Consider the following 108,553-nt stretch of genomic DNA (forward strand, 5'->3'; position numbering starts at 1 on the left):
AGAAGCAAGAGAGTCAATTTCAAATCCACAGGAAATCTGAATAAGGATGTGGTACTGCTCTTGGAATTATCTCTGGCAGAAGTCAACAGCGGCAACACTTGAACTGACTTGAGCAGGCTCATGACTTCTACAAAAGTCAGAAGTGTGAAACCTGATCTTGAAGCTAAATGACGATATTCCTGGAAAGGTCTTCAGTTCCTTCTCATCCCTTGGTGACGAGGATACGTCGTTTTTCAATTCCCTGTTGCCCACTTTGCGTAAGTTTGATCCGGAACTTGGATCTGCGAATGCCTGTCCCTGCTTTTAAAATGAGAATAACTGACTGGGATGTTAACTGGAAGTCTGACTATAACTGACTACATAAACCACAATACAAAACGGAAATACGAGGCTCAACACCAAACAGCCCGTGGACATAGTCTAGAGTGCAGATTGTCGTAGTCCATTGCGGCCGAACGCCAGTACATATCGCTCATTTATTCGGGATTGTGAAGAGGTATGGATTTCCTTGCAGAGTTAAGAGCAGCTCTGATGCGTTAGCTACATTTGGTACGCAGCATTTTACTGTATGTTCGAAAATTCACAAACCGTAAACTGGGCAGTGATGGCATTTTTTACAGCCGACTTTTCAAAATAAGCGCTTTTATTTTAGTTTCCTTCGGCGCACTACAATAAGTGTGAGCTCTAACGAAAAGAAAAGCATTTCGTTGTCTATCTGTGATGTCAGACTATACAATGCGTAAAAATAAATTTATTTTATGCAGTAGTTTCCTGACAATCGAATGAGAGTGATTACATTGCAGTCTGAAAACTGTGATTTTCAGTTTTTTACGCCAAAAATTGAAGTTTTAGTTATACGCGGAGGGATCTAGCTTTGCTTCTTTTACATAAAACAAATTTTTTGTAGAGGCATAGCAGATGTTTCGATATTTGACCCTCCGTATGTGAGATTGTTACTCGACGTTGTTATCGCAACCATGGCGAAATCGTATAAGTAATCTACTGGTAAACTAAAGCGCTTATCTATTGCCTTTAGATACCGCGAACCCACTTTTCCCTGATATTATCAATTTCAGACGCGTGTGTTTGTCTTCATATCAGGTATGCCTCTTGTATTTGTGTTTGATTTGATTCAGGGCTACTTTGCACATGTCTTTCCTACTAGAGTTTCTGATTTTCTTAAAGATTTTCAGCAAACAAGTTAAGTTGACTCTGATGCAGTTACTCCGAAATTTCCTGCTGCTGAAACTACGTATTCGTAAAGCGAGGCATTCATACATGTTCATACGTTATCAGGCAAAGAAGGTAACAGCCGATCGGGACATTTGTCCCTGCACAAATCGGACCTGTAAGATGCGATTTATCGCACTTGGAGGTTATGTCGCATCTGATTGACAGTTTCACTGACGTTTTCAGTATTCAGTTGTGTTACTTCCGAGCAAGTTCCCCCTTTCTCGTTCAAAAATGGTTCAAATAGCTCTGAGCACTATGGGACTTAACTTCTAAGGTCATCAGTCCCCTAGAACTTAGAACTACTTAAACCTAACTAACCTAAGGACATCACACAACACCCAGTCATCACGAGGCAGAGAAAATCCTTGACCCCGCCGGGAATCGAACCCGGGAACCCGCGCGTGGGAAGCGAGAGCACTACCGCACGACCACGAGCTGCGGACGTGCGAGAGTGGAAGCTGTCATCAAGGCTAAGGGTGGGCCAACACCATATTGAATTCCAGCATTACCGATGGAGGGCGCCACGAACTTGTAAGTCATTTCCTGCCAGGTGTCCGGATACTTTTGATCACATATTGTACCTTCAAGCAACGGATACCCGATACTGCTCTAAAGTGGTGAAAATTAAAATGCAGTGCAGCAGTAAACCAGCTAAAGAAAAATCTTGCCAAGTGCAGTGCAAGGATGAACAGCTATACCAAGCACATCACGCTTTACTTTGAAGACTATGTTCCGCTCGGTGCAGTGCTGTGACACACAACTACAAAACAGAATTTTCGTGGGTAGACACTGGAAGAAACTAAACTTCGTGAATGATTGAAAAGGGACTAGCATTCAAAACTGAATTACGAAACAACGATTCATTAACAATTACAACAATCTTTCCAAAATTAATTTCTTACGAAAAAAATACAATTCTGTCACGCAATTAGTTACTGAAATGGTAAACCATGTGAACAGACAATTTTGTTTAATCTCGTCTCGACAATCAGACTAACTGACCAAAACCAATAAAGATAAATCATACTTTTTCAAACTCATCATAAATTACATGCGAGCAAGGAATGCAGCGATAACGTTACCTGAATATCTTCACAGTTCTCAAATCATATTTTCAAAAAGAGAAGATCGTCTGCATTTTCATCTCTGTGTTCTGATAGTTACTTCCAGACCACTCAGCAGCGTGACGAACACCCGACTCTCACTCACGTCTCACTGAAAAACTCCATTGACAACGACAATGCTAGTGACAACCAAAGATCACATAGCTTGTTCTCAGAACCTCTGTGGCGTAAGATATCGACTAGTGAAGACTTCTGTTTTAAAAATACCCAGTGCACAAATATGAAGTGTGACACGTGGAACAAAAAGAGAGCTCACATTACTTTAAAACTGAATACCAAAAATAAGTTAGAAACGTTACATCATTCAGGTACTTCAATGAAAGTGTCCCCAACAGTTTCAAATGGTCATAAGGGCGAAGGATGGACACACGCTATATTGATGTCCATTAGCATTTGCCCATATAATTTCAGTTAGATAGCATAAATTACCTGATTACACAGGATTTTATCCTTGTTACACACTTATTTCACTTACAGGATTTTATCCGTGTGACACACTTATTTCACTTAGTTATCATTAGGATAGATTGCTTATACTGATGCAGGGGGCTGATGAGATTTGGATTGCATTCCAAGACCACAGACCGTCACAAAGTCACATCTTAGGAGGTGGTGAACCTGTTGTTTTTTCAGCTTCCTCGCTGAACCTTCCTGACTTGTTAAAACTCTGGGGGGAACACCGGACCCTTAACTCGAAACAGCGTCTTTCGCGGGCAGTGCTCTACCGACAGAGTCATGCAGGTAAGATTCACGACAAGTCTTCAGGCTTTATTACTGCCACTAACTCTCTTCTTCTTTCAACACTAGACATTAGCTCTCCATCATACATTGCTCACCTAGTGCTTCTGGACGAAAGGAAATTGCGAACAAATTGCTTAACGACACCATAGGACCTAAGCGATTGTTTCCAAAATGCAGCAGTGGAGTTTGCATTGTTCTGAAATTTCCTGGTCGACTTACCAGCGACTTCTACACTTGCAGCCGGCGGAATGAATTAATACCTTCCTCCGCTTTCTTTCTCCTCAGTATACAGGTTGTTCTGTGACGTCGTGTGGGGAGAAAATAACGAACGTACAGAATTATATACCAGTGCAGCTGACATCTTGGAACCCAAATGATGTTCTTCTAGACAATGTAGCTTCTGCATGTTACAACAATAACAAGACAACAGCTCGCTCTCTTGATACACGGTATCCAGCGAATCATAGATGCAGGTAGATTCTATCCCCCTAGATTTCAAAAAGACGCTAGACAGGACAGACGGTATACACAGAAATGTATGCGGTGCCTGCGAGTGACCTGTATTGTCTGAAATAATTCATATGGCCTAAAAAGTATTAGTTAATCCTCAACGGAATTAAGAAGAAAAGTTATATCGACAGTGCCCCAAGATAAAGTAAGTACCCCAAACATCGTCCAGTAAAGTCAGGAACCTCGAGCTGCCCGAGGACACTTCCTTTCCATCCTTTCCCATCGGAACTCCTCCAGGACTGATCACCTCGACGAAACTTCAGACTGTTAACATCGATTCCTCTTTAGCGCTCTTCCTTCGAAGGATCGTATGACTGAGGTTCGGTCACTTGGGTAAAGGCATTGAGAAGAAACTAGCTCGCCGGCCTGACTCCCACTGAGATAGCAACTGATGGAGGCTTCTTTTAGATAAAAAACATTTCATAACGTTTATCAACGTGATGTGTTATCATCTTGTGCCATTATTCTCTCAGATACAGCAGTCACAGAACACTGAAGGACTCGCGTTAACTTCATATTACACTTACGTGTCTGGTGCCGTCACTTCACTCGTCTCTCTCTCTCTCTCTCTCTCTCTCTCTCTCTCTCTCTCTCTCTCTCGCTGACAGCTTCGAAACGCCTGCGTTCAGACAGTCTTACTACACCTCCAGCGGAGCGAAGTCTCTCATCCGCGGCTGGAACACGGCGTGGCATAAAATAATTCTCGTCTTTGTTGAAGTTGTACTGAGTTGCTACTGATACAAACATCGCGATCAATAACAAAATCAAGTACAGCACCGATATTAGCAAGAACACACGACAAGCAACTCGGAGTTCGTAGTAGGTTTCTCTACATAATATGTCTAAAATACGTTGACAAGAGAAAAAAAGAAGCTGACAGTGTTAAATTCATGACATTACAATTTGATAATAGATTGTTTGAAGAAGTACACTACAGAATACCTGAAATGGCTAAACAAATCTTTATTGTAATTCTAATGTTGTCAGAAAAGCGTGAATAAAATGAGAAAAATCTATCATACTTTGGTTACTTCCACTCCATTTTCGGACAGTTCAGCAGGTCAAGCAACAGCTTTTGTAGTGCAAAACCGTGAGACACAAATTCTTCGTGAATTCGAGAACATCTTGCCGAAACCTGGTCAAGGAAGTGGGAATACTAGGTACTGCTTTGCAGTATATGTATTCCATAATTAGTCATTTCTACAAAACAAAAGCTCAGTTTGTGGAATCAGTTCTGGGAATCTGAAAAGTCCACATAAACACTTAAAGTCTTTTACTTAGGTCCAGAAAACTGCCCATTTTTCAACAACAGAAATTTTCAATAACTGCCCAGTGGCCATGTCCAACTCGTTCCTATACCACCGACATTTTTCTTAGTAGAACCATTTGACTTGTACACAGTAGGTCCCACGACAATATCCCCACCTACAAATCTTACTTAATGTATGTCAAAAGAGAAAAAACAACAAAGAGATTATATTTTACTGGTTTACTGGAATTTTTAGACAAAGCTGTACAGAACATATTAAATTAAAATTTACGTTTTATATGGGCACGTCGTCTCTCTTTAAGGGCTTGAACTCGACAAGTTTTTCAATGTACCCGATTCAGTATCATGGTACCAGACCTCAACAGTTTTCTCAGTTGGCAGTTTTCTACCGGTACAACAAGATTTACTTCAGTTTCTGTATGTTCATCCTTCTGGCCGAAGGTTTGTGGGACTTTGGCCTTTCACTTGCGTAATAAAATGAAACACCTGCGGCCGTTCTTTCGATGTTATTTTATTATGTAGCAACCAGTTTCGAAGATTTTCCACAAACATTGTCGCGAATAAAACAGTGACCCGTATATACAATAAGTTTCCTTCAATTTACGTCTATGGCCACAAACCTTTTGTTAACAGATTACCGGTTTCGGTCTATAATGACCATCATCAGATCTGTTTTATGAAAACAAAGTCCTAATGTACTGCAGCCATCAGATCTGATCTGTTCAGATTTGATGATGTTCATTATAGACCGAAACCGGTAACCTGTTACCAAAAAGCTTGTGACCATAGACGTAAATTAAAGGAAACTTACAGTTTCGAAGACTCAATATACCGTCTTCAGGCCTTAACTGACGCTGCGGGGGTGAACTCCAATCGTATACACGATCCAATTAGTGGTCAACATCTATGACGTGGCTTTCGTAAACGACTGTAACAGTGATGCTGTGTCTGCAAACCATCAACTGATTGTTTCAATTCTGGGATCAACTGTGGCCCCCATTCTGCTTAAGCTGTATATCCGTAACATGCAAGACACAAACTCCAAGAAAACTCAGTATGCAGGCATCATAGCATTAGTTCTCCAGAGTAAAGATTTTATTCTCTGTGAAACTGTTCTGACAAGTTATCTGACAAAACTGAGTGATAACTCCCCTTAACTGGAGACTTCATGGCAACCCTAATAAAACTGAGGTTTGCGCTTTCCATCTGAGTAATAAACACAAAAGAAGCCACTTAACAACTTTCGATGGAATCGAAGAACCCCGTAACTAGAATCAAATATGTCTAGCAGTCACTCTGTATCGGTCCCTGGTATTCAAAGAACAGTGCATCAAGTTATTACCTAAGAACTTTGCTCGATGCGAAATTACTTCATAAGATTGCGAAGTTGGGATGCGGCCGCCAGTACTCTATGGTCACCTGCACAGGGTGATCGAGCCTTCAGATTTCCCTGGGGCACCCCAGAGGTTACTTTTGTCCCTTACCAACACACCAGGACACTGGAAAATTTGTGGTAGCCCAACCTACATCCTCAGCCATTCGTCAACGAATTACTCACTTTCATGACGCGAAAGCGCGCGGGTTGTGTGGTTTCCCCTACAGTTGCCGATACTTATAACTGTGTATAAATGTTTAACAATTCGTAAAGTAACAAAATAATTCAAGGATCGTAAAGTTAGAAATTTGATCATATAGGACAGCTATGTTAAAGCCAGCTGAGTGCTGCTCACTTGAGATAATCAGACGGGGCATTGTAAACTGGCTACAAACGAAATAGTAAACTATGTTTAATGTTGGGGTACTCTTATAATATCAAGAAACTGAAGCGCCAAACAAACTGGTATAGGTACGCGTATTCAATTGTAAACAAGCAGAATACGGCGCTGCTGTCGGTAACGCCTATGTGAAACAAGTATCTGGCGCTGTTGTTAGGTGGGGTACTGGCAGGTGATCAAGATTTAAGTGAGTCTGAACGTGGCGTTGTAGTCGACGAACGAGCAAAGGGACACAGCTTCTCCCAGGCAGCGATGAAGTCGCAATTTTCTCGTACGACCATTTCACAAGTGTACCATGAAAATCAGGAGTCCGGTAAAACATCAAATCTCCGACATCGCTGCGGCCGGAAGAAGATACTGCAAGAACGAGACCAACGACAACTGAAGAGAAGCGTTCAACGTGACAGAAGTGCCACTCTTCCGCAAATTGCTGCAGATTTCAATGCTGGGCCACCAACAAGTGTCAGCGTGCGAACCATTCAATGAAACATCATCGATATGGGCTTCCGGAGCTGAAGACCCACTTGTACATCCTTTGATGGCTACACGACACAAAGCTTTACGCCTCACCTGGGCCCGTCAACACCGACATTGGACTGTTGATGATTGGAAACATGTTGCCTGGTCGGACGAGTCTCGTTTCAAATTATGTCGAGCGGATGGATGTGTAAGGGTATGGAGACAACCTCATCAATCCATGGACCCAGCATTTGGGCAGGGGACTGTTTAAGTTGGTGGAGACTCTGTAATGGTGTGGGGTATGTGCAGTTGGAGTGACATGGAACACCTGATACGTCTAGATCCTGTCTGATCACCTGCACCCATTCACGTCCATTGTGGATTCCGACGTACTCGGGTAATTCCAGCAGGACAGTGCGACACCCCACACTTCCAGAATTGCTACAGAGTGGCTCCAGGAACACTCTTCTGAGTTTAAACACTTCCAACGGCCACCAAACTCCCCAGAGATGAACATTATTGAGCATATCTGGGATGTCCTGAAACGTGTTGTTCAGAAGAGATCTCCACCCCCTCGTAGTCTTACGGATTTATGGAGAGCTATGCAGTATTCATGGTGTCAGTTCCCTCCAACACTGCTGCAAACATTAATCGAGTCCATGCCACGCTGTGTTGCTGCAATTCTGCGTGCTCGCAGGGGCCCTACACGATATTAGGCAGGTATAGCAGTTTCTTTAGCTCTTCAGTGTAGCTCTCTAATCATAAAAGTAACTGCACAGGTTGGTCTAGGCACATGGGTCAATTAATTGCTGCCAGTGTAACTTATGAACGGAACCAGGTTCACTCGTCCGATAGCCACGAACTTGGGTAAACCCTTTTGTTTAATTCAGACAAGAAGGTAGAGAGGGCAGGGGAAAAGATTCGTGGAAATCGAGGTAAAATCTGCCTATTTGCTTGCATCCATATTTCGCAGGATAACGTGTGTAAAACGCAATGTTGCTTTTCGCACTAGGGTTGCTATATGAAACACGCTAGTTTATGGACAGAAGTTTTTCTCTCCAGGGAACTCATTATATTCGAGTTTCAGCATTATACGAATTATTATTATGATATTATGGTACGAAGGTGCAGCGAATGACATTTATGTTGGATTGTCGGCTTAGCACATTTATGCCTATTAGTCTGCACACTTATAAATTTAAGTACATTGTTACTCTCCCTCTTGTTCACAGCACGGTGTAGACCTTTCTGCTGGATGTAATTTCGGTCCCTTGCGCAACTGCTCGTCAGCTGTCAACAAACGCAATGCAGTCTAATTCAAAAAAAAAAAAGAAAAAGACGGACCATGAAGAAATTATCTGAATGGGTCGGAAATCGGTAGATGTGACGTATATGTACAGGCAAACAAATGATTATAATGTCCGGAAAATGATGATTTATTCAAAAGTACGAGTTTTACAAATTTAGCAAGTCAGTAACGCGTTTGTTCCACCTGTGACCCTGGTACGGGCAACTATTCGGCTTGGTATTGACTGGAAGAGTTGTTAGACGACCTGAGGGATATCGCGCAAGATTCTGTCCAGATTGTGCGTTAGATATTCGAAATCCCGAAGACCCTGACCACAATGCTCCAAAAGTTTTCAACTGAGGCCAAGGTAGGGTTTCAGAAATAGGAAGACAAGCAGTAGAAACTTTCTCAGCGTGTGGTCGCTGAAATATAGGGCAGGATTCCTCGCCATGAAGGACAAAGAAACGGGGCGTAGAATATAGTCAAAGTGATGTAAGGGTGCGGCGGATGACAACCAAAAGGATCCTGCTAAGCAAAGAAAGGGCACCCCATCACTTCTGGATGTCGGATCGTATGGCTGGATACAGTCAGGTTGGTATACCGCCGCTGTACGTGGTGTCTCCAGACACGTCTTTCGCCTGGAGTTTCATTGACTGGAGTGTAACTGTCTTCCGAGATGATTCCTGCTTCGAAATGAGCACCGACGAACAGCGGAAACCCCCCAGATAGCACTGGGAAACCAGCCTGATTATCGTCCGTCATAAGACCCGACAGGCAGGAGGTGTCATATCGTTGAACAGCAGGACTCCTTTGCTTGTCGTCAGCTTCACCCTTGCGGCACCGCCACATGTCGACTATATTCTACGTCCGGTTTCTTTGTCCTTTGGCAAGACATCCTGGGCTTATATTTCAGCATGACGATGCCCGCTTGAACACGGCGAGAGTTTCTATTGCTTATCAAACCCTACCTCGGCCAGCAGGGTCGCCGGATTTCTTCCCAATTGGGGACGTTTGGAGCATTAAGGGCAGTGTCCTCCAACCAACTCTGGATTTTGACGATCTAAAGAATCAGTTGGACAGAATCTGGCACGATATCCCTCAGGAGGACATCCAACAACTCTCAATGCCAAGGCTGATAACTTCTAGCATGAGGTCAGAGGTGGGCCAACTGACTGGCTACCTCCTTTTGTGAAGCCTCTCTCCAGAATAAATCATCAATTTTTAATGAAACTGTACTCATATGTTTGTCTGTACGTGTACATCATATGTACCAATTTAGGTCCCATTCGGATGATTCCTTTGTTGTGCGTCTTTTTCTTTTTGTCCCACAGCGAATGTAGAGGTGAAAGGTTAGGTACTTGTGCAGCGTAGCGTTGTGTTTGTGTTGTGTGTGCATCAGGTATTTTACGCTACTACCTCTACTCGCCTTACTCTCACAAGACGATCAAACTTGTCACTTCTGCCAGTGACATGCATTTGTGTAAAACGGCTACTGCAGTCGCTAGTCTATATGAAACTCTACATTTCCCCGTACTCTGAGCTGACGAAGTCATGGGATAGCGATATGCACGTATACAGATGGTAGCATTGTCTCGTGCACAGGGTATACAAGGGCAGTGAGTTGGCGGAGTTGTCGGGTGATTCATACATCTACATCTCTACATCTACATCCATACTCCGCAAGCCATCTGACGGTGTGTGGCGGAGGGTACCCTGAGTACCTCTAGCGGTTCTCCCTTCTATTCCAGTCTCGTATTGTTTGTGGAAAGAAGGATTGCCGGTATGCTTCTGTGTGGGCTCTAATCTCTCTGATTTTATCCTCATGGTCTCTTCGCGACATATACGTAGGAGGAAGCAATATACTGCTTGACTCTTCGGTGAAGGTATGTTCTCGAAACTTTAACAAAAGCCCGTACCGAGCTACTGAGCGTCTCTCCTGCAGAGTCTTCCACTGGAGTTTATTTATCATCTCCGTAACACTTTCTCGATTGCTAAATGATCCAGTAACGAAGCGCGCTGCTCTCCGTTGGATCTTCTCTATCTCTTCTATCAACCCTATCTGGGACGGATCCCACACTGCCGAGCAGTATTCAAACAGTGGGCGAACAAGCGTACTGTAACCTACTTCCTTTGTTTTCGGATTGCTTTTCCTTAGAATTCTTCCAACGAATCTCAGTCTGGCATCTGCTTTACCGACGATCAACTTTATATGAACATTCCATTTTAAATCACTCCTAATGCGTACTCCCAGATAATTTATGGAATTAACTGCTTCCAGTTGCTGACCTGCTATTTTGTAGCTAAATGATAAGGGATCTATCTTTCTATGTATTCGCAGCACATTACACTTGTCTACATTGAGATTCAATTGCCATTCCCTGCACCATGCGTCAATCCGCTGCAGATCCTCCTGTATTTCAGTACAATTTTCCATTATTACAACCTCTCGATACACCACAGCATCATCTGCAAAAAGCCTCAGTGAACTTCCGATGTCATCCACAAGGTCATTTATGTATATTGTGAATAGCAACGGTCCTATGACACTCCCCTGCGGCACACCTGAAATCACTCTCACTTAGGAAGACTCCTCTCCATTGGGAATGACATGCTGCGTTCTGTTATCTAGGAACTCTTCAATCCAATCACACAATTGGTCTGATAGTCCATATGCTCTTACTTTGTTCATTAAACGACTGTGGGGAACTGTATCGAACGCCTTGCGGAAGTCAAGACACACGGCATCTACATGTGAACCAGTGTCTAAGGCCCTCTGAGTCTCGTGGACGAATAGCGCGAGCTGGGTTTCACACGACCGTCTTATTCGAAACTCATGCTGATTCCTACAGAGTAGATTTCTAGTCTCCAGAAAAGTCATTATACTCGAACATAATACGTGTTCCAAAATTCTACAACTGATCGACGTTAGAGATATAGGTCTATAGTTCTGCACATCTGTTCGACGTCCCTTCTTGAAAACGGGGATGACCTGTGCCCTTTTCCAATCCTTTGGAACGCTGCGCTCTTCTAGAGACCTACGGTACACCGCCGCAAGAAGGGGGGCAAGTTCTTTCGCGTAGTCTGTGTAAAATCGTAAATAGAGGTTTCCGACGTGATTATGGCTGCAGGATGGAAATTAACACTCTTTGAACAAAATGATAATTAAATGGACACCCTAGCTGCAAACAGGCGTGACATACTTCATTGCGGACATGTTAAAATGGGCTCCCCGACCAGGACTCGAACCCAGGATCTCCTGCTTACATGGCAGACGCTCTATCCATCTGAGCCACCGAGGGCACAGACAATTGTTCACCTGCAGGGACTTATCTCTTGGACACTCCCCGTGAGACCCACATTCCCAACATGTCCACACCACTACATTCGTAGTGCGCCTGATAGATGTTTGCCCATCATACTTATTACTCGTGGCAGATTAATCTACCAAGTTCCGTACGAGTTCGGGCATAGTGTGTGCGTTCGCACAAGAAGGTCAATGGCTGGGAAGCCATATTTTAACTATATATCACGGTAGTATCTTTTTGCGAAAGATTAATCTGCCGCGAGTAATGAGTAAGATGGGCAAACATCTATTAGGCGCCCTACGAATGCAGTGGTGTGGACATGTTGGGAATGTGGGTCTCTTGGGGAGCGTGGAAGAATAAGTCCCTGCAGGTGCACTATCCTCTGTGCCCTCAGATAGATAGAGCGTCTGCCATGTAAGAAGGACATCCCGGGATCGAGTCCCGGTCGGGGCACACATTTTCAACATGTCCCTATTGAATTATATCAATGCCTGTTTGCAGCTAGGGTGTCCATTTAATTATCATTTCATTCTAGGAAAGCTGCATGGTCATCAACGGTAGCTGTTCTTTCGGGAACAGATACTACCGTCATATATACTCTTTGAACATGGGATGATAGTTGGGGCTATACGCATGCGGCATTCCATTTCGGAAATACCAAATTTCAAGTATTACGTCTCACCAAGGACGACGCTGTGACTGATGCCCCTCGCTTAACGACAGAGACCAGATGAGTTCGCGGAGAGTTGTCAGTACTAACAAACAAGCAACACTGTGTGAAATCAATGTTTGACGCACGACGAATGTGCGGTGAATTTTGGTGCTATTGGGCTATGGCAGCAGACGACAGATGCGAAGGCCTTTGCTAACAGCACGACATCGCCTGCAGTTCCTCTCCTAGGCTCGTGACCGTATCGTTTGTACTCTAGACGACTCGAAAACCGTACTCTGGTCAGATAAGTGCTGATTTCAGCTGGTAAGACCTCATATTAGGGTTCGAGTGTGGCACACGAAGCGATGGACCCACGTTGCCAGCAGGGCACTGTGTAGGCTGGTGATGGCTGCACAAAGGTATGGGCTTTGTTTACACGGAATGGTCCTCTGGACCAACTAATCCGATCATTGACTGGGAATTGTTATGTTTGCCTACTTGGAGACCATTTGCAGCCATTCATGGACTTTATGTTCCCAGGAAACGATGGAATTTTTATGGACTACAATGCGCCGATCACCTGGCCACAGTTGTTCGCGATTGCTTTAAAGAACGTCCCGGACACCCAGATAACCTGACATTAGTCCCATCGAACATTTATAGGATATCGAGTAGCCAGTTAGTGCACAAAATCGTGCACCGGCAACACTTTCGCAATTGTGGACAGCTGCAGAGGGAGCATGGGTCAATATCTCTGTAGGGGACTTCCGGCGACTTGTTGAATCCATGCTGCGTCGAGTTGCTGCACTACGCCGGGTAGGAGGAGGCCTGGCACGATATCAGGAGGTATCCTAGATAAAAAGGATGTTGTCGTCTGCAAAAGATAAGCTAATTGTTGAAAGGTCTCTGTTGGATTCCTTTCATGTTAATTTCTTAAATATGTTGTCATTTACAGCATACATTACACTTCTAAACTTACTGTAGTGTTTCTATCTGGGAGGAGACTGAGCAGTGGAACGTGTTACTTTTACACATAAATAAGAACGATCTGCCGCACTACTACACTTTAAATCACAGTTTATATGTAATTCATGTCACATAGTCTCATATGGAACCTACATCCGCTTTCTTTTATATACTGTATATAATAAGATACTGTCATCCCCCTTCCCTTCTGTGTGAAAAGATGAACGAGCAAATGTATTTCTAGTTGCATGCTTGATGGTAGCAGACAAGCCTGTCTGCTAGAGAACAGTAGGACCAACGTCCGAATAGGTAGCTACGCTCTCTAAAAGTAAAGAGGTTTCTATTCTTGATCTGGTCCTTCTGTCCCTTGTCATGTTGGTATAGGAAGCTGTCTCTCTGGTCACTTCCGATTATATCTGTGAGGCACCCTCGGTAGGGCCCCACACCAGTCTGTCCGCGAAGAGCGTCTGAAGTGGTAAGATCTCCGGCTAAGCGCGTCTCTGCTAAGTCCGTAGGACAATGGATTTCTTAAGTTCAGTCTAACTGAAAATTTAATCACCTTTGTTTATATCTAAAATATCTTATGTTATTTTAAATTGCAATGCAGTGTAATTCGAGTGTGAAGTTCAGAATATCTTCCAGTAGTTGCTTTGTCACAACTTTGTCAGCAAAGTGGAACCACATGTTGATGATCCGTAACACTAACTAAGATCATCAATCTTCAATGTGAATGTGCGTGGGATTATAACCTCTCGTCTTGACAATATGTTTCAATACAGCAACTTTTCTTTATGTTCAACCCACGTGGGGTGTACTTTGTGAGACCAGTACCACGTGCTTATATAATTGTTTGACCCATCAGGATAATAGTATGACGATGGTAACCAGTTCGAGGTTTTTATTTTGTAAATTGCATTTCAGTGTAATTTATTTTAATTATCAAAATTATTGTGGAGTTACACTCTTTGTGTAAATCAAGTTGACCACGTGAAGCATGTGGTGTAATCATCAAAGTAACCCTCAGCTATTCTTTTCGTGAAGATTTCACAGACAATTAGTATGAATTTAGTATACCAGTGTGTGGTAATTTCATGACGGACAGGATTGCGCTACGACCGTAACTTCTTTGGGTGAAAATTGAATCGGTTGGTTGTGGTTAATTTCTTCTTGTATATGTTTCAACGTTCTTCGTGTGTTATTTTATGAATGCAGTGTTGTATGCAGTCTACCAATCTTGGCTCCATATTTGATGTGTTCCGTAAGATTACAAACTCACATTTACACAACCCTAAATAAGGCACCAGTTTAGTTATGAATCAAGTTTAATATGCTGAAATTTTAACGGAACAGTGATCAATATTAAAACAAATGTCCAAATATAAACTGATTTATTTCTTTTTATTTAAATTCTCTTTATATATATATATATATATATATATATATATATATATATATATATATATATATATATATATATATATATATATATATATATATATATATATATATATATATATATATATATATATATATATATATATATATATATATATATATATATATATCTTATGACAACCGGTGATATGTATATATATATATATATATATATATCTTATGACAACCGGTGATATATATATATATATATATATATATTGAAACGTCCCCTTTTGAACAATTATACATGACTGTGCTTAAACTGACACACAATATTTTGTTAGCGCAACGCAATCTGACTTTCAAAATTCCCTACAAAAGAATGGCCCTGACTAACATTAAACTATACCTTTCACAAATCACTTACCTCACAAAAATCTTCGCTGCTCAAGCTACTGCAATACAGCGAGCGCCACTACTGCCAGCTAAATAAAAGATTCAAACTATGGAAGGCACTAACTACTGATAGGGATAGTTAGCAAATCAAAGATATTAATAGAGAACAAACAATGTATTACCTTGATATCATCATATATAAATATAGCAGTTCATGACAAATTTCAAAACTCCGCCATCTCTCTCCCCACATTCACCACTGCTGGCGGCTCACCTCCAACTGCGCAACGCTATGCGCTGTTCACAGCCAGCTGCCTAACACTACAATGGCGAGTATTACAACAATGCAAAGCAGCCACAGACTGCACACAGCACAGCCAGTTATTTTCATACAGAGGTGGCGTTCCCAATAAAAAAACCTAAACAGTCTACTTACATAGCCCCCATGCTCCCCACAAAAAATTTTACAAATTGGATTGGGCAGTGGCCAATACAGATTTGAAAAAAATTTTCATAATTACAATAACAAAGAAATCCAATGCACACACTTATTGATACTATGTTGGTCAAAAGCTCAAATTTTCTCACAGTCTATAAAGACAGTCCAGATTGTTCATCACAGTAAAAATGCAGAGTTTTTCTCAAAGTCTGAGCAGTAAAAGAAAATGCACACAGAAGTAGTGGATTTCCATGCAGTCTTGAAGAAGTAGTGTTGTCCTTCCAACGGAAAGACAGTGCTGACTCTTGACATGCATACAGGTAATGGGCCACAACAGAGCAAACCCACAGCAGAGTCAGTCGAAATTTTGAAGAGTATTGGTAGGTAGGTCATCACAGAGCAGACCCACTGTAGTCCTGGTAGAGATTACGGTATTGGTGGGCCACCAGAGGTGCAGACCCACTGCAGTCCTTGTAGAAATAATGGTATTGATGGATCATCAAAGATGTAGACCCACTGTAGTCCTTGTAGAGATAGCCAGCAGCCATCTGTTGTGACTGTGCAGGTGCACAATCACCATTGAAGAGTCTTGCGGATAATATAGCAAGTCCATAAACCACCACTTGTGCACTCACAAAGTTTTCGGAACTGTCCTTAGAACCAACAATGCTGTTATCCAGTCCCTTGCTGAATTATTAACACACGTGCAAACACTAACAGTCCCTACTTCTCACATATTGTCCATATACTATGACCAACGGAAATGTGTGCAGTGAAATGAATGCTTACAAGTTAATAATATGATGAACTGGTGACAATTACAATTTTATAACATAAGAATACAATTACAAAGGTACAAAATACATCATTAAAGAACATAACAATACAGATAACATTTGTAGTACAGGCCTTACAACAGAATCAAACTAACATATACATCAGTGGAATTATGACATGAGTACATACATAAAAGATCACAATAACTTTTGAAACATCAACTTCACACATGAGCATTAAACAGAACAGAATTAATAATGTCTAACATCTTTACAAAGTAAATAACACATTATTAATGCCAATTGTATTTGAGGATAACAGTATTCCTCATCATAGTGAATGTAACTTAGTATTAGAAGAGAAAAAAGTTCTATGAAACAGTACACAGAGACAGGAAGAAAACAAATACACAAGGGTACACAAACATATAGTGGGATAACACCAATAGGAAAGGACAGGGTTCGTTTTCACTGTAACATGTGGTACTGCAGTCCAACCCAAAACTTTATATATCTTTCCTCTTATTTCATCCTTTGTTTCCACCAAAAAAATTCTATCTAAGCATGCTTTCTGTATTTATATGTTCACAGATTTCTTACCTCAACATTTATTTCCAAGAAAATCCTACCTAAACCTGTTTTCTGTACTTCTTTTCGTATAAATTCTCAATGCATTTCTTCCAATTCATCACAACTCATTCTCTTAGAGGCTACCCCCTCTTAAGCTAACTTAAATCTACTGAGCTCAGATGCTAAACTAAGGGACGAGGCAATGCAGCAGCACAAAATAAGTAACACAAACAGCAATGACCAAAAAAATGGAAAATCGCAAAGCAAGCTACAGTAAATCTAAATTACCAAGCAATTCAACATTACAACTAATATGAGGCAATGTGCAGCAAAAAAAAAAAAAAAATCTGGCTTAGCAGAGTAACACAAATTAAAGTTCAGTAGCACTATGCCTGGCAAACAGCAGCTTATATCGAAACATGACATAGCTCAAGCAGAAAAAATAGTACACTAAAGATAACAATGCAGATAAGGGAAATGTATAAACACATCTTAATGTCTAAGTAATTAAAGTGGTGCACCACAACAACTTATTGTAAAAGAAATATTACCATGTACTTGAAAAGAATATTATGTATGCAGTTACTGTTACTAGTCCCTTCTTATCGTTCTTTCCTTTCCAAGTGCCCCGTTTTTGAAGAATGTGGATCACAAAATTATTATTTAATAGATCTGTTGACAGAAAGTGTTCACATTAGCAAATGCATTTAATTTTATTTTATGAAACCAATGCTGCAACACAGCTGGAAACCAGATATTAAACAAAATGAGCAATCTCTTAGCTACAAAGACAATAGATGTAAAATGTTTCTAATCATTTCATTAGGCATTTTAGTAAATATCATAAATTACGAGCTCCACAGTATGCTTTCAACAAGGAAATGTCAATAGCGAGGACAATGGCCTCCCCTTTCTTTTATTCTACCTGTGCCACTGAAAGGCTAATGGCTTTTTTTCGGGCGGCTGTCGCCCAGGTGGGTGCCCGCGACGCATTACGTGCAGGTGGTCACTTAACTTTCTTACGGAAATATTTACGACAGCAGTTTCCGCTACAGTGACAGTCTCACATAAAGATATTTCGCAGGTCAAGAATTAGCGTTGCAAATCTGTAGAAAGAAAATCCTATAAATATAAGTGTCCAAATAAAATATTCGTCAGCACTGTGATACAGTCACGCATTTACGCACATTTCATAACTCTTAAAGTACGATTCTTGGTTTCCAACATACTTCTTATTCCTCATATACGGTAGCATCATCTTATTGATCATAAACATATCTCAACAGCATAGTACACATCGTCGTCGTAATAATATCATAATACCTCAGTCAAATCTCAAAAACGTCGTAGCTTTCTGTAATAATTTCAAAACCAAAAATAAATTCTCTGCTCATTTCAATAGTGTCATCTACCTCAAACGTACTTTAAAATCATGCTCCCTTACCAAATACATCATTCAAAGCTCTCATAGTATCACAATGATTCCAAAAAATATGAACAGTTTACAAAGTACAGACAAAATACAGTTTCATAAGTGTGAAGTTACCCAACTGTGTATTGCGTAAACATGTGTCACTGATGTAGTAAAAAAATGTTTATCTCTCAGTTAAATGATCAGATAGCTGTGTAATTTGTGTGTTAGAGAACTATGGTACCGATGTGTAAAGTTGTATAAGCAAATACCATATTAGCTAGGGTTCCTTGTGGTTGCCATACACATGGTACACAAAGTAAGCGTGTACCCCCCTGAGGATTAATGTAATTATACCCTCAGGCGTTACAGATTACAGCAATGAAATGAAATGTATCACGGAAAACTTTCTTTGTAATTCAAAAATCTTTAAAAATAAATGTTTTAAGTACAAAATTAATCACTCAAATACGTGTACTGTAGCGCTAAATGTGCGTCTTGTTGCAACATAATCTGTGTGGAAGTGTCGTAGTTATCGTCCTCCGAAAGCTAAGTTCTGCAGAAGTCAATGTACTTACCTCATAATACACAAAAGTGAAATGCTTTGCGTATAAATGTCTTAGTTATTACGCTTATTGCCGTGATGAGGAAAGTACTGTGCTGTAACGTATTGTTGTGCTACGGAAAAGGCAGTCTCATTGTAGCTATACCACAAAAGTTACTACTAAAACCTGTTTTACTTTCCAGAATAAAACAGAAAACTGTGCAGATATAAAACAGAAACACTGCAAAAGCAACATTGTAAATTGTCACTCATTAGTAGCGTCGTGATAAAATCGTGTAGCTGTCACATAAACTAACCACTGTGCCATCTGGTATCTCACTGAAAGTACTTTAAATCCAGAATATATTTTCAAGTAAACCAAAATGTTGCATTAAAATCTCATTAGCAGTACTGGTAAATGTTCTAAGTATGTAAGCCTTATAGTCGTTCCATAATCGTGCAACTAACAAGCAAGAATGTACACACACAATAACACTGTGACGTCTGTTCACTATAACAATGCATTCGTCATTTCTGTTTCAAGAAGTTCTCTTGGTTCTTGACTGGATATTTAACTTCAAACATTGTTGCATGTTAACAGATTCTAAGTCTGACAAGCATACTAGTAATGTAAAGTGAAAAGTTTTATGGCAATGACAAAGTTAAAAAGCAGATTATCTTTCAATAAACGGTTTTACATGTGAAATGTGGTGTAAACCTTTACTCTTCCTAGTACGCAGAGTTTCAACTTCAACGCAATTATCATGTGGTATACGTTGGATTCTGTAAGGTCCATTGTAAACTAGAAAGAATTTGTGACTCAAGTGTTTCTTCTTATGTGACAATGAATGAGCTTTAATGAGAACTTTCTGACCAATATATAATTTCTTTGCATTTGCTTTACCGTGTAGTTCTCTCCTTTTGTCTGCTGCAGATTTTATATTTTTAAGAGCCAAATCAATTATGTCTTTGTGTCGAAGTTTACGTGTATTCGGGAAAGGTACAAGCTCTCTGATTCTGTTCGGTGGTTCTTCATTCTTCAGTACAAGAGTAGGTGGTAAAGCAGTGGAATCATGAGGCATTTCATTCAGCACATTTTGAAATAATTGTAGATATCTGTCCCAATGCTGATGCTTTCTGTGACAATAAAGTCTGCAAAGCTTATTGATTTCTTTCATAATCCGTTCAGACGGGTTGCAATGTGGTGAGTACAATGAAATAAAAACAGGTTTGATTTTATGATTCCGAAGCATGCGTGACCAAACAGCAGATCTAAATTGCGGTCCGTTATCTGAAATGACTTTAGCAACGTGGCCAACTTCACGTAAGAAATTTTTAACAAAGGCGTTGGATACAGATCGTCCAGTGGCTTTACGTAACGGAGTGAAAGAAACAAATTTTGAAGTAAGTTCAACAGCGACTAGAACGTACGAAAATCCATTGGATGTTCTGACAAGCGGTCCCAAGAGATCAACAGCAGCAAATTCTTTTAATTTAGAAGGAATGATAGGAAACAACGGAGCACGATGTGAGACAGTAGATGGTTTCGCCTTTTGACAAAGTTTACAAATAGACAAGACTCTTTGAATTCGCTTTTCCATATTGTTAAAATAACAAGTCGTTCGAAGAATATGATAACATTTTCGTGGGCCAAAATGTGCGTAGCTGAAATGAATGTACCAAATGAGCTTATTAACAAAATCGTCTGGAATGCAAAGTACCCATAGCTTGCAATCAACAGTGCAGCGTTTGAACAGTATGTTGTTTCTAACCAGATAATAATGCCGAATCTGAGTGTGTGTCTTTTCATGCCATTTGCTCTTGATGTCTTTCCAAATCGGATCTTTATCTTGTTCATGAGCAATGTCCTTTAAAGATGTGGTGATGAAGTTTTCAAAGGCGACTTTCTGAATGTAAAGAATACTGAAATTTTTCTCGAGGTTGCCTTCTGTGGTACTTTTCTCAAGCCCAGCCGGTGCGCGTGACAGTGCGTCCGCAACAATGTTCTCCTTACCGGGAATGTAGACTATTGTGAAGCGGAATTCTTGCAGAAACAATGCCCAACGTTTTAACCTGTCATGATTTAATTTTGAAGACATAAGAAATTGTAATGCACGATGATCACTGTATACTTTTACGTGCTTACCAGAAAGAAAGAAACGGAATTTGTTAAATGCCCAAATGATAGCTAAAGCTTCTAATTCAGTAACGGAATAATTTTTTTCAGATTTTGTTAGCACTCGGCTAGCAAAAGCAATGGTTTTCTGAATGGTAGTGTCATTTTCTATGGCTTCTTGAAATAAATGGGCACCAAGACCGACTTTAGAAGAAACCGTGCTAAGGCAGAAGTCTTGTGACAGATCTGGATGAGCTAAGATTGGCGCGTGAAGTAACGCTTCTTTCAAAGAATTGAATTCCAATTGTGCTTTTTCGTCCCAGTTCCAAATAGTATTTTTTCCAGTGAGAGAACAAAGTTTTGGTGTAACAAGAATTTGCATATTCAGAAAACGACGGTAAAAATTTACGAGACCTAGAAAACTGCGGACTTGTCTTTTTGTGGATGGAACTGGAATGGCTCTGATTGCTTCTAACTTTTCAGGATCCGGCTGAATGCATTCAGAAGAAATAATATGTCCCAAAAACTTCACCTTTGTCCTACCGAATTCAGACTTTTCCAAGTTAACTGTAATTCCAGATTCTGCAAAAATACGTAACAAACTGTTGAGGATGCGATTATGTAGTTCCCATGAAGCTTCTGCTATTAGAATATCGTCCACATATAAGGTGATGTGACGTTTTAAGAACTCAGGTAATATGGAATTTAGCCCGCGAATGAATGCTGCTGAAGAAATGTTCAAACCAAAGGGAAGTTTCCGAAACTGATAACAAACGCCGAAACAAAGGAAAGCTGTGTATTTTCTACATTCTGGATGAAGTTCGATCTGATAAAAGCTGGATCTGAGATCAATGGAAGACAACACTTTTACACCATTAAAATTTTGAAGAAGTTCTTCCAACGTTTGCGGCCTGTCTGTTTCAGGAATAATGATCGTATTGATTTGTCTCGAATCTAAGACAAGCCTGATCGATCCATTTTTCTTCTCAACAACATGTAATGGATTGTTGTATGAGCTTACTGCAGGCTCAATAATGCCCTCGTCAAGCATAGATTGTATTTCTGTTCTAACACGGTCCCTATAATGTGCTGGAATTACATATGGTCTAACACAAAATTTAGTATGCTCACGAACACGAAATTGGTATTGAAATCCCTTGATTGTTCCTGTTTTATGAGTAAAAACTGTGGAATGTTCTTGTAAAATCTCAAAAAGGTCCTGCCTACAGTGTCATTACAATTCTCAATTGTTTGAATTTTATTCTGAATTAACTCATTAATTTCAAATATGCCGTCGATATCATCTCTGTCAGTTCTTGCAGAGTGATTGTTAGTGTCTAGTTCCGTAGAAAATTCCGAACTGTTGTCCAACAGAAGGTAAAGCCGATTGATTTCTTCGTCATGGTTTGAGAGCCAATCTTCAAATTTCAAAGCTATTGACTTACCTTCCTTCTCTAAACTTATTTCAGCATCGTGAAAGTTTAAGATTGCTTTGAATTCATTCAAAAAGCCTACTCCCAATATAATTTCCGTCGACAATAATGGAACAATAAGAAAGTTTGTAGAGAAGCTGTGGCTTTGACAAAAGAATTCTAAGTTGGTTTGTTGGCGTACATCTACACTTTTTCCAAAGATTGCACCTTGTAATTTAATCTTACGTAACGGAAGTATGGGGCAAACGTTCGATTTGTTGCATTTGCTAAAGGCTGTTTCACTAATTACTGAGATGGGACTGCCAGAGTCAAGTACTGCCGTAAGTTTTACGTCATTTACAGTAATGTGAATCACAGGATATGCAATTTTGTTAAGTTTTACGTCGTGTTCCTGGAGTAAGATGTCCCTAATGTCTTCCATTTTTACGTAATTACTAGCTACGGCAGCTGCGTCATCAGTTTCATAAGTACGTTTTGTTGCTGCCAGCGGTGTGAGTCATTGCCTATTGTCTCTTTGTTGGCGCGCGTCGTTATTGGGATTTGGAGACCTAACTTCTACGAATTCACCGTGACGAGAGGGCCCTGCTCTGTTTGAATCCCGCCAGTTCTGATGCAATTCAGGTCTGTCGTTACGATCATATCGTCTGTCGTCATGTCGGTAGATTCCAAGTTTCTTTCTTGTCGGTCACGTGGTGGAGAATTTCTCCCTGAATCGTAACTGCGCGCTGGTCCGTTGCGTCTAAAGTTATTCTGTCTTCCTTGATAGTATTTATTTTGGTTCCCATATTGTCTGTTTCTCTTATTGTCTCTGTGATAGTCATTACCACGGAGAGGTGATCTTTCCCTGTAGTTATTACTACTCTGCCAACGGTTGTCATACGGGTGGTGTCTGTTTTGGTCACGATTCGTGTTGTGAGAATAGCCTTGTCGTGTCAAGTTATTACTTCTTTCATCGCGGAATTGCGACGGATGTGACCTGTAATTGTTGTGTTCCTGGTTTCGCGTTCCGCGATTGTCAGTGTCAATTTCTAATTCCTGTAAGAGTTCCTGAAATGCTTCAATGTCGTCTTTGCAACGTCCTGCCAAAATAATATGTCGTAAATGTTCAGGCAGTTTGATTAAGCAAATGCGGATGAGTTCTGAGGGGCTGTATGGGTTTGAAAGATACTGATTCTTATGTAACATGTCTTCAAAATATTTCATAAGACTGGAAAATTCAGATTGTTCGAAACGTTTCATCATTATGATGCTATGTTTTACTCGGTCTTGTGTGGCTTGAGACCAATATGCTGAGAGGAAGGCATGGTAAAACTCTCCTTCACTGTGGCAATCGTGAATTACCGATCGCATTCTTAGAGCTGGTTCATTCTCCAAGTAACCACACATAAATTCTAATCTGTGTTCTAACGACCAGTTGGGAGGAGAATAATGCGAGAATTGATGGAGCCATGCTTGTGGATGAATGTCGTAGCCAGAATTCTTAAATGTTTTGAATTTACGTGTAGTAATGAACAGCTTATAGTCAAAATCATCATGTCGGCGAGTCGCATATCGGTCATTGTTAGGTCGTGTTGGCCGTTCCATCTCAAAATTCGGTGCACATTGCCAATTTCTTTCATAACTTCCGAAATGCTCTGTGTTATTATTTTGTGGCTGTTCCGTATTTCTATGTCCCTCTTCCCGTATTGGGGCGCGAGTGTCCTCTGAAATACGTAATTCTTGTATTACCTGTGTCAGCTGATTTTGTACTTCCCGGATTTCTCTTTTGTACTGTGTATTGATTTGATTTTGATTCTGTTTGAATTTTCTAATTTGTTCATACTCTTCTGTGTCAGTGAAGGCTACAGGTCTTGTGTCATTCAGATCATCATCTACCTTTGTAGATAAGTTAGTGACCTGATCCGAAAGTTCGGCTACTTTCTCCGATAGTGAACACATTTCCTCAGTATGTTTTTCTGAACCAAGTTTCAGAGTGTCCATTTGTGTTGAAATCGAATCTACTGTGTCCTTTAAGTTTTCCTGAGTTATTGCAAGTTGCGTAACCGAATCGGTAGATGCAACTGAGTCAATTTTAGCCCACAAGGTCTCATGATTTTCATGAACAATGGCTTGCAGTTCTTTTATGGCTGCTTCGTGATTCTGTAATGCATTTTCATGCCTCGAAAAAATAGGTTGAAAATGCTCACAAATTTGTGTTTTTACGTCATTACAGAGTTTTTGACATTTCGATTCAATGTTATGTAACTCAGTAGTTAAATCTTCACGTGTTTGTTCAAGTGTGGTGTCTAACTTTTGAAGATTTTGTTCCATTGTGTCTAACTGTTGCTGTGTTTGTCTCTGGTGTTGTACCATTGTGTCTAACTTTTTAAGATTTTGTCCCATTTGTCTCTGATTTTGTCCCATTTGTTGCATTAATTGCAATAATAATGTATTAGTGTCTGGAATCTGTTTCTCCATGCTTTTCGGCAGTGCATTTGCACCGGCAACATTCACATTTTGACAAGCATAAAATGTGTCTTGACTTATTTGAGAAAACGGTGATGACCCAAAACCTGAATCTACAGTATTTGCGAAATTGTGTCCTGTCATTTCGGATTCCTGAGGCGAGCTGTTGCCGACCGATCGATCGATAATGCTTCCCTGTTCACTACCTGTTTCAATGTCTACACCATTGTTTGCAGCCCGCTCCATTTCCCTATGCACAATTACCAAATTACTACTTTGAACATCAGTTAATTCATTACTCAGTGGCGCTAACACACTGCTTTCATTTTCACTGTCATTTCTCAGTTTACTTTGGAGCCTAGTATTACGTTTTTCACACGCCATTATTGTCACAGTATTTCACACGACAACACAGAAAAACACAATTTGAAGATCAAAAATAAGAGAACACATTAACATAGCACTGAAAATAATATCTAGTTAATTGCAGCTGCGAAATACTTGGTGCAAATCTACATGCATGCCACAACTGTTTTACTGTACAACAATGAAAGATTGCAACTACAAAGGAGATTTTCTCTACAATTACGCGCTAGCAATAAACAATAGCTACACTAATTACACAAACTACAGGAAAAAATCAGAAGATTCCAGTGAGGTATCCTGGCAGGGTCGCCATATGAAACGTCCCCTTTTGAACAATTATACATGACTGTGCTTAAACTGACACACAATATTTTGTTAGCGCAACGCAATCTGACTTTCAAAATTCCCTACAAAAGAATGGCCCTGACTAACATTAAACTATACCTTTCACAAATCACTTACCTCACAAAAATCTTCACTGCTCAAGCTACTGCAATACAGCGAGCGCCACTACTGCCAGCTAAATAAAAGATTCAAACTATGGAAGGCACTAACTACTGATAGGGATAGTTAGCAAATCAAAGATATTAATAGAGAACAAACAATGTATTACCTTGATATCATCATATATAAATATAGCAGTTCATGACAAATTTCAAAACTCCGCCATCTCTCTCCTCACATCCACCACTGCTGGCGGCTCACTTCCAACTGCGCAACGCTATGCGCTGTTCACAGCCAGCTGCCTAACACTACAATGCCGAGTATTACAACAATGCAAAGCAGCCACAGACTGCACACATCACAGCCAGTGATTTTCATACAGAGGTGGCGTTACCAATAAAAAAACCTAAACAGCCTACTTACAATATATATCTATATATCACCGGTTGTTGTAAGATGGCTATTAAAAGATTATAATTAATGTTAATCTGGTTGACAGTTTGGTAAACTAGACTGGATACCTGGTGAAACAGTTGCTCAGTAAGGCAAGGATAACTTCCCCAGATACCTCACAGCTTTTAACCCACTTTTATGGTCTTGAATATCAGCACCGCTTTCAGAACAACTTAATGCATCAACATTACATTTTTGCTGGAGCGTGATAAATGAAATGAAATCATCGTATGGCATTTATTGGCCGGGATATCCCCTTCGGGGTTCGGCCGCCGTATTGCAAGTGTTTTTAGTTGACACCACTTATAAAATTTTGTTTCGCAGATGCCACAGTTGGAATAAAACTCCCAAATCAAGAACTGAAGAGAGGTACGGAAATGTGATATACAAGATACCAGTTACTTCTTCCTCTGTAGAGCTAATGTTGGAGTTACGAGAACGTGAAACCTGAAGTATAGGGATAAAAAGGTAATGAAATTCTGGAGATGGGTGGCCGTAAACGCAATACAGTGAACACTCAAGTGACAAAAATAGCGCGAAAAATATGTCTGGACAAAACCAACTGGGGATACGCTACTCCCCACAGACCAGTCAGATTTACGAATGGAATCTACCACTGAAACGTAATGTGTACAAATTGACAAGGGAGGGATATAATTGTTACAGCCGAATGGTAAATATGTCGGAGGATAGAAAAAGGAAGAGAAGATGATGGAAACAGTTATCAGCACAGCTTTACGTTACAGCCGTAATTTAAATGTAACCAGAAGAAAAATAATGCTTTGAACATAAAACTTATGGGCAAACTTGACATTAAAACGTATCTCTCGCCGTTCTCCGACTTTTTTTTTTTTTTTTTTGCGATATATATAATGTCCATCAACTTCTTCTATTGACCGATGTAGGTCCTTTCACACACTTTGCTACCGAGCGAGGTGGCGCAGTAGTTACCACAGCAATGGAGGTGGACGGTTCAAACCTCCGTCCGTCCATTCTGATTTACGTTTTCCATGACTTTCTTAAATCGCTTCACGCAAATGCCGGGATGCCTCCTTTGAAAGGCACGGTCGACTTCCTTCCCTATACTTCCCTAATCCGGTGGGACCGACGAGATCGCTGTTTGGTCCCCTTCCCCAAATCAACCAACCAATCAGCACTTTGTTAGAATGCAAAAGAGAAGAAAACAGCTTTAGTCGAAGTGTAGGATGTTGTCTACATTTGTAATAAAGATTTAGATTTGAAAAAAAGTTGGTGCTGTGATAACTTCATTGTCATTTCAACATTCCCCTAAAGCTCCTTATGGTGTGTGAATGAAAATATGATTCATATATAGTAAAATGGTTTATACACAGTACAACTCTTTCTTGAATTGAAAAGGTACCGCGTGAAAGTCTGTTGATACCATGTATGAATTATGAATCACGAAAACGATTTGACACTTGTGTGTTGTACTAGACGCGAAGATGCAATAGGTATCACGTATATCAAGCTACTCTCGTTCCTATTTACGGCAGTCTGAACGGTTTTCTGCAGTTGCCTTTAGTCTCATTCTTATGTAGTATATTTACACGTAATTCACAGATGATCTTAGATTACCGGTTAATAAATTATTAATGGAATAAGTGAGTGCTTTTAGTGTGCAAGGGATTTTACGAATCTGAAACGAATATGAAGAAAATCCATATATGTTTCGGAGAATTCTGTACAGCATTATTTAATAAATTTATAGATTCTCCATAGTTTCTTTAGTACTATATTAAACCTGTTTGTGAACATATGGCAACAAACGAATGCACAGAAGTGTAAAATGTTAGGCTGACATCAAAACTCTTAACTTATTAACACGACTATCCTGAAAAGGATGAAGAATGTTGTATTTTGTGGTAAAATGCTGCGTAAAAAATGACATACATAAAAAAACCAACTGAAAGCAGTGCTTGTGTGTCACATTTCTGAAAAGCTTCTTTTTTTTTACACTAAAACTGTACCTTGCGTTACAGTAACGACAGTTTTGTTTCCATCTGTAACGTAACATATTACACGTTAAAGTTGTGTGTCCTGTATTTTATACTACAGTCTAGACAATGATCTTACAAATCAATGTGCATGTATCTAATCCTCCACTTCACTTAACATATTTCTCAATAAATTAATACGTAGAGAGTCTCTTACATCACAGAAGTTTAGATTCTCAGTTTCGTTTCAGTTTCTTTGATTTAAATAGTTTGGAGATGAGAAACCTAGCAATGCTGTAGAGAGCTATACAGAAGGTCACTACAACGGCCAGAACGAAGGCAATGACATCTAGCAGCAAGTACTGGTACCAGGTAAGATCTTTAGCTGCACTGCGCAGATGTGGTGCTCCGTTGTGGCGAAGTACGTACTCAATCCACCATATGGCCTTAGGAAGGGTCTCTTCCTTATGTTCGCGATAAACTGCTGTCAGCTGCTTCATGTTCTCGCTTATCCTGTAGACAGAAAGAATGGTGATGATGGTTTATTTCCAATGTAGGTTATTTGTAATTGTAATCACTAAGTATTTAGTTGAATTTACAGCCTTCACATTTGTGTAGCTTATCACGTAATCGAAATTTAGCGGATTACTTTAGTACTCATCTGAATAACTTCACACTTTTCTTTATTCATGGTCAACTGCCACTTTTCGCACCACACAGATATCTTATCTAAATAATTTTGTAATTCGTTTTGGTCATCTAATGACTTTACAAGACGGTGAATGACTGCATCATCAGCAAACAATCTAAGAGAGCTACTCAGATTGTCTCCTATGTCGTTAATATAGACCAGGAACAATAGTGGGCCTATTACACTTCCTTGGGAAACGCCGGAAAATACTTCTGTTTTACTCTATGACTTTCCGTCTGTTCTGACAGGAAATGACGAATCCAGTCGCACACCTGAGGCGATATTCCATAGGCAAGCAGTTTAGTTAGAAGACGCCTGTGAGGAACGGTGTCGAAAACCTTCCGGAAATCTAAAAATATGGAATCAGTTTGACATCCCCTGTCGATAGCACTCATTACTTCATGGGTATAAAGAGCTAGTTGTGTTTCACAAGAACGATGTTTTCTGAATCCGTGCTGACTATGTGTCAATAAATCGTTTTCTTCGAGGTAATGCATAATGTTGGAACACAGTATATGTTCCCAAACCCTACTGCAAATCGACGTTAGTGATGTGGGCCTGTAATTCAGCGGATTACTCCTATTTCCCTTTTTTGGTGTGACTTGAGCATTCTCCAGTCTTTAGGTACGGAGCTTTGTGTGAGCGAGCTGTTGTATATAATTGCTAAATATGGAGCTATTGTATCGGCATACTCTGAAAGGAACCTGACTGGTATACAAATTGGACCGAAGGCCTTGACTTTATTAAGTGATTTAAGCAGCTTTGCTACACCGAGGATATCTGCTTCTATGTTTCTCATCTTGGCAGTTCTTGATTGGACTTCAGGAATATTTACTGCGTCTTCTTTCGTGAAGGTGTTTCGGAAAACAGTGTTTAATAACTCTGCTTTAGTGGCACTGTCTGTGACTTCACCGTTATTATCGCACAGTGAATGTATTGATTGCGTCTTGCCACTGGTGTGCTTTACGTATGACCAGAACCTCTTTGGGTTTTCTACCAGATTCCGAGACAGAGTTTCCTCGTGGAAATTATTATAATCATCTCGCATAGAAGTACGTGCTATATTTCGAACTTACGCAAAACTTTGCCAGTCTTGACAATTTTGCGTTCTTTTAAATTTGGTGTTGTGTCTAGACAAGACAGCCTAGACACAATGAGAGGAAGCCGAAAGGCACGCGCTTAAACTCACGCAGGTTGGCGTGAGGTCTGAAACAGGATACGTAATGAATGCTATAAAGAAAAGTACGTAGCTTCTGAAATACTTAACTTCATTCCGCATTTGTAGAACATCGCTCTTGATGATACATTAATAGAATCTCAATATCAGTTGAATACGGCGCCTTGCTAGGTCGTAGCAAATGACGTAGCTGAAGGCTATGCTAACTATCGTCTCGGCAAATGAGAGCGTATTTGTCAGTGAACCGTTCCTTGCAAAGTCGGCTGTACAACTGGGGCGAGTGCTAGTACGTCTCTCTAGACCTGCCGTGTGGTGGCGCTCGGTCTGCAATCACTGACAGTGGCGACACGCGGGTCCGCCGTATACTAACGGACTGCGGCCGATTTAAAGGCTACCACCTAGCAAGTGTGGTGTCTGTCGGTGACACCACATTTGGCATTCTTTTTTCGTTGATTCTGCAACAGCGATCTGACCCGTTTTGTAGTACCATGGGGGATCAGTGCTATTACCTATTAATTTATGTGGTATATATCTCTCAATTGCCGCCGATCTCTTCGACATCATTCCACATCTTTTCTACGCTTTCATGATCAGATCGGAAGGAGTGGAGACTGTCTCTTAAAAAGGCGTTAAGAGCATATTTATCATCTTTTTTAAATAGATGTACATTGTGTTGTGGACTGGCAAGAGCGCCAATCCACTATGAGAGGAAGCCGAAAGGCACGCGTTTAAGCTCACGCAGGCTGGCGTGAGGTCTGGAACAGGTCAGGGATATGAGACTAGCAAAAATAGTACGTATCTGTTGGAATACTTAACTTTAATCCATAATTGGTGAACATCGGTCTGACGGTACATGCATCACAAGATAAATAGCAATTGATAATGGCGCCTTGCTAGGTCGTAGCAAATGACGTAGCTGAAGGCTATGCTAACTTTCGTCTCGGCAAATGAGAGCGTAGTTTGTCAGTGAACCATCGCTAGCAAAGTCGGCTGTACAACTGGGGCGAGTGCTAGGAAGTCTCTCTAGACCTGCCGTGTGGCGGCGCTCGGTCTGCAATCACTGACAGTGGCGACACGCGGGTCCGACGTATACTAACGGACCGTGGCCGATTTAAAGGCTACCACCTAGCAAGTATGGTGTCTGGCGGTGACACCACACATTGCGTTTCTTTTTGATGGTTGTAGGTGTTACGGTATTCAGCCTAGCAGCAACTGCCTTGTGGTCGCTAATCCCTGTATTTGTCATGATACTCCCTAGTTGTCCAGGATTATTTGTTGCTAAGAGGTCAACTAGGCTTTCGCAACCATTTACACTTCGAGTGGACTCATGAACTAATTGTACAAAGTAATTTTCTGAGAAAGCATGCAGTGCAATTTCGGATGACGTTTTATGCCTGCCGCCGGCTTTACACGTATAATTTTTCCAGCATGTCGAGGGTAGATTGAAGTCACCAATGACTACAATTGTATGAGTGGGGTACCTATTTGAAATGACACTCCATTTTTCTTTGAACTGTTCGGCAGTTATATGTTCTGAGTCGGGGGGAGGAGGAGGGGGGGGGGGGTCGGTTAAACGATCCAATTAATAGTTTAGCCCGATTGTCAAGTATAGCCTCTACCCATATATTTCGCAGGAACTATCTACTTCAATTTCAGGTAAGCTACTTCTGAGAGCAACAAATACTCCACCATCAACTGTGTTTTAATCTGTCCTTTCTGAACACCGTTAAATTGTTTGAAAAAAATGCGGCTGAACTTAATTTCCGGCTTTAGCCAGCTTTACGTACCTATAACTATTTGATCTTCCGTGCTTTCTATTAGGGCTTGTTTCCCAACACAGCTATGACAGTTTACAATTACAATACCGATTGTTTCTACAACTACCTTACTGTGCTTTACCTGCCCCCTTTTAGACGGACGCCCTTTCTGTGGTTTCCTGAGACCCTCTAACTTAAAAAACCGCGCAGTCCCTTCCACACAGCCCCAGCTACCTGTGTAGCCGCTTCTTGTGTGTAGTGGACTCCTGACCTATTAAGCGAAACCCGGAAAGCCACCGCCCGATGGGGTAAGCCAAGGAATCTTCAGCCTATTATGAACACAGCTACTCACACACACTATGACATATGGTTAAATAAAATGTACCTATATTTTTAAATTTGCGTCCTTTCTTTGTGTTTTTGTTTTCAGTTAAACTTTTTCCCTTGTCTTTCATATTATTTATCTTCCTGTTTATTTTCCTTTCAGTGACGTCTTCTCTCGGTTGTCTGTGCGATCTGTGCTTTTATGTACACCTTTATAATCTTACCTTCGAAAAAGTTAGGTGTGTCTCAGGAAGCGGTGTTGAAACACTTGTCTGTACATGTTACAAATAAATGACCTGGAAGGTAATATTAATAGTAACCTCAGAACATATTCAGATGATGCAGCTAGCTGTTATGAAGTCTAAAGAAGGCTGCATACAGATGTAACTAGATCATCAAACGTTTACAAAGTAGTGCAAAGTTGGGAACTTTCTTTAAAAATTTCATAAATCTAAAATTGTATGCTTCATAAACAGAAAAACCTAACAGCCTATGATTACAACATCAATGAGTCACATTTAGAATCAGGCAACTATATAAAAGGCTGTGTGTAACAGTTTGTAGGGATATGAAATGGAACGATCACTTACCTTCAACTGTCTCTATTTCAGGTGGCATTTCTTGTGGTTTACGCTAATCCAATCTCATTTGTCTTGGATTCACATTTCAAATATCATTGATGTGACACTGTTGACATAAAGTCTGTAGGGAGACTGTTACCCACGCTAAGATGGTGAACGAATTTGCGGGATTCAAACTGCATATAATAATAGATACTGAAAATGCTCTGAAAGAATAGCACGAATGCTCACACGTTTATTTGGCCCACGAGGAATCGCGAAGAAAATGCTGAAACAAATAAACTGGCAGATGTATGAGGGTAGACGTCAATCCGGCCTTGAAAGCACCTTGGAAATCTCAACGACCAATCTTAAGTGGAGAATCTAGATATATTCTATAGCGCCGTAGGTATTGCTCTCTCATTAACTGCGAATTCAAGAGCAAAGAAACATTTAACAGATCAATTCTTCTGCAGTACACTCATGAATGCCACAAGAAGAAACCCTAATATGTGACTTAATGGTAAGAAGCCTGTACCGCGCGCTTTACACTAGTTTGTAGAGTGTGGAAGTAGCTACAGATAAGTTCTTGTGGTTTACGCTAATTCATTATCATTTGTCTTGGATTCACATTTCATATATCTCTGTAATTGCAATTTGTAAGCTGTATTCACTGTCGTTGTTTAAGGAAGCATGAAACTTGTTAATAGCAAATAAGATATAATATGCGCAGACTAAGTAAGACTACATATGGTTAAAAGTAAATTTTAGAGCGTTTGTGGCACGGAAAGAAAATGGGAAACCTTCTGAGATCCTAAAATTCTTTTGTATATTGTGTTATTGTCTCTAACAACAACAAATGGATTTTAACCAGTCTATTTCTGTGTTACTTTTCATTTACGCCAATATACAGTAGTTAAATGACTGGATGCTGTTGACTTGTTCACTGAGCAAAGACCTTATGGCCTCCTACCTCTCATTTTAAATGGCTTCGGTCTAAGCCATATTTCCACAAAGGTTTATAGCTCTCTTCGATTACAGTGGGTAATTCGGTTTCAAGAAAATTATTTCTCTCTTTCTCTTTACACATCATTGATAGCAACTTCCTCTAAAAACTATTTTCGCCCTCAAGAGTTTCCATGTTGTTTTAAACCATTAGCTGACGACATGGATATTAGTGTATCTGTGCATCATAACAAGACGAGGCTCTTCGCTTAATAAAAATCGTCCTATGTTTTTACTCTCCTTACACAAAGCGAGGCGTCTGGCATTTACCAGCGTGATGTACGGCTTATGATCAGCCGCTTGACCGTGAAATCCAAGTTTTCTCACTTCCCGCCTAACTGTTTTAGAACTTGCAGTGGATTCTGATGCTGTCTGTAATTCCTGTGTGATGGTATGGATAGATGTCTGCCTATTACACATTACGACCCTCTTCGACTGTCGGCGGCCGAGATCGGCCTGTACACTTTTGTGCTGCACGTGTCCCTTCACGTTTCCACTTCACTGTCACATCGGAAACAGCGGACCTAGGGATGTTTAGGAGTGTGGAAAGCTCGCATACAGACGTATGACACAAGTGACACCCAATCACCTGACCACGTTCGAAGTCCGTAAGTCCCGAGCGCCCCATTCTCCTCGCTCATGATGCGTAATGACTTCTGAGGTCGCTGATGTGGAGTGCCTGGAAGTAGAGGCAGCACAATGCACCTAATATGAAAAATATATGTTTTTGGGGGTGTGCGGATACTTTTGATCACGTAGTGTATCTGGACCACAAAGCGATCAAGTTCGACAATGTTCCTGGGTACACTACGCGTCCCCGTCTTTCGCCATATGAGGGTTCGTTCAGTTACGGTTTTCTCACCATTGTCTATTAATAATAAGAATGATTGACTGACATTGTTCTTACCTTTTATCCGCAATAAGCGTCCGAATGGCGTCCGAAATCGTGTCTTTTGTGACGTCCAAGAATTTGAGCTGGATGCCGATGCCAGCATGTACCATTTTCGCCACATTGTGGTGCTGGTCGGAGAAGAAGGGCATCCCCAGAAGAGCAACTGCGTGGTAGACGGCCTCGTTAAAGCTCTGCAGACCGCCCTGGGTGATGAACACGCGCACATTAGGATGCGCTGTAAGCCAGAAAACAGAAAGTTACTGAAACTGCACAAGGAGTAAAATTTTCCTAATTTGTTTCTATAATTTTACATTAAAACGTACATCTGTGATCTGTAAGCCAGTGTACGGAGTTTAATGGAAGGTGCACAGTGGTTAAATGTCCTTCCAAAAACTTATTGTCACTTGCTCCAATTCCGTTAGCGGATGGCACAAGGGAAGACCTACGGTCAGTAACTACATAATGACGAATTCTCTAATTATGCTGTCATATGATTATGGCAGAAGTTCGTGCAAGTAAATTTATACGTCTCTGAGAGTCTTATACGCGACTCCGTTCATGGATAAATGACGTTTCCTGTAACAGCGTAAACCGGACGGCACAATACAGGTGGGGGAAACGGTAGTGGTGGGGAACAGTAGTAAAGCATCGAGGCGCCGCAGGGGAGTTGTACCTCGACAGCTGAAGCCTGTGCACAGACGTTTATCTTGCGTAACTGGAAAGGTACAGCTAGAGAGTCTCAAAACAATCTTGTTAACATATTATGTCAGTATGATCAATAATTCGACAAATGTAGGCCTTCAAACTAAACAGTTTGTCACTAGAGTAACGAAAAATAAATATCCACATAAAAATATTGGCCAGGTGCGAAAAGGACTCTTGCACTGGGTATTCCGTACAAACTCAATTATGCATTTGTACAGTTCATCCATCCTGTAAATCGAGAATTTCAACGATTTTTGCCTATTATCGATATCGATACTGGCAAGGAATTGTTCCTGGGAATTTCAAGACCGTATCAAAATTTCTTCAGTAGTTCTTCAGACTAGCACGGACATGCAAAAAGAAGTGAACTGTGTACTTCAGTTTGTATATGCAGAGGGAGAAGATCTCCTACAATATTTTTTATGTATTTACTAAAACATGACTGCAACTTCCAGTTTATATTTGCGTGCAATAATATTCGTCCATTATGCTTTTCACGGATGATGAATACATCGTATGTTTAAATGGCAAAAGATATTTTTATGTGATATAATCACAGTTTAACAATTTTCAATTTTTTATGCTTTACTTGTACTGTCAAACCTTGATTCTTAGCAAATTTCATGATTCTAGGTCAACGGGAAGTATCCTATAGGTTTTGATAAGTGAGATTTGCTAGTATCAAAATATGTGGCGTACATGATCTATATTTTGATTGCATTGACTTAGAAGCCTAAATTTCTTATACAGTTCAGAGACCATATACTTAAGAATGTGACAAATTTGACAGGGATACGCCAAACTGTTCCAGAAAAACAGATTTTTTCAAAGACAAACTGACACTCAGTTAAAAAATGGCAAAACAATATTTTTTGATGTTGTATAAATACAAATTAACAATGTTCGGGTTTTTTCCTTATACTCTAAAACTTTGTTTCTTCTCAAATTTCACGGTTCTAGGTCAACAGGAAGCGCCCCATAGGTTTTGATGAGTGAGTTTTCGAGTATCAAAACATGTGACATTAATGGCCGTATCTTTTGACTGAAGTGACTTACAAGCTTGAAATTTTTTCACTTTCAGGGGATCACAGACCTTAAAATGTGACATAAATTTTAACTTGAAACGTCTACCCGGTGCTGAGGAAAAGGGTTCCTAACTGTCGAGCAGACAGACAGAGAGACAGAGAGACAGAACGTTCCTGCAAGGGCTCCATTTTCACAGATTGAGACAAGAAGTCCTGAAAAAGTATAAACCAAAGCAATACAAGTCCAGTCACACGCTGCCACGAGAAATTAACATAGAAAAATGGGTAAAATGTGGCATAGCGGAGAATGTCGCTTACTGCTATACTGAAAAGAAAATACAGGGTGTTTCAAAAATGACCGGTATATTTGAAACGGCAATAAAAACTAAACGAGCAGCGATAGAAATACACCGTTTGTTGCAATATGCTTGGGACAACAGTACATTTTCAGGCAGACAAACTTTCGAAAGTACAGTAGTTACAATTTTCAACAACAGATGGCGCTGCGGTCTGGGAAACTCTATAGTACGATATTTTCCACATATCCACCATGCGTAGCAATAATATGGCGTAGTCTCTGAATGAAATTACCCGAAACCTTTGACAACGTGTTTGGCGGAATGGCTTCACATGCAGATGAGATGTACTGCTTCAGCTGTTCAATTGTTTCTGGATTCTGGCGGTACACGTGGTCTTTCAAGTGTCCCCACAGAAAGAAGTCACAGGGGTTCATGTCTGGCGAATAGGGAGGCCAATCCACGCCGCCTCCTGTATGTTTCGGATAGCCCAAAGCAATCACACGATCATCGAAGTATTCATTCAGGAAATTAAAGACGTCGGCCGTGCGATGTGGCCGGGCACCATCTTGCATAAACCACGAGGTGTTCGCAGTGTCGTCTAAGGCAGTTTGTACCGCCACAAATTCACGAAGAATGTCCAGATAGCGTGATGCAGTAATCGTTTCGGATCTGAAAAATGGGCCAATGATTCCTTTGGAAGAAATGGCGGCCCAGACCAGTACTTTTTGAGGATGCAGGGACGATGGGACTGCAACATGGGGCTTTTCGGTTCCCCATATGCGCCAGTTCTGTTTATTGACGAAGCCGTCCAGGTAAAAATAAGCTTCGTCAGTAAACCAAATGCTGCCCACATGCATATCGCCGTCATCAATCCTGTGCACTATATCGTTAGCGAATGTCTCTCGTGCAGCAATGGTAGCGGCGCTGAGGGGTTGCCGCATTTGAATTTTGCATGGATAGAGGTGTAAACTCTGGCGCATGAGACGATACGTGGACGTTGGCGTCATTTGGACCGCAGCTGCAACACGGCGAACGGAAACCCGAGTCCGCTGTTGGATCACCTGCTGCACTAGCTGCGCGTTGCCCTCTGTGGTTGCCGTACGCAGTCGCCCTACCTTTCCAGCACGTTCATTCGTCACGTTCCCAGTCCATTGAAGTTTTTCGAACAGATCCTTTATTGTATCGCTTTTCGGTCCTTTGGTTACATTAAACCTCCGTTGAAAACTTCGTCTTGTTGCAACAACACTGTGTTCTAGGCGGTGGAATTCCAACACCAGAAAAATCCTCTGTTCTAAGGAATAAACCATGCTGTCTACAGCACACTTGCACGTTGTGAACAGCACACGCTTACAGCAGAAAGACGACGTACAGAATGGCGCACCCACAGACTGCGTTGTCTTCTATATCTTTCACATCACTTGCAGCGCCATCTGTTGTTGAAAATTGTAACTACTGTAATTTCGAAAGTTTGTCCGCCTGAAAATGTACTGTTGTCCCAAGCATATTGCAACAAACGGTGTATTACTATCGCTGCCCGTTTAGTTTTTATTGCCGTTTCAAATATACCGGTCATTTTTGAAACACCCTTTATGTCATGTGGAAATTATGTGTCCGTTGCTGGTAGCTTGTTCGAGGATTTCACCTAAAAACAAAATTTTCGTTTTCTTCTGCCGCATTTTTCCAAAACAGTGATGACTTGTGGCGTACTTGTAGCTATTTCTCCGTCTTTATATTGTATATTCCTTCTATCGTGCGATTAAAATAGGTGGTGGTTCCAGAGACCCACTCAGACAAAGTTTTTAGAGAGAATTTTGCTTCCTCGTTTGCCTGTTTCGTCAGAAACGTAACAGTATTGCATGCAGTCGCTAGAGCCTGTTTAGAAGGAACTCCTTCTGGAAGTTGGGTGCGCGAACGCTAAGGTGCCACGCAGTGTAGTGAAGAGGCAGCGCCGAGAACAATCGAAGTGTGCAGGCGACAGTCAACTGATGTTGCCGCCCTTCGGGAACGGTGGGACGGAATGGCCCAGCATCAGAACGAGGATGCGTTTTTGCGCTGGTGTTAGCTTACTTATCGCGAGCTTTAATAGAATTCACCCACAGAATTTCGATCTAGCATCTGCCTGGAAGTACGCTTTACCTCCCCATATTCACGAATAAGAATATTGTTGGTATTTCGGTTATTGACATTGAATACGGTGTGATTCGATTTTCCATTCCTGTCGCATGCTAGATCTTCTTTTCATATCAGCGTACCTGCTTCATCCCACATCATCCGACAATCTGCCTAATGTACTCATACTGTCCCTGCGGTTCTTTTCTTCCGTCATCCCTTCGACTATATATTTCAGCAACGACTCAGCTCGTAATTTGTGTCCAGCGTTCTGTCCCTTCATATCATTATGGTCTATATTAAGACGAGGTTTGGAACTTTAATAGCGGCAACTATTTACAGCTCGTACAAAATAGATACTTCTTTAGAAGCTTTGCCGACCTTCAATGTAGTCACCAGCATTGTGTACAACCCGTTGCCAGCGATGTGGAAGTCGTAGGATACTCTTAGCACTGCCAGTTCTGTTGACAGTTCGAGCGACGCAGTTTATTGCCAGACGAATTTGTAGCAGTTCTCAAGTGAATGCCGTGAAGTGTTTCCTTCAGTTTAGAGATCGAGTTGAACTCACGAGGACTTAGGCCAGGGGAGTACAGTAGGTGGTATAGCACTTAGCAGCCCCATCAGTCAAAGAAATCAGCAACAGCTTGCACCGCGCGTGCTTGAGCATTGTCCTGCAAAATGATGGTCAGGTCCTGCAGAAAGTGTCATCACTTCTGTCTCTAAGCTGGTCGTAGGTTGTGTTCCAAAAATGAACAGCATAGAGGTAGAAGTGATGACACTTTCTGCAGGACCTGACCATGATTCTGCAGGACAGTGCTCAAGCATGTACAGTGCTAGTTGTTACTGATTTGTTTGACTAATGAGGCTGCTAAGTACTATACCACCTACTGCACTACTCTGACTTAAGGAGGGTAGAACGTCAAACGGGCCGACTTGGAGCAGGAGAGGCACCACAGGATATTTTAATTTCCACTGTCTACACTTTTACAAATAAATTCATAAAATTTTAACAGCATGACCAGGAAGGATTCAGGATTCATACTCATAGCAGTGGATGCTCAAAAACGTAACAAAACACTTTTTTTCCATGTGAAATTTCAATATTTTTTCACTTACTACTGGCTGCATTTGTTGCTATAGGTACACTTTCCTTCATAAGTAAGAGAGATTCTTCGATGACTTTTGCACAGCATACAAACCATAGTTACAGTTGTATGAAATTCTAGAAGTTATTTAATTTATGAAAAAATGAATGAACTGTTACATTTTAAACTTCATGTTTAGAAAAAACAAGTTTTATAGTTAATTATCTCAATTTTTTCCACAGTTTTTTAATAGATTTGGAAAATTCTAGAGTTTCGTACACCTGTAGCTACTGTTTGAATGCTATGAAAAATTCGTCGAAGAATCTCTCTTACTTAGGAAGAAAAGTGTACCTATAGCAACAAATGCAGCCAGCAATAAGTGAAAAAATGATGAACTTTCACACGTAAAACAAGGTATTTTGATACGTTTTTCAACTTCCACTGCGATGATCCTGAGTCCTCAATCCTTCCTGGTCATGGCGACAAATTTTTATGAATTGATTTGTAAAAGAAGTATAGACAGTAGAAATTAAAATGTCCTGTGGTGACTCTCCTGCTCCAAGTCGGCCCCCTTGACGTCCCACCCCCCTTAAGCCCTCGCAAGTTTAACTCGATTTCTAAACTGAAGAAAACGCTTCACGGCATTCGCTTCAGCACTGGTACAAATTCGTCTGGCAATAGACCGCGCTGCTCGAAATGTCAACAGAACTGGCAGTGCTAAGAGTTATCCTACGACTTCCACATCGCTAGCAACGGGTTATGCTCAATGCTGGTGACTACTTTGAAGGTCAGTAAAACTTTGAAACACGTATCTATTTTGTACGGGCTGTAAATAAATTGCCACTATTAAAGTTTCAACCTCGTATTTTTCCTCGTTCCAGTGCATCTGCATTATTTACTCGATCATTCTCTTTGATCTTTAACATTCTTCCGATCTTTTCAGATCTGTCTGCCTCACTACTCACATTTCCCATACATCCGGAGCTGGCTCCAAAACGTAGTTTTTTAAAAATATTTTTCTGGTCTCGAGACCCTTTTTTTAGCAGTCGTTTATTTTCATATAATGTCATGTTGCCTTGTGACATCTTTGCCACTGTATGTTTCTAGTATCTTCCCCCCTTTTCTATGCTACTTCCTTGAGACCAAAATACCTACACCTGTTTAGGACTCTCTTGTCCAAGTTAATATTCAGCCATCCATCGTGTACACCTGCCGTGCGACGCCATCAGAGTGCACTTGCGCAAACAGCTCGATGGGCGAGGGTAGAGTGGTAGTGGTGGGGGCTCTGCTGCAACTGGTGACAGAGTGGTAGCTGAGGTGCTGTTAGACTGCTGAAACTGATCACAAGCAGAACTTCTTAGGTACAGCTAGCGAGTCTGCAAACGAATGAATTAACCACTTATGCGTATATGGCCAATTATTTAACTAGGCATTAATCTGTGACAGGAGAACCAAATAGGAAAACCAGCGCATAAACAACTGTGGAGCCTGCTTCTAACGAACGGAGAGGACGCCTCAGCAGGCGGCAGCAGACTGAGGTAGCCGCCCCTTCAGAACAAAGGGGTGCACTCACACAACACTGGTAACGACAATGCGTTCCTGCATATGTGCCCAGTTATTTTTCCTCAGCTGTACCTCGGTTAATTTTTGTGTATGTGCATAGCATAGCCGTCCGCTATACAGTCTGTGATCACTGTTCCGTCATTTGCGAACTGAATTATGCTTACTGTTTCTTCGTGACATACCACTTCCATGTCGAGATACTCCTTTACTTCCCTCATCGCATCTTACATATATAGAGCAAATATTGTGTTGACTGTGAACAACCCTGCCTTATCTCACACCATTCCTGGTTTTAACCTCTTGCACCACTCTTTCAGTGTCGAAGTATTCCGCTTTGCTGCACACAAACAGAGCAGGTTATCTTTTTAATCCTGTAGGTGACGCTATACTACGTAAGTATGGAAAACACTTTATTCCATTACTCATTTTAAAATCTACAAATGCAGTGTATGTTTCCTTATTTTTCCTAAATCCACTGTTTGTTTATTATATCAGCACTAATCACCGAAAACGTTAGAACATTTATCCCACTGTGAGACAAGACGATCAGTGCCTTCATGAAAAAATGTTTGCGGTTGCCTACGGAGCCATGGTTGTACTTAGGTGTGCATCGGTTCTGTCCACCCACATGTTGGCAAGGCTGTTTCGGGTACACTAAAGAAGTTTCACAGGGAAGTCTTGACACATCGTCCATATAGCCCTGGTATGTCCCCATGCGATTCCCATCTTTTGTGAGTCCTGAAGAAAGGCATTCAAGGATGTTGATTTACTTTGGATGGAGAGGGTCACATATGGGTACAATAATGTTAACAGTTATGGCGATTACTTTAAAATAATAAACATTTCACTTACTTTACTCTAGGGTAATTCTGAACCTCTCCAGGAACAAAATCGGCGGTCACATAGTTGCCAAATGTATTCTACAATTCTGCCGGATCTCCATCAGACGAGCAACAGCCACAATTCGTTTTTTCAGCCGATGTGTTTCTTCTGCAGGATTTCGATGGGGAAGCTAACCACGCGAAGGCGCGCCGTCGCCGCTACTAGTGCATCGACTGGGAGCAGAAGTACCCAGTAGAGGCCAATGACTTTTATTCGCATTTCTGTATCTATGATTTGGATCTAGAGTGTAGTTACGAACAATATCCAGATGCATCATATGCAAGTCGAAAGTCGTAAATAAAGAGCAGGGAAAATTATTTGGGTGGTTCACCTCTTCAGTGGCGTGCTTTTCCACCTTAAGTGAACTGTAAACTAAAAAAAAAAAAAACTCTTCCATCGTACGTGATGCTTTTCTAATTTTACCAGTTGTGAATATTCGTGTCTTGTAATCAAATTTCATAGGCTGTGAATTGCATATATTTTCAAATCACAAAAGGAAACCGTGCAAGAAAATCTTTCGTATTGACCGAAAAATAGGACTCAAGGCCACGAAGATGTTTAAACAAGTGAATCATTGTAGTGCAAGTTCGATTCCAGCGTCTGATCAAATGAAAGGACAAGCAGTTGTAATGAGAATGTAACAAGGAGAAAAAGTGCCAACTGTAATGTGCTGAATACGTCCAACTCGAGCAAAAGATCGGCCGGTGGGGCCGAGCTGTTGTAGGCGCTTCAGTCTGGAACCGCGCGCCCGCTACGGTCGCAGGTTCGAATCCTGCCACGGACATGGATGTGTGTGATGTCCTTAGATTAGTTAGGTTCAAGTAGTTCTAAGTTCTAGGGGACTGATGACATCAGCTGTTAAGTACCATAGTGCTCAGAGCCATTTGAACCTTTCGAGCAAAACTGTCATTCATTCTATAAAAAGCAAAGATAGGAAAGGTATCGTCTACTCGTAACAATTAAAATATGCCTGCAGGCGATGCTTTGTCAGTAAAAGCGAAAAGCTTTTGAAGACTGAGCTTTCCAATTTGAGACAACTTAAGACAGAGAGGAACCAAAGTAACAATGAGAGGTTGTCCCCGGTGAGCGTGAGACGGAATTTCTATCAGTTCCTCACAGCTGGCGCATTTCGATCGTAGTTTAATTCCCAGTTGTTTCACATGAACAGCCCTCTAGCCTATCACAACATTCGTATGAGAATTATCCAGATGTAATCGCTAAAACAGACTGCTGTTTTAAATATCATAGTACTTGTAGCCGGATCTGGCTGAGTGGACAACGCTAATTGTAATTTCGTGTCATCTTTGACACTACTGGGAAGGCTTAATGACGCTTTTAAGATACATCCTGTCCACAAGATCTTGTCTCCTGATGCAATTGCTCATCGGCTCTTGCTTAACAACAAACTTGAGGGTTACATAAATAGGGTAAAACCAGAAGGACAAATAGTCATGGAGGCCAGACATGCTATTATTTACATCACCGTTGAAGAACATGAAAAAGTTAAGCATTGGCAAGGCAACGAATTAAGATGAAACATTAGTATCATCACAGCAGTCCAGAGAAACGCAGGACATGATGCTTCATTTCTGCAGCATATTAGTTTCTCAGGACACACTTTGGGCAGGTACTGCCCATTACGAAAAACGCATCATATAGCCCACAATATGGTACACAACTGTTCTCCGAGCTGGCACGCTTCCATGAATGGTAGACATATAGTAAGATGAACCACGGTTAAAGTTGTTAGTGATGTCACGCACCATTATAGAAACTGAAATAAAGTACCTGTCCTTTTCTTGAGAAAATAAAAAAGAATAATAAATATTACACGACAGACTTTTAACGGCCGAGAAGTTATTGCTTATCGTACATTTCAGATATGTGAAGTGTATAACAGAGATCGTGGTTCATCCTACTATATGTCTACAATGCCGTTGGTTCTTAGGACAAGGAATCGTCGTATTGCAAATGAATCAGAGTCTGTGTCCGTATGGGTTAAAGGTGCACTGAGTTGTGCAAAGATTAAAGTTGTTGGTGTTGTCACGCATTATTAAAGAGACTGAAATAAAGTACCTGTCCTTTCCTTGAGAAAATAAAAAATAATAATAAATATTACACGACAGCAAAAAAGAAACGTATTGGGTCATGGTCAATGACCCATCCCAAGTCACCAACAGACACTCACATCTCAGGGTGGGGAACCATGGCAATGGGGAGAGACGTGCTCCCGTAAAAAATGTACTATGCACGTGTTGGGCCGTGTCAGGATTGAGAAAATTAAAATTAGTAATAAATATTACACAACAGCAAAAAAGAAACCTACATCCACATCTACATCTACATCCATAATCCGCAAGCCACCTGACGGTGTGTGGCGGAGGGTACCTTGAGTACCTCTACCGGTTCTCCCTTCTATTCCAGTCTCGTATTGTTCGTGGAAAGAAGGATTGTCGGTATGCCTCTGTGTGGGCTCTAATCTCTCTGATTTTATCCTCATGGTCTCTTCGCGAGATATACATAGGAGGGAGCAATATACTGCTTGACTCTTCGGTGAAGGTATGTTCTCGAAACTTTGACAAAAGCCCGTACCGAGCTACTGAGCGTCTCTCACATCTCAGAGTGAAGGCTGCGGAGGCAATTTTGAAGGCCCTGTCGAAAAATGGTTTCCAGCATGTATCTGAAGACTGGCAGAAACGCTGGGACAAGCGCAAAGCATTCATGGGAGAGTACTTTGAAAAGGACCATCAAAATTATGAGGATGAGTAGAGGTATGTTGTCAAAAATATTATGATCATTCTTTATTGAACAGCCCTCGTACTTATTTATAGGACAAATTTCTTCGTGAACATTTGATGAGGAAAATTATTTGCAGGGAAGTTCAGTATAATCGGTATCCCATGTGGCTTGGTTCAAATGATTCAAATGGCTCTGAGCACTATGGGACTTAACATCTGAGGTCATCAGTTCCCTAGAACTACTTAAACCCAACTAACCTCAGGAAATCACACACATCCATGCCCGAGGCAGGATTCGAACCTGCGACCGTAACAGTCCCGCGGTTCCGGACTGAAGCGCTTAGAACCGCTCGCCCACGCCGGCTGGCCCACCGTGTGCCTAACACCATCTAATGTTAAGTGAGTTGTGTTACAGTTTCGTGCTTCTAACTTCAATTTCGGGAAATGGGATCATACCACTTCCAAAAAAAATATACGTTTTTCTGTGGGCCAATACGAAGGTGCCTGAATCAGGCGAAACGCGTCATTGGTAAATAAGTAATGATTGCAGCCAGACGACCAAAACTTTTTTTTTCTTTATCCAGTGAATGAGTTCTTTAGTTCGCAGTTCGCCAAAAACAGGAAAAAAATTTAGTATTACGCTTTAGACCCAGACAATAGAGAAATGCGAATAAAACTCACTTACTTATGTTAGGTATTTCTACTCCCAGTCAACGCAGTGCTAGCCGACGACACTGTGTCTTCACAGGGTGAGCTTCCCCAGCTCAGGAAACACATCGGCTGAGCAAACCTATTCTGCCTGTCTGTGGTGTAATGGCGAACTGACGATATTGTAGAATATGTTTGGCAACTATGTGACTGTCGATCTACTTCCTGGAGTGCTTCAGAATTATCCTGATAAATTCACTCAATAATTTCTTATCATTTACATATAATATTCTGAATTATTCTCACTTAGGGGATGACATGGAGGCAGCAAATTGATATTTTTGGGTCCAGGGAGCTAGTTTCAACAGGAACTGCAGTTTGTGGAGCGCTGTCTGCCTTAGTTGTATGCTAGATTAGTGGTAGCCGGCACGGTAGCTCAGCGTGTTCGGTCAGAGGGCTGCGGGCTCTCTGTAATAAAAAAAAAACTGAGTCAAGGAACCAATGATCAATTTGAACGGACGTCTTGTCCCGACCAAACGCAACGAACTATATCGAACAAAATGAGTAAAAAAAAAAAAAAACTGGTTAAAGTGTTCGCCCCTCAAGCGGAACGGTGTATTAGCTGTCGGTTCCAATCTCGCTGGAGCCGAGATTTTTGCCTCTTCTGTAAAACAGCCACTAGCAGGCAGATCGATAATCAGTAAAGACACCCTAAGACAAATTCTCCCCTATAAGTTTTGTCGCTACCTTGATTCTGTATCTTGTAGATCTAAATGTGAAAGACTTTCACAGTTGTTAGTGCTAGCTTTCTGTGCTTCTGTCAATTGTATTGACTTAATTGTCGCACTGAACCATTTGTTAGCTGAATTCTTTTTATGCATATACCCCTACTACTGCAGTTGCATATTTTTGTGGTAGTCCTGTAAAGCTTCTTCATGTGGACTGAACGAAGACTCTGACCGTTTCGAAGCCCAAATACGCATATTGTTCAGAAATTCGTGACAATTTGGGACACTTCGTTCTATTAATTAAGAGTTTTTTCGTATCATTATAATGATAAGTTATGATTCATTTATTTTAGCTCTCCGTCCGAACAGGCATCGGAAGGTCCAACGATACCGACCAACCGCCGTGTCATCCTCAACCGATAGGCGTCACTGAATGGGGATATGGAGGGGCATGTGATCAGCACAACGTTCTCCCGGCCGCTGTCAGTCTTTGTGAACGGAGCCGCTATTTCTCTGTCAAGAAGCTACTCAATTGGTCTAACAAGGTTGATCCGTGGTAAAAATTGCTGTTTTGAAGAGCACGCCGCAGCGCGTTGTGTGAAGCAGTCGCCCTCCGTTTCTGGCGGTGGCGCCGCTGTGGAAATCGTAGCTTTGGTGTCTCCCTCTGGTGGAAAAGTGGAAAGGTTGCCTACTCACGTGCATTTAAGGGGCGCGATAAGCCCGCCAGTCGGTCAGTTGGTCAGTCTGGGTGAGTCTGGAGTCAGTCTGGGATCATTCTCTCGTCCCCAGCTTGCTGCTCTGTCTCTCGTCCGAATTTGTGGCGCAGTGAGAAAACGAGTGGTCGCCCGGTCGGGGGCTTAGTTCCTGCATCTGAGTCTGCACGTTAGGCCTCCAGTCTGCTCGAGTTTGCTCAGGCAATGGGCATTGGCGGTTGGATCGATCGGTTGGTCGGTCGCGCACTGAGACACAAGATGACTTGTCCGCCTTGACCGTCGGCGCATGTGAGGTCGCCACGTGAGTGCAGTGGGCCGCGCCGTATAGCGAGGGGTAGAGGCTTCGCGACCGACACGAGAGCAACAGGAGTCAACCCACGACATCGGTCTGGCCGGTGCGAGCTGCGACGCCTTCCTGCGCCCGTTGAAGCTGCTGGCAGCGGACAGTTCGGGAGAGCGTTTTGGGGTTGCTGCGCCAGGTCTTCGATAGAAATCGTAGTTTATTAGGAGTTGCGTGATTGGTGATAGGTTGTTTCATTTCCTTGTTAAATTCTACTTGTTTTCTTGGTGAGGTCACCAGCCGCTTTGTTTTGGGGTCGTCCCACCATTCTTCTCCGTTTGCCCACCCGCGGGAAAGTGGTTATTTATGAATTGGATGGTCCATTTTTTCCCTTGTGGAGTAGGGGCGGGTTAGAGCAACCTGCGGTTCGGGTTGTTCGGTAACCTCCCTATGTACCTGCCGTACGTTAATAGCTGCCTCTGTCATGTTTGTCGGATTCGGTGTGCTAACGAATTTATTGCTTCAAGTTTAACGGCCTAATTCCTGAAATATGTTTTTATCTTGCCTATCATCTTGAGAGGCAGTATATGTGTACCGTACAGCATGTTTTGCCAACCTTGTATAATTTTATGTAAGATTGCATTTCATGGACTTTTATTTAAATGGCCATTTTAGTATATAAAGTTGCCACGCTTCCACCGTAAGACTTGCTTAGAAGTTATAATCAAGTTGCACGTTCGGTGGCAAGTTAATCTTTAATTGTTAGTGTTTTGTACCATTTCCATCCCTCTTTCGGGGTGCATAGTTTGTGTGCTTGTGTGAATTGTTAAAACTTTTACTTTAAGGTAATCTGGTGTGTTGCAGATTTGCATCTGTGTAGTCTTTCAGAGGTTGTTGTGAGCGGTCGTGACTACGGACGTGTCAAAAGGGAGCGGCAAGGTTCTCAGCCCGAAAGCTCTTTTATTTCTTTCTGCCTCTGAATAAATTCTAACTTGATATTTAGTGGGTGATTTCTGCTTATAATTTTAAATCTGTTTCTAAAAAAGAAAAAAAAAAGGCTTTTAGGAATAAAATTCCCATTTGTTAAAAGTAATTTCATTTTGATTTCATCAGTTACTCCCTGGCAACTACTTCCACGCTCACATAGTGTGATTAAATGTGTTAATGTTCTTGGTGAATAGCCAGTAAATAAAGTAATGCATCCCATTTGCCAAAAGCGCTCGGGAGACCTGGAGGGTCATCTATCCAAGTGCTAGCCAAGACCAACAGTGCTTAACTGCGGTGATCTGACGGAAAACAGTGTTACCATTTGGGCAAGGCCGCTGGCCAAGTTAGTACGGTGCATACTAAATAGCACATTTTCGTTAGTTTATTGAATAGAGCAGATAAACATGAGATATAAACTAATCAGCTGCAGTATAGTCTCCCATACTATCTACAACAGTGTGACAATGTTCGGATGGTTTTTCGACTTGACGCCTGTAGATAACACGTTGGTAGTACCTCGTCTCCTTGCATGTTATGCCAACAGACAGTAAAGCTGAGAGTTCAGCATAACCATAAGGCGAGGGATCTCGGAAATTCTGTCACCAGCTGAACGTCAGACTGAAGGCAAAGCGGAAATTATAGACTTTGATTGGGCCATTTCCGGAAGTCAGTGTTGACGTCTCATTTTTGTCTGTTTTTTCATTAAATTTCTAAAAATATTAACAGATATTTCCATTAGAGCTTCAATGTAATGTGCTGTTCGTTTCAGAGCATCTTGTGCTGTACACATGTGACTGGTTTTGATTATTTAATGAACGTACCGATAAATGTCTATGTCTGCAGACTATGTTCTCATTCTGGAGGAATCCCAGTTGCGACCATCGCTACGAGACTCACGTCATTCATTCGGTTTTTTCAGAGCCGTTTACCACTGCAAAACCCCACCTCACACTATAATGACACCCAGTCATTAACTTCAGCAATAGAGCAGGAATTTGCACCGTTTTCTTGGGAAGGCGCTCGTCAGTGTTGTTCATTGAACTCTACACTAAAATTATTTCGACCTAGCTATGAGTTTTTAGTATTTATAGCCGTATCGTGAGAATGACAGTGATGAATGATTGCCCAGTAAGTATTCCGTTCACGCTGTTACGAACGAGTATTTCACATACTGGGTGATACCCAGTCCCGGCATTTTGCCCACTCCTCTCTATTAACACCTACGAGGTTTGTCCGGAAAATACGTATAAAAGTTGAATAATGTCTTTTGTTGCAGTCACCGCCAGGTGGGACCACTGCTGTAATCAATCCCATCAACGCTCAGTTCGAGTCAGAGCACGCTTCGTGAAGGTGGGAGTGTGCGGCAGCTTGTTGACAGTTACCCTTTTTCACCTGCCGTCGGCATGAAGCTCTCTCTGATTGAGGAACAGCGCGTCAACATCAAGTTTCTTGCAAAGCTAGGCAAGAATGGCCGTGAGATTTTTGAGTGTTTGAAACAGGTTTACGGAGACAATTCTCTGAAGGAACCAACCGTGAACAAGTGGTTAAAAAGGTTGCGGGACGACCGAGAAGAAGTGAACGATGGCCCTCGCCCATGACGCCCGTCAACATCGAGTTCCGATGCAAGTGTTGAACGACATCGGGCTTGTGTTCTTAAGGACCGTAGATTGACAGTCAGAATGATTGCTGACGAGCTGTCAATCCCCAAAACAATGGTTCAAGAAATCCTGACACAAAAACTTGAAATGAAGAAATTGTGTGTGAAAATCGTACCGAAGCTCTTGACGCCATAACAGAAAGCAAAGAGGGTTGAGTGCTGTGAGGATTGGTTGGAAGCAGAGGAACGAGGGGACTTTCTCAACCGAGTCATCACTGGAAACGAGTCTACATCTACATCTACATCTACATTGATACTCCGCAAGCCACCCAACGGCGTGTGGCGGAGGGCACTTTACGTGCCACTGTCATTACCTCCCTTTCCTGTTCCAGTCGCGTATGGTTCGCGGGAAGAACGACTGTCTGAAAGCCTCCGTGCGCGCTCTAATCTCTCTAATTTTACATTCGTGATCTCCTCGGGAGGTATAAGTAGGGGGAAGCAATATATTCGATACCTCATCCAGAAACGCACCCTCTCGAAACCTGGCGAGCAAGCTACACCGCGATGCAGAGCGCCTCTCTTGCAGAGTCTGCCACTTGAGTTTATTAAACATCTCCGTAACGCTATCACGGTTACCAAATAACCCTGGTTTTACGAATTCGATGTGGAGCTAAAATCTCAAAGCAAGGAATGGAAACTAGCAGGAGAACCGAGAACAAAAAAGTCGCGAAAATCAAGGTCCAATGTGAAGACAATGTTGATTGTTTTCTTTGATTCTAGGGGCATTATTCACAAGAAATTTGTCCCTCTGTGCCAGAGAGTGAACGGAAATTTTTACATCGAAGTTCTGTCAAGTCTCAGAGCTCGTGTGGCCCGAGTTCGACCGGAGTTGGCAAAATGGGGCAGGTGGATCCTTCATCACGACAATGCACCCGCTCACACGTCACTCGTTGTGCGCGAGGTTTTGGCCCGAAGCTCAATCACCGTGACAGACCACCCGCCTTATTCACTCGGCTTAGCCCCGTGTGACTTCTTCATGTTCCCGAAATGCAAAATGGTGCTTCGGGGGCGGCACTTGGGAGATGTGGAAGCCATCAAGGCGGAAACGACACGGCAACTGAACAACAGCACAACTGAAGACTTTCAGCAATGTTATAAACATGGAAACGGCGTTGGCAGAAGTGTATCGCGTCTTAAGGCGAGTATTTTGCGGGAGACCATATTGTAATACCTGAACAATTGTAAAATGAAGTTATTATTCAACTTTTATACGTATTTTCCGGACAAAACTCGTATATCACTGGACCGTTGAACATTCTCATCTAACAGACAGATAACAGTGAGAAATGATGCATGCCCTCACACCATGCAATTTTATGACGGCAAATTTATAACGGCATTCAGAGTTTAAAGGAAAACGTTGGTGCAGAGATTCTAGCAGCACCTCTCCTTCCACTGATGGCCAAATATTCCTGCTGAAAATTTCTTCTGCGATCAGCATTCGAGGTACTTGTCTCTAAATAGAATACTGCGGCACTTCCAAGAAACAGCAACACACTCCAAACTAGGCCAGGTAAGGTTTTGCTGTTTAGATCTGCTGGAGGCTCCGACAGGTGTAAGAACCATTTGAGATTTTTGCAGGTTTGGCTATCCGAATGTGAGACAGCCAAATGATGGAAATAGATATACAAATGAAGCATATTCGTGATGTTGGTACGTTAGCTGTGCTATACCTAGTACAGATTGCTGCGGCAGCCATTTTGAGACTTTGACGTTGGGTGGCAGGTCGCCCATGTCCTTCTCCCACTTCCAGAGCACCCTCTGTCGCAGTTTCTTAAAACCCTCGAGAAACGCCAGCCTTCTTTCTTCAGGCATCGTGCTCGCCTGGACCATGGAACCCAGGCTGAAGCAGACGGCACCGTCCTCTGCCCCATCCAGCCAGTCCTGTATGTCCTGCACGTGAAAGTAAACAACTTTAGTTACGATCATTCGTTAATTATCGAGACAACTACAAGGCAGGTACGCCATAAATTTCAAATGAAACGTACCTCATTGGCACTCTTTGTGCATTATGAAGACAGTCAGATGCAATCACAGTTCCTCCAGTGATCAGCGGTGAAGCATAAGCAGCTTAGACACATGCGATCGCTTTACCTTGTCTAGAATTTTTCCACAAAGTAAAATTGCGATATCTGTATAGGAATAACGCAAGCAGTTGACTAACAACTGTTTGGCGTATATTTCAGGTATGCGCCAACACTTGGCATTGCTGTATTGGCTGTAGTCTTTAGGGTTCCCTGAAAATTCAAAAATCCAAGAGTGTGGGAAATTTAAAAATAGATCAAAAAGTTTAAGAAATATTCGAAAAATCCATTATGGCGGAGCTAGTCTAGTTGTGGATTGAAAATCCATCCGCCTCTCCTTCCCTCTCCAGTCAACTTCAGCGTAGCATTTTAGTGGGTGTTAAAATGAAGCAATAACAGCATAGTAGTTGAGCAGGTATTAAAATGAATCAACCAGCCACAATGTAGCTGTGAAATTAGGTAAGTTTTATTTGAACTGCGCAACAATGGTGCCAAATTCAAAGATATTTGCCTCTGAATTGCGTAAAATGACGTAACGTACAATATTTCCGAGTTGAAAAAATATTGAAGCTTCACCTGACTTGGTGTTATATTGTAAGATATTTGCCTCTGGATTACATAAAGTGACACCATAGAACACATACACACACACACACACACACACACACACACACACACACACACACACTCGCTGTATGTTCCACTTCTGTAAATAAATCGTCAAATTTCATCCGTCATACGTGCACACAATATCAAAAGAATTACGTATAATATTTGCCCATCTGCCTCATCATCATCTCTCTCATTTATACACATCTGTAAACTCTGTACTGCCGGCCGCTGTGACCGAGCTGTTCTAAGCGCTTCAGTCCGGAACCGCGCTGCTGCTACGGTCGCAGGTTCGAATCCTGCCTCGGACATGGCTGTGTGTGATGTCCTTACGTTAGTTAGGCTTAAGTAGTTCTAAATATAGGGGACTGATGACAAATGTTAAGTCCCATACTACTTAGAGCCATTTGGAACATTGTACTGCCTCATCATTAAATTCATTCCACATATGTGCATTGGCATGTTCAATAGAGTATAAATACATGAGCATCGTGATTAGTAAAACACACACGCACGTACACTTCTGTAAATCATTTTTCTCTGTTTTCATATGTGAATACTATACTCCTTCCAAATATGCAGCCACTTACTAGATGGTCTAGAGAGAGAGAGAGAGAGAGAGAGAGAGAGAGAGAGAGAGAGAGAGAGAGACTGAGGGAGATAGACTGATAGATAGATAGAGAAACAGAGAGAGAAAGGGAGAGAGACATTGGGGGCCTGTGCGAGGGGAAAACTAGCTCTTCACGTCTGTGGTAGAAGTGTCTGGTAATTGCACGTCTAATCCATCAGTTTCTTTCTTTCTTTCTCTCTCTCTCTCTCTCTCTCTTTGTAATGCTACTTGTATGAAACACAAACTATATGCTGGAAAAAGCATTTAAATCCGTTTCTCAGTCGCTACAGAGAATAACTCAAGAAGAACAGTTATTCTGATAGGAGAAGAAGAAGACAGGCCAAGATTACGATGAGGAGTATGTTGATGATGAGGAAGGAAAGAATGTTTGTTATGAGGAAGACGATGATTATGACGATGATGGGAGGAATATGAAGAGGAAGAAAAGGAGGATGATTACGACGAGGAAAATGACGTTCACGATTGGAAAAACAGACTCCAAAAGTCGCCAGCAGACATCGACAACTTTCATTGGAATAAACTTAATGAAATGGTAGAGCAAGTGGTTTTGTTTCTAACTTTGAAAAAGTAGGGAATATTTCGCATTTTAAGGAATTAATTTCTGCAGAAAAGGAACATCCAGCAGCATCGATTAGTACTTGAAGTTCATGGTGTCTGTCAGAAATCAGGTGTGTGTGTGTTTGAGAGAGAGAGAGAGAGAGAGAGAGAGAGAGAGAGAGAGAGAGAGAGAGAGAGATACAAAGAGGGAGGGAGGGAGAGAGAGGGGGAGAGAGGAAGAGAGGGAGAGAGAGAGAGAGAGAGAGAGAGAGAGAGAGAGAGAGAGAGAGAGGAGCACAAGTGAGATGAGAGATACAGTGTCTGATGACCATCACTGCTCCACCCAGTAGTATCTGGGGTAAAGGCAGTTACCTGTGTAATGTAGCCAACATTGCCCCATCCACTAAGTATCCAGGGGTGATGGCAGTCACCTCTATAGACTGACAATTAGCTGCATCCAATGGTCCAGTAGTATCCATGGGGTAATGGCAATGAATGGACTAATATTGCTCTAACCCAACAAGGTGTGTGTGTGTGTGTGTGTGTGTGTGTGCGCGTGTGTGCGATGGTGCCAGTTTAGACAATTCAGTCTCAAATATCTTCGAACATAGTGCCAGAGCCAATTCAAGTGAAGGTTACGTACATTTTCAACATGGAAGTATTGTACATGACATGGCTGTACACAATTTAGGGGGACCAGAGTGGGGAAAGGAGTAACAGTGGGAGGGGGAGAGGAAGGGGAGGGGGGAGCTCACAAACAGCAACTAGGGTAAGCGCCAATTTGGATTTTACAATTTTTTACGTTTATTCTTAATTTACCAGAATCTTGAATTTTTTAAGTTTCCTTCCAGCGCCACTTGGTATTTTTAAATTTCCCACCAGTCGCCAGCTTGGATTTTTTTATTTTCCACCACCACCAGAGACTGCAGTGCCGCGATAGCAGCGCTGACTAGCGGTGGAAACTTCAGCTACGCACCAAAGAGTTGGCAGCCATACTACTACTCTCTGCTTTGTCTATGCACAAAATGAAGTGAATGGTTTAACGACTAGTTAACGTTGGGTACATAAACATGAAGCACAAACTTGGGCTTGACAAGGATAGAGAAAGCCATCAGCTGTGTCCTTTTCCGATTATCCATCCGGGGATTTATTTAGGGAAACCAAGGAAACTCTAACTCTGGATGGCCAGATGTAGAATCAGCCATGTTCTTCCTGAATGCGCATCCCTCGCTCTAAGTCTAGGAACGTGATTCAATAAAGACGAAAAGCGCAGCATGAAGCCGATAGTGCCTAAGTCGTGTTCGCAACTTCGTTTCGTCTAGACCTTAGTCGCCTGTCAAAGCTTACAACACAACGCCACAAAGACGCTATTTGTACCCTTTTGGCAGATCAGAATCCTTGGAACAGATGAGAAACTGACTGGAAGCTCAAGAGTACTCAACCTACCACCAGGTGCCGTATCAGGCTCCTTAGCGACGATTTGTGGCCCGCATCTCGTGGTCGTGCGGTAGCGTTCTCGCTTCCCACGCCCGGGTTCCCGGGTTCGATTCCCGGCGGGGTCAGGGATTTTCTCTGCCTCGTGATGGCTGGGTGTTGTGTGCTGTCCTTAGGTTAGTTAGGTTTAAGTAGTTCTAAGTTCTAGGGGACTTATGACCAGAGCAGTTGAGTCCCATAGTGCTCAGAGCCATTTTTTTTGACGATTAGTGGACATGGAAAATTTTCCTGGTAGGTAGTTGGGGGATGACAAAGAGTAAACAATCCAGTAACGTTGAGACGGGTGTTACGATTAACCAAGGAAAATCCCCAGTTGGGAAACGGGGCAAAAATTAGTTGGTTGCTGTCGAGTTGCAATTTACAATTTCTTTATTGATTACTTCAACCATTAAAAGTCATTTCTTTATCACTTGACCAGGAACAGATCCAAAAAAGCTAGTAGGTATGAGTGCCTTTTCAAAACAATTTACTTTACATTTAACGGCCAAGCCATTTTACTTAAAACCGACTTTGATAAAACATTTGATAACAAATCAAAATTTTCCAAGTAATGAAATAAAAACTTTACTTTACCGTTAATAGCCAAGCAATTTTACTTAAAACAGACTTTGATAAAGCATTTAATAACAAAATTAAAACCTTCCAAGTAATGAAACAAAAAAAAAAAAACCACCAGTTTGCTTACAATTTCGCTACCGAACATGTAGGGAGCCAACTTCTTTTAAACTTTGGCACAACAAAATATTAAATTACAAGGGCTCCCTAACAAGGAGGTAGAACTATCATTTTCAAAGGATGCCAAGTAGATTAAAACAATCAAAGTAAAGATAGTGATTCACCTTTTACAATAACTAACAATTTTAAAGCCACGTAATTATAAAAACCCACCAATGAAAGGCAAACTTAACCTTTTTAAACAATGGCCAAAAACAATCAGAGTAAAATACAACTATTTAACATTTTACAATAACTAACAACTTTAATACCATGTCCTGCCACCAAAATGTCCTGGGATAGAAGTAATTGACCGACCGGGTGTAAGGGCGGCCACAATTGTCTCCCGAAGGATGCTCAGGCTAGAAGCGGACTAACAGACCCACAACGCCTCACATTCAGCAATCACATCGACCTCACGGGAGGCCAGGGGAGGAGGAGGAATCAAATCAGGAACCATAATCCCTGCCCAAAAATACACTTCCTGCCAGGCAGTACTAATAAGAAGCCAAAAGATCACTGTCTATAAATACACCGGCGACAGGGACAGGAAACCCGAATGCAGGAGGCCACAAGGGAGAAAAGACTCTGCTTGCACAAACCAAAATTCTTCAGTTAACATCTAAACCTTTAACCAACTTAACTTGCAGTTTATGAGAGAAACAGCAGGTGAACTCCGATGCAAAGGTTCTTCACACCCGACCGTGTACACGTCGCCAGCGTTCCCAACTGGGCACAGTCACGCAGCCACGCGCTCTGTCACCGGAGCCCTCGTCTCCTCTGCACCCACGGCGGCGAAATACCACTCCTCAGGTTAGGCCAGTTACTAGTCCATCATTCCCGCCTCCAGACGGACTATTTAAAGACACCCGTTGCCGCTCCCACCAAGTAGTGACTCGGAACCACAGCCGTGACCCCCGGGTGCTCACAGCAAGAGCTTACAGCCTTGTCCCGTCAACTCGTCCCACTCGTCTCGCACCGCCAGGATAGACCTCGCGGCTTCTCGGAACAACAGCCAACTCTCCACCGCCACGCCACGCCGCGGTCTCATCGTACGACATCCTCTAATTCCCGATTTTAAAAACCGACCGACCGACTCGTCACCGCTAGGCAACCAACCGGCCATCCTCCCAGAGATCTTATTCCCTTACACAAGGCTATCAGGAAGCAACGACTAGATAAGACCAGACACGCCGCCAGAGGGGAATCTCAACAGAATCGTACGCACCGTAACGATAAATATGAAAGAATCAATTAACGATGGAATGGAAGGGCTCAGAACAATCTTTACAGCGCGATATATGTTGAGAGCCGACACACGGCTCAAACGTCTTAGACGTGTGGTCCGAACTGTATTAATAAACCGAACGATATATGCAGAGCATACACCCACTCCCAAGAAACTACCTGTCAGTTTGTCAAAGAACCTGATCTATGTGAGAGAAGTCCAGCAATGTGTGTACCGCACACTGACATACAGAGCCCCGTTCATGCAGGAGTATGATTGGGTGGAGAAACATTGTTACAGCACAGAATAGTAAGTGGTTAAAAATCAGAAAATTTTATTACAACTCTGTCACCTTGCTACAAGCAAAGTGCGGTCACGCCAGAGGCACAGACAGGACCAGGAAATAAGCTCTATGTCGCAAGTGGATCAGGCCTCGGCACGTTACAACACTGCGCTGAGAGAGAGAGAGAGAGAGAGAGAGAGAGAGAGATAGAGAGAGAGAGGACGGCCTCAGCAGAAAACAGCACAGGACAGAAAACCAACAGAAATGTGACACGCATATTCGTTAGCTCTTAAGAGATGTCGAAGGAAACTGTACCAATCGTGAGAAACAGTATCGGAGAACCTGCTCAGCAGTTAAGAGCCTATTAAGCGAATACAGCAGTATAAGAAGGACACATGCTGTCATTACGGACCGAGCATGGTGTCATAGCCTCACGTTGGTTCCCTTTAAATACACGAGCTCTCCATCTCTCAAGAAGTTGATCACTGGGCTCGATGACATTCGCAGTAATAGCACTCGATTCCGTGATTATGATAATGTATCGAATCTATGTCCTAGATTTTTCAGAACATTTTTGAAAAATATGTAAAAATCTGCCAACCGGTTGCATAGATTTTCTATATACCTTGTCCAGGTTTCGTCACCTCTAAGGGTGACTTCATCAGAAGGTAAGGTTATTACATGAAGAACATATCGTCAAAAATGTACAGTGATTTAAGAGCTGAGTTGCTCAAGTCATACATTAAAATATAAGACTCACACCACACCGGTGTCACTTATGTTTTAATGTTTGACTTTTTGAAGAACATTATGTCTTATATTTTAATGTATGACTTGAGCAACTCAGCTCTTAAATCACTGTACATCTTTGACGATATGCTCTTCATGTAATTACCTTACCTTCTGATGAAGTCACTCTTAGAGGTGACGAAACCTGGTCAAGGTATATAGAAAATCTATGCAACCGGTTGACAGATTTTTACATATTTTTCAAATTTGTGTATACGGTTGCTGCAAACCTCAGCCATGTTCAAAGTTGTATTCTTCAGAACAGTCTACGAACCAGCCAAAGGTGTAAATGTATATGAGACGACGGACTTCGCATGATGAATTTCATACTGTTCGCCACCTACCAGCCGGCCGGAGTGGCCGAGCGGTTCTAAGCGCTTCAGTCCGGAACCGCGCGAACGCTAGGATCGCAGGTTCGAACCCTGCCTCGGGCATGGATGTGTATGATGTCCTTAGGTTAGTTAGGTTTAAATAGTTCTAAGTTCTAGGGGACTGATGACCTCAGATGTTCAGTCCCATAGTGCTCAGAGCCATTTGAACCATTTTTGAGCCACCTACCATTACTGATGGAGAAGCCGACAGTCTTCTAACAACACCACGTCACAGAGTGCTGAAATCACCGAACTTCAACACCGACACCAGTAGCAGGGCCTAGTGGGGTCCACGTTCCTGGTCAACACTTACGCGCCTCTCGGTGCTGAAACCCACCTGGCCAGTAGGAAGGGGATTGACCGACCACACGACTTCCGGCAACACCACTCGCGGATGGGTCATCAACACAGAATTCGGAGTGGGATCGAGCACACTGCAGCAGCTAGTGTGAGTCCATTCGTGCTGGACCATAGCCGCGGAGCGATGTCGCTCACTCTTCGCTTGAGCCCGCAGACGAGGAGTTGACTCGGCAGCCGTCAGCGGGTATCCAGCAAGCAGCTGAATGAGGCATCGGCTGCAAAGCCGGTGTGGAACAAGCAGACTGTTAACATGGCTAATAAGTAACTGGACTCTGACCATGTTTCACTAACGTCAGCAACGCTTTACAGGTACCAAACTGCTATCCGGTCTTCATGCAGAGGTGTCTTCTCTCGGTCCTTTCTTTAGCATGGTCTTTGCAGACGAATCCCGCTTTTATTTTGAGAATGATTCTCGTCGCAAATTCGTCTGAAAGGAAAGAAGTCGCGAATACAATCACGGGGACGTCATGGGAATCAATTACTAGTAATTTCGTGGTGCCGAAGTTCTGGTGTGAGAGCCATCACATCAGATGGGCGTAAGGCGACTCATATTTTCCCAGGTGGTTGGAGGACTTCCGCAGGTATTGCTACGAGGTAATGTAGCGATATTCGTGAGTTTTCAGTGAAGAAATGCGACCAGACTCCATGTTTGGGATATTAGTGCTTGTTCAGACGCAGCTGTTCTGGTGTGTTGGTCAGAAAGGTCATCTCATTGTAATATCTCTTTATATTCTACTAATTATCCCCGCACAATTCTATGAGTGAATTACGTTTCCTACTTGACCATCTATATACTCGCGGAATCGATGCGCAGAGTAGTACAGTACTATTACTATTCCATGAGCGCACAATTACGCTTTGTAATATTCTCTCTGGTGTGTTGAGGGGACTTCTAGGATCTTCTTGTAGGGAAGCAGCCTACTCACGCCGTATAAAATTCACATCAGTCTTTCCATTGTGTGCCAGCCTAGTCCGCTGTAACTAGCTCTGACGTCATAAATGTTGCGCAATACTTTAAAAATCAAGTAAATAACCTGAAACGTTTCTAGCATGTCAGGAGTAATACTAAATCAATATGTGCTGAATATCAGTTCAATAACTTTAACCATTTTCGAAATTTGGATGTTTTCTGTAAAAATCATTGGCGCAACAGAAAAGAGCTAGAAACTTAAAAATTTGTATTTAGATTCCTTTTGCATAATAATTTAGTAGAAACAGTATTCTGGATCTCATAAATAAAAATTTTAGTTCAAATTCATGATTTTCTGGTTTTTGTCTTAGAAATTAAGGAAGCAAGATAGATTAAGTAGTCGAATAAATAAGGCTAGGATGTTTAAATTTAAGTAGAAGGGAGATCCGCTATAATCATAAAGATGTGACAAGTTTCAACTGAATAACTATAAAACTATAGCGATAGCGTATCTCCAAAGAGCAAGTTCAAAGCTCGTCTACTGCGTGTAGTGTAATTAAATTAATTCTCTCGCCCAAAATATTTGACTTAGCCACGTCAGACTTTTATTGTGATTACTTACCTGTGTGCTGAATGCACATTTAAATTGAGAGCTTCATCGGCCATCAGCAAAGCAAGCAATGATTTATTCGATAACTTAAAGTGGTGCATTACTAGCCCCGCGGCTAGTCGGGAGAGGGGAATTGTTCAGGCGTTCCCTTAGCCGTCCGCACCGCGGCTTTATATATAAGGACGCTGCGCGAGAGAAGAAGGCCCCAGTTCTCTCCAGACGCTGAATAGCACGCCACCTGTGCCAGGAGTCGCGTCGCGTCGCGTCGCGTCGGTATCATTGCTATAAACAGCCTCGGATGCCGTAATAAGTTACTCGGGATACGCGTAACCATGAAATCGTTTTCGATGAAGTGTTAATTCTGCGATGACTTTAATGATCTATCTTCAGTTTGCGTATGTCGTATTTTCACGTGCCGCCGCGGGGCAGACATTCTACCATTATTTAGCGTGGCGTTTGATGAACATTATCATCAAATTATGGCGAGCATTCACTTAAACATTTAATTTTAACAGCTATAGTTGCATCAGCGCATTAGACTCTGAATTCCTCTGGTAGTTTGATTGTGTGGATTCTTTTTGGTCTGTGACTTTCAGAATATAGTGAACCCTTTACAGAGAATCGTTTTTGATTATGAATCCCAGACAATCTCCTAATTCCTCAGAGCTATAAGTGTATTTCTCAGATGAAGTGGGCACTAGGAATTCTGATTACAGGCTTCACGTTTTGCTAATCACTATCTGGTTGCTAATTTCGTAGTTAGAGAGCCAGTGTTGAGAACGGCAAAAGACTGCATAAATAATAGGAACATTTTTACAACAATTAATTCCACCCGCCGCCCCACATATGATTAATCGGCCGGGAAATGCTACTTTTCTACATTACATTCTACACATATTTATAAACCAATATATTCCACCAGCCGCCCCACATATGTTGCTAATCGGCTGGGAAAAACAAACAAAACATTTATTTAATAAACAGTTATTTCACCCGCCGCCCCACATTCTCCATGCCGAATAGCCGCATTGAATAATTGTAATTTTGCTATCGAGATTAGTGGAAGAAAGAGATTGAAAATATATTGTATGCTACTCAAGAAAATATATACTGAGCATTTACATCAAAGGTGTGTAAGGAATTTCATTGTATATGTATTCTCTAATTGGAAATTTGCACGGAGGTGTCATTTCGTTGGTAATGAGAGGGGAACTTCCGATGAATTGGAAACGAACCTGCAACTATTAGATCCAAGAGCTCCATTATCTAATCGGATAATTAAACTCTATCAAAGCAAACTTTCCGCTTGATCGGAGGTTTCCCGACTGACTACGCATCGCAAGAAAACCAAGACATTTTATTTACACAGATCGCTTCGAAAAATCGAGACTGCGGACAAGGAGAGTCATCGTCCGATTCTGATTAAACAAGTAAAGCTTAATTATAACTTTCTTGAGCGACTGTGATATGGCTGCTTATGAATGAGATCATTAAAAAATACCAATAACTAACTTTCCTCCTCACCAGCAACCAGTATAAACACAATATTAATTAAAATTATATGATCTGAACCCTACAGAACATGTCTGCGAACCGAGTTTCATCTCTATCTCTGACGCTAGGGACCTTCAAGACCTGCACACAGTCCTTGCTCAGGATTTGGTTTGACTACCGACAGAGCTGTCCAATCTCCTTGTACAAAGCATGCAAGGTTATTGTCAAGTGTTATAGCTAATGGTACGCATATCTCCTGTGATTTATGTTATTCTTTTGGAAGACGTTTTTTACAATTACAGAGCGAGGTGATGTAAATGCTAAGTCACTTGACTTGCATTCCGGAGAATGGAGATTCAAATTTCTGTCCGGCCATTCACATTTAGATTTTGTGCGGTTGGTCTAAATGGCTTAAGGCAAATGACGGAACAGTTTCCTCGAAAAGTACTTGGCAGATTGCCTTTCCCATCCCTTTCCCATCCGAGCTTGTGCTCCATCTATGATGACTTCGACATCGTCGGGGCGTTCCTTTCTTCCTTCCCTTTTGTATTTTAGTTTCATTATTTATTGTAATACGCTTTGAGAACTTTGCTAATGACACTACTATACGGTTTACATTGTTCTGTTATGATTCCGACGTTCTGTTGACACATGTCCTCAAATCTACTGATTATGCTTGACTTCTGCACAATAGCGTAATATTGCTTCTGTTACAAGTGAAGATTCGCTATGGAATTTTAAAATTGTACACTTCTGCTTATAAAGCAGCTTTCAGTTTGTGAAGATTTCATCTTTTTGATAAGCCAGTCGATTCTGCTCTACACTGTCTCACACATCCCACCACGTGATGTAATCGCCTACCACACATTTATGTAAACCAGTCCTGGGCTGCCACCAGAAATGATCAACCTACGCATTTATTTATTGATAAACCTATGTGTGTTCGTACTAGACGTATGTGCAAATTACCTAAAGATTATTCTCTATCAGTGTTTATTCGTGGTAGGGGTATTTCTATTAAGCTCAAATTCATTCGTGATTGCACTATTTACAATAGTAGAAAAAAGAATAATTACCTTAGGAAGAGGCGGTGGGTTGGCTTCCACATGCAGTCCAGTCAATTCTATCATGTTTGGCAGATTCGGTCGAGGATAATTTATACTGAAGTGATTGTTTATGAGCATTAAACTGAAATTCTTTTCAGTTTCATAAACCGATGGAACGTCAGGCCCAAAATATTTTCTCTGGATTTCTTCTTGATCTGCCATAATTTGATAGAAGTAGTAATAATTTGTGAAAAGCCATAAGTATGTCACGTAAACTCTCGCCCAGAATGACATGTGGTCTGAGCAGCGGGCTTGAAAGTCTAGAAGGTAAGCGGGGTTACTGGGATTCCCATCAGTCCAGTGGGTGGGGGTGGTGGCGCCTAAGGAGACGTATCCGATGAGAGGCGGGGAGCCCAGTTTGTGGACTAAACCGTAGTAGCAAGGCGTCATCACCCGTTCCGAAATAATCAGGTCGAATTTTGGAGCTGACCTGAAAGAAATGTATGTATTAGTGGAATACTGCTACCTGAATAAGTTCAAATATTCAAGAAATATTGGATTAGTTTAAATGGTACATAATGCGACTTATGATTAAAGCGTTTACCGAAAAAAGAAACTGTGTCTTTATGAATGTGCAGATGTTGGACAAAATTCAATGACTACACTGGTATAATCTACTCATTTCTGGAGCTAGTGTTCTGCCTTACATGTGTCGTATACACGCTGTTCTTTCGTGTTGTCCTGAACACCACTACGATTTCGAACCTATTTAACCAGTCCTGCCATTCTGCTTCACCGATTCCAACAAATGATACCGACCAAACACCTTCACATGCTTCACATCTTCCCTCGACTTCTTCTTCTCCCCGACAACATAATCCTTTCTGACATTCGTTCTTCCTAAAAGATGTGACGAATTCCTTCCCATCCTTGCTTATATACAGGTACCGCCCCCTTTTCCTATCCTGTCCTTTTCTTTTCCCTGTATAACCATGGTCTGACTTCCACCCTAGTCACCCCATCCCAAATCAAACGTCTCCTATCATCCACTGTCCAGCACTACACTTCTCCACATACTAATCCTCCAATTCTGTTACAAGCCAATTTCTCACAACACCAGTTAAGCTTCCTACTCGCAATTTACTGTTTTCAGTTAACAAAGTAGAACATAGTGCAGTGAAGTGAAGTAGTCCAATACTACAATAAATACTACCACCAATTATTGCTTTAATAGTCAATAAATAGTTTTTAACATCTTCAATGCACAGTTTTAAATAATAAAGAATGTAAACATTTTTTCCATTTCATTTGAAAATTACATTTGTGTGCTTTATGAAATTACAATATAGCATAAAATACACGAGCATATATGAAAGTTGATGAGGCAAGATGTTCTAGTACTGTTTGCAAAGGAGTTCACTAGATGAACGTGAGGAAGAAACAGAAGGAGGTGGAGAAAGAGGAGGAAGAAATGACTGAGAAGGAGGAATACTGATGGAGCAACTACGTACTTTATGAACTGCTGCATCTCTGGAGAACTGAGTTCGCTCTCACAAGCTGCTCTCCCTATCTGCTTCCAAAAAAATAGCATATCAATTTCTGTCCAATGGACCGTAGCCATCCAATCAGTGGATGTTTTCAAATAGTTATATGCGGCAGATATGTCAATTTCCGTGAAGTTGGTGATGTTTTCCTGAAATTAAAAAAAAGTCACAACAGCGCTACACACCATTTCCCGTAGTCTATACACAAAAGTTTTGCTGGCATTCAGGCTGATACAGAATATGGTATTTTGCGGCTGAACTTTGATCATCCTGTTTTTGCAAGATTTGTAATTTGTACTAGAGCGTTTACACTTCCCAGTATGTATAATTCCCGCGTGGAATATTTCTTGGCTTTTGTGATTCCACTTGTGGTCATGTCGATCTTATGCTAATTTTGACTTGCTGCAGTAAATGTAGAGTATTTGATTGTCTAGTTTGTAACCATTCGTTTCTTGAGTCTTACCGCCATGCACTCTACATATACAGCAGGTAGACAAAAAAAAATGGAAACACCAGTATCACAACAAATTACCATGCCCAGTATAGTGTAGGAAAACCGTTGGGAACCAAAATAGCTTCCAGCGGTTTCGGAATGGATAAACACAGATACTACGTGGTTTTCAATGAAATCTTATACCGTTCCTCCTGCAAAATAGTGGCAAGCTCAGGAACGGTCATGAAGGTGGACAGCGATTACGGACCTTCCTCTGCAAAGTAAATCATAGAGCCTCAATAATACTGAGATCTGGTGAGTGTGGGGTCCAGAGCAGATGCTTCAATTCATCTTCGTGCCCACAAAACGAGTGCTGAATGCTGCGAGCTATAATCTTTGGCATCAGTCCCACGTTGCAGATTAGCCATGGGGCACATGGAAATCGCGATATCGTTGCCAAATCATCACCGAACCCCCACATATTTCATTCTTGGTACGTAAACTCGACCAGAAATTGGAAACAGTATGAAACAAGACTTATCCGACCAAATGGCATCCTTCAACTGCTCCTTAGTCCGGGTTTTATGGCTTCGGCACCACTTTTACCTGTTACAGGGATTCCATCACTGATATGTGATTTCGGACTTCCATCTTGCCCAGTAATTCTTCGCTTTTTGTGCTTCCTCCGTGTTGTTTTGGTGCAGACAGCGACATTCAGTTCTGCAGTGACTTTTGCAGCTGTCATCCAGTTATTTTTCGTCGCAGTCCTCTTGAATGACCGACCATCACATCACTCAGCACACACATTCATCTGCGTTTTGGCTCAGTAGATGTTTTCCCACTTTCCCTGTATGTGTCTCCTGAAACATCAAACACCTCGACTACCTCGCTTACGGAAGGACCCATCATACGAGCACCAACAATTTACTCACGTTCGAATTCGCTTACGTCCGAAATAAAGCACTGACAACTACGCAGGACACTATTCTAACCACGACTGACACTTCCAATGCACTGATGAGCGCTCGTGGTCAAACAGAGCAGTGGACCTTGAAGGCTTGGCTGGCGTCTGCATTTCTTTCGAGCAGGCATTTCTCCCGCTGTTTCCATTTGTTTTTCCAACCCTTATACACTACTGGCCATTAAAATTGCTACACCACGAATATGACGTGCTAGAGACGCGAAATTTAACCGACGGGAAGAAGATGCTGTGATATGCAAATGATTAGCTTTTCAGAGTATTTACACAAAGTTGGCGCCGGTGGCCACACCTACAACGTGCTGACATGAGGAAAGTTTCCAACCGATTTCTCATACACAAACAGTAGCTCACCGGCGTTGCCTGGTGAAACGTTATTGTGATGCCTCGTGTAAGGAGGAGAAATGTGTACCATCACGTTTCCGACTTTGATAAAGGTCGCATTGTAGCCTATCGCGATTGCGGTTTATCGTATCGCAACATTGCTGCTCGCGTTGGTCGAGATCCAATGACTGCTAGCAGAATATGGAATCGATGAGTTCAGGAGGGTAATACGGAACGCCGTGCTGGATCCCAACGGCCTCGCATCACTAGCAGTCGAGATGACAGACATCTTATACGCATGGCTGTAACGGATCGTGCAGCCACGTCTCGATCCCTGAGTGAACAGATGGGGACGTTTGCAAGACAACAAACATCTGCACGAACAGTTCGACGACGTTTGCAGTAGCATGGACTATCACCTCGGAGACCGTGCCTGCGGTTACCCTTGACGCTGCATCACAGACAGGAGCGCCTGCGATGGTGTACTCAACGACGAACCTGGGTGCACGAATGGCAAAACATCATTTTGTCGGATGAATCCTGGTTCTGTTTACAGCCTCATGATGGTCGCATCCGTGTTTGGTGACATCGCGGTGAACGCACATTGGAAGCGTGTATTCGACATCGCCAAACTGGCGTATCACCTGGCGTGATAGTATGGGGTGCCATTGGTTACACGTCTCGGTCACCTCTTGTTCGCATTGACGGCACTTTGAACAGTGGACGTTACATTTCAGATGTGTTACGACCCATGGCTCTACCCTTCATTCAATCCTTGCGAAACTCTTGGATAATGCACGACCGCATGTTGCAGGTCCTGTAAGGGCTTTCTGGATACAGAAAATGTTCGACTGCTGCCCTGGCCAGCACATTCTCCAGATCTCTCACCAATTGAAAACGTCTGGTCAATGGTGGCCGAGCAACTGACTCGTCACAATGCGCCAGTCACTACTCTTGATGAACTATGGTATCGTGTTGAAGCTGCATGGACAGCTGTAGCTGTATACGCCATCCAAGCTCTGTTTGACTCAATGCCCTGGTGTATCAAGGCCGTTTTACGGCCAGAGGTGGTTGTTGTGGGTACTGATTTCTCAGGATCTATGCACCCAAATTGCGTGAAAATGTAATCAGATGTCAGTTCTAGTACAGTATGTTTGTTCAATGAATACCCGTTTATCATCTGCATTTCTTCTCGGTGTAGCAATTTTAATGGCCAGTAGTGTAGTTGTATTAAATGCAGCCCCACCTTAGGCAAGTGGGACAGGACAAGTAGGGCACATGTAATTACACAGTTGTGGTACTATACAAAAAAGATAGACAATAGGCACGTGAAATGATAAAACAACTGCAAGTGTGCGTGTGTTAGACTAATAGTTTTGTCTTCTGGCGGAGCTCCAGAACACGTGTGTAGTGTTCTCGTTCACTGCTTCGTACTTGATACATTCTGACGAAACTTTTGTCGCAGCCTAGCAGCACTATCCAAGGTCGAAAAAAATGCCGCAACAAATACACTGACGGAATAAAAGGCAGCACCAAAAAGGAGTTGTGCGACATAAGAGAAAACCGACACACACGGACCGACACCTGCACGAACTATCAAACAACCACCCGAGCCAGAAAAGAGGCATGATTAATACGCTCGTAACGCGAGCAGGACGAATATGTGAGTCGCAGCACCTCAGACGCGAAATGCAACACCTGGAAAGTATTCTGAGGAGCAATGGATACTCCACAAGTTATATTAGAAGTGTAACAGAGCCAAACACTCAGCGAAGTAAGGAATCAGAAAAAGAAATGTCGGGTACGGCCTTTCTGACATACATTCCCAGAGTGACGGACAGAATCGGCCGTATATTGCGCAAACACGGCGTAAAGCCGATTTTCAAACCGACAAGGAAGATCAAAGAGTGTCTTAGATCGGCAAAGGAGAAAAGGGAGCAACATGCAATGTCGGAAATATACTGTATACCATGCACATGCGGAAAAGTTTATGTCGCAATGACTGGAAGATCAATCAACACCAGGATCAAAGAACATAAGCGACTTTGCAAGTTGGGGCAGGTGGAGATATCGGCCGTGGCAGAGCACGCACTGAATGAGACCGACCACGTAATAAAATTCGCACACACGGAAGTTCTGGCTGTAGAGAAGCACTAGCACACGCGCTTGTTCAGAGAAGCTGTAGAAATACAAAAACACGCGAACAGTTTCAACAAGAAAGAGGAAAGCCTTAAGCTAAACGGATCCTGGCTTCCGCTACTGCAGCGAACGACCGTCGCAGGTAGCAAGAGGAGAACCGCACCGGAATAACCGAGGAGAAGCCCCCGGACGTTGGCGCGCCAGGTACATACAGTCTGCAGCCGCGAGCTCGGCTCCAGTTCACCACCGCAATGGAGGGTGAAGCTTTGACAATGCCAGCCACTCGTGCCGGTGAAACGTCAGTAAAATCATTAGATGAACGTCGGCTGAAGAACCCGATACAGAAGCCAATAGCCGCGCGGGATCAGCCGAGCGGTCTCAAACGCTGCAGTCATGAACTGTGCTTCTGGTCACGGCGGAGGTTTGAGTCCTCCCTCGGACATGGGTGTGTGTGCTTGTCCTTAGGATAATTTAGGTTAAGTAGCGTGTAAGCTTAGGGACTGATGACCTTAGCAGTTAAGTCCCATAAGATTTCACACACACACGCACAGAAGCCAATAAGCAGTTTGTCAACAAGTGGCCACGTAAGCCTTAACAATTTTGTACATAAGAGAAAGTTGGTAGGCGTGTTTCTACATCTGAAAGATGATGTCTGTTCAGATTTCGTACCAGTCACATAAGAGTGGTGCTAATAGCGCCACTATGAGGATGCAGGTCAGGTTTGCTTTAAATACACGCTGTAACGGTCGTGAGCCCTAGTTACCTCTGAGATTCGACGTGGTGAGCTGATGATAATCAAGAATGCCTTTATGACAACGAAGACGCCATTATGATCACCTCAGTTTGAAGGTGGTCTTGTAATAGGGCAGCGAAAAGTTGGATGCTCCTTCTGCGACACTGCAGAAAGACTTGGCAGGAATGGAGCCACTGTACATGATTGCCAGCAGCGGTCGTTACGACAATGTACGGTCGCAAGAAGACTGGGCTCCGGACGGCTACGTTGCACTGGCGTTTCGGAGTATGGCTGTGGTGCGTCGTACTGAACATGCAGCAGCAATTCGAGCAGCAGTTGGTGTTGGGGATTGGCAGCAGACCAACCCACTAAATTTAGAGGAAGCCGAAAGGCACGCGTCTTAGCTCACGCAGGCTGGCGTGAGGTCTGGAACAGGACAAGGAAATTAGAACTTAGAAAAATGGACGCAGATGGTGGAATACTTAACTTTAATCCATTAATGTTGAACGTAGACCTTGTCTGTACATTATTTACAATATCAATAGCAACTGATAATGGCGCCTTGCTAGGTCGTAGCAAATGACGTAGGTGAAGGCTATGCTAACTATCGTTTCGGCAAATGAGAGCGTATTTTGTCAGTGAACCATCGCTAGCAAAGTCGGCTGTACAACTGGGCCGAGTGCTAGGAAGTGTCTCTAGACCTGCCGTGTGGCGGCGCTCGGTCTGCAATCACTGATAGTGGTGACACGCGGGTCCGACGTATACTAACGGACCGCGGCCGATTTAAAGGCTACCACCTAGCAAGTGTGGTGTCTGGCGGTGACACCACCGTAGGCACCACAGTGACGCAACGAATTGTTGCAAACAAGTTACTTCAAGGACAGCTTCGAGCCAGACGCCTATAGTGTGCATTCCACTGACCACAAACCACCGCCATTTGCGACTTCAGGATGTCGGAGTGAGAGCTCATTAGAGGGATGGTGGAGGGTTTTGTGATGAGATCTGGCTCTGCCTCTGTGCCATTGAAGGCCTTATGTTGAGTAGAAGGAGGCCGACGAAGGTTTGCAACCAACCTATCTGCTTGCTAGACACACTGGACCTACACCTGGAGTTATGGTCCGGGATGCAATATCGTATGACAGCAGAAGCACCCCCGTGGTTATCCCTCGTACCGTGACTGCAAATATGTATGACAGTGTGGTGATTCGACTTGTTGTGCTGCCATTAACGAACAGCATTCCAGTGGGTGATTTCCAACAGGATAACGCTTGCCCTCATACCGTTCTACGGAGTGCCGACATGTTGCCGTGGCCTCCTCAATCACCAGATCCACCTCCAGTCGACCACATATGGGACATCGCCGGATGACAACTCCAGCGTCATCCACAAACAGCGTTAACTGTCCCTATGTTGACTGACCAGGTGCTACAGGCATCGAATTCCGGCCCAAGAACTTATATCCGGGACCTGTAGAGCACTATGTTGGAACGTTCCCATGCTTGCATTCAACATTCTGGAGGTTACAACGGTTATTAAACTACCAGGAGAGCACATTTCCACTTACATTAACTTGTGATCCTGTAATGTTAATCACTTAAACATGGTATCTAGACAAAGGTATTCCCGAAATTTCATTACTCGACATTAATTATTTTTTCGTACCGCGATTTTTTCACGGTCAGCGTAGTTTCTCAATAATGAGATTCGTCTCCTTTGACTTCTTTTTCATGTTGTTGTCCTTGTTGTTGTGGTCTTCAGTCATGAGACTGGTTTGATGCAGCTCTCCACGCTACTCTATCCTGTGCATGCTTCTTCATCTCCCAGTACCTACTGCAGCATACATCCTTCTTAGTGTACTCATCTCTTGGTCTCCCTCTACGATTTTTACCCTCCACGCTGCCCTCCAGTACTAAATTGGTGATCCCTTGATGCCTCAGAACATGTCCTATCAACCGATCTCTTCTTCTAATCACGTTGTGGCACAAACTCCTCTTCTCCCCAATTCTATTCAATACCCCCTAATTAGTTATGTGATCTACCCATCTAATCTTCAGCATTCTTCTGTAGCACCACATTTCGAAAACTTCTATTCTCTTCTTGTCTAAACTATTATCGTCCATCTTTCACTTCCATACGTGGCTACACTCCATACAAATACTTTTAGAAAGGACTTCCTGACACTTAAATTTAAACTCGATGTTAACAGATTTCTCTTCTTCAGAAACGCTTTCCCTGCCATTGCCAGTCTACATTTTATATCCTCTCTACTTCGACCATCATCAGTTATTTTGCTACCCAAGTAGCAAAACTCCTTTACTACTTTAAGTGTCTCATTTCCTAATCTAATTCCCTCAGCATCACCCGACTTAATTCGCCTACATTCCATTAGCCTCGTTTTGCTTTTGTTGATGTTCATCTTATAACCTCCTTTCAAGACACTGTCCATTCCGTTCAACTGCTCTTCCAAGTCTTTTTCACACTTAGTACTTTTGTATTTACATCTTTAATTTTATCTTATGTGATACATGCTGTTGCATTCACGTTAGTTTGAGCCCCTCCCCCCGTCCGTAACTATGAAGAGACTGTAGATTAGGTGCGGTACCTTGGACGGGTTGGTGGTGATGAATGTGACCTGGTGGCCCCTCCTGGCCAGCTCGAGACTCATCGTCCTGAGGGGTCTCTGGTGGCTGATAGCCGGGAACGGCACGACGGACAGAATCTTGGCCGCCTCCGAGGCTCCCAGGATAAACAACACGGTCAGCAGGACGCAGGCATTCATGGCGACCTGTCAACATCAACAGCTTTACTGCAGTGGTTCAATTGGTTCAAATGGCTATGAGCACTATGGGACTTCTGAGGTCATCAGTCCCCTAGAACTTAGAACTACTTAAACGGAACTAACCTAAGGACATCACACACATCCATGTCCGAGGCAGGATTCGAACCTGCGACCGTAGCGGTCGCGCGGTTCCAGATTGTAGCGCCTAGAACCGCTCGGCCACTTCGGCCGGCTTACTGCACTGGTGATACACACAGACGTCGACTGCGTTTGCAGATATTGTAAATAGAGATCCCAGCGCAATAGTTTGCGAGACTAATGTAGGAACATAGTGGCAGAAGAGCAAGAGGTTGTCAAAAGGATTATGGAAGGATGTCCACAAGGCTCTATCTGCAGACCCATCTTCTAGTATATCAAAATTGAACCTCTTTTGAAGTTAATCACAGGAGATGAATGTTCAGGTGGGATCGTTGTGTATGCTGCTGATCTGTTAGCCGTGATATCAGCCAACAAAAGAACAACGTTGGCAAGGCCAGTGCTATGCTACATACACATATAGAACAGTGGTTCAACCAAAACACATTATCAACAGCAGCACAAAAAACAGCATACAAAATGCCCAAAGGATCACTACAAAGAAAACAAAGAATTAGAATCAACAACACAAACATAAAACGCGAAATTATAGCTCGATACCTAGGGCTGCATATTGGCAACCGGCATAGCTTCAAAGAACACATATGACTAATCATGAACAATGCCAGAACCATTTTTCAAAAACTAGCGAGATTAAATTCGATGCATACTACCAGTTACACAAATAAGAATGTACCACTGTACGCTATTTGAGTCGGTCTTCAGCTTTGCAGCTAGTACAATAGAATATAGACACGCTCTCACCATGAACAGGATCACTGTTAGGTGGGGCAGAGGAGTGCGCTACTTAGACTATCTGGGGCGTTCGGCACCACATCAGTCGATTCGCTGTATGTGGTGCTTGGAATATCCCATATCAGATAACTATCAGACATCGGGCTGTGACATATTGGTTGAAGATGGACAGACCTGAGGCAGTGTTGCACCACACAGACGTATGCCAACTAAAATATTGATGTGTGGGTACTTGGCAAAAAGAGTGGGACAAAGGTCCGTGCAGTCAATTTTCCTCCTGTATCCAGGAGTGGTTTCTGATGTGCCATGTCAATCCTGGCCGAGGCATGGTTCATTTTGTGACCGTACACAGCCCTTGTCCCACGAACTTGCCGTGTGTGCCACTTTCAGAAAGCAGCCTGTGAAGATGCAGGAAAATGGGTTCACCCAGAAAATTTTGTTTTGAAATGCATTAGATACAGGAACTTACGTAACAATTTTGAGCACGTAACAGAAGATACACTATACGATGTGTTGAAGAATCTATACACATGGGCGCAACTGTACACAGTCACTAACATCGTCTGGAAACAAAACATGACGTATAAGAAGAGACTCGTCAATGTAGAAGGCCCAGAAGACAACGACAAGACGACAGAGATAACTGGAACAGCTCCAGTACTAACGATGGAACGAGCGATAGTGACCACACTGGCACAACACAGACACAAAAAACTACCACATCATAAAACAAACACAGCACGTAACTTGAACATTTGTTGAAGATCACAATTTATGTATCATAATGCTTGAATTTAATTCATACTAGAAGTAATTAGAGTAGTCCAAGGACACATATTCTTCTAGAAACCACTTTAAACCTGGGCCTTCTAAAGTAGTAATATAAATATGCAAATGGTTCAAATGGCTCTAAGCACTATGGTACTTAACACCTGAGGACATCAGTCCACTAAACTTAGAACTACTTAAACCTAACTAACCTAAGGACATCACACACATCCATGCCCGATGCAAGATTCGAACCAGCGACCGTAGCAGCAGCGCGGTTCCGGACTGAAGCGCCTAGAACCGCTCGGCCACAGCAACCGGCTATAAATATACACTTCATTGTAAATATAATAATATGAATGTAATTTAAATGTCATACAAAGTAACATAGAAACACACAGCAGTATTTTAAACGCTGTTAATAGACGACAGTGACACATCATGGATATTATTCAATATGTACAAGATTAACGACTCAAACGAACTAGTTTTATTACACAAGTATGTCTTTAAAAGAGTAGTAATAAGTTAACTGAGGCTTGTTATTTTTCCTACAGTCACGTAGGATCTTTACATAGTTAGGATAGATCGTGGTGGAATATTGTTACAGAGACACACAAAATTTGTTTACTTACTAACCTAGTACAAGCTGTTGTTTTGTAACATAACAAACATTAACATACGCAGAACGCTAACAAACAACACCAATATACACTGAAGCGCCAAAGAAACTGGTATAAGTAAGAGTATTCAAATACAGAGATATGTAAACAGACAGAATACGATGCTGTGGTCGGCAAAGCCTCGTATAAGACAGCAACTGTCTGGCGCAGTTGTTAGATCAGTTACTGCCGCTACGTTATCAAGATTTAAGTGAGATTAAACGAGGTGTTATAGTCGGCGCACGAGTTATGGGACACGGCGCCTCCGAGGTAGCAATGAAGTGAGGATTTTCCCATACGACCATTTCACAAGTGTACCGTGAATATCAGGAACACGGTGAAGCATCAGATCTTGACATTGCTGCGCCCGGAAAAAGATCCTGAAAGAACGGAACCAATGACGACGGAAGAGAATCGTTCATCGTGATAGAAGAGCAACCCTTCCTCGAATTGCTGCAGATTTCAGTGCTGGGCCATCGACAAGTGTCAGCGTGCGAACCATTCAACGAAACTTCATCGATATGGGCTTTCGGAGCAAGGCCCACTCGCGTACCCTTGATGACTGCACGACACAAAGCTTTGCACCTCGCCTGGGCCATTGGACTGTTGATGACTGGAAACATGTTGCCTGGACGGACGAGTCTTGTTCCAAATTCTATTGAACGGGTGGATGTGTACGAGTATGGAGACAACCTCATGAATCCATGGACCCTACATGTCAGCAGGAGACTGTTCAAGCTGGTGGAGGCTGTGAATGGTGTGGGGCAGGTGCAATTGGAGTGATATGGGACCTACGTCTAGATATGACTCTGACAGGTGACACGTACATAAGCATCCTGTCTGATCACCTGCATCCCTTCATGTCCATCGTGCATTCCGATGAACTTGGGCAATTCCAGCAGGAAAATGCGACACCCCACACTTCCAGAATTACTACAGAGTGGCTCCAGGAGCACTCTTCTGAAGTCAAACACTTCCGCTGGTCACGAAACTCCCCAGACATGAACAATATTGGGTATATCTGGGATGCCTTGCAACATGCTGTTCAGAAAAGATCTCAACCCCTCGTACTCTTAAGGATTTATGGACAGCCTTGCAGCATTCATGGTGTCAATTGCCTCCAGCACTACTTAAGACATTTGTCGAGTCCATGCCACGTCGTGTTGCAGCACTTCTACGTGCTGGAGGGTGCCCTACACGATATTAGGCAGGTGGACCAGTTTTTTTGGCTCTTCAGTGTATATCGGACTAGATCTGCATGGACTAAACAAATCGAGTTTTCCTGAGGAGCGATATTCATGCATGTAACACTAACAACACCACGCTGGGATGCCAAACTTGAAGTTCAACATCAAGTCGTCTCCCCCCGGGTGGCTTTGGTGTAGGAATATCTATAACTACTCTTTCCTGTGTGTTTCTTTTTTTCTCTTCTGAAAATTCGCCATTGGCTTGTAGTTCTTTGGTTACAGATTCATATTTTTTTAAAAAATAAGGTATAATTGCTGCAAGTAAGTAAAAGATTATATTAAAGAGCAAACAAAAGAACTCCACGCAGTCCTAGATCCACATGGTGCTGCATGCTCGACAGTGTCACCGATCTTAACTATGTATCACAATTCTGCTGCACTGTGGGGGCTGTGGGTGGTGTTGAGATGCCTGCATAAAGTAGTAAGCTGGCAGGCCCTAGTAGTCGTACTGCAGCTTCAAAAAAGAGAGCGGGATGCAGCTGTTGTAAATGATCTCTCACACATCCAAACGTAATCTCCACAGTACTACACGTACCGTAGAAACAGCACCTATGCAGGAAGATTACATGAAGTGAATGATGAGGAAACTGTGGAGCAAGCAGTGCAGTACGGAACAAAAACTACGACTTTGGACTGGCGACAGAGTTATATTGAGGAAAACTGTACACAGCGGAAACTCTGGTATCCCACCCCACTGACTTTAAAAGCCCACCAGAGAATACGGAACTGGAGCTCGGCCGCGAGGCGGAGTGTTAAGCCGTCGGCACGCGGACCGTGCTGTCGAACGTTAACGTTGAGCGAGCCAAGTTCAACGCGCCGCTGTACTCTCAGGAACGATGCGACTTGTGCATACGGTACGTGGGCCCCAACGTGGTATACGCGATCGCAACGCACTCCAGCGGTAGTTGAGGGATGCTTCTAGTTCCTAATCAAACTTTTTACTCAACGGGCGCGCTTAAAATTCCCACGCTAGCTCTATTAAAACGCACAATTCCTCCATCGTCCACGAAAAGGAAAATAACATGTGCAATTAATAAGGACACAGACTTATAAAAGTTCCATTACAAACAGTGCATAAGATAAACATTATTTCATCATTCCCACATTTTAGTAAAACTCCAAGGTCAGTCTTACTTGATCACTGTTCCTACGCAGCAGCATAATCTTTGCAACATGTGAATTACGAGGCGTAAAAGAAAAAGGAGCAAAATATCTTTATACAAGTAGCGCAAGCTGTCCTGTAGCTTAAGCCAATCCAACAAAGTCACCCCTCAAAAAAAAGGTGAACTTATATTTACATAATATCAAATATTATAGTATATGCTTATATTAAACTAATAATAAAGTATCAGAACCTAATAAAAACGCGAATGTTAGGAAAAAAAATTTGGAAGGGTCAAGACGCGAACCACTGCCCCACCTCAGTGGCGCTACTAATTACACTAAACCAACATCACAACCTAATCATCTAATTATGTTATGATACCCTTGCTGAAAACCTTAGATATGTTACTAATTGAAATTTAATTATAACACAGACCAAGAACAATACGTTTTGGGTGAATCTTCAGTTTGTCACTGCCTTCAAATAGCCTACTCTCATAATACGCAAGTTACAATAATCCTTTTGCCACGAATACGATGTTTCTCATTGTTTTATTGGAACGAATCACACAATTAACAACGAGTTTTCCAGTGATTCTCAATACAGTATATACACGTATAGGCTTGAAATGAATGCCAATATGGCGCCTCACAACTCTGTACTGAAGGGAGACGGCGTGCGTGTGACGTTGATGACGTTGTGCCATCTCATTGGTCAACGTTCAGACGCACGCTCAGAATATCTGACATGCCAGATATTGCTCTGCACGTCCGGAAAGACTGCCGAGCGTGCTGTTCCACGCTATGACGTCAGAAACTTGGCACGCTCAACGTTCGGATGCACGGTCCGTGTGCCGACGGCTTTACATCCGCCAGCGCTATCGTAGTCGGCCAACCAGAGTTTCCGCCCCCCCCCCCCCCCCAGTAAGCTCCGCCATGCAGCGACGCAGATGTCGGTGGTGCATTTGACTCACCATTTGTCATTCCTCTCTTTCCGGTTTACTCGCTGGGCTTGGTTTATCTATAGTCTAGGGGATCGCTAAACGACGTCTCTGAATTGTATTCTATCTCTGCTTTGCAATGAAAGATGCATTAAATTCCATAACAGAGAAGTTATGTGCAATTAAACTTGTATGTTACTTGGCGTTAAAATCACTTTCAGATTGTCCCACACATTTTCTGGTGTCGAAATTTTGGAAAAAGCGACGCGGACGAGAGTTTTTGAAATGTCTGGACCATCGTGATAGTTCGAAAGGAATTGCACATCGATTCAGAGCAACTAAAAGGTGAAATTTCGTCACAGATAACGTATAATGTATGCTCTAAGTTAAGTTATCTACACGTTAAGACCTCCAGCTTACTTGTAACTACTGCAGTAACGTATACTAGTTGTTGGAGTAATATTTGAGTACTGTGTAGAACAATAATTCACAAACCTCTTTCCTCTGCCTCCCTGCCCCTTCACGGGGAAAAATAGTATCAGCCCCCCGACTGTTTTATTAAGTAAAGAAGTCAGTTCTTTATATTGTTTTCGCCTTATTTTTTTTGTTTTATCAAATTCAGTTCAGAAGAATTTATGCAGCAGAAACCAAAACTACATGAATTATAATAACTAAATTACGGAAAAACTGTTTATCTTTGTCACATTTTCATTTATTCTAAATGTATGAAATAAACAACATTTATTGATCAGCAAACGAGGATTACAAGAGCATTAAAATTTTAAATTACGAAGTTCATTGTGATGGATGAGCTTGCTTTTGAGACGAAAATTTCTCATGGCGTAGTGTAATAACAGAAACAGCCCCTCCAAGCTCTTTGCTTTCATTTAGCTTCGAACGGTAGTTCGACTTCATAGCTGCCAACGCTGAAAAGCCGGTCTCGCACAAGTATGTTGTTGCAGAATGAATCAGAATCATCATTAGATTTTGGCTCCACGTTGGGAATCGCTTGCTAATACGTATCCAAAACTCCAACAAAGGTACTCCATTAAATTTGCTCCTCAGCGAAGTATCACAAGTAAGATCAATAAGTTGTTCCTGCTCTTTTGTAGTTAGACATGATGGTCCAGGGGTATTTTTGAATGGATTTCTGATCTAATTAAATTTATCAAAATTATTGCTGATATACCTGTAGAAATGAACGATGTGGCAAATGATGACGACTGCAGGCTTTTGTCTCCCCTGGAACTACCGGATTATCTGCCTCCTCAAACAGTGACGCTACAGAAGAGAACATATCTAGCACCAACTTTCCATTCACTTTTCCCACAGCTCTAATTTCTTTATGAACGCCTTCTCTTTTTCATTCCAAGATAGCAGACTTTGCCTGATTATGTCTCAAAAATGTCAGGGAGGTAAGCCATTTTCAATAGAAAATTTCCGTTGCTGAAACAGTCTGCCAGAGAGTGACTTTTCTCCTGAACTTTCGCTTACAGTTCACCATGAATTCCCGACGTTGGGTGATCTTCATCTATGTATAATCCAATGCACTTATTTCGTGATATAAAATTTCAATTAAAAAAGTATTTATTATGTTAGAAAGGCTTTAAGCTGTAAATATTTGCTGTATCGGGTCACAGAAGAAAAATTCCTCTCGAATGTTAAACTCATCAACGAAACGAACGTAAGCAATCAAATGAGCATCTTAATGAATATCAGTCGTTTTATCCACTTGAAGTGCGAAACAATTGTTACACAGTTCATCGATTAACTGCTCGAGTAAATAGTCAGATATGTCTAAAATCCCTCTACGCACTGTGTCGCTATAGGTAGGAATACTTTTTAACTGTTGAGTAAATGAGACACCAAAATTGTTACTACTACACTAAAATGCCAAAGAAACATATACACCTGTTGCGAACACGCAGACGTGCCGCAACACGACGTGGCATGGACTCGACTAATGTTTGAAGTAGTGCTGGAGGGAACTGACACCATGAATCCTACAGGGCTCTCCACAAATCCATAAGACTACGAGAGGGTGGAAATCTCTTCTTAACAACACGTTGCAAGGCATCCCAGATATGCTCAATAATGTTCCTCTCTGGGGAGTTTTGTGGCCAGCCACAGAGTTTAAACGCAGAAGACTTTTCCTGGAGGCACTCTGTAGCACTTCTGGGCGTGTGGGGTGTCGCATTGTCCTGCTGGAAATGCTCAAGTCCGTCGCGAAGCACAATGGACGTGAATGGATGCAAGTGATCAGACAGGATGCTTACTTACGTGTCTCCTGTCAGAGTCGTATCTAGGCGTATCAAGGGTTCAATATCACTGTAACTGCACGCACCCAACACAGTTACAGGGCGTGCACCAGCTTTAACAGTCACCTGGTAACATGCAGAGTCCATGGATTCATGAGGTTCCCTCCATACCCATTCTCGTCCATCCGCTCGATACAATTCCAAACGAGACTCGTCCGACCAGGCAACATGTTGCCCGTCATCAACAGTCTAATTTCGGTGTTGAGGGGCCCAGGCGAGGCGTAAAGCTGTGTGTCCTGCAGTCATCGAGGGTCCGAGAGCCGGCCTTCGGCTCAGAAAACCAGCATCAATGATGTTTCGTAGAATGGTTCGCGCGCTGTCAGTTGTTGATGGCCCAGCATTGAAATTTGCAGCCATTTGCGGAAGGATTGCACTTCAGTCGTCTTTGGTCCCCTTCTTGCAGGATCTTTTTCCGGCCGCAGCGTTTTCGGACATTTGATGCTTTACCGGATTCCTGATATTCACGGTACACTCGTGAAATGGTCGTAGGGGAAAATCCCCACTTCATCGCTACCTCGGAAATGGTGTGTCACATTGTTCGTGTGCGGACTATAACACATGCTCCAACTCACTTAAATCTTGATAACCTACCATTGTAGCGGTAGTAACCGATCTAACAATTGCGCCAAACACTTGTTGCCTTATTTAGGCGTTTCCGACCGCAGCGCCGTATTCTGCCTGTTTACATATTTCAGTATTTGAATATGCACGCCAGTGCCAGTTTCTTTAGAGTGTCAGTGTATATCAATTGCTGTTGGTAAAGCTAGAGTTTCTACAACCGTGTGCGGTTTCTTGCATTTAGCAATCCTATGCGCTAAAAGGCGCTTGGAAGTCACATTCGTCGTTTTAGCAAAATTCTTCTGGGTAGACAATGAAACATATATTTTCCTGAAAAATATTCTTTTAGTTTTCAATATGTCTCCTTAACTTTTTATGCCACCTGTTAGTGATTACACAAAAAAATGAGTGTTTGGTGTGATTGGCCAGGAGGCCCCTTACGGGGGAGCTCCGGCCGCCTTGGTGCAGGTCTTATTACGTTCGACGCCACACTGGGGACTTGCGCGCCGGATGGGGAGATGATGAAGACTACACAACACCCAGTGTCTGAGCGGAGATAATCTCAGACCCAGCCGGAAACCGAACTCGGGCCCGTAGGACGGCAATCCGTCACACTGAAAACTTTTTTTAAAAAAATCTCATTTTGCTCGTTGCATTTGCTCGGGGCGGACGTCGTCAGACACCCGATTCAGTTAGTCGTTGATCCATTAATTCAGCTTTTTATTACAGATGGCAGCTAACCCTCCGACCGAACACGCTGAGTTACCATGCCAGCGCCACTCAGCTCTCAGGACGGACAGGGATGATACAATTACAACTAAACGTGAGCACACATGACAAAGCAACCGTCTACCTTTCTAAGTTAAAACGTAAACTAGGAACGCAGCATTGCAATCTTACACACTTTATCAAAAGTGGTTCAAATGGCTCTGAGCACTATGGGACTTTACATCTGAGGACATCAGTCCCCTAGAACTTAGAACTACTTAAACCTAACTAACCTAAGGACATCACTCACATCCATGCCCGAGGCAGAATACGAACCTGCGACCGTAGCGGTCGCGCGGTTCCAGACTGAAGCGCCTAGAACCGCTCGGCCACTCCGGCCGGCGAATGGAGAAGGATGGGGAAGGATGGGGAAGGAAGTCGGCCGTGCCCTTTCAAAGGAATCATACCGGCATTTGCCTGAAGCGATTTAGGGACATCACGGAAAACCTAAATCAGGACGGCTGGACGCGGGTTTGAACCGTCGTTCTTCCGAATGCGGGACCAGTGTGCCAACCACTGCGACACCTCGTTCGGTGCGGCCTACGTGACGGAGGGCTGTTGCGCACCCGACGGTCAACCTTTAGCGTGGTACCTACCATCGTCTTAAAATACGCATATATGTAAAGTCAGGTATTACTTGTTACTTCGGTCGTGCTAATCGAATGTTGCCATTTCTTCGTTTCCAGAAGTGTGTAACTGCAGATATCTGTTTATACTTCGGCTATCTGTACTTGTATTGTAGAAATCTCTTCCTTTAGAAGTAATTCTGTTGTTGCCTCCAGGTAGACGCTACAACAACTTTTAAAACGACACTATTAACCTACTTTATTCTCTTGACCCAGTCCTTTTTCTAACGTTCCCTTTATCCATTTTATCAACTACCTTTTCATTTTCCTTCGTCTCTTATTCCCGTCCTTTTGTAAATGTTCCTCCTGCTCCTGTTGACATGACACAAATGCTACTTCTAGGGTATCAAGAAGTTCGTCAAGCAGTTCGCCATCAGTCTTAGACCACGTAGACTGACGGGAAATAATCATTACACCAAGAAATAATCAATGTTGAGTTACAAAATTTCGGGAATGTATTTAAGTGATAAGTGTTGCAAGTTCACACGTTAATGTATGGACGAGAAAAGCCATTGTAATTAATACATCTACATCTACGTGATTACTCTGCTATTCACAATAAAGTGCCTGGCAGAGGGTTCAATGAACCATTTTCAAGCTGTCTCTCTAGCGTTCCACTCTCGAACAGCACTTAAATTTTTCTGTGCGAGCCCTGATTTCTCTTATTTTATATGTCGATCATTTCTCCCTATGTACAGGGCTATTACAAATGATTGAAGCGATTTCACAGCTCTACAATAACTTTATTATTTGAGATATTTTCACAATGCTTTGCACACACATACAAAAACTCAAAAAGTTTTTTTAGGCATTCACAAATGTTCGATATGTGCCCCTTTAGTTATTCGGCAGACATCAAGCTGATAATCAAGTTCCTCCCACACTCGGCGCAGCATGTCCCCATCAATGAGTTCGAAAGCATCGTTGATGCGAGCTCACAGTTCTGGCACGTTTCTTGGTAGAGGAGGTTTAAACACTGAATCTTTCACATAACCCCACAGAAAGAAATCGCATGGGGTTAAGTCGGAAGAGCGTGGAGGCCATGACATGAATTGCTGTTCATGATCTCCACCACGACTGATCCATCGGTTTTCCAATCTCCTGTTTAAGAAATGCCGAACATCGTGATGAAAGTGCGGTGGAGCACCATCCTATTGAAAGATGAAGTCGGCGCTGTTGGTCTCCAGTTGTGGCATGAGCCAATTTTCCAGCATGTCCAGATACACGTGTCCTGTAACGTTTTTTTCGCAGAAGAAAAAGGGGCCGCAAACTTTAAACCGTGAGATTGCACAAAACACGTTAACTTTTGGTGAATTGCGAATTTGCTGCACGAATGCGTGAGGATTCTCTAGCGCCCAGATTCGCACATTGTGTCTGTTCACTTCACCATTAAGAAAAAATGTTGCTTCATCACTGAAAACAAGTTTTGCACTGAACGCATCCTCTTCCATGAGTTGCAACCGCGCCGAAAATTCAAAGCGTTTGACTTTGTCATCGGGTGTCAAGGCTTGTAGCAATTGTAAACGGTAAGGCTTCTGCTTTAGCCTTTTCTGTAAGATTTTCCAAACCGTCGGCTGTGGTACGTTCAGCTCCCTGCTTGCTTCATTCGTCGACTTCTGCGGGCTACGCGTCAAACTTGCCCGCACACGTTCAACCGTTTCTTCGCTCTCTGCAGGCCGATCCGTTGATTTCCCCTTACAGAGGCATCCAGAAGCTTTAAACTGCGCATACCATCGCCGAATGGAGTTAGCAGTTGGTGGATCTTTGTTGAACTTCGTCCTGAAGTGTCGTTGCACTGTTATGACTGACTGATGCGAGTGCATTTAAAGCACGACATACGCTTTCTCAGCTCCTGTCGCCATTTTGTCTCACTGCGCTCTCGAGCGCTCTGGCGGCAGAAACCTGAAGTGCAGCTTCAGCCGAACAAAACTTTATGAGTTTTTCTACGTATCTGTAGTGTGTCGTGACCATATGTCAATGAATGGAGCGACAGTGAATTTATGAAATCGCTTCAATCATTTGTAATAGTCCTGTAGGTGGGTGCCAACAGAATGTTTTCGCAATCTGAGGAGAAAACTGGTCCTGTCGCAACGAAAAACGCCTTTGTTTTAATTATTGCCACTCCAATTCACGGAGCGAGGTGGCGCAGTGGTTAGACACTGGACTCGCATTCGGGAGGACAACGGTTCAATCCCGCGTCCGGCCATCCTGATTTAGGTTTTCCGTGATTTCCCTACATCGCTCCAGGCAAATACCAGGATGGTTCCTTTCAAAGGGCACGGCCGACTTCCTTCCCCGTCCTTCCTTAATCCGATGAGACCGATGACCTCGCTGTCTGGTCTCCTTCCCCGAAGCAACCAACCAACCATCCAATTCACGTATCATGTCTGTGACACTATCTCCGCTATTTTGCTATAGTACAAAACGAGCTTCCCTTCTTTGTACTTTTTCGATGTCATCCATCAGTCCCACCTGATGCGGATCCCACACCGCACAGCAATACTGCAGAATAGGACGGACAAGCGTAGTGCTAACAGTCTCTTTAGTAGACCTGTTGCACCTTCTAAGTGTTCTGCCAGTGAATCTACCCACAATATTATCTATGTGATCGTTCCAGTTTAGGTTATTTGTAATGGTAATCCCTAAGTATTTAGTTGAATTTAGAGCATTCAGATCTGTGTGACTTATCGCGTAATCGAAATTTAGCTGATTTCATTTAGTACTTCACACTTTTCCTTATCCAGGGTCAATTGCCACTTTTCGCACCACACAGATATCTTATCTAAATCATTTTGCAATTCATTTTGGTCATCTGATTACTTTAAGAGACGGTAAATGACAGCATCATCTGCAGACAATCTAAGATGGCTACTCAGATTGTCTCCTATGTCGTTAATATAGATCAGGAACAATAGAGAGCCTATAACACTTCCTTGGGGAACGCCGGATATTATTTCTGTTTCACTCGATGACTTTCCGTCTGTTACTACGAACTGTGACCTTTCTGACAGGAAATCACGAATCCAGTCGCACAACTGAGGCGGTACTCCGTAGGCACGCAGTTTGGTTAGAAGACTCTTGTGAGGAACGGTGTCGAAAGCCTTCTGGAAATCAAAAAAATATGGAATCAATTTGACATTCCCTGTCGATAGCACTTATTACTTCATGAGTATAAAGAGCAAGTTGTGTTGCTCAAGAACGATATTTTCTGAAACCGTGCTGACTATGTGTCAATAAATCCAAAACCTCCAAAATGTTGAATGCAAGGATGCAAACGTGGTCAGTTAATGCTGTTTGTGGATGATGCTGGAGTTGTCGTCCGGTGATGTCAAATACGTTCTCGATTGGAGACAGATCTGGTGATCGTGCACGCCAAAACAAGATGTCGACACTCTGTAGAGCATGTTGGGTGACAACAGCGGTATGTGGGGTAGTGTTTTCCAGTTGGAAAACACCCCCTGGAATGCTGTTCATTAATAGCAGCACAAAAAGTTGAATCACCAGACTGACGTACAAACTTGCAGTCAGGATGCGTGGGATAACCGCGGGGGTGCTTCTGCTGTCATACGAAATCGCACCATAGACCATAACTCTAGGTGTAGGTCCAGTTGTCTAGCAAGCAGACAGGTTGGTTGCAGACCATTACGTGGCCTCCTTCTACTCAACGCATGGCCGTCACTGGCACCGAGGCAGAACAAGTTTTCATCAGCAAACACAAGAGACCTCCACCCTACCCTGCAATGAGCTCTCCCTTCGTCACTAGTGAAGTCACAAAGGGCGGCGATTTGGTGTCAGTGGAATGTACGCTCTAGGGGGTCTGGTTCGCAGCTGCCCTTGAAGTAACTCGTGCACTGGTGGGGAGCGCCAAAGATGACCTGGGTTTGAGGAAGGCCGGCGTGTACCAGATTCCGTGTCAATGTGGCAAGTCGTATATTGGTCAGACGATGCGTACCGTCGAGGATCGATGCCGTGAACACCAGAGGCACACTCGACTGATGTATCCGAGCAAGTCGGCGGTCGCTGAACATTGTTTGTCGGAAAATCACGCCACGGAGTATGACCGCACGAGGATTCTGGTACAGACGTCGAGATACTGGGACAGCGTTGTTAGAGAGGCCATCGAAATTCGCACCAATGACGACCTCATAAACCGTGACTGTGGCTATAATCTTGGCAAGGCTTGGGAACCAGCGATCGGGTTAATCAAGAGTAAATCGAGCAAACGTATAGTTGTGACGGCCACGGCGGACAGAGCCATCACACCGACGTCATCTCAGACGCCGTCGCAATCTGTTCCACCGCGCGTCCGTGGCGCGGGGCGCGGACGGCGGAGGGAGCGCGCCGCGGGCGGAGGGTATTTAAATCGGCCGCCGCCGCGACCGAACCCAGTTCCCTCCGAGCAGCCATAGCGTACGGATCTCCGTGCCGGCACGTTCACAGGAGCTCAGTCTGTCAGTTCACCTGATGATGGCGACATGTATGATCGCCGAAATATTGTGCCCGTTGGACACTATAGACCGGCAGCACACCCGTGGATATTTTGATTATCATTTGTAACAGTTACTGCGGTGCCAGCTGCTGCTCGAACATCCGCTGCACATGCAGTACGACGCACAACAGTCATACGCTGAAGACGCCGGTCTTCCGTCTCGGCAGTGCCACGTGACCGTCCGGAGAGCAGTCTTCTTGCGACCGTACTTTCCCATGACCATCGCTGCTGGAAACCACATGCAGAGGCTACGTTCCTGCCAAGCCTTTCTGCAGTATCGTGAAAGCAACATCAAGCTTCTGGTAGCCCTGTTACACGACATCGTTCAAACTGAGTGAGGTGTTGGTAATAGCGTCTTTGTTGCCCTAAACACATTTTTGACTAACATCAGCTCGCTACTCCAGCGCAGACGCAACTAACGCTCACGACCGTTACAGCACTTATTTGAAGCAAATCTGATTTCAACCACATAATGGCGCTGCTAGCGCTGCTCTTACGAGACTGTCGCGACATCTGGAATTCATCTTTCAGATGTAGAAACGAGCCTACCAACTTTCGTTTATATTGCACAACTCCTTCTTGGTATTGAGATTTTTTTTCGTCAGTGTACTCACAGATATTATAGGGAAAATCGTATTTATAAGAGTGTTGACCTTTGTTGATCATAACTGTCACTAATAAACTAAAAACAGTCTCGTTTACCCACAAAATTGCAAGGCTACAAAACGATCTACATTCTTTTTCTAAAGCACTGGAAAATCAAATCTGGGATGAACTGTACATGGAAAATAGAGCAGATGCTAAGTTCTCTAAATCCTGGACGTTATTGAAATTAAGGTTTGCAGAAAGAAGCGTCTTCAGTAGCAGCAGCTAAAGAAAATGGATGGATAACTGCAGGTATTAGAAAGTCCTCCCAGAAACTTAAAATATCTCATTTCTTTACAAAAGCACTACGATAATCCACAATTAGTAGATTACTATAACAGCTATAGTAAAATACACAGGACTGTATGCTTGTTGCAACAAAATAATCCAATCACAAAATAATAGATAATGCAGAAAATAAAAGCAAAGTAGTATCGGATGTCATGAAATATGCAATTGCGAAAGGTAGACACAAGTATAATAACATAGAAATCAAAGATTGTTGAAGAATAAAAGAAAATCCTCAGCAGTTAACAAATTTTGTAAATGACAACTCTGGTATTGTGGAGGAGTTGCAGCTAAATAATCTTAAAACACGCGTAGCACCCACAAGACTTACACAGTTTTTTCTCACAACAGAAATTGAAGTCAGGAAAACAAGACACAAATTAAAAAATTAATCAGCGGGCGTAGATGAGGTTCCAGACTTTGCTTCTGGACGTATGCCTATGCAGCACACAAGCCCTGTTAACAAACGTAATAAATGAGTCCTTTAGTTCAGATGTTATTCCAGAGTACCTTAAGTACGCAGATGTTGTGGGATCACGAAGACAGGTAATGCGGAGGGTGCTGAAAAATAAAGGCCATTGTTACTGCTTTCCAGAATCACAAAAATAAATGCATCGATCATGAGGGATAGACTTATGAGTTACATGAGTAAATACAATCTTTTTAACAAATCACAGTTTTGCAGAAGTGTAACATTAGCCGCTATAGAGTTCACAAATGTGGTACTTGAAGCTCTTGACAAGGAAGACTGTGTTACAGGCATATTCTTTGATTTGTTCAAGGCTTTCGACAGTTGTTGACCACAAAATATTATTAAAGAAACTGGAAGCGCTAGGTATAAGAGGAATAGCAAACGAATGGTTCCAGTCTTACTGCGGTAACAGTGTGCAAAGGATGTAGCTACTTCATATGTACGCTAATGATAAATTTTTAATGAAACCATTGGTAGGCAAGAAACAAGTAAACCTAGGTGTTCCTCAGGGTAGCGTATTGGGTCCAATACTGTTCTTAATATATGTCAATGACTTTACAGGCAGTATAACATGTGAAGAGCAGTGGTAACACCGGTTCCCGTCGGATTACCGAAGTTAGCACTTGGATGGATCACCGCCCGTCCTGTTGCCAAGCGGGATGTAGTCAGTCTTGTGAGGCCAATTGAGAAGCTACTCGATTGCGAAGTAGCGACACGGTCACAAAACTGATAACAGCCGAGAGAGCGGTGTGATGACCACATTCTCTCCATTTCCGCATCAAGCGACGCCTAAGAGCTGAGGATGACATGGCGGCTGGTCGGCACCGTTGGGCCTACAATGCCTGTTCGGATCGTGTTAGTTTTTTTTTTTTTTATAAGACGCGAAGAAAAAGCTCTGTTTGCTGACGACAGTAACATCGTAGTACTGCTAAAACACCAGAACTCCTATTAGAGAAACCAAATTAAACTTTCAAAGATGTTTACGGTTGGGCAGTGTTTAATAAATAAAGACTGAACATAAAGCAAACAATCAGTGTGTACTTCAGCATAAAGAGGGAGAAGAGCTCTATCGAATTAAGCGTAGATGACAAATCTATAGATTGTGTAATAAACACAAGGCTTTTAGGGATGAATGTTGATTGTCAGTTAACTTGGAAGGAACACAAAACGATACTAGCAAAAAGGATTTCATCAACACGTTATGCTCTTAGTGTCCTGACATCAGATTCTAACAGGCAAAGGTCTATGGTGACATACTTCTGTTGTGTACACTCAGTTCTTAGCGATGGGGATTCTTTTCTGGGGTCAAAGCCACAAAATATGGACACGATTTTTAAACACAACTAGAAACAGTAATTGAGCTCCCTGTAAAGAGCTATTTTAAAACTGCAACAAGTGAGTACATACATCAATCTGTTCTGCGTATCAGGAAAAACATTGATAAGTAATTCGCTGATAGCTCTAGAGATAATCATGGAATGAAAGCGAGTATGGACTTACGTTTACGAATTAAAAATAAACAAAAACACAAAACAGCATTCTCTGTCACGGAATAAAGCCAGATAGTAAGATGCCCAAGGATATGAAAAAGATACTCAAATACATCTGTTAAAAGCGGCAGCTAAAACAGTTTTCGTGAGTAATACACACTACAAAATTAAAGATTGCTCGTATTCAGAAAATTCTATCAATCTGCATATTGAGCAAGTAGTAAAGGAAACAAAGGAAAAATTCGGAGTAGGAATTAAAATCCATGGAGAAGAAATGAAAACTTTAAGGTTCGCCGATGACATTGTAATTCTGTCAGAGACAGTAAATGACGTGGAAGAGCAGCTAAACGGAATGGACAGTGTCTTGAAAGGAAGATATAGGATGAACATCAACAAAAGCAAAACGAGGATAATGGAGTGTAGGCGAATTAAATCGGGTTGATGCTGCGGGAATTAGATTAGAAAATGAGACGCTTAAAGTAGTAAATGAGTTTTGCTATTTGGGGAGCAAAATAATTGGTGATGGTCGGAGTAGAGAGGATATAAAATGTAGACTGGCAATGGCAGGGAAAGCGTTTCTGAAGAAGAGGAATTTGTTAACACCGAGTGTAGATTTAAGTGTCAGGAAGTCGTTTCTGAAAGTATTTGTGTGGAGTGTAACGTGGACGATAAATAGTTTAGACAAGAAGAGAATGGAAGCTTTCGAAATGTGATGCTACGGAAGAATGCTGAAGATTAGATGGGTAGATCACATAACTAATGAGGAGGTATTGAATAGGATTGGGGAGAAGAGAAATTTGTGGCACAACTTAAGTAGAAGAAGGGATCGGGTGGTAGGACATATTCTGAGGCATCAAGGGATCACCAATTTAGTATTGAAGAGCGGCGAGGAGGGTAAAGTCGTAGAGGGAGACCAAGAGATGAATACACTAAACAGATTCAGAAGGATGTAGGTTGCAGTAGGTACTGGGAGATGAAGAAGCTTGCACAGGATAGAGTAGCATGGAGAGCTGCATCAAACCAGTCTCTGGACTGAAGACCACAACAACAACAGAAAATTCTACTGTGTTCAGTATCTTACTCGTCAAGGGGGGATGCTGGCTCATATTTTCAGGCGGACTGAGGAGAGGACACGGGGCATAACTGGATGTTGATGGGCTTGGAGCCAGTTTCCCAAAGAGATTGGAGCTATTGCAAGGAGCATACCAGCGTGTTCATGGTTCAGGAGTTACCAACGGGTGTCCTCAGTAGGTGCAGCAATCAAGTGCAAATTTGTGTTTTATATTAGGGGTTGTATGTAAATCAAACAACGTTGTACAATAAGCAACAACCGAATGAGGCAGTGCAGTTGTTGAGATACCGACTTCATATTCTGGAGGACGGGTTTAGCTCTGCCCGTCAGTCCTGATTTAGGTTTCCCATTATTTTCCTAAATCATTTCACGCAAATGCTTCATGAATCCCTCAATAAAATGTTGCATTTTTCCAACCGTCAGCAAAAATACAAGACTCTCAAGGACGAGGTCATTTTATTAACAAGTAACGTATGTTGTTGTCGTCTTCAGTCCAGAGACTGATTGGACGCAGCCCTCCATGCTTCTCTATCCTGTGCAAGCTTCATCTCCCAATACCTACTGCAAACTACATCCTTCTGAATCTGCTTTTTGTATTCATCTCTTGGTCTCCCTCTACGATTTTCACCCTCCACGCTGCCCTCCGGTACTAAATTGGTGATCCCTGGATGCCTCAGAACATGTCCTATCACCCGATCCCTTCTTCTAGTCAAGTTGTGCCGCAAATTTCTCTTCTCCCCAGTTCTATCCACCTCCTCATTAGTTACGTGAGCTTCCCATCTAAACTTTAGCATTCTTCTGTAACACCACATTTCGAAAGCTTCTATTCTAAAAGTGGTTCATTATTGTAGGAATACATAATTCTGACGAAGCCACACACGTGTCACAGTGAAGGGTGGCCAAACTGTCGCAACAGTAACCTCTTCTGGCAGCTACGCAGGCGTGTATTCTCACATGCGAACGATCATAAAGGTGACGAATGGCGCAGTGCGATAGACTGTTCCACATACCGCTCGACTGTTGTTGCATTTCGGCAGTGGTTCATGAGGCCCTGAAGGCCGAGTATGAGTTCCTGCCTCTTCGTGTCCCATACGTGTCCAATTGGCGGGAGATCTGCAGATCTTGCTAACCAGGCCAGCTATATTAGTTCTCCCTCGTAAGAATCGTTTGGCACATTTCCCTTTATGTTTAGGCAGATATTTGCAATTACTTCTTTGTAATGTGTAGCTGGAGTAATCCAAAACAAAAATTGCAGTTTCGTTTTTTTGCCATGTACAGCTGGAGTCACCCAAAACAAAAACTGCTCATCACGTCTTTGATTCGACGACCAGCGCTGACGGAAGACGTTAGTTTATTTACCATTACGAACAAAATGGTATTTAAAACGCAACTTCTCGTGCTTATTCGGTAGAGAGTTCCCAATTTAGTATACTGCGATGTTCCTGGAACCACTCTGTAGCAAATCTGGACTTTTGGGGAGTCGCATTGTCCTGTTGGAATTGCCCAAGTCCATCTTAATGCACAATGGACATGAATGGATGCACGTGATCAGGAAGGAGATTAAGCACGGCGGTGCTCAGTCGCTGCTGCAGTACTGGTTGTTCATGTTTTTTTACTGTCCCTGTTAATATACACTGCTCAATAAAAGTTTGGAATACTATCTTAAAATGCCATCTATGATGCTAGAGGTCTCATTGACGTAGGCACTTGTATTATCCAGTTAGAGCCCATATACTGGACGGCGTTTCCTGCTCGCATGCTTTGTGGCTATTTCCTAGTCATGTAAACATACCGCTGCCGCTCCGGGCACACCATGAGCAGTCCAGTGTCAACAATTTCATTCAGTTTTTTTTCCAGCAGTGCATTGACATGCTACGTAGAGGCATACAACGCTTTGATAGGATTGTGTCTTTACTTTCAGCAGGTCATACACAGCAAGATATTGCCGATCAGTTACACTACTGGCCATTAGAAACCCTACGCCACGAAGATGACGTGCCACAGACGCGAAATTTAACCGACAGGAAGAACATACGGTGATTTGCAAACGATTAGCTTTTCAGAGCATTCACACAAGGTTGGCGCCGGTGGCGACACCTACAACGTGATGACACTAGGAAAGTTTCCAACCGATTTCTCATACACAAACAGCAGTTGACCGGCGTTGCCTGGTGCAACGTTGATGCGATGCCTCGTGTAAGGAGGAGAAATGCGTGCCATCACGTTTCCGACTTTGATAAAGGTTGGATTGTAGCCTATCGCGATTGCAGTTTATCGTATCGCGACATTGCTACTCGCAATGGCCGAGATCCAATGACTGTTAGCAGAACATGGAATCGGTGGGTTCAGGAGGGTAATGCGGAACGCCGTGCTGGATCCCAAAGGCCTCGTATCACTAGCAGTCGAGATGACGGGCATCTTATCCGGATGGCTGTGACGGATCGTGCAGCCACGTCTCCATCCCTGAGTCAACAGGTGGGGACGTTTGCAAGACAACAACCATCTGCACCAATAGTTCGACGACGTTTGCAGCAGCATGGACTATCAGCTCGTAGACCATGGCTGCGGTTATCCTTGACGCTGCATCACAGACAGGAGCGCCTGTAATGTTGTACTCAACGACTAACCTGGATGCACGAATGGCAAAAAGTCAAAAAGTGATTTTTTCCAGGTTCTGTTTAGAGCATCATGATGGTCGCATCCATGTTTGGCGATATCGCGGTGAACGCATATTGGAAGCGTGTATTCGTCATCGCCATTCTGGCGTATCATACGGCGTGATGGTATGGATGCCATTGGTTACACGTATCGCTCACCTCTTGTTCGCATTGACGGCACTTTGAACAGTGGACGTTACATTTCAGATGTGTTACGTCCCGTGGCTCTACCCTTCATTCTATCCTTGCGAAACCCTACATTTCAGCAGGATAATGCACGACCGCATGTTGCAGGTCCTGTACGGGCCTTTTTGGGTACAGAAAATGTTCGACTGCTGCCCTGCCCAGCACTTTCTCCAGATCTCTCACCAATTGAAAACGTCTGGTCAATGGTGGCCGAGTAACTGGCTCGTCGCAATACGCCAGTCACTACTCTTGATGAACTGTGGTATCGTGTTGAAGCTGCATGGTGTAGTGTAACGACGTATTAGTTTTTCGTTTGATATATGTATGACCATGTGCAGACTTCGTCACCTACGTCAGTTACAACCCACTTCAAAAATGATTCATATTCTTTTAAATTGTCATAGAATGGTTCTTGAACGAAACTGTAAAACATCAGTTGAGTCGTATGCAAAGAATTACATCACTTGGGCCAATTGGTTTTTTGTAAACTTTTCGATTTAAATTTCGTTTGTTTCTCCTCAGAAATTATATTGACACACGTTATCTTGATCTAATCGATATCAGAATCACACATTAAATAAACTTTTGAGATTCAAAGTTTCGGTGAACGCCGTAAGAATCACGAATCTTGTCAAACATATTATTAATCCGTTCACATAATTCTTCATAAATAAATCTTCAAGACACGTGTTTCAACTTTAGTAGCATACACTATTTTATTAGCTTCCTACACATACAGATGTGAACTTGAGCGTTGAGAGTTAGTGACTGACATTTCAATAAGATTAAGCTCTATATGACGTCATTGTAGTACAAAAAGAGTATAAAACTTCATTTTTAATTTTTAGAAGCACGACGCAACAACTCGGTTCCAGGATCTTCTGTTGCTCCTTGGCTGTCGACCCGCGACGTATAGCGGCCAGCAATTTCCTCTCTGGTCGCGGCAACGAAGATGCTGTCCCCGTTCGTTGCGCCGCCCTCTCCGTACATGAAACACATAAAAAAATACAAAACTTTTAGATAATTCACATCTATTACAAATAATAAGAAAACACATAAACAAAACTAAATTAAACTTATAGTCACCTGCAAACTGGGCTGACTTTGGTGGATGGGTGACGCTTAATTTCGTCCCACTACATACCCCACCCACAAGCTCAGTTTGTCAGGTTTTAACCGAAATTAAAACTTTTCAATATACAATATTTAACTGTTAATACATTTTCCTCACATTTTACGTAACCTAGAGTCCTTGCTCTTAGATAGATTTAATCCTTTTAATACGATATTGTTGTGACTATTTGTCATTTACTCTTAATTGTGCTATTATGGTAATTCGTAACTGAATATAGGGAGATTGCTCCTCTTCATTTAATAGTTGCTAATAGATACTAATTTAGTACGTTCTTTAACGTTGTTACATTAGGACAGAGCGTTCAAATTGTGATAGATTAGTTTCAGTTTCATTTATTTACTAGAGCTATTCTTTCCAAGAATGTATATTACTAATAAGTTTCTCACAATAACTAATAGTACTATTTACTTTACGTCATTCTTTTCCCTAATGCCTTATTTATACCTGAGGTCAAGAAGAAATCAAGCAAAACTTTCTTTAGAATCTCGGCACGGCTTTCTTTACCTTCGGACACCATGTTGGGTAATGGCAATTTATTTAGGAGAAACAAGCGAGAGAGCCCCGTTTGGTGTGTTCTATATTAACACTATTACAAACCTCTATTAAAGGCACTCTGCTATGTTCTCGTGAGCCATATAGCTCTGGACGCCCATGGTCCCTAAAACTATTAACCATCCCCTTTGGTTCCTACTATCCGCGTAAATTTAAAATATGTAAAATTCCTTTTGACCTAAGAGCAAAATTTCTTCCATATAAATTCCCCTTTTGGCTATCCTTCTCTTTTTGAAGTACCAGTAGATTATTGTAGAACACTTGTTTAAGCTTTCTGTTCCATTCTTTAAAATAATACGTAACTATCACGAAAAACTTCACATGAATCAACTATGAACGCTCTTCCGTGTGTAACATCTACTAAATATTAACTTATTTAGGAATGAAGGGTTTCATCTGATCAACACTATATAATCCTTTAATTACACCTGATGAAGGTTTCATAAGAAGTAATGCTTTGGGATGTACAATCTTATGTACAACATATGGACCTTCAAAGATAAAGAAGAATTTTCTACATTCCTTACCGATCTTAGAACTTTTAGGATGAGATCGTACTAACACAAGATCTCCTACCTGAAATGAGGGTTCTATGGCCTGTTGATTATAACTTTTAATTCTCCGTTCGGCATTTTTTACAATCTGTTCGCAAACTTTTTCGTCTGGAATGCATTGTTGGATCTCATTTACCGGTGGCCAAGGTAGAGCAGCTAGTACAGGCTCACCTATAATTCGTTTGCCTAAAATTTCTATAGGTGATAATCCCGTCGTTAGGTGAGGCAATTCATTTAATATCTTTTCGAATTCAGGCATTAGTTTGGCCCACCGAGTATGTTTATGTGCACAATAAGTTCTACATAATCGTCCTAATTCTTTCATGACTCTTTCTACTAAATTACTTTGAGGGTGATATTTCGAAATTAAGATATGTTTGATTCCATATTGTTTTATCATATCTTGAAATCTTTGACTAATAAAGGCACTACCGTTGTCAGACATAAGTCGTTTAGGAATGCCCCAGTTAACGAAGTAATTTCGGGTGAGGCAGCGTATAACGCTTGCTGTATTCGCTCGTTTCAAAGTATATAGCTTCACATGTTTGGACCAACATTCCATTACAACAAACACATAAGTTAATCCTCCTGAACTACGAGGCAGAGGGCCGAAAAAATCTAATGACAGTAGATCCCACAAACCTCGAGGAATTACAGCATATAATTTATAGCGCTTAGATTTGTTATTAACTTTAACCTTTCGACAGGTTTCACAAGCCCTAATAATACTTCTCACAATACGGGACATATTTTTGAAATAATAATACTTCATTAGATGTTTAATACATTTATGAATTCCAAAATGTCCGTAACCTTCATGAATATAAGTAATTAACTCGTCCACAACAGTTTTCGGAATGCAGATTTTCCATCTTTGGTGTTCCCTCTGTGCTTTCCAATACAACAAGTCGTTAAAATATAGCCACACACCCCGGGTGTTAACTGTTTCGTCCCCATTATTAAGGTTTTGTATAAGGTCCCTATATTGATCGTCATTTCTTTGATTGCATCTAACAGCAGTTACTATCCGTTTAACCTTACGTTCGTTCTCCTTAGTTAAAAGGAAATAAACATGGTAATTTGTTCCTGGTTCTTCTGCAATATTAATATTCTCCATTCCTACGGGAAGCCTCGACATAGCATCTGAAACTACATTCTGAGATCCTTTTATATACCTAATTTCGTACTGAAATTCCTGCAAGCATAATACCCAACGTAATAGCCTACGGTGAAGTAACCGGCAATTGTTCAAAAAGATTAAAGCCTGATGATCAGTATATACAATTGTTTTTCTTACCATTAATAATCCTCTAAATCGTTGAAAACCCCATACCACTGCGAGAGCTTCCTTCTCGGATACAAAATAATTTCTTTCATGTTTATTTAAAGTTCGACTAGCGAATCCAATAGGCCGATATAATCCCTCTTCATTGGTCAGATCACCTTGGAATATTACACAAGACACACCATAATCAGAGGCATCCGTACACATACAAAAGTCCTGATTGAAATCTGGGTGGTATAACATTTTGGCTTCGGTTAACGCTCATTTTATCTTATTAAAAACTTCCTCTTCCTCTTGTCCCCAGAGCCATACTGACTTCTCTTTCAATAAATCTAGTAATTTAGGATTAACAATATCCTGCCCTGGAAGAAATCTTCTCAGGAATCCTACCATTCCTAAGAATGATTTCAATTGTTTCCGATTTCTAGGACTCGGGCATCGAGCAATAGCTTCAATACGTGCTGGGTCTGGCCTGATACCTTTACGGTCCACTATATGCCCCAAAAATCTCACTTCCTCCTTTCCGAAGTAAGACTTAGATAATTTTAAAGTAACTCCTCTGTCAATTAAACGGTTAAACAATTCCCGTAATATCGTTACGTGTTCTTCCCACGTTTTAGTAGCTACCAAAATATCATCTACATATAAAATAATCTTTTGTAACAATTGCTGACCCAAAGCAGAATCTAATGCTCTAATGAAAGTTGACACTGATATATTAAGCCCAAAAGGTAAAACTTGGAACTGATATGATCTGCCTTCAAAAAGAAAAGCCGTATATTGCCGTGAATCCGGGTGTAATGTTACTTGATGGTAGTCGGCGGTTAGATCCATTGTACTCATATAACGAGAACCAGCAATCTTAAGAAGTACGTCCTCCATAGGAATAGGTCTGTCTCTTTCCATCTCTATAATTTTATTTAATTCACGGGCATCCAGAACCAGTCGTACCCCACCAGTAGCTTTCTTAACTACCCATAACGGACTGTTGAAAGCGCTACATGATCGTTCGATAATGTTTTGTTCTAGCATCTTACTTATTTCTCTACTAGCCGGTTCCTTGAATTGTACTGGAATAGGATAAGGTTTCTTAAAGAATGGTTTTTGATCTTTAATCTTAAGTTTACAAACGTAATCTTTAATTCTCCCCGGTTCATCTGAGAAGACGGCTCTAAATTCTAACATCAAAGATTCCAACTCTTCCTTTTCTTGTTCGGATAGACAATTCGTAGAATAACATTTTTCTTTCACTTCAGTTTCGATACTATTACTAGCCTGACATTGGTATACTGCATACTCAAGATCACTAAAATCTGTTAATAGGTTCATGGTCGGTGCGTACTTAATCTGTAAGGATTCGTAGCAATTTTCAGGTACTTGATTATTAGAAAACCTCACTTTAAAAGCACATGCCTCCTTATGGATAGTTAAGGAAGAGTCTTTAAAATCTAATATAGCTTTATATTTACACAGCCAATCTATACCTAAAATTATGGCCACATTTAAGTTGGCTACGACGAGTACAGAGTGAGCAATTACTTGTTTAGCAATTTCATAAGTTACATAAACTTCCTCAGTAGTATTTTGACTTCTTTTACCAGTAACTCCTATAATTTTCACCCCAGTTACAGGTAAAGTTGGGAAATTCCAATATTTTCTTTTAAGCTGAAATAATTCTTTGGATAAAATACTTACTTCGCTACCCGAATCAATTATAATATTTACTTCGGTATCTTTAATATAACCTTTAATAGCGGGTTTATAAGTTATATTCTCCCTTATCTGATTGTCTTCCTGAAGTAAATCTTGTTGCCAGTCACCATCCTTTTGGCAGCTTAATGATAAATTGCAATTGGGTCTTGTATAATCTTGACTAACAGTTCCCTTTAGTTGACCCGTACTAAAGGACTTTACTAGTTTTCCGAACTTTCTATGATGACGTCACCTACCACTTGACCTTCATTAATCACTTGAGGATGATTTATCTCATGATCGTTATTGTGTAATTTCCGCGCTTTAGAGTTATTACCACGATTTTGTTGGCTCTCTTTATCTTTAGATTGACGTTTTATATAACAGAACCGGCTATGATTGTTGTTATTAGCTTTTCGTGGTCCTGAATTATTATTATTATTATTTCGAGGATTGTCATTTCTACCAAATCCAAACTTCTCGTCTTCCCTTTCTCTATTAAGTATATCTAACTGCTCTAAATATCCTAACAATTCGCACGGCTGTGACCATTCTCTTTCTATCATTCTTTCCTTTACATAATACGGTAACCTACTAATTAGGACTCGTATTAATGACTTTCAATAATTGGTTCTTCAATTAATTTAGCACGGTTTAAATGCCATTCAAAATAATTCCTATAACCTCCCCACCGTTTAGAATATGGAGGAGGGTCTAACAACTCTAGAGTTAAGTGTTGTTGTTTTCCTCTTGACCAATAATTTTGTTTAAACTGCTTAACAAAATCATCCCAATCCCTGAATTCAGTTCTATGCAGTACTGCCCATTCCGCAGCTTCTGCTTCTAAATGTCCTATTACAAATTGAATGCGTTTTTCATTACTCCATTTAGGAGATAATGATGTTTCAAAAGCTTTTATAAAGATTATAAGGTGAAGTTCGCCTCCTGGTTTGAATACAGGAAATCGACTTGCTACATTTGAATTTGTCGTTATGTCATGCAGACATTCTGCGAGAGAAATAGTCGGATTTTGTTTAGATTGCAGAGACGGAGTTGCATCGGATTGGCTTGCCGTGATTGCTTTATTCGTATTGTTGTCGTCCGAGCTAGCAAATTCGATGCGACTGTTGTCTCTGATTATGTTATTACCTCTGCTACCTGAAATGTTCTCGTTATTATCTAATTCCGATAACCGTTTAGTAATTTCCTGTATCCGTATTTCTGTATTGGATACGCGATTAGCTAATATCGATTCTTCACTGTGTTCACGATGTGAACGCTCTGTACCTTCGCCAATATTATTATCTTTGGCAGTCTCAAGGTTACTGCATATTTCAGTAATTAAAAATTTCATGTTTTCGATTTCGGTATGGTCCTTTTCTACTTGATGAGTTAATGTCTCTAATTCTACATTATCTATTGAAGAAATCTCTACAGGTTTGGTAGAGACCTCTTTAATAGATTCCAATAATTCTCAACGAACAGTTTCCGTTTGCATAGAAAATTCATCTCGTAACATATTGTTATTTTTCTGTATTTCATTTACAACTAAGATAGTGACACTATCTAGTCTCTCGGTTAAGTCAGTAATATCGTTTCGCATGCGAGCTTTTTCCTCGCGCGATTCCTGGATATGTTCTTCTAACCTTTTACAATTATCAGCAATCTTATTACTAAGTCCTACTAATTTTTCCTGCATTTCAACTTTAGAAGACTCTATTTTATCACTTAATTCTCGACTGGATTCATTAAGATATTCCTGCAACCTGTCTGTAGATTTTGTTAACTCCCCTTTAAGTCTAGCAGTAGATTCCTCGTTAGACTGTTTAACTCCTGTTTTAGTTCCTCTTTCAATCTAGCAGTAGATTCCTCGTTAGACTGTTTTAATCTAGCCATAGATTCTTCGTTAGACTGTTTTAATCTAGCCATAGATTCTTCGTTAGACTGTTTTAATCTAGCCATAGATTCTTCGTTAGACTGTTTTAATCTAGCAGTAGATTCTTTGTTAGACTGTTTTAATTCCTGTTTTAGTTCCTCTTTTAATCTAGCAGCAGATTCTTCGTTAGACTGTTTTAATTCAGCTACAAAATCCCCGTTAGATTGTTTTAATTTAGCGATCGCCCTAAAAAGGGATCTCATGCTCCTATCGGACATAGATTGCTCTTCGTCTGACATTTCACTTCCCGACATTATTGTAAGATATTAACTATTTACACACGCAGACTTGGAATCAACAGTCCTATAAAAGCACACTCCCTATATACAACACTCCACTTCCAACTTGAAACAAACTCACCGGACACTTAATATTGTAATTTGCCGTTCTCGATTATCAGAGTGCTGCTATGGGGCTGCAGAAGAAACAGCTGTCGATGCAGCCGCTGAGATGCTGCGACCCCGCTTCCGCAACCGGCCAGGACGCTGAGTCGAACACCGGAACGTCACCGGCTGCCACCACGCCCGGCACCGCCGTAGACAGGCGAAGCCCTCAGCAACACCTCTAATACCAGCCGGAGGAACACCCCGCAGCTGACGTACTGGGCCTATTATTTTAGTGAGAAAAAAGGTTGTCGGGTTTTGCAGCGTTCAGCTGCTGCCCAACAGACGCGCCTTCTCGTGGAACAACTGCGTGACCGTACTGCTTGGCTGCGCTCCGTCAGATGCCCACACCCGCGAAGTCGCCGCTGGCTGGTGAAGGCTCCACGAAAACTCGCGTTGACTTCCGAAGGACTCTTGATGCTTTGTTTCGTACCTGTGTGCCTTAGTTGCACACAAGTCCTGTTTCTAAGGTCGCCACGGTGTAGTGTAACGACGTATTAGTTTTTCGTTTGATATATGTATGACCATGTGCAGACTTCGTCACCTACGTCAGTTACAACCCACTTCAAAAATGATTCATATTCTTTTAAATTGTCATAGAATGGTTCTTGAACGAAACTGTAAAACATCAGTTGAGTCGTATGCAAAGAATTACATCACTTGGGCCAATTGGTTTTTTGTAAACTTTTCGATTTAATTTTCGTTTGTTTCTCTTCAGAAATTATATTGACACACGTTATCTTGATCTAATCGATATCAGAATCTTCATAAATAAATCTTCAAGACACGTGTTTCAACTTTAGTAGCATACACTATTTTATTAGCTTCCTACACATACAGATGTGAACTTGAGCGTTGAGAGTTAGTGACTGACATTTCAATAAGATTACGCTCTATATGACGTCATTGTTGTACAAAAAGAGTATAAAACTTCATTTTTAATTTTTAGAAGCACGACGCAACAACTCGGTTCCAGGATCTTCTGTTGCTCCTTGGCTGTCGACCCGCGACGTATAGCGGCCAGCAATTTCCTCTCTGGTCGCGGCAACGAAGATGCTGTCCCCGTTCGTTGCGCCGCCCTCTCCGTACATGAAACACATAAAAAAAATACAAAACTTTTAGATAATTCACATCTATTACAAATAATAAGAAAACACATAAACAAAACTAAATTAAACTTATAGTCACCTGCAAACTGGGCTGACTTTGGTGGATGGGTGACGCTTAATTTCGTCCCACTACAATGGGCAGCTGTACCTGTACACGTCATCCAAGCTCTGTTTGACTCAATGCCCAGGCGTATCAAGACCGTTATTACGGCCAGAGGTGGTTGTTCTGGGCACTGATTTCTCAGGATCTATGCACCCAAATTGCGTGAAAATGTAATCACATGTCAGTTCTAGTATAATATATTTGTCCAATGAATACCCGTTTATCATCTGCATTTCTTCTTGGTGTAGCAATTTTATTGGCCAGTAGTGTACATGTCACTCAAAATGGTGTGCCTAAGGTACAGAGAACGGGAAACATGGACAACAGACCTGGCAGTGGTCGTCCTCGTATGACGACACCAATGCAGTATCGTTTCCCTCAGTTGTTGGCACGCAGGCACACAGCATCAGCTGCCAGAAATATTTGAAATGACTTCTCCCGGGACACAGGGATTCGTATCTCAGACCAGACAGTGCGTAGAAGATTGCATTAGTGTGGTCCTCATTCTACAAGACCATTGAGAAGTTTTACATTGAACCAACGGAACTAATGCAACCGAAGGACCTGGGCTCTTGGACATCAACACTGGACTATTGCAGAGTGGAATAATGTCATGTTTGCTGACGAGAGCAGGAAGTCCAACCGTTTACAGGTGGAAGTGTAATGTTCTGGGCGGCAATAATGATGGGATGGCGTAACTCTCTAATTCCAATCAACGGTAGTTTGACTGGTCCCCGACACTTGCAAGAGGTCCTGCAAACGATTGGAAGGCCCTACAGACGACAAGCCGGTGACAACTCCATCCTAGTCGATGACACTGCAAGATCGCACCGTACTTGTAGCAGTGTCTCAGTATCTTCAGAGATGTGACATTAACTGAATGCATAGACCATTACAGTTCCCAGGCATGAATGCAACTGAGCATGCATGGGACTTGTTGAAGATGGCCATTGCGCAGCGTCCGAATCCACTTGACATTTTTCATGGGCCTTACTGAAGCTGCCATTGAGGGGTGGGACCTCATACTCCAAGATCATGTTCTCATCCAGATCTTGTCACCCAGAGTGTAAGAAGTCAAAATTCAAATGGCTCTAACCACTATGGGACTTAACATCTGAGGTCATCAGCCCCTAGACTTAGAACTACTTAAACCTAAATAACCTAAGGACATCACACACATCCATGCACGAGGCAGGATTCGAACCTGCGAACGTAGCAGCATGGCGGTTCCGGACTGAAGCACCTAGAACCGCTCGGTCACGGCGGCCGACGGAAGAAGTCATCCGCGTGCGGAGAGGACATACTTACTACTGCAGACTGATAATCATCATCATGCGATAAAGATTTTCCCTTTTTGTTTCGCAAGGTATACACTTAGGAGAATTTTGTTAATACAATGAAGCGCCAAAGAAACTGGTGTAGACAAGCGTACTCAAATACAGTGACATGTAAACAGGCAGAAAACGGAACTGCGGCCGGCAACGCCTATGTAACAAGTGTCTGGCGCAGTTGTTAAATCAGTCACTGCTGCTACAACCGCAGGTTATCAAGATTTACGTAACTTTGAAGTGTTGTTACACTCGGTGCACGAGCGAGGGGGCACAGCATTCCCAAGGTAGCGATGAACTGGGGATTTTCCCGTACGATCATTTCACGAGTGTCCCCTCAATATCAGGAATCCGGTAAAACATCAAATCTCCGACATCGCTGTGACCGGAAAAAGATCTGGCAAGAACGGGACCAACGACGACTGAAGAGAATCGTTCAATGTGACAGAATTGCACCCCTTCCGCAAATTGCTGCATATTTCAATGCTGGACCATCTAACAACCCTACCACAACAAAGGTCAAAAATTAATTATGATTGTAGTGTTGCTCACGCTGCTAAATACTGCATTTTCGGGCAACAACAAAGTTATATTATGTGGCAGGTGTCATTAGAGCACAGTTAATAAAGTCATTTCTTCGTAGAAGGTTCGCTAAGTCCTCTCCATAGGGTTGAAACTCACATAGTTTCATATACAGCAGTTTCTAGTGCATCATATGCCTCTCCTATATGGGGATCTTCGGCCCTTTTTCTCTGATTTTTTCTTGGTGGGTCAAATACCGTTTGTGGTGCTTTGGTGTGGGTGGTACTTCGTTGCTCTGCGTTGTCTGATGATCCAGTTCTTCATTACTGATTTTTTCACAAGTTCTCCGTGTATTTTCGTTTGTATGCATGTTCACAACCCTCTGATCTTCCAGATCTCCCTTAAATGGCTCTTAAAACAAAGCAACGACAAGAGATTACCATAACAATAACAAAACAAGGAAAATAAAAAAGAAAAGAATAGGTGTACGAATAGGTGAAATGTAGGATAAAATCGTAAAAAGTGGGGAGCCATGTAAAGTTGATAAGCAAAATCTAGAACATTCGTTACAATTATTATGTACACATAATTGTTTATTAAAGAATTTCTTTCTCTCTCAGCTCCTAGCTACCTACATATTAGTGACTATCTGATTGCACACATTTCAACTACCTATCTATGTGAGGTTATATCACAATTAGTTCCCGTTTTTATTATTTCCTTAGAAAAAAATGTATGTAAAATACAAAAATAAATTACATATGCTTAGATGTATTATGGTAAATAAATAAATGTTATGCATTATTAAAACCATTTCTGTCAATTCCACCTGGCTGATCATATTTAAGAGAGTTCAAACACTTTTGTCAAAAGACAAAATTCTACTTTCATTATTTTTTAAAAATCTGTGATGTTTAGAGTTCGTTTTGCCGTAAACCCTATAAATAGATTTTTTAACTTTTAAATAACGAAACTATAACCAATTACTATATTCCTAATAATAATAGTAATAACCTGAAATAAATATAAATTATTTTAGATACGACACGATTAATAATATATCAGTGTATAACAACAACAAAATTTAGAAACAACAAATAAACAAGGACTGAAATATAAGCCGAGACAGATAAAAAGTTAAGTAGCCATGAAGACAGAATCCAAAAGGTACTGAACCCCATCAAGTTCATTAACAGGTTTTTTATTCTTTTCCCAAAATGAATACTTTTTACTTACTTCATCTGTTGATTGTCTTCTGTGCCTGATACTTGTAGTGGAGAAATTCAAACACTTTGAAAGCGAACCAGTGTGAATTGTTTACTTCCTCAACCCCTGTGCCAGGCCTTCCAGGCTCATTTTTCTTCTGGCAGACTTTCCTATAAGTGTTGATAAGCTGCGATAATATCTATTTTTCTTGTCAACAGATCCACATATTTATTTGTATGTGCATTTATTACTGACCTTGTTGATAACTTTTGATAAATACATTATTGTGCTAATAAGCTCATAGCCTCCTCATGTAGAATGCTGTGATGGTATTTTTATGATGCAGGAATTGATGTTAACATTCCATTCATTAAGGGATTGTTGAGAAGATGCAATTCCTGTGACAAGTAATTGTTGGACCATTTTGAGATGCTATGAAACGAGTGTGGAAAGTGTGTCTTTGCTGATCAGTAATCATTCTCGTGCATTTGGGTACTCTGGGCCAAAACTGGTGCATTATCTGGTTAATAAATTACTTCAGTGAATCTTAGCTTTGATATTCACTCTATAGGCCTGTGAAGTTTGATTTCGTGTGGACTGTCTCATTGGTTATCATGTTCTCACACTTTTCTGAAATCAAATCATGTTTTATGAATTGATGGAGTGAGGAGACTGGTACGTTTGTTCAGTACTTGTTAACATTGAATTTACTGGAAAAGAATATTTTCTTCACTGGTAGTCATCTACAAACTAGAATTTTTATGTGCAGCTGAGTGTAGTGACAAATTTCCATTTATGTGAATCCTCAACGTGTACTGCGAATTCATATTCTCCAACTGCATTAGTTTTGAGCCTTTACAACTGAACTGAGTTAGCACTATAAAGCAATGTAAATTGGCATTGTTAGGAAAAATGGTTCAAATGGTTCAAATGGCTCTGAGCACTATGGGACTTAACATCTAAGGTCATCAGTCCCCTAGCCTTAGAGCTACTTAAACCTAACTAACCTAAGGACATCACACATATCCATGCCCAAGGGCCGGCCGAAGTGGCCGTACGGTTAAAGGCGCTGCAGTCTGGAACCGCAAGACCGCTACGGTCGCAGGTTCGAATCCTGCCTCGGGCATGGATGTTTGTGATGTCCTTAGGTTAGTTAGGTTTAACTAGTTCTAAGTTCTAGGGGACTAATGACCTCAGCAGTTGAGTCCCATAGTGCTCAGAGCCATTTGAACCATTTGAACCATGCCCAAGGCAGGATTAGAACCAGCGACCGTAGCGGTCACGCGGTTCCAGACTGAAGCGCCTAGAACCGCTCGGCCACACAGGCCGGCGTTAGGAAAAAAACACAAAGTGAGTGTAGTGGTGGAATGGGATGACAGCCAGTCACGAATTTATGAAGTGTAAGTCCATTGTGCACACAGACCAAACTACATGAACAAGATGGCGGATTCGGGGCCAGAGATCGAACTAGCAGAGCAGTATGGCGGATCTGGAAAACATAGAGCGAACTACAAGAACAAGTTGGCAGTGTAAGGGTCGGAGATCGACGAGCTGCAACAACGAATTGTAGGTGCAAGATGAAGGAGTAGGGCTCAGAAATGGAACTAGCAGAGCAAGAAGGCAGCACTTGGGTGCATAGAACAAACTGCCAGCGCAATAGTGTGGAGCAGGCATGCAGCAAAGGAATTGCACTAGTAGTAATCTACAGACGCTCCACCTCACTTAGCATTTAAATGAGGTACTTAAATATGTAATACCACTGACATCACAATACAAGATGGTGACCCACTGACCTTGAAAAGTGCAAGTGTTAGTACAAGTTGCCTGTATGCATGGGCAATCATATCAGTGACATCACCAGGCTTATCTGTGATGTCACTTTTCCCCCTTTCCTTCTCTTCCAACCAATCACACGGTAACATTAAAAATGAAGCAGCCAATCAAAAGATCATAGATGGCAGAACTAGCTCAATTGTGTCTTACACCACACCCCTCCCCTCCTTTGCAGCCAAGTTCATTAAAAATGAAACAGCCAATAAAAAATCCAAGATGGAGGGACTAGCTCAATTATGTGTTATGCCCCATGTCCCCATCCTGCTCTTTTCAGTCAAGCAGAATGATATATTAAAATGATGTGTAATAGTGGTGTCAAGTTACACTATTTCTTTAAGATGTTTACTTGTCTGTGGAATAATATTAAAAAGATTCGTAAATATCATGTCAGGCTACTTTACTTCCAAAGATATTCATATACCTCTAGTGTAACATTAAAATAATGTCTAACATCAATGTCAGGATCAAAGATATTCATTATTTATGTATAACTGCATACATATACACACCTCTGTACTTAACTAGTATTATGTTAAAATGATGTGTGAAAATGGTGTCAAGTTACATTATTTTCTTGAAAGCCAAAGATATTTTACAAACCTCTGGCGTAATATTAAAATGGTGTGTAAAAATGATGTCAAGGTTAAAGAGATGTATTATTTCAGTGATTTGAGTATTTACATAGCACTATGGACATATACATATCTCTGTATTTAATCAATATAATATTAAAATTGCTATTTGTGTAAAATGGTATACACAAAAGCACTCACTCACTCACTCTCTCTCTCTCTCTCTCTCATACACACACACACACCCACACACACACACACACACACACAGAGAGAGAGAGAGAGAGAAACACACTATTGGATGAGGAAAATGATTGTTATTTTACAGAATGGTCACCTTTCCTTCTAGGCATCCATCATTCCTCTTGGATTGGCACCATTTCTGTACTAGATGACCACTATGGAAATGGGTCACTGTTTAAAGAAACAGAATGGGCCATCCTTTAAGAAAATGGGCATTGTCTGAAAAAGAAACAATGTATTATCATTTAAAAAGCAGAATGGGACATAGTTTACAGAATGAGAATGGGTACCGTTTTAAAAATGAAATGAGGCATCATTTAAAAATGGAACTAGTCACTGCTTTAAAAAATGGAACTGGCCATCATGTAAACTGAACTGGTTTCCTTGTAAAAAAAATATAAGGATTCACTGTTTAAGAAAATGGAAGAAGTAACTGTTTGAGAAAATGGAATGACCATCATTTAAGAAAATGCAACGTATTACCATTTAAGAAAAAGTGCTGGGTCACAATTTAAAGAAATGGAATGCATCACCATTAACAAAAACAGAACAAGCCACAGTTTAAATAAATGGGACAAGTCATTGTTTACGAAAATGGAATGGATCACCATTTAGGAAAATGAAATAGGTCACCATTTAAAGAAACGCAGTGGGTGACCATTTAAAAAATGAAGGTCTGTAGAGTATGATGGACAATGTAGAATTATGGCCAGTTTACAGCGTGAGGACCATTACCTTGCATACTATTAGTTGGGGCAATGACACACATACTCGGCATATAGCTATGTAACTATTGTATTATGTCGTTATTTAAACTGAATTATTTCTCCTGGTTCAACATTAAATTTCATCTCAAAATATGTGTGAGTACAAAATATTTCACATCTTCTCAAGTGTGCCGCATTATTAAATGCCATCTCACAACATGTGAAAAACAGAACCTCTACTTTTTGTCTCACATATACACACACACACACACACACACACACACACACACATACACTACCCATCTATGAG

At 42.0% G+C, this 108,553-nt stretch overlaps 1 protein-coding gene across 2 annotated transcripts; it reads right to left on the minus strand.

The window, feature by feature from the left end:
• Positions 1-27,891: 27,891 nt before the first annotated feature.
• Positions 27,892-71,903, minus strand: LOC126475028 (UDP-glucosyltransferase 2-like). Of its 2 annotated transcripts, XM_050102568.1 has the most exons (6): positions 71,725-71,903; positions 64,482-64,663; positions 63,001-63,460; positions 51,544-51,763; positions 34,467-34,686; positions 27,893-28,558 (listed from the first exon to the last, which is right to left on the minus strand). In XM_050102568.1, the coding sequence occupies exons 1-6, from the start codon at positions 71,899-71,901 to the stop codon at positions 28,282-28,284; spliced, it is 1,536 nt and encodes a 511-aa protein (XP_049958525.1). In that variant the 5' UTR covers positions 71,902-71,903; the 3' UTR covers positions 27,893-28,281. The 2 variants fall into 2 exon arrangements, with proteins under 2 accessions (XP_049958526.1, XP_049958525.1); XM_050102569.1 differs by lacking the exons at positions 63,001-63,460; positions 64,482-64,663 and having other exon boundaries at positions 27,892-28,558.
• Positions 71,904-108,553: the final 36,650 nt, after the last annotated feature.

Source organism: Schistocerca serialis, chromosome 4, assembly GCF_023864345.2.
Source record: "Schistocerca serialis cubense isolate TAMUIC-IGC-003099 chromosome 4, iqSchSeri2.2, whole genome shotgun sequence".
Lineage (NCBI taxonomy): Eukaryota > Metazoa > Arthropoda > Insecta > Orthoptera > Acrididae > Schistocerca > Schistocerca serialis.

Coding starts and splice junctions, on each gene's coding strand:
- LOC126475028 (XM_050102568.1), bottom strand. CDS start 71,901: ATGAATGCCTGCGTCCTGCTGACCGTGTTGTTTATCCTGGGAGCCTCG. Junction 64,664..71,724: donor TCACCACCAACCCGTCCAAG/GTACCGCACCTA, acceptor TTTTAATTTCAG/GAAAACATCACCAACTTCAC. Junction 28,559..34,466: donor ACGCTTATTGCGGATAAAAG/GTAAGAACAATG, acceptor TTCTGTCTACAG/GATAAGCGAGAACATGAAGC.